Raw genomic sequence first — 121,896 nt, 5'->3', positions numbered from 1 at the left:
AGACAAACTATACATGATATCGAAAAACGAATTGAAAAGTCTTGTTTGGGTCATCTAAATATGATATGTAGCAAACTTGGTGAAGATTGGATGAAATATGTGGCAATACAGACAGAAGATATGTTTAGCAGAAAATCCAAAATGTCAGCAAATTTTTACAGACACAAATGGGCGTGGACTATACCATTTGAATCGGCTTCATCCCAGGGACCTACTGTCCAAATACTTTTTTTTTTATAAGCCTCATGGTTCATGAGTTATAAACCAAAAGGTAAAATGCTTAATATCTGACCATGGTGCTATTGAGTATGACTGAATAATAACTTCCTGTGACACTCTTAGCCTGGTAATGACAATATTGACAGTATTTGTGTGTTGTTGTATTTGTGTGTGACAGTATTTGTGTGTTGTTGTCAATATTCTTTGGTAATCCGGACTGAAAAATCAGAGATTGCAATTTTACGACGGTCCCTAAACGCCCCGTTTGCCTCACTATAGTCGGAAGGAAATTCAGCGTCGTTACTTTGAGTTTTTCCTACAGCCACTGAGGTTGGTAAGTTGATGAGACCTGTGAAATGTCTGGCTTACTTCTCTCTACAAAATACCAACCTGGAAGAAATTGGCGCAGTTTTCATGACGCTATTTAGGTTAGAAACAGAAAGAACAAGCGAATGTCGAATATAAAACCAATTTCACTTCGCTAGTCAGCCACTGGTTACACCTCCCATTGACCTTGTTATATATAGAGTCAAATTAACCTTCGATTACTGCATAATTTAAGTCAAATAAAATAATGTCAGCATCATTATGGGGTATAATGTATATATTTATTTATGATATCTTCAAAGTAATTAAATATATAATCCATTAGTCAAGCAGACTTGATTCGAATAAACAGCGGACTGGTTTACGTGACTCCTGACAGGTCTTGATCACTAGTAAATTCTGTTCATATCTGAAAGAAAACTCAAAATACCAAAAAAAAGGTGAATGCGCAAGTTCTCTTGAATTACTCGTACGCACGACTTAAGAACAAATCTGTTCGTACGAGTGGTTCTTGAATGAGGCCCATTGTTTTTTACTTGATATATTTAGGTGCTTTTATTCTGAAAATTCGGAACCGGTAGTTGTACGTAACGGAAATGAAGTAACCATGAGAGGGTGTTGTTTTGTAAACGGTACCGGATAGCCAACCTTTATTAACTGGTACTCGTCGTAGATGGAAAACAACAGCCCGTATTTAACCGAGATTGTGTCGTTTTAAGCGGAATGATCAGTCAAAACTTCACTCCAAATCAACAGCTTTTCGTTCCGTCTGTGTGTACTTCAGTGCCTGGTGATGGAGTTGTCCCGGAGGGAACGGCTGTCAGAGCTGGTGGAGGAACTGACCACAGCTGGACAGCTACTGCTCAATCAAGACAAAATGAAAGAGCTCAAGAGGATCTGCAAGTATGACTCACACTGGTATAGAATTAGAGGTTTGATGTGTGGGACTGTGATTCCTTGATGTAGAGTATTATCAGAACATTGAGGTTCATATTTGAACTTTGAACCATAATGAATCTGTTAAACATTCAACTGTCTCACACAGATATTAGTCATGTCATTGTTTAATTGAATTAATCACAGATTATTGTTTGTCCTCTTATTTGTTTTAGAGTATCGAATGACTGCATAGACCAAGTGTACCACTTAGTGATGTCCCAGCTAAACCAAGAACATGCTGAGATCCGACTATCTGCATTCCAAATAGCCAGTGAGCTCTTCTCCAGGTCCCACCACTTCAGGACAGTATTAGTGGACAACTTCCAGGTAAATCAGTATCTCTCATTTAATCTGGGCCTATTCAAGTCACACTTGATATTGCTGCACCCACATTCATGTGAGATCTTTATTTCCTGATCATATTTTATTTCGGATATGGTTAAGTCATAGATACCTATTCAGTTCAGTTAAATTTTCTTTATATTGCATTAAATTACAACAAATATCATCTCAAGGCACTTCAAAGATACAATCCAGTTCAAACCAATTAGAATCCAACTCATTGCCTATCCCGGCTGTCATTGGATGACAAAAAATAAAATTATTTTTATGATTTTATGATTTGGACTGGGAGTGCCACTGTGTCTTGTGAATTGGTGAGTCATACACAATCGGTGTGTGTGTGAATGAGAATTAAGATTTTTTTTTTACCAACAAAACAGATATTTTGCGGTATATAGGTATTTTTATATATTTATTATTCTAGTTATTGTTGCGATAAAATAAGCATTTTCTAGCCTAAACAATTGAAAACAATATTTAAAAAAAAAATAATTAAAACGTATTAAAATAATCTAAATATAATCCGTAGTTTACAATAAATATAAGGTCACTAGTTTGCAGATTTTTGCCTATCGTGGGGGCTTATGGAAGCTAACCCCTGACCACATTTACCACTTTTGGCAAGGTCATACATTTAACAAACTACAAACTATTTAGATGACTCTACCACAAACCTTAAAATGACACTTGTATACTTAAAATGGTGGCAATTTACCTAAATAACAAAATATTGAATCAGCGCAGCATAGTAATAGCTACCTGAAGTGTGTCTGAATATTTAGTCAGAGTGGAATAACAGAGTGCCTGCAGGGGAACACTGTAACATTGCCGTGTTTAACCCAGTCTGTTGAGTCTGCTTTACATGGGGAATTTTCCACTACACCCCAGTGATAATTGAAGCCATGATTAGGGAGCCGACTGTAGAACAAGAGTCCTAGTCGCCATATCCTGTCCAGCCAGTGCGAACGGTCAGCTCAGCATGCTTACTTCATAAAGAGTCTGTGGACAAACTGTGTGGGAAGTTTGGAGAAAGTTTTTTTCTTTTCTTTTTTTGGTTGAGTTAGATTTGCTGTAAAATAGAAAATATGATTCTTACAGGATTTCCTGGAGTTGACAGTAGAAACGAATACAGAGCTGCCCCTCCCTCCTCCTAAAGAGGTAGCCAGGAAGCTGCGGTCTCTGGCCATCCAGACTATCCAGTCCTGGCAAGCCTCTTATGGCTCTATGTATAAGAAGCTGGCTCTGGGCTACCACTACCTCAAGCAAGTTAAGAAGGTGAGAAAGATGTTCATTTCCTGTCTTTATTTTAGTTATGTACTTTAAAGGGGAGGACTGGAGGTCCCTGGTATACCTCTATACAGTTTTCCCATAATGTCAAATGTTCCACCTTACTGACTGAGAATTAATGAAGGAAACACTGTCAGTAAATGTGTTTCGCAGACAGTACGCTCATTTTTGCTTGAGTGGGTAAGTTAAGTAAAAACCCCAACTGATGGGGGTAATGAGGGGTGTTTAAGTGGAACATAGTAACCTTGTTATTGTTGACATCATTGCTGCAGATCACTTACAACCACTCACCTGGATTTATTGTGGAGGCACAACTCATTCATTTTAACTGTCAGTTTAACAGTCAGGCTGCAGACCATATTTTGTGCTCAGTTTTTTGTCTGTGAGACAGTGTGGAGGCAGATAAACATAACAGAGCTCCTTTCTTACAGTGCAAAGTGCTTGAATTAAATGTTAAAATGTTAAGCAGTCAGAAAGGCTTATTCAGGCCTTGGCAATATCATACGTCACCACGGTCTTCACTTCCACTGCTATGCCGACGACATCCAGTTTTCCATCTCCACCAAGTCCATCAGCGCTGCAACTCACTCCACTCTCACCAACTGCCTCACTGATATCAGATCATGGATGCACACCAACTTTGTCCAGCTGAACTACAATAAATCCAACACGATCATCATCGGTCCCAAATCACTCACCAGAACCACTGACAACTTCTCCCTCTTCATTTATAACTCCACCCTGTCCCCCTCCCCACACATCCGCAACCTCGGAATCACCTTCGATAGCAACCTCTCCTTTGAGCAACACATACACCACATCACTCGATCTGCCTTCTTCCATCTCAAAAACATAGCAGGCCTACGCCCTTCACTCACCTTCTCAGCTGCTGAAACACTCATCCATGCCTTCATCACTTCCAGACTCGACTACTGCAATAAGCATTCTTTATAGTACATCATCCAAAGTCCTCAATAAACTTCAGTACATGCAGAACTCTGCTGCCCGCCTACTCACCCACACCCGCTCCCGTGACCACATGACCCCTGTCCCACAACACATCCAATTCAAAGTCCTTCTCCTCACCCACAAAGCCCTCCACAACCAGGCTCCCTCCTACCTCACTGACCTGCTCCCCTGTTACGCTCCCCCCCGCAGCCTCTGCTCATCCGACGCCAACCTCTTATCCTCAGGCACCCGTACCAAGCACCCAACCTGGGGAGACAGAGCCTTGTCGCCCCCCTTCTCTGGAACTCTCTTCCAAAATACATCAGAGACTGCACCAATCACCAATCTTTCAAAACTTCACTAAAAACCCACCTTTTCAAAACTGCTTTTATATAAATAACTCTGTACGCCCCATCATCTCCTCTTGCATATATTAATCCTGCTATTGTCTTTTAACCTGATTTTAACATTTGTGTGTAAAGCGTCTTTGTGTACCCTTTTAAAAGCACTCTATCAATAAAATGTATTAGTATTTAAAGAAATTAGAAGTACTCTGTAAAAACAAAGAATTATGAATTAGATATTCAATAGTGGACAGCACTGGTTGTATGGAAATGTGAGTTCACTCTATTGTCACGTTAGGTAACTTCCAAACCATATGTTTTTGTCAAAGGTAAGAGGATAACAGGAACTGTTTGACCAAGTCAGTATAGATTGTTGAGTTTTCCAGACATTATGTCATAGCAGTATTTCTATATCTAAGCAGTATCGTGGTTTTCTGTCATACTAGAGTGAACTTTTCTTGTCTGTAGGTGGACTTCCAAGATGCTGAAGCCAGAACGATAGCAGAAAGAAGGAGGGAGGAGGAGAGACAGAGGAAGCTGGAGAGGATCTACAAGGCGAGAGTGGAGGCAGCAGCCAAGGACATGGAAGGTAACACCACACAAGTTATAATTGTGTGGAGTGTTTGCTGTCTTTCATATTCCTACTATTATTTGATAATTAGGTTTCTTATATATGCATAAATCTTATTTTAGTTACCCGAGTTTAGTTACAGTCTTATTAACAGAGCATCTTTTTTTTTTCTTCTGGTCAGAGTCATACCAAGACATTGAGGCAACACTGACAGAGATGGAATCATGTGTGAAGTTACTTTTCCCTGAGTTTTGCCTCACAGATTTCCAGACAAGCAATAGCAGCTGTTTAAACTCCCAACCTGTCAGTGAGTGTCCATCAGATGATGAAGAGCCCTGCTGCAGCAAAAGGCTGACAGATAGCAGGAGAGAAGGAGAGAGACAAGAGAGGGAGGGTGAAAAGAAGAGCACTGTGAGGGAAAAGAAGAGGAACAATGCAGAGGAAGAAAGAGGTAAAGAAGACCAGGAGAAAAGGTCTGAAGAGCAGGAGCATTGGAAAGTAAAGAAGGATGATGATGGGGAAGAGGACGAGAGAAAGACAGGGCAGGGGATGGGAGAGCAGAAAAACAAGCATGAAGAAGCGGAAGGAAGTAGTGAAGAAGAGGAAGAAGAGCCTGTTGCTGAGGACTTGTTTATCAGGAACTCTGGCCTCATCTCTCACTCCTACAGTCTGGACCTGAACCTCAGTCCGGGTAGGTACAGCTCACTTATACGTTTCTACACTGAAGGCCTGTTTGTACGCCCCACACACTATGTTACCTCTGATGCTACAAATTCATAATGACGCGTTAATAATTGTTAAATCTCAAACTCATTCCAATTTGTCAAACTCCCACTGGCATCTGGCTTAAAACGTCTAATTGGCTGTCAGTCACACATCACCCTGCAGTGGTGCCTGCTATTAATCAGCTTCATCTGGCATTTCTGGGAATACAACACGTGGTTGCAAATACTAGTTTTCACTCCGGCTGCTTTGTGATTTAATACTTTTATGATAATATCACTATATATATTTTTTTCTATTCAGAGAAATAAATATGATAAAACATTAAACAAGACAATAGATTAATCTTGAACTCACAAGATGAAATGAAGCCATCAGTTAGGCATCTTGATATAAACCTAGAGTCCAGAGGCTGTATTCACAAAGAATCTTGGGGCTGAAAGTAGCTCCTAACTGGCAAATTTAGGAGCAACTCCTGAAAATAATGGGCTTGTCAGTCTCAAATTTAGGACTCCTCATTTTTTTTCACTAATAGCAATTCACAAAGGACAAAGAAACTCTAGGAGAGCTTAAAAGTCCTCGAAAGGACTCCTAATTCAGTAAGACCTATTCACAAAGAATCAGAAAATGGCTGTAGTGAGACAGAATAACGTCCCCGACTAACAGAAATAACCCGATCAGTCCGTAGACAAAACGTTTGGCAACACTACGATATTTAGCAACAGGAAAAATGCAACTTGCAATGCCGACAATTTAGGAATATTGCAACCATCAGTCCGCCGTACCATAAACCAAACCATCACTACGCTCTCTAGACCACATATCATAAAACAGTTTATCCGGTTTCCTTTGGACAATCAGCAACTACACAGGATCAAAGCCAACTTTATGGCAATTGCAGGCAAGCCTGGTGTGGTCGGGGCCATTGACAATAGATAGTAGACGCGGAAATGTTTGTCAATCGAAAAAAAATCCACTCCATCAACACGCAGGTTGTTGCAAAATGGCCTGGATCTGCCCATGGTTCGCATATTTTAATGGAGAGCGAACTGAGAGGCACCATGAACCTCAGTCAGCCGTGGTTGTTGGTTGAAAGCCATATCATCATCGCAAGTTCATGAAACTTGGCACATACTTGGCACTGACGACCTCATACGTATGTAAAGAATATCGTGTGTGGCAGGAGCAAAATAGCTCTGTCGCACCCTCTACAAATTTTCTAAAAACCCCTTGCATTGGGTTTAGTTTTGCGTAGGCTGGCAAAATTCGGTACACACCTTCGTCATGCCCAGACCCACAAAAAAGCCTCATGACGTCATGGCGCTGGGGCCACAGGAAGTCGGCCATTTTTAATTAATTGAATTTAATTGTAATTTGCCTTTTTCCACGTCTCACATCTGATCGAACTCCTCCTACAGATTTAATGCTACCGGCTTCAGACTTAGTCAGGTTACTCTTAGGCTATGGGGGATTAAAATAATGTTTTCCAAAGTCTGAAGGGTGTGGCTGTGGCAGACGCTCAAAGACGACTCGCTACTGCTCGCCACAAAACACAAAGTCACTTATAACTTTTGCATACATTGTCCGATCTTCACCAAACTTCATAGGCTGCACTTGGGCTCCACCCAAACTTACACATGCTTATAGCGCCACCTACTGGTGGCTAAAAATGTCACTTTTTACGCCTAGCGGTACTACGCCTGACTGAGATTCTCACATCCTGCTCTACACTTGACGGACGGCTGTGCGATGCACATCGAACGGAGTCCAGCGCGTACCCCGATGTGCACACCTGCGAGGGCCCGTTCATGGCTGCTTGCAGCTTTAATTCTTCTTCTTATTATTCTTTTACAGTGCGTTCATGTGCGTGAAAACTCACCAATTGTGTGTGTGTGTCAGGCCTCGTGTACACTACCTCATAGTGAAGTTGCTTCAAAGGGACTCTGTAGCGCCCCCTACTGATTCACTAAATACACGTATTGTCGGGGTTAGTTTTGCGTAGCCGGACGAAATTCGGTGCACGCCTTCATCAGGCGGACAAAACAACCTTGGGACTTCATGGTGAATTACTTTTAAGGAAGAAATCCTACGTAAAATGTTTTAGTGCGAGTTAGGAGCACTCCTAGCAGTAAGATAAAAAGCTTTGTGAATACGGCCACAGGTTTCCAACAAATAGGCAGTGATGCCAGCATTTTATGGACTGGGTGAAATTTAAGACATTCATCTTGCAATCAACCAAGACGAGAAGTGTAGAGTGCCCATCCACTGTGAACTAGTGGATAAGATAATCAGCAGTAAGTTTATAATGGTGTTTCATCACCAAACAGGTACTTCTAAGACAATGTTTCATAAAACCATGCTGAAGAACTGTTCCTTTTCACTTGGAGCTAAATAATGCAGTCTGGGGTTATATAGTAGAAATAAGGGCTGCACGATATATTGAAACTTTATATATGTCACGTATCAACATGCACAATGTCAATATGACAGAAGACGGCTTTGACTGGATTCATGTTAGGCTGGAAACCTTTTTCATGGCAAACATTTTGATATGAAATAGTAGTGCAAGCACGTGTTTGAATGAGGGCTGCTGTTTTGCATGTTTTACATCTAACCAGCATGCATATAGCCGCCATTACTACACATAAACTAAACGTCCTATAGTAAGTATTTGTTAATGCGCCACAAGTCATGTCATTATCATGATATTCAACAATATCACACGGTGCAGCCCTATAAGTCATGAAATAATTACCTGAAAAATGAAGATGCTGTTTTTCTGTTTCTTCTGTTCTTTAACAATCAGGTCTTCATGTAAAGGCGATGGAGGATAATGAGCCAGTGGTTTCTATGATCGTAGAGCTCCACAGACTTGTTATTACAAAACACCTACCAACTGTTCAGGGCTGGGTTCAGGTTCGTACACACACCGATTCAAATATACACTCACCAGCCATTTCATTAGGTACACCTTTTCAATTGCTTGTTAACACAAACGGCTAATCAGCCAATCGCATGGCCGCAACTCAGTGCTTTTAGCCATGTAGACGTGGGCAAGACAACTTGCTGAATTCAAACCGAGAATCCCAATGGGGAAGAAAGGGGATTTAAGCGACTTTGAACATGACATGGTTGTTGGTGCTCGAAGGACTGGTCCGAGTATGTGCTGATCTGCTGGGATTTTCACGCAAAACCATCTCTAGGATTTACACAGAACGGTCCGAAAAAGAGAAAATACCCAGTGAGCGGCAGCTGTGTGGACAAAAAAATGCCTTGTTGATGTGAGATGTCAGAGGAGAATGGGCAGACTGGTTCAAGATGATAGGAAGGCAACGGTAACTCAAATAAGCACAACCAAGGAATGCAGAACACCATCTCTGAATGCACAACACATCGAAATTTGAAGAAGATGGGCTACAGCAGCAGAAGACCACACCAGGTGCCACTCCTGTCAGCTCACAACAGGAAACTGAGACCACAATTCTCACAGGCTCACCAAAATTGGACAATAGAAGATTGGAAAAACGTTGCCTGGTCTGACGAGTCTCGATTTTAGCTGGGCAGGTCAGAATTTGGCATAAATTACATGAAAGCATGGATCCATCCTGCCTTGTATCAACGGTTCAGGCTGGTGGTGGTGTAATGGTGTGGGGGGTATTTTCTACACATCGGGCCCACATTGGGCACCAATTGAGCATTGTTTAAATGCTGCAGCCTACCTGAGTATTATTCTTCTGATGGTTACTTCCAGCAGGATAATGGACCATGTCACAAAGCTCATATAATCTCAAACTGGTTTCTTGAACATGACAATGAGTTCACTGCACTCCAATGGCCTCCACAGTCACCAGATCTCAATCCAATAGAGCATCTTTGGGATGTGGTGGAACGGGAGATACCCATCATATGCTATCATGTCAATATGGACCAAAATCTCTGAGGAATGTTTCCAACACCTTGTTGAAAGTATACCACAAAGAATTAAGGCAGTTCTGAAGGCAAAAGGGGTCCAACCTTTTACTAGCAAGGTGTTCCTAATGCAGTGGCCGGTGAGTGTATGTTCATGCCACAAAGCAGCACATGAAAGCATGTGACTATTTTGTGTTCAGGAGTACTGCAGTGGCCAGTGCCATCATATTGCATCACTACCTGTGCTGCTTGTTTACTCTTCTTGTGCCGCCAACACACTTTTCAAGCACATTCCACAAATGTTAGATGAGAGAGTAAAGGCTGGATCAGTGCGTTGGCTGTTTGTGGTGTGATTTAAGCCATTCTTGAGTAAGTTTTTTACAAATTGTATTTCTGCCTTTCCCTTGCATGTATTCAGGTTTTCACCAAGTCCCGTGCTGAGCAGCAGCTGTTGAGAAGAGCGCTGGATCTGAAGAAGTCTTTAGAGGCTGCACTTCAGAAACACAAAGAGCTTCATATTGACTATAGCACTGGAGTCTCCAAACTGGTGAGTTACATGGAGTTTTTTTGTATTTTTTTTGTAAAATTGATTAAACAGAAAGTCATGGTAAAAAAACAAAACATTTTACTTTCAGTATCAGATGTTTGATTATATTAGGATCTGGTGATTGTTGAGGCAAAAACACGTCACTGTTGTATGATTCATCCTAGTTTTTAACAATTTTATCTTTATCATCTTGAAAGATGGCACCACTTTTGAAACAGTTGGTCAACCGAAACTGATACTTCTTTGCAATATCCATACCATGCAGTGCTATTATAGGAATGAGAGAATTCCTCATGCAGCCATTCAAACTAACACATAACTGCCTCCCTACTTCACTGTTGGCGTCAGGCAATCAGCATTGAAGGCTTCATTAAGTCATCCAAACAGAAATTCATCTTGGACAGCTTTGGTAAGGGCAGCTCTTTCATGGAATGCAGCTGTGCTGAGCTTTCTATATATTGTTTTGCTCGATACTGACTTTGTAGAATGTTGGTGGTTTAGCCCTGTTGTCACTTTCATACACATTTTACTTTTAAAACTCTTTACAACTCAGTTGTTTTTATTTTCCAAGGCCCCAGTCATTTTCACTCCAACAACTTGCTTTCGTTGAAAGTCATTTTAACATCTACTGATACACAGAATGCCAACAAAGAAATATCTTGGCTAATACATCTAGTACAGGATGTCTGCAGTGTATGAGGATACGATTTATTCACCTGTTTCCTGTCTGGATGTAGTTTGTTACTCTAAGCAGATAATCATGAAAAAACATTTGGTACTGGTTAATAAGAAATTTGAAAAAGAATGACTTTTAAGCACTTTCAGTCTCTTTTGCCCTTGTTTATTTTCTTTTATTTCATTAGCTAGTTGAGTGTGGTGCCAGCAGATGGCAGCATTGTATTGCGCTTTTCTAGTCTATCTGACCACTCGCGGTCCCATACACTCACACCCTCATACAGTACGCTACACATCACACAAACACTTTTTGTTCTGTTCTAATCATTCACACAAACACAGATGGACACATAGTTCAGTGTGGGGTTCAATGTGGAGAAGTTTGGAGTGGAACCACCGACCTTCCAGGCGACTGCTCTTCCTCCTGAGCTACAGCCGCACCTGAATGGATCAGATGGAAGCATGACACTGTGTTTACAACTGTTTCCTTGTCTATCTATATTTAAGTGAAGGGTGTGGCCCATGTGAGACTTTTGAAACCAGGTGGCCATTTTAGGTGAGATGGCCTGTATGGCCTTGTTTTTGCTGTCATTTTTCTGTGATTGTCGGACTGTTTAGGTGAGTTTGTCTGCTGAATCTGCTGGTGTGTCTTTTCCTGCCTCCACCTCTGGCACCCTCTATACCCCAACCAGGTTTTGAATCCCATTTCTACTTATCTTTGCCTCTTCTATTTCTACCCCCTACCCCAACCAGGCTTTGTATCCCCTCCCTGCTATGACTGGTGTGCAGTTGGTGAGAGGCTGGGGCAGCTTGTGATTGTGGAAGAAAAGATGGTTGTTGTGGTGTGAGGAGCAGTGATGGCTGCCATTATGGGAGTGACTCTGGGACACTATACGAAACACAGATGAAAGGATGACCCCAATGACATGCTGGCCAGCGCTGCTCAGACCAGTGAGCTGGGATTATAGGGAATTACTCAGCGAGTCTGGTCCACTTTTTTCTTTAGCACAAGTTTCTTGTGTTTACCTTGAATCTGATTACATCAGTGTATCACCATTAACTCTGAGATAGGAATGGTAAATCACACGTTAAAAATATGAAATAGTTTAAAATATGAAATAGTTTAAAATATCTTCTTTTTCACCTTTGGAAAGTTTTCTTGTATTTGTTTTATACACTGAAAAAATGCAAATCTGAGTTTTATAATTTACCCATAAACATTAAAAAATATCAAGAAAAAGGATTTAGGATTGCATAAACATAGTCAATAGTCTGTAATAAGTTTGTAAAAAGGACGGTGTGAATTAGATTTGTTCTGTTTGCCTCAGACAGGCCCAGTTTTCACTCGCACCATCTAGTGGTTATTAGCAGAAGTGTAGCTCCTGAACTCGTCTGTGCTCAGTTGTGATGTTCACTGCTGGATTTCAGTCAGCTGTGAAAAAGTGGAAAATGAAAAGCACCTTCTCTTTGAAGGGCACTCAAGACTGTTACTGAGCTGCAATAACACAAGTTTGATTATATGTTTTGAGACCTAATTCTAGCAATTGAAATGACAAGTGCAAGTTTATTTGGCTTTTTTGCCATGTATTGTACACATCGCATTGATTGAAAGGCCTCCTTGCTGTTTGTTATGGATGTGCATGGCTCCAGAAGTGCCCTGTGCCCAGTTTCTGTTTTCTTTTTAGGAGTTATTTCTTGCTTTCCTATGGGTATCTACAGGAAAGTGTCATAACAGATAGAGGGAGTATATTTATACTGAAGGCATTTGGGAGAAGTGAAATAGTAGCAAGGCTCTATAGTATATAATGCATCAGAGACCGAAAAGAAAAAACTGGGTAGCAAAGGGGGAGGATGTAAGCATTCGTTCACTTGACTATCACTAAAGTGCCCTTTGGTCCCGACAGCTCAGAGGTCCACCTTACTGCCTCTGTATCCACTGAGCTCAGTGTTGTCATTCTGCTGTTGTTGAGCCCAACCAAAACAGAGGCACCTGCGGTCCACCTATAGATGTTTTGAATAAATATGCCGTGATCGGATTCAATTGCCTTGCCTGTTGGAGAAGGTTATATTGGTGCTGAAATGTTCTGAATTTCAGATGGGATGTTTTGTGCATACTTGAATTGCAGAGAAACACAGAATATATCTTAGAGATTGACAGCAGGCTGCTGTTTTGGGTGTTAAAGGAGCAATGATGCAAACAGCTTTATGTATTTAAAAAAAAAAAGGTATAAAAGTTGTAGCATGTGAATCCATCTTTAGCTGAGCAGAGCAGCAGCAGAGTGACAGTGACAGAGCGGCAGGCGTCTCGCTCTGCCTGGTTATCACTGTCAGGGACCAGTCTGCTGCACCAGCAGCCCCAGCACTGCGATAACCACACAACTTACAGCCCCTTTATCATAATTAGCTTTTCCTTTTTAGCCTTAAAAGGTCTTCCATTACTGGGTCCTTCTCTATCGGGCTGCTGACACACCACACGATTGCTTTCTCTCAGTGGGCCTCTCAATATAGTCTCCTGTAACAGGGGAGCAGCAGCATTATAGAGGCAGATAGACAGGCTTATTTTTTGGGTGAAAGAATAAGACACATGGACACTTGAGCGAAGATGACGTTGGAAGACTATTGAAAGGTTATGTTCTCAGGTTTGACTGTGCCACGTTTGAGCTCTGATTATCTGAAGGTTTATTGTGGGTCACATTTGATAGAGCCAACGTTTTCTTGCACATAACAAAATTTAATGGTCATTCGGCAACTAAGCAAGCCCAGCATTTTAACTGAATTGAGTATAAATCATAGCTTGAAATTTCATTGGAATAGAATAGAAAAATACTTAATTTGTATATACATTGGTACACATAGTAGCTAATGTATATACATTAACTTGAAAAAGCAACTGCAGGATGTTATTTTGAATTATGCGAAATACAAATGATGTGAAACAAATTGTCCAGCTAGCCAGAAATAAAACTAGGGACTTATTGCTCAGATCAGAAAAATTCATCTATGGGACAACTATTTTGTTCAAATAAATGGAAGTGAGTTTGGTTCTCATGTATCTGTATTTGTCATTTTCTTCTTTGTCTTGGTACATGCTGCTTCTGTCAAAAAGATTGCAATACTATTTACTGTGGAATTTGCACTTCTGGGTCCTGTAGTATTCGGCTGTCATATGTGTCATCAGTGTATTTTGTTCAATATCGTTGCTTCTGTGTCTTTCATGTGAAAGATTCAAGGATGAATTAGCAAGTACCTGAGCACTTAGCTGAAAAATGATGCCAGTTTATCATCTAAGAGCAGGTCTCTGAAGTGCTTTTCCAGAAAAGCAGATTCTTGAGTGGCAGTCTAAAAAGATGGTTTGATGCCGTTTTACTGAAAAGAGAAAAAGTATGCGGGCCAAAGTGCTCTCTGAATTGTGCTATATTCTTAGGTTGGTCAACCGGGTTCTGAATTGGTTTATGGAGTGCCGGGGGAGAGAGAATCCAATGACAGCAGAGATAGACAAGTTGGAGCAGATGTTTAGCTCTATTGCCACCCAATCAGATTGGCCATGAAAGAAAGACCAAAAAGCTACTCAACACAAATTGGCTTCCCAGAAGTGGAAACAGACAGTTGGAAGAGCAAGGCCAGCAGCCGTTAAGATTCAAGATTTTTTAATCGTCGTTATGTTTCTGGAACGAAACAAAATTGGTGCTCTAGGTGAGAAAAATTAAAAGGCATAAAAAAGAATAAAAATACTTATAAAGAATGAAAATAAGTATAAATGCAGAAATATATGTATGGATTGTTTATATTGCACTTGTAGTTATTGCACTGGAATGGTTAAGAATGTGAGAATTATTGCACTGATGATAAAGCAGCATCAACGTTTACAGAAACAAAAAGTGCAGTTAGTGCAAAGAACCTTGAGCAGTCTTTGATGTGCAGCAGGCGGGTGTGAAAGAGTCTGCAGGGGGTCCAGGTGTGTGTGTGTGTGTGTGTGAGCCTGCTGGGGGGAGGGGGATGCACAGATGGCTTTCACAGCTCTTGGGAAGAAGCTGTCTCTCAGCCTTGTGGTTCTGGAGTTTATGAACCTGTATTGTTCTGGTTTTTGCAGGTGCAGCTTGTTGAGACGTTGGTGATTATCCTACCAGATAAATTACGAGATTTTTGAAAGAAGCTGGGTTTTTCTTTTTAAAAAAGGGGTAAGGAATTAAAACGGGCAAAGCTTGAAAAAAAGCTATAAATATCTAGGTAACACTGTTGTTTTTAACTCTTCTGATATGCCCAACTGAAGATTTGGCTAAGGAGGAGCATTATGTCAGTCAGCATGGTTGTATGCAAATGGACTTACCGTAGTTAGGCCATTTAATTGGACCACATTCACTGGGGAGAGATTGAGTTATTAACCCAACTGTATCTGATGCTGTGGACTGTGAAACAAAACTGTTTAAGACAATCTGCTGCTTCTGACTTCCTCTGTGGGACATCATGGTACATGTAAGTACAGCTGAACTCACTGCACAGACGTTGCCTTTAAGTTACTGTAATGGTGATTTTGTCAGATGAGGCCGAGTTTATAAAATCAGGATTTAATAGAGCAGAGTGACAGTCTGGAAATGCTTTAAGCTTTTTCAGTCCCAGTTCCTGACAACAAAAAAAAAAGACAGAAGAATATGTGAATGAGAGCAGCTTCATTGGGAATCCAGCTGATTTAATATACAATCGCACAAAAAAAAAGCAAAACGAGAACAAGACTCAACTTTTGAGCTTGAACAGAGCGCTTAGGCCAGTTTGAGTCTTGCTGAGTGTATACATGCAGAAGTGATCTGATCCCCAACCACATTATCTGGGTATGTTAGTCCATTTTTCAGAAGAAAATCTAGTTTTGCTCAGACTAACACAGTATTATTTTTCTAGCGTCATGTAAATGTGCTTATTGACTGCTCAGGTTTGGTTCTTTGTGTATTTTTTGCACTTGAAAAGCCTACATATGAGAACTTGTTCCTTACAGTCCTGAAAGTGAGGTCTGAAATACATGCATTTAATTGGAGAGCTCACTTTTGATACAGTTCATATTCAGAAAACTGTCGGAACTGGTTAATTTTTGAAAAAGCAGAGGACAATGAGGTGATGGAATTTAAGACATCTAGTGTGCGTGATCCAAATCACAAAGAACTGACTGTAGTCATAGGATGTTATTGTCACATATTCTGAGCGTATTACTGAATTCTGGCAAAAATATATGACAGGTGTTGAGTGTAGTTAAACAAGAATTTAAAATAAGAATTTGGCTTGATAGAAATAACTTATCACTAAACTTTGATAAAACACACCATGATATTTAGTAACAAAGAAAAATGTATGAGTGCTCCAATTATTGTAGTTGGTGTAAAAATTAAAAGAGATAGAGAAACAAAATTTTTGGGTGTCACGATTGATGAGAAGTTGAGTTGGAAAACACAAACTATACAAAGAAGAAATGATCAAAAATTATTCCTCTACTACATAAAACAAAAGTTGATAGATGATAAAGGATTGTACATTCTATATTGTTCTATGATTGTTCCACATCTGACCTATTGTGTTGAAATATGGGGGAATGCATGCAAATCATTTTCTCATTCAGTTTTTATTTTACAAAAAAAACCCACATAAGAATAACTAGTAGAAAGAATTATAGAGAGCATACAAAACCATTACTCCTTCAGTTAAAGTTGATGAAATTTCTTGTTGACTACAGTATTCTCCAAATAAAGTTTAAAGCACATAAAAAAGTATTTCCAATTAACATCCAGAAAAAAATTGAAAAAAGCCATAACTTCAAAGGAACAGAGATATTTAATAAACCGAGACTCAGAACTAAACTGAAAGAACATTGCATCTCTCTGAGAGGAGTCAGTTTATGGAACAGTCTGAACAAGGAAACCAAAGAGGCAGGATCAAACATTGGCTTATTTGTTGTTGTTGTTCTTCTTCTTCTTTTTCCATTTCTTTTTTGCTTGGACACATAATATGATTTAATCTGTAAAGTGATTATTGAAAAAGGGGTAGACAACATAAGTTCTCTTCTGTCTGCCCCCTGTCATTCAGCAATTGCATTATTGTTTCTTTTCTTTTTTTTGTTTTAACTTAAAAAATAAACAAGCATCAAAAAAAGAATTTGAAAGAAACACACAATTATTCAGATGTATTTGAACGCTGCTCACTACAGCAACGTAACAGTCAGTAAATGACCATTGTTCATTACTACACCATTTGTGTAAAATCCAAAATACTTCCAAAGACTCTTTTTCAGATCCTTTGGTTTAGTGATTTACCTCGCTTTGCTCAATAGTTTCCTCTGTTTTTGAAGCAAATATCCCATTAGCAACATTTGTATATTTCACAGAGAGGTTAGGTCAGGTTAGGTCTAGCTGAAACTCAAGATTCCTCTGCTGGATCAGAATCAGAGGGCACTACTTCTATCTGTCTGATGGCTCGATCTATGCAGCATATGGTCTGAAGCACTTACGGACGAATATTTGAATTAAAACCGATGTTTGAAGTGAACCTGCTTTCTAACACCTGACAGTTCTGAGGGGTATGATGTTGGGATGCAGAACATTTTTCATCACTTCATGTTTTTTACTTGGAAAACAAATTTCTCTCTTGATGTTGTTGATCCTGCAAATAAACAACTGTTTCAGTGACCTCACTTGTGGCAGCTCTGACAGTATATGTCATGTTCTTTAGAATAGTGAATGTACTTGAAAGTAAAATTCTTCATGCTTGTGTTGAGCGCTGCCAACTGAAACATGCAGACTTATTTAAACATATCTGTTTTTAAGAGTGCATTTAGTCACTCTGGGCTCAATTTATACAGGCCAAGGCCTTGTTTACTGCTGATAACCCACCTTATCACTGCACAGTGGATGTGGCCACCCATTCTTCACTGCAGATAAACAAAGAAAGACTGCTCCTCTATTTCTTTCTTCCAGCATTTCTTCCTTCTCCTGTGTACATTTAGTCTCTGAATGGGACTCCTTTATTTTAACTTTATCAACAGAAGAAAAAGAGGAACATGTTGACAATGAATGCACTTTAAAGAGTTTTCAGAATTCTTATTTTTAGATACAAGTGCACTGACACTGGTCACATCGGGTGGCGTGTGCAGAATGTAATGATATTTATTTTGGCTCCCATGTTAATAGATTAGAGAATCTATAGGCTGTGTGAGACATGCATCTCAGCTGTGAGACAGCTGCCATTTTAAGCACCCGGGAAGCAGTTCTTAGCGAAATACACAGTGATAATTTTTTCTGTTGTTCATCATATTGAACTCATATCAGCAACGATACACCTTCCTGTACAGCTTACCTGTTGTAATGATGAATGACTTTAAGTGAATTTTGTCACCTGAATTTGACTGTTTTCACTTTTTGAGTTGCATCTATCGCAGATTACACAAAAGTGTATTTGAAGTCATTACCACAGGCATGCAGTGTTTAAAAAGAGCTCAGCAAGCAGTTATGGCACTGCAGCAGAGGTTGTTGAAAGGTGTGAATACACATATGCAGCACTTCAGCAAAGTATACACAACACACACATTTCCTGATGTGAAAGTCGGCCTGAGTAGAGTTGACTCACTGACTTTGTTTCATGTGGACACTTTGATTGCTTGGCTGGAGATCTTTGGCCAGTCACTGTCTTAGCCAAAATGAATTCACATGTTGAAGGCAGTAATGTGACAAAGCTGACTGGAAGTGTTGATAATGACTCTGTTTAGGAACCAAACCCACTTGTCACTAATCGTTGATTAAATTAACTGTCATACCATAAAAATGAGTTGCATTTGCTCACTGAATTAGCAACATTGAAATTAGGGCTGTAGCGATACACTAATCTCACAATACGATACGATACATGGCAATCAACCAACAAATTGATACGTGTAGCCAAATTATATATAGCCGGCACACGAGGCACCAACAATATATATTTATAGTGGACATACGTAGCGTGATGTGATAAGATATAAGGATTTATCCGAAAGTTCTCACTATCTGAATAAGCCTTATTTTACCTCGTTTTAGGGCACAGAAGACACAAAAGACAGATTCTTACGATTCTGGTATGTTAAATTAATAATCAATTATTAATTAATAACTAATAAATTCCAGTCTCATATAGTCGCTACTCCTGAATTCTCGTTTTGTTGAACTCACACATACGTAAAGAACACATACACAAAAACCGGTTGATTTCATATATGTAAATATATGAACCATTTATTAAAATTACATGACCAAAGACATGAACCTTAAGACAACAGGAGAAATGCTTTGAATATGGATGATTATATAAGAAACACTTAGTGAATTGAAAAGAACTAGGGGGGTGGATGGATGGATACCGGAATCATTCCAATAGTCTAGGTTTGTTACTATTTGAATTTAAAGGCTAACAACTTGGGTTAATTTATCATTTTTAACAGCAAATTCTCTCGACGCCCACCGCATACCGTCTGAAATGTAAGAACAGGGCAGATCTTACGGTTAGGTCAGCTCAGAACCACAGGTCATCGCGAGTGGGTCCCACTGGGTCTCTCTCGGTTCCGCGTCTCGCGGCCTTCGTTGTGGTTGACTTTCAGGGACTGGACCGGTCGCTTTTCTATGCTGGAGCGCTTCTGGTCGCTCGGAAGACGAACGGGGTGGTGTGTCGGAATTCACCGCAAATAATGACAAAACTGTCCAAGGGTGGAGTTGGTTTTGGTTGCTGACCAACTCTGATGAGACGAACTTAAATTCACCAAAGGTTGACAAGCTGAACGCTGGCTCCTTTTGGTGATCAAAAATAGGTGGGGAAGCTGCAGCAGCAGAGTTTAAAACGTGCTATAGAGAGGAGAAGGGATGACGAATGAACAAAAACACTGCTCTTCATCTTCTTTACTGATCTGGACTCTTTTCTGAACTTTCAATATTCTCTATTCTGACTTTTCCTCGGGGTTTCCAGAGTTTGATTCGTGGAGGCGGGGCATGACGTAGGCCTAGGCTACACTTTCAGCCAATGGTATGCCTGAAACTGTTGCGACGTCTGCCTGGGCGTATTTTATAAGGCGAACTGCAACGAGGGCGTCTCAAAGGAATTAGACTCCTGCATTCCTCCGTCTCATAAACATTTGTTCAGAGCATTCTAAAACACCATAACTTGTTAAGATATAAAGGGTAAAGATATAGCATAAACTTAGGATAAAAAGACATCAAAAACAACATAACATAACATGATGGTTATGAGTCTCAAAATTCAGATGGATATCTGTAAAATTATGACGTATGAATAATGAACCAAACAGTGTTATTTTCCTGTGTTAAACACAGAATACAATAAGAAACAGCTGAAGCACTGAAGCAACAGTTGCATTATTCCATATAAATGTCACATGTCATATGCAAGTTGTTGACTTAGTTTTGGGTTTAACTATTCAGAACCACTCGGGGGCAATGTGGCTCCATAAGCTGATTTGTCATTTTCCAAAATAATAATTTATTTTTTATCCTTCCACGTACGATCATGAAAAAGGTATTAAAATGCAGCTTGTGATATCACTGAGAACATGAAAGAACTTGTACAAAGATATAAAGCACATTTAATACAGTTTCAAGATTCAGCTAAAAAGTGATTCTGGGTGAGATCCTTTTCAGAGGTCCATGCAGCGACTGTCTCTGGCTTGAGTCAGAGTCAGAATCAGGACAAACTGTCACCATTGTTTACTTTGACCCATATAGGGTCGGAAGGGTCCTGTTCTGGTTTTCCCCAATACTCTCCTGAAAGGGTCCGTTGTTTGTTCAGCTTCGTTAGCACTAAGCTATTAATGCATTTACCTAAATGTATGGCACAGGTCTGTGGAAAGAGGGGCTGAGAAAACTCCCCCCAAAATGCTTTCGTGGGCAAAGGTTGTTGTAAATTTCTCTTCTTTGATGTAGAAATCCCCCATCTGGTATTTCCACACTGACCGTCCCCACAAAAGAATGTTGCAGTCATTTAAAGTCTTAAGTTTGTATTAAATTCCACACTTGAGTTCGCTACATACGATTTCATATGATTTGATACAGTTACATCATTTTCTGAAAGATTTTAAAGGGCCTGTGATTTGACATGAATCGTCACTGATTGGACTGATGGTCCGTCCTTTGAACTGGAAGGACAACAACGCCAGACACACTGAACCTGTCAGGAGGCACAAAACGGCAGGCAAGAACCCAATAGCACGACACAGGGAACAGTTCAGGTGAAAGAACAGAGGTTTAATAACCAGCAGAGGTCAAATCAGGTAATAATTGCGTAACAAAGAAATCCAGTGGGAGAAGGCAAAGGGAACTTCTGTAATCCAAAAAGGCAGGTCAAAACACAAATGGGCAAGATCAGAATCAGGATGACAGAACGCTGGATAGCTAGGGAAACACACTAGACAATCTGGCAAAGAACTGAGGGAAATGGACCAGTATATAAACTGAGGGGTTGATAGCTGATGAGTGAATGAACCAGGAAGTGATGCAGAGCAGGAGGGAGTGGCAGGGTCTGAAATGAAATGAGAGTTAGTGTGGCAAAACAGGAGACAGACAAAAACAACTAAAGCCTGGCTGAAGTTGTGTCTGACTTTTCAATAAAGTTTGCTTAAAAAAAAAAAAAAAATCAATACTTCATCGGCCAACAAAATATCGATATACATCGCAGTATCGTTAAAAATCTCTCAGCCCCAATTGAAATCCCTGCATTGTATCAGTTTATGTATGGATGCCCCCATGATTAAGTTTCCAGGTTTTAATCAAGTTTGGGGATTATAAGGTACCAGTTTTGTATTGATGAGTGTTTGACTGAGGCTTACAGTTGAGTAACATTTCATACAGGGGAAACTATGCAAATGGGGGACATGTTTGAAGTCACTGGGCATGTCAGAGAGAGGTTATCAAATCAAATGGGTGTGATGCATTGTAAACAGAAAGATGAGAACTGCTCTGTCCTCTGCTGAAAGTTGGTAAGCAAGTGCAAAAACAACCTTTGTAATGACAAAGTGGAACCATCATGATACCATCATGGAAAGACATTTGTGATTCCACATGTATAATTAGAGGCCGAGATCATCACTTTTATAATATTACTGTTACACCACAAATGTCAAAAATGTCTGTGTTACTGAACTTAAGCCTTTTAAAATAGGGATGATTTGTGCAGTTTAATAAAATGAATTCAAGGCAAATGTGGACAAGCACAAAGACTTTCAAAAAGAGACACTGGTGTTGGGATGTGGCAGGCTTAAGTGGATGGAAATGGAATCATAATGGAAGCTGGCTCTGCTGTTGGAGTATAGAAATGGTAAATCACAGTCTGGTTCCATCAGGGGTCTCTGATGGTGTGAAAGAGGTGGTTTCTAAATTGGAACTGATGGATCCACTGGGACTGTCATTGGGGAATGGAAGGGCTTGCTGCCTGGTTATCTTAACATCTCTGAGCCAGTCTGATGTCAGTGACCACTGGCTGAAAATGATATCTGGGACTCCAAATATCCCCATGCACCCTGTCTGGACACTCAGGGTGTCCTGACAGAGCTTTCAGCAGTCCCCATTGAAAGTGGAATAGCATACTGAAATTACACATTGAAATTTCACTATGGCAGTGGCCAAGGGAATGTAATGATGACTATTTTAATCACAGATTGAGACAGTCTGGGGGGGGTGGGGGGTGAACGAGACAGTTGAGAATAAGCTCCTTGACAGGGAAAGGTTTGGAAAGCTCCGGGCCGGCTAATAGACCTGCCAGGCTAGGTTAGTGAAATAAAGATGTCACCTTATGCATCATATAATCTGACTGCCCCCCAGAGACAAAGGCTGCATTGGTGACTGTGTGTTTTGTTTGGGGGGGGGCTGTAATGGGGGAGAGGCTGTGTGTGTGTGTGGTGTGGGGGCAGGGGGAGGAATGCTTCTCATTAGAAAGGGATCCCCATGGGATCCTTTCGAGGTAGTAATAGAGATGTGTGATGTTGTGGCAAATCAAACCTTGAATAGGTCAGACTCCACTTGAAGCTTTAGGCCTAATTAGTTTGTGAATATGCTGAAATCAATCACAGAGAGCAGACTTCAGCAGAACAAATATTTCAAATGTGACATAATGTGATCATGGCATCAGGGTCAGTGAGGAATATAGTTGAAAGTAATTAAGTTCAACCGAGAGTAAGAAATCTTAATTTCTTTTTTTCTTCTTAAAAAAAAAAAAAGAATATATATATCACAACATCCATCCATCCATTTTCTATGCCCGTTAAAACCAATTCAGGGTTGTGGGGTGCTGGAGCCTACCCCAGCTGTCATTGAGCGAGAGGCGGGGTACACCCTGGACAGGTCACCAGCCCATCACAGGGCCACACAGAGACAAACAACCATCCATGCTCACACTTGATCTATGGGTCAATTTAGAATCACCAGTTAACCTAACATGCATGTTTGGGTGGTGGGAGGAAGCAGGAGTACCCGGAGAGAACCTTCTTGCTGTGACAATCAGTGCTAACTATGCTATGGTACATTATACTGTAGATTATGCTCCTCTTTAATAGGAAGGCACAGAATAGCCAGAGCAGATACACTGATCAGCCATAACATTAAAAGAACTGACAGGTAAGGTGAGCAACACTTCTCATCTTGATCCAATGCAATTTTCTGCTGGGAAAACCTGGATCCTGGGACTCGCATTGGTTTTCACTTTGACACCTACCTAAAGCAATCTGCAGACCAGTCACCCACCACTCTGTGTTTAGTGTTGCATTTTTTCATCTTTTGACTGTCCTACAAACACATTCAGGCCATGCATTTCAGCTCAAACTCAAAGTTCAAATGGTACTTGTGTCAACCAAAATCTGATGAAAAATATAACCAGATGTCTGGTCCAAGTGGATCGTGCTGTTTATGTTTCTGTTTCTGTATTTATCAGACGCTTTTACCCAAAGCGACTTACAAATGAAGATATAACAGCTATACAAAAAGCTAACAATAAGCTCCATAGAAGGAACCCAGGAGTCCGACTCTGTCAGAGGGGACAGAGTAGAGATAGAGTGCAGGCATAGAAGGAAGTGCAGAAAGATAAAGTGCAGAGATAGAGGGGGGAGGGAAGTACAAGGTAAGTGCTGGGATAGGAGATGCTCTCTGAAGAGCTGGGTTTTCAGGAGCTTCTTGAAGATAGACAGGGACGCCCCTGTTCTGGTAGCGCTATTACACTCTTCTCAGATTTGCAAGTGTGTGAGATGAAAATGAGTGTTTGTTTGTGTATATGTGTTCATTAAGTTAACTGTTTCTCATAAACTCTCTCTCTCATATAGGAAATGGCTTGCAATAATAGTGACAATCAGTATTGCCAAAGGACATTTTTTTTTAGCTTTAAATGTAGAATAGAATAAATCTAGTCACTGTGTGTGTGTGTGTGTGTGTTGTTGGGTAGAGCTATATTAGCTTGTCAGGGGAGACAATGGAGACATCTCTAAAGGCTTTTTCACCTCCTCATGCTCTCATTTCCTCTCCTCTTTTCTACTCCTCTATGTGTGTCTGAGTGATGCCTCACCTGCCCCTCCCCTCTCTGCCATACACCTGACTTATGGCTGTGCAGTAATAATTTGCCAGACCTTGGCAGGCCGAGTATACATTAGCATATAAATAGCAGATGCACTGAGTGCCTATCACAGTCGACTACATTTAATTTTTGGTTTATAAGATTGAATGGGTTTTTAAGCACAGTGCCATCAAACTTGCCTAGAGACAAATGAAGTTAGGAGAGCAGTTGTCCGAGGCGGCGCCCTCACATCATTTTTATAAAGGATAAGAATGAGAATTATGTAAGAATGAGATGCTATAGAAGCTGAAGACACACCTGTGGAGGCTGCAGCCTGCTAATATTAGAGAGGTCCAACACTGATGCTGAGCAATATGATCTTACTCACAATCACCATTCTGGTTCATCTCAGAGGAAATGTCTCCATCTTCTTCACCACTCTAGGAAGGCTTTTCTTTCTGGACATGGCTTTAAACATTGCATTATTTAGTTTTAACATTTCCGTTTACTGGACTGAGGGCACCTAAACTAAACCAAACCAAAACATAGTTGCTGAAATAGAATGTTGCCTTGGTGAAATGTAGTTGAAAGCCTTTTAGAATCTGACCATACAGACTTGACTACAAGCCCAGTTTCTTATGGCAGTCAGATTTTGGTGCCAGGTTTTTTTTTTTGTTTTGTTTTTTTACAACAAAAAAAATTTAAAACAATGCTTCTGTCTTGCTGTTAATGCCTGGTATTCATGCTCCCTTGGTTAAAAGGGGAGTATGAAAAATCTGTGTTTAACTGATTTCAGGTTTTATCAATCACTGTGTGATATCCCATGATTCTTCAAAACCTGTCACATGACCCTTTCCTGGAAGAACAAAATAGATGCATTTGATGCTAACTTGATGTGATGCACGATTCTCTTTAAACAATGTATGCTGGTGAGACTTTTGTGACACCAGAGAATCATGTTACCATGTCACATGACATTAAAGTCTCCCAGGAGTAATGCAGCTTCAGGACAGGTCAGGTGCTGTGGTGTTTCCCTGCAGTTGTACCTACTGAGAATGTGAGTTTAGATAAGAAAAAGTTAAGAAATTATTGACCAAAAGAATCCCAGTCAATACTTAGTTTCAGCTCCTCTGACTTTCTGCCAACTTGAATTCTTTGATGACTTCACTGATAAAAACAATATTCTTCATCAGTCAGGTTCCATCTTTCTTTCAGCATCAGTTCTGCAGGTTGGAGCCTTGTCATGGAAAAATGTTTTCAGTGTCCAACATAAATCTGAACTCAGACTGAGATCCGGACTGTTTGTTGGCCATGTCACTGAGCTGATATGTCTTTCCTGAAGAAAGTCTGAACCCTCTTTGCTGTGTGGAGAGATGCAAATCTCCATGTCCTTTACCTGACATCAACCCCATATCATCAATGATGGTGGAAATCAGATGGTGGTTTGTTTTCTACAGCCAGTCGTCTTTCTATGTTTCATTGGACCTGTATCATCTTTTTGTCCAAAGCAGATTGGTGATTCATCTCTGAATATAACTTTCATCCAACCATCCACAGTCCATGACTGCTTCTCTTCAACCTACTGTAACCTGGGGCCTCGTGTACAAAGGGTGCATATGCAAAAATAAGTAGTGTATGCTCTTTTTCACATCAACGATTGGATGTATCAAGAGCAAAATGACCGTGGACATGTGTGGTGCCTCACGCCAATTTGAGGGCTGGCATATGCACTTTTCTAGAGATGTTGATTCTTTGGCGACACTTAGAGGTGATGTTGGGAAACTGTTATAATAAATAAATAATAAACAATGCTGTGTGGGACGGAATTATCTGCATCTCAGCCAGGTATATCAAATTCCATACGATGCAGTTCAACAGGCCAACATTAAAGCGCAATTTGAAGCGAGAGACGGTCTTCCTAATGTAATCGGAGCTGTCGGCTCCACACACACTGCACCATCACATGATGAATTTGTATATGTTAACTGGAATCAATGTACAGATCATATGTGATACAGTAAATGCAATTAACCAACATTGTGGTGAGGTGGCCTGGTTCAATTCACAATTCATACATTCTGAGTAACAGCATTGTTGGGAACAGACTACAAGATGGCACTGTGCACGATGGGTGGCTTCTTGGTGAGTAACTTTGTATTTGTCCTAATATTATTCCCTGTGACGTGCATTGAGTATGTGTGCCCCCAATTTCTATCCCGTCTTCACAGCATCATTGTCACGGTTTATGTTTAGTTCCATGTCTTGTCTCGTCATTTCCTGTTTTATTTTGAAAGCACTGACCTTCTCCTCTCATTTCAGGTATCTTGCCCTCATTGTCTTCCCCAAGTGTTTCCACCTGTTCCCCTTGGTCCCTCATGTGTTCAAACAGTCTGCGTTTCCTTTGTCTCTCCCCATGAGCATCATTACCAGTCTTTGTGTCAAGCCTCGATCCACAGTTCCACGAGCCTGCAGTGAGCGATCCTCCTGCAGTGCTATCTTGTTTTGTAATTTATTCTTGTCCTTAGCCTTAGTTTATTTATTAACACAGTAAGTTTCATAGCTTAGTTTTTTCCTCCGTTTTCAAGGAGTGATTTTTCGTTGTAACTTTTCTTAGTCGCCTCCGTTAAAGGAGAGCTTTAAGTTATCGGTAAAGTTTCATAGTGCCTCGGTTTTGTAAAGAATGCGTCTTTTGTTTTATTCCACCTCGTTAGGAGAGCGTGACATTGTAAAGTGTTCATAGCTTTTGTTTGTAACTTTCATAGCTGCGCTCGTCCTCCATGCCTTAGTTACTGAGGAGAGCGCTCAGGTTTTTTACAGCCCTTTTCTTTGCTCTGCCTGGAGATCGCCCTGCCTTGCTGTGCTCTGTGTGCTTTGTTAAATAATGAACCCTCTTGGAACCGATACGACCCTGCGTCTGTGTCCTGAGTCCTCTGGTAACTGACAATCATTAGTAGTTGGTGGTTAAAGTTAGTGACAATGTGCTAAGTTAGTGACTTACTCATGTTAATAACCCCGTGTGTGAAGCGTGAAATGTCTTAATCAGCCTCATCTTTTCCCTGGCACACTTCTGCACAAACACCTTGCCTCTTTCACTAAGGTACTAAAGGAATCTGTGGAGTCTTTTAAGAAGCAGCTGAAAACTTTTTGATTTAAGCAAGCTTTTAGTTTGACAGTTTTGACCTATGTCTCCATCTATAATTTATTTATTTTTATCTTGTTATGGTATTTTTCTTCTTTTATAATTTTATAATTATTCATTTGTTTTATTGGTGTTTTTTTTCTTATAATTTTTTTATGTATTTGATTGTAAAGCACTTTGTGATTTAAAAAAAAAAATGTTATCTCTGAAAGGTGCTGTATAAATAAAGTTTACTTACTTACTCAGGTTACTGTACAAACATGTTTGTTGTGAGTTAGGTATTTACCTTGGGGGTAATCAGAGTCACCCACATGTGCTCCCACCACCCCTGAGAGAGCAGTGTCACCCATAATGCTCCTTGTTCAAACTTGCTCCTGTCCCCCCCGCCTGTTTTGGCCACACTTTGGTGGTGGGCAGCCATTCTCCGCTTCGCATCCACCTTAATATTGGACCACTTCTTTTTCACTTCTGCTTGTGTGCGCTTCTCAGACCCCACAGCTTTGACAACCTCACACACGCTCTCCCACCCACTCCTCTTGCGTTTGTTGCTTATGTCGGAGGACAGCGTGCCAAAGAGCACATTTTTGCGCGCCTCCTCTTCAGACAGTAGCACCTCCATGTCGCTTTCTGTGAAGTTCTTCCTTTTTTTTCCGTCTTACAAATTTTTTTCTGATCAGAGAGGGGAATCGCAGGTGCAGGGCTCATTTGAATATGATTTGCATATTTAAGCAGGGGCTTGGACAGGGAGGAATCGGGTACTCCAACATGTGTGCTCAATAGCTGGGTTTCAATCACGTGATTATGATGATGTGCGAAGGCCATGTAGATGGAGGGCAGGAAGTAAAAATGGAGAATACGTCTATGGAGGAAACTGTTGCAGAGAGTCCATATTGTACGGATTTTGAGCCAGTTTTCGAGACAAAGATGCAAACAATCAACAAATATGTTGGACGTGACCCGTAACTCATGAAGATGAGTGACTTTTCAACAGACCCTAAAGAATTGCCAACAATTGAGGCTGTTGACATCACAAACTATCTGGTCCTTCAGACATCCTACCACCAAACAGCAGATGAAAGTCAGGAGGCATATCATTTTTTTTTTGTCAGTGGGTGGGTCCACAAACTCAGCACCAAACGGCTCCACGATGATTATCGTTTGGTCTTCGCCAGGGTGTTTGTTCTTATGTTTTATGTGTTAAGATGCTAGCTGTAGCGGCTTTAATGTTAACAAACATGCAACACATCTTAACAACAACGTTAGCCTGACAAAAGTCAACCGACTCAAGGCCAGTCTAAACGTCACCCAAAGCGCGAGGGCAGTCTAAAACGTCCCAATGAAATCACTTCAAGTAAATGAGCATTTAACAACAAACTAATGCTATATAAACATATTCACAAAAACCAAGTTAGCGAGCTAATATACCTCTGATTAAGTGATCGTTGCAGACACAGGCATTAGCAGTCTCTGCTCCTTCCGAACACAGACGTAGGTTTAAAATCCACGTTTTACAGCTTTTTACATTTTTCACTTTTGTGAACGACTAACTTCGGTACTCTAAACAAAACCCTTTTCCTTTTCTCGGTTAGAACTATTAGAGCAACCGTAAACCACAAGAAACATAGGCATTTTTTCAGATGGCAGATCCTCAGTTCACTTCCTGCCCTCCATCTGCATTTCCCGCTCTTGCAATGCAGCAATGTGACGTCACGTGAAACCTAGCTATTCCATTGTTGATTGGGATGTACAAAGGAAATGTGCTTAGATTCATGCGTACGAACAGATTCATACATCCGGATATTTTTGTGCGTAAGAGGGCATTTGGGTTTGTGTGTGCGCCATGTTTCAGTCGGAAATCCACTGAAGTCTTTGTACATGAAGCCCCTGGTTTTCTTCTCTTTAGGTGTCAGTAGTGATGTCTACGTTTGGCTTTTCTGGATAAAATCCCATTTCCTTCAGCCAGTTAATGACATTTTGCTCTCAAATATTGACTCCTATTTCTGTCCATTTTTTTTCATTTTATTTTGTTGTACATTTTCTATATTCTGACATATTGCTTTGAATTTTCTGTTCTGACTCTTTGACGTATTCCTTGGTCAACCTGTGTATTTCCCATTTACAACCTTCCGCTTTTGTTTGGACTTGCTCCACATATTATATACAGCTGATTGGGAACAACCAAGTAGGGCTGTAAAGACCTAGTCGACTTATTAGTCGATACGTTCTGGGTCGACCAAAATTCTGATTGGTCGATATTTTTGCCGTGTTAATTTCATATAGTCTATGGTAAAGTTCATCAGGAGGAAAGTACCAAGTGCTAATGGGGGTGTTTTCAGATAACCCCTGTTTCGCAGATAACAACCTGTCTTCAGAAACCCCCCCCCTTGTTTTCCCCTTTTTTGGATTAGCCCAACTCACTAGAGACAGGGAGATTGAACAACGTCCACTTTATTCAACGTCCGGTGGTTTGCTGAATATTTATTTTTATTTTGAGCGTTTCATTTACAGTGAGTCCTCCTCTACCATCCATGTCAAGGACATTGGCAGTGTGGCAGAATTTTACCAAAAGGAAAAAAGTTGAATGCAAAATTTGCAAACAACAGTTTGCATATAACGGCTCAACTATAAACATGGCGTATCATCTAACAACGGTAATATTTCAATATTATAGGCTTTTAATATCATATTAAACATATTGCCATATTTTAGTCTAATAATCGTTTCTTTGTGTTATAACTGCGGGCGCACCCGCCCGCAACAACGGCAGAATCCCTTTACTTTTCAGTAATGCACAGCTTTATTTCGTTTGCACTTGTCTTGATCTAGGATGTTTAATTAAGATAATTTTCCCTGAATTTCCTTTTGTGTTTAATTGCCTTCTTGTGCTGATATCAGTATATTTTTGACAATCATGGGCTATTATTGCTATTGTTTCAGTCGACCAAGAATTTATTTGGTTGATTACAGCCCTATGTTTTGCCACATCTTGAGTTAAATGACCTTCCTGAAGAAGTTTTATAATCCTGTCCATTGTTTCCACTCACAGCTCTCTTGTTAGGGCCATGCTTCCCGCCAGTCAGCTGCTGCAGCAGCTCCTGAAGCTCAGCAAAAACTCTACTCTTCTCTTTCTTGATCAAATAATTCCAACCTTGCTATTAATTACAATGATTATATGTTTGTATATTTATCATTTATTTAAAACATTTTTCTCTTACAACATAAAACAGCTGAATGAACATTCTACAACAATGGAGATGACATTCTGTTCCAGGGATTGTAATGTATCCAACCTCTTCTCCGATTGCTCTTTTTCTCCCATTTTTTCTCATGAAAGAATCAATCGTTGTTCCACTCTTAACCCTTTGATATCCGGTTCTACTATCTACTTGAGTACATTTTCAGTGACTTTGATATTTTTTGGTAGTAAGCCTGTGTGAGCCCCCTCTACCTCTGTGTGTAAGCATGTGATGCCATTGCTTTTCAACATTTTGATACTATTACAGGTAAGTTATGTTAGCCTTTTATGAAACAAACATGAATGAATACTATTTATACTCCATGGAAATGAAAGACTGCTGTATTTCTGCATCATTCTGCATCATCTGCCAAAATCACTGCTCAGATAACTTAAAGACAGGGAATTCAGCTGTACTTACATGTACAATGATTTCCCACAGAGGAAATTGGAAGCTGCAGAATGTCCTCATTAACTCGATTTTGCTCCCACATATACTAGACATAGACATAGACTAGAATGGCAATCCATTCAAATGGCCGTGTCAATCTGTAACCTAAGCTTGAGTCTGATGAAAAGTTCTGAATGTGAGTTTTATGGTATTTTCTTTTCTTTAAAATAACGAGAGATAACTTATCCATTAAAACCAATAAAGAACTGGGTTGCTGGTTTGTGAGATGGTTGTAGTTGCACCAACCAAGCGGTTTGTTGCCATGTAATGTTTGCACCTGAACTCCACAGATTTATTTTCATTTGCTTGTTAAAGAATTCCTTTTCCCCCTTCCATTTTTCCTTTTTGTTCTTTATTTTTATCTGCAAGCAAATATTGCCATTACAGTCAGCGTAGCCCTTCTTTACCTGAACAACTCTTATGTATTCAGCTGCATTCTCAAACTATTTCTGTTTCTATCTAGACCTGTTTTTAATGTTAAAGTTACCAATATTTGTTCTGTCTTTTTCCCATTACAGTGACACATGGCTCTGCTTTACTTTAGCCATCACTTCTAATTTGTCAGCAGAATCTTGAGTTTCGCTTAGAGAAGTACTTTTTATCTCCTGTGGGGAGCTGAGTTACTGTGCGATTTTCTGCCTGTGTGTGCCCCTAGGATAAACCAAAGCTCAGTTAAAATGCAAAGCAGCGCCTCATGCAGCCATGTGGTGGAATAGAGGCCATATTTTAGCCACACTGGCCATCAGCAAAATGTTTCTTGAGGAAGGCTAATCCTGCATGAGACTTACAGCTCTGCCAAGCCTGGCGACAGCACTTGATGCTATCAGGATTAAATTAGAGTGAATTAGAGACAAAGAGGCAGAAAGAAGGGGAAAAGGGATGATGTTAGGGCACGATTTTCCTCCAGCTGGGTGATCACTTCTTAGTCTTAGGTCATTGATCAGAACAGAGTAAACCAGCTGGGATTAAAATAGACAAGCACAAAACCTGTAGAGACTGTATCTGTGTGTGTGTGGACGTGTGCTGTGTGTGAATCCATTGCTCCCTGAGGATGAGTAATTGCAGCAGCGCCACAGAGTAATGGAGAAAGTTTGGTTGTTGTTTAATGTGCTACATTGTGTTTAACAGCATTGTCTCCGCTTTCTGTCGTGAAATAAATAAGATCAAGTCTCAATATCTATAGTTTCACATTCGCTCAGTGAAACATTTTCTAAGATTAGATTAAATGAATTGCCTGCATTGAGGATACTAGTATTGTTTCTGAGTCAAAATATAGTTGGCTGCCATTCACCATATATCCAAATTTTTAACACTGTTACAATGAATAGAAATCTAAGACGCAACTCCTAGCAACAAAAAAGGGACAAACATAGGATACACACGAGTAGACAAATAGTAGACAAGGTAACTTTGGAGTACAGTTGTCACCATAAAATTTCAAACTTGATACCAATACCAATTTAGAAAAAAAGAATAAATCAATACAGAGGGCAAAATGACAAATATAGAGGCATAAAAAGTTTTGATAAACAGCTCCAGATGAACTTAAATCAATCACAGAACTGGTGCTCCCAACTGAAAATAGGAGCAGCAGCACTGCTTAAATCAGCTTTAATAAAATAATTTTTTAATTATTTTTCTCTTAATAGTATTACGGATAAATAAGTGTGTTGATAAAAACAGACAAATTACAGAAAAAAGCAAACCATTGTTTTATTTTAAAGGAAAAAAGTAGAAGTAGGTAACAAAAAAAATGTAACCCCATCCAACAGTTAAACGATCTGTTCCCCACCAAAACATTTTTCATAAATTTTAAGTTGTGAAACTGAATGTTGACTGAAGTAGTTATTTGGCTGCCACTTCCACTGAGCTGCACACATACCGTGTCCTCTCTGAGTCAGATAGTCAGTTTAACTCTCTTATTTGAATAATTAGTTTTAAAGTGAATGGCATCTCTTCCTTTACACTGTGTTTAGATTGAACCAATTTTAATATCATTGCAGTTTATCCTGCAGACGGATTGGTTGATTCCTGCATTTCAACATGCTGCTGACAGACCTGCTGCAGGTCATCAGTGCAGTTTGTGCATCTTGTTGTTGTCTCATGTTCAAAGTTTGCGGTTTAGTCACCAAAGAGTTATCCTCACAAATGTTGGGCGATAGCTGTACATGAAACACACAGTGCTTCTTCTTTCATATCAGAGGGAGATCTCTGCCAGCTGATTTCACATCTTATCATCTTATCTCTCACACAACACAAACACTCTCCCCTAAGCTAAAAAAAACTTCGGGTCCCGAGGCAGATGCGACGGCAAGGAGCCACAAGTGTGTGCGCAAACACGTACATGCCAGCAATGGACAATGAAATGAAGCTTTGGTACAACTTAAACTAAAGTGTGGAGCAGTTCAAAGTATGTGTTATGAAAGTTTTGGTTTTGTAAAAAGAAAAACATAATATTGGGATGGTGTCTGCAGTCTAAAATGTGTATTACATAAAAATATTAAATATTGCAGTGAGTGGACACTGATCTGAACCAAACTTGAAAGACCACCTGACCATTTTCATAGGGATTATTTTGCAGAATTTGAAAAAAGAAATTATAGAAACAAAGTTTGTGCTGAAATGTTTGTCATAACTGAAGGAATCTGCCCTGAAAGTTTCAGGCCTCTATGACAAATGGGAATGTAGCAAAAAATAAAAATATGTAGCCAAATTATATATCGCCGGCACACGAGGCACCAACAATATATATTTATAGTGGACACACGTAGCGTGATGTGATAAGATATAAGGATTTATCCGAAAGTTCTCACTATCTGAATAAGCCTTATTTTACCTCGTTTTAGGGCACCACCTTCAATCGAAGGAAAAAGACAGACTCTTACGATTCTGGTATGTTAAATTAATAATCAATTATTCATTAATAATCAATAAATTCCAGTCTCATATAGTCGCTACTCCTGAATTCCCGTTTTGTTGGACTCACACATACGTAAAGAACACATACTCAAAAACCAGTTGATTTTATATATGTATAAATGAACCATTCAAATAGTCGCGTTACTATTTCAATTTAAAGGCTAACAACTTGGGTTAATTGATCATTTTAACAGCAAATTCTCTCGACACCCACCGCATACCGTCTGAAATGTAAGAACCGAGCAGATCTTACGGTTCGGTCTCTGGGTCTCTCTCGGTTCCGCGTCTCGCGGCCTTCGTTGTGGTTGACTTTCAGGGACTGGACCGGTTGCTTTCCTGCGCCGGAGAATAAGCCTTCCTTCTGGTAGCTCGGAAGACGAACAGGGTGGTGTGTCGGAATTCACCGCAAATAATGATAAAACTGTCCAAGGGTCAAGTTGGTTTTGGTTGCTGACCAACTCTGATGAGACGAACTTAAATTCACCAAAGGTTGACAAGCTGAACGCTGGCTCCTTTTGGTGATCAAAAATAGGTGGGGAAGCTGCAGCAGCAGAGTTTAAAACGTGCTATAGAGAGGAGACGGGATGACGAATGAACAAAAACACAAAATGTATCTTTCTACTACATTCTTCTCTTTCTGTCTTTGTTCGGACCTTCTTCTTCCATCTCACCTTCCTCTCCTACCATCTCCAAAGACTCTCCGCCAGACTCTCATTCCATCAATTAGAACTCTCTGCTCTTCATCTTCTCTACTGATCTGGACCTTCAATATTCCCTCAATATTCTATTCAATAACTGACTTTTCCTCGCGGTTTCCGGAGTTTGATTCGCGGAGGCGGGGCATGACGTAGGCCTAGGCTACACTTTCAGCCAATGGTATGCCTGAAACTGTTGCGACGTCTGCCAGGGCGTTTTTTGTAAGGCGACCTGCAACGAGGGCGTCTCAAAGGAATTAGACTCCTGCATTCCTCCGTCTCATAAACATTTGTTCAGAGCATTCTAAAACACCATAACTTGTTAAGATATAAAGGGTAAAGATATAGCATAAACTTAGGATAAAAAGACATCAAAAACAACATAACATAACATAACATGATGGTTATGAGTCTCAAAATTCAGATGGATATCTGTAAAATTATGACGTATGAATAATGAACCAAACAGTGTTATTTTCCTGTGTTAAACACAGAATACAATAAGAAACAGCTGAAGCACTGAAGCAACAGTTGCATTATTCCATATAAATGTCACATGTCATATGCAAGTTGTTGACTTAGTTTTGGGTTTAACTATTCAGAACCACTCGGGGGCAATGTGGCTCCATAAGCTGATTTGTCATTTTCCAAAATAATAATTTCTTTTTTATCCTTCCACGTACGATCATGAAAAAGGTATTAAAATGCAGCTTGTGATATCACTGAGAACATGAAAGAACTTGTACAAAGATATAAAGCACATTTAATACAGTTTCAAGATTCAGCTAAAAAGTGATTCTGGGTGAGATCCTTTCAGAGGTCCATGCTGCGACTGTCTCTGGCTTGAGTCAGAGTCAGAATCAGGACAAACTGTCACCATTGTTTAGTTTGACCCATATAGGGTCGGAAGGGTCCTGTTCTGGTTTTCCCCAATACTCTCCTGAAAGGGTCCGTTGTTTGTTCAGCTTCGTTAGCACTAAGCTATTAATGCATTTACCTAAATGTATGGCACAGGTCTGTGGAAAGAGGGGCTGAGAAAACTCCCCCCAAAATGCTTTCGTGGGCAAAGGTTGTTGTACATTTTTCTTCTTTGATGTAGAAATCCTCCATCTGGTATTTCCACACTGACCGTCCCCACAAAAGAATGTTGCAGTCATTTAAAATCTTAAGTTTGTATTAAATTCCACACTTGAGTTCGCTACAAATAATTAAGTGGAAAGTGGCATGGCCTGCTTCATGTGATTCAACTCAATTCAAGGAAACTATGAAAGTAAGACTTTAGACTGTGGACGTACAGTTTGAGATTTAGAGGCAAAAACGCATTGACCATTAGAGCACCACCATTACTATGCGCCGGCCTTATCGGCAGCAAGTCTGTGTAGCTCTCAATTGTGTTAGTCGTTTATATAACTATGTAATTTTTAGTTTTTATCTAAACTTTTTTCGTGATTTTTAGTGATCTGCTTTTTACTTACATATCGTTTTATTTTTTAAATGTTTTTTTGACAATGTGCACTGCTGCCAGTACAGCAGTGCCAGTATCAGATCAGTGTACACAAGAGAAGAACTCTTGGCACTGTGAAGGATTAGACGCGGAATTAAACATCCAATTTCTACTGAGCTAAAAAAGCTGTGCCATGGATGCAGAGCTGGAGTAAAACGAAAGGCAAAGAGGCATAACGGGAGGTGGAGGTACAAGCTTTTTCTGCCCTCAGTGATTATGGGAAACGCTAACGCACTACCAAGGCGAGGCACTTGTGCGGAACCAACGGCTGTATAAGGAGAGCGGTTTGATCTGTCTGTCTGAATCCTGGCTGAACAACAACACACCAGACTCGTGTGTGGACATACCCAGTTTCACAGCCATACGAGCAGATCGTGACCGGTGTACGATATTATCCTGTTTTTTATTCGGAGATGGGTTTAACCCACAATGTGACCATTAAGGAGAGGGTATGTTGTCCAGACAATGAACTGCTGTCAGTTGGTTTCCGTGCGTTCTATGCGCCCATATACAGTCATCATCGTTGTTTACATTCCACCGAGGGCAGCACCTACAACGGCGTGTGACATCATCCATGACGGCGTTGCTAGGATACAGACCCAGCATCCTGAGGCATTCATTGCAATCACAGGGGATTTCAACCACGTCTCTCTATCCTCCTTCCTGACTGGCCAACACGTGGAGAAAGGACATTAGATCTGTTCTATGCTAATGTGAATGAAGCTTACAGGGCAGTGTTTCTTCCACCACTGGGTACATCTGATCACAGCATGGTCTATCTACAACCCACATACAGACCTTGTGTACAAACACTTCCTGTTACTACCAGATCTTTCAGGAAATGGTCACCAGAGGCGAGTGATTCATTGAGAGACTGCTTTGATGTCACAGACTGGGCTTTACTGCTGGAGGAAGAAGAAATGGACATTGACATGGACAGAAGGGTCAGCACCATCACAGACTACATTAACTTCTGTAGGGACACTTGTGATTCCAGTGAGGACTGTAAGGTGCTATCCTAATAATAAACCATGGATCACCAGTGACATCAAAGACCTCCTGAACCAGAAAAAGAGGGCGTTCCAGAATGGGGATGGAGAAAGGCGGAGGAATGTGCAACAGGAGCTTAAAAAGACAAAGGAAAAGAAAAGAAAAAGGTAGAGAGACAGCAGGAGAACAATAACACCAAGGAGGTGTGGAGGGGCATTAGGGACCATCACTGAATACAGACTGAAAAACTCAGTCTGTGGAAGGAGATGTGGACAGAGCCGATATTTCAACAGGTTTGATAGTGTGGCTTTTTCCTCCTCTGCTGCTGCTCCCTCCACCCCACAGCTGCTTCCTCTATACTGCTTCCACTGCCCAGCTGTACTTCCACCTCAATGGCAACTCACATCACCCAGCCTCCTCCTCCGCCTGACTGCACCTCCACGTCAATGGTAACTCTCACCAACAGGCTTCTGTCCAGCTGCACATCCACCTCTGCGGCAGCTTCCACCGCCAGGTCTCCTGAGCCAAGCTACACATCCACCTCTGCGGCAGCTTCCACCGCCAGGTCTCCTGAGCCAAGCTACACATCCACCTCTGCGGCAGCTTCCACCGCCAGGTCTCCTGAGCCAAGCTACACCTCCACCTCTGCAGCAGCTTCCACCACCAGGTCTCCTGAGCCAAGCTACACCTCCACCTCTGCAGCACCTTCCACTGCCAGGCATCTTGAGCCCAGCTGCACATCCATCTCTGCGGCAGCTTCCACCGTCAGGCCTCCAGCCACGTCTCTTCTTCCTGAGACGACTCAGGTCCTTCAATGTCTGTAGTGACATGATATGCATTTATCACACGATCATTGAGAGTGCACTGTTCTATGCTGTTGTGTGCTGGGGGAGTTGCACTACAGACAAAAACTGTTGGCGCCTGGACAAACTGCTGAAAAGGCCAGTTCTGTTGTAGGCAGAAGGTTAGACCCTCTCATTGCTGTGGTGGAGCAACGGATGAGGAGTAAGTTGTATTCTGTATTGGAGAATAATAAACTCTCCACAGCATCCTGGCAGGACAGAGGAGGAGCTGCAGTGAGAGGCTTATGTCACTGCGCTGCAGGACTGAGAGGTTCAGAAGGTCCTTTGACCCCACAGCCATAAGGCATTTTAACATGGAGGGTTCCTACCTGAGAGCCTCAATGTTGGAGTTTTTTATGTGATATGCAGCCTGCCTGACTACATCTGACTGCCCAGTGTGACATAGGCTAAACAAATAATTTAAAGAAAACATTACTTTTGTTTCGCAGGCATTGTTATTTTGTCTTGATATGTTCACGCGCATTGTTTGTTTTGATCTGTTGGTGTTAGCTTAATGTCACAAGTTCAATAAAGCCAGCTGAAATGTGGCAAAAAAGGATTTCTGATTTATTTTTCAAAACCTCCCAACTCTGGGTCAGCTAAACGTCCAAGAGAGACCACTCATAGTATGACACCTGAACCCTGTGTGCCACCACCAGCAAGCAGACAGCAGCAGGAGTAACAGCGGCAGCAGATAGCCCAAGGACCCGCTGCGGTCCTCCCTCCCCAGTGCCACCTGGTGCTTGCCAAGAGGCATCAATATCCTTCAGACCATCAAAGGATTATAATTTCGCTGTCAAGAAGTTTAGCACGGAGAACTTGTGTGTTCAGAGAGTGGCAGTGGCTGAGATACATTGGTCGGCTGTCAAGAGCAGGCTGGTCTTGTCAGAAACCGACAGTCTATTTTTGAAAGATAAAGGGTTTTCAAACTGGAGAAAAGCAACAGAGAAGATCAGGGACCACGTGAAAACAACGCAAATTAATGCACTACTCTCTGAGGCTGCAGCTAAAGAACAGAACAGCGCAGAAAATGCTGGAGCTCATTTTCAGCTGTGTATGCCGGGGTATGTTAAGTATCGCTATTGAATAAACGACACATTCAATGGTACAAATAATGCTGTTATGTTTTTAAACGGCTTGATTTAGTTGTCAAAGGTTAATTTTCCTAACAATAAAGATGCCCTGTTCATTCATTCTAGTTCTCTAATAACTGCATGCTATTATAAAATAACTTCAAATCAAATCCTTAATCATTGATACATGTGCGTGCTTCCCCTGCCCCTCCCAACAAAAAGTCCGCCCCCCCTCTCAGAAAATAGTTCCGACGTCCATGCCTGGGGTGGGTGCCATCTGGGGGATTTCATTGTTCTGATTGAGGTCAATGCCCATGTGGGAAATGATGGAGTGATCTGGAGAGGCGTGATTGGGAGGAACGGTCTCCCTGATCTGAACATTTTGTTTTTGGACTCCTGTGCTAGGCATGGATTGTCCATTACGAACACCACGTTCGAGCAATGAAAACCTGATCATAATAAGTTACGATAAAAGGGCAAAAAAAAGATTGAATAAATACATAGTATGCTTACGTAAAATTTTAGAAAGTGCACAAAATCTTATTTTTAAACAACGGCAGCAGGAAAAAAGCTGATCTTGTAGCATGTGGTCTGACCTTGTGACTCAAGTCTCCTACCTGATGGTAGATACTGGAACTTACTCGCAAGGGAATGGGAGTCATCTCTTAAAATTGAGCTAGCTATTTGGTGCAACTGTATGGTGTATGGTCACTCCAGGCTCAGCTGTGACTCCCCAATCAGAGGGCTAGAACATTTAATTATCTGATTGAGTGAGTTTCTTTCGTTGAGACAGATTCCCAAAGCATGACGCAAGAAAAAAAGGCAAAACAGATCCAGTAAAAGTAAAAGCATGATAAAAAAGTATCATCAATGTCTTCTCAATGTGGAAGCGAGACAGCCTCTGCAAACAAGATAAACGCTGATGTCATTTTTTTCTCCCCAAAACCTCCCAGTTTTGTATAAAATTCAGCGTGGAGTCAATGATGGTCCCAAGGTATTTATAAAATGACATTTTCTCAATGGTTTGTCCTTTTATAATGAGCGAATCAGATGTATTGGCATTTTTCTTAAAGTCAACGGCTATGTGTTTTGTTCTTTGTGTATTCAATTGTCGTTGCTTTGCCACTTGACAAAGCTGTCAACATTGGAGCCATGACCGTTTTCATTCCTCTGAAGCAGACGTACAATCACAGAGTAATCGGCATACATCAGGAGGAAGCGATCTTTAAAATTACTCCGACACATATTTGTGTAATGGATAAATAAAAAGTGTAAAAGTACACATTCTTGTGGTGAGCCAGTAAAGGAGCACGCTTTATCTGATTTAAAAACTCTGACCCCCTGTGTCCTGTTTTTTAAAAAGTCAAATATCCAGCCCACTAGACTTCTGCTCAGATTAAAATTTTCTGAAAGCCTCTGGGTTAAAATATGTGGTTGAATTGTATTAGAAGCAGAAGAAAAATGCTGAATAAAAGCTGAGCATGACACCCACTCCCCTCAAGAGGTTTAAAAATTAAGTTTAGCGAAGTGAATGTAGCATCCTCCACTCCTCTTTTGGGCCTGTAAGCGAAATGTAGTTTATCTAATGTGCAAATTTTGTTTTCCAGAATCTCCAGACTTACCGCTTTTTCAATGATTTTCATAACAATGGAGGTTAAAGCAACTGGTCTAAAATCATTGTTTCTGCAAAACAGCAAAAAGCTGCATACGAACAGACAACGCTGGTCAGTTCATCCAAGTCAATTCAGTATCCCTCAAACATTCCCCTGTCTGAAGTCAAAGCATCCATATAAAGACAGCACTGCGTCATTGGTCCAAATTTTTATATTCTTAGTTTGGACTTCTCCCTCTTTAAGACAGTCCTGTAAGTGATAGGAAGATGCCCACAACTGTGATATGCAGAGCTAAGAGGTGGCAGACGAAGTGTTTTAAAAAGCATCCTTGATAGACCCATAACATAAATCCAGAGCCTTGGTTGGACATGAGTCACACTGGTAAAAAATTTCTGAAGATCTTCCTCAGTGAGACATGATTAATATTACCAATATAAAGTCATGAGCCTGTCGTTCGCTTGGGGGAAATACTTTTCCATCACCTTGGAAGAAGTCACAAGGGTAGTTGTGTCTTGACTGACACGCCCTGTCAATGTGGCATGGTGGTCTGGGACAACGCCTGTGGAGTGGCAGACCAGCATAGGAGTTCCCACTTTTAAGAAAAGGAACTGGAGCGTGCGTTCCACTACAGGGGGATCGCTGGAGTGTTGGAGAGGAGGCTCCGACTTTTTATTAAACCTCGGATACAGAAGGAACAGTGGAGGTTTGTCCCAGATCGTGGGAACCGTAGACCAGGGGCCTCATGTACAAAGGGTACGTACGCACAAAAAAGTAGTGTATGCTCTTTTTCACATCAACGATCAGATGTATCAAGAGCGAAATGACCGTGGAAATGTGCGGTGCCTCACGCAAATTGCAGGGCTGTCGTACGCACTTTTCTACCGCTGTTGTTTCTTTGGCGACACTTAGAGGTGATGTTGGGAAACTGTAATAATAAATAAATGTGAACACAATTTGTCATCAGACTGAGTGATGTGCACATCTGAGACACATGAACAATTAATACACGTGTCTGCAATTATACAAGTGGATATAAAAGCATGCGCAAAGTGTTGCAGTGCATACCTTTAAAAACAATGGCTGCTTTAGCGGTGTTGGAAGAAGTGCAATTAGAAAATAGCGTGTGTTAAGAGACTGAGAGGATTTGCTGGCACATGATGACAACTGGCTCATCAGCCGTTTTGAGGGCAATCCTCCTGGAACTGTGCGCAGAGCTGCGGCCGGCGTTGGAGCGCAACACAGCGGGGAGCCATGCGCTGCTTGTGCCACAGGTGATGTGCACACTTGTGCCAGTCGACCCTGAGCCGAGCCATGCCAGCTGAGTGGGACGGAATTATCTGCATCTCAGCAGGTATATCAAATTCCCACAATGCAGGCCAACATTGAAGCGCAATTTGAAGCGAGAGCCGGTTTTTCTAATTTAATCGGAGCTTTCGACTGCACACACAGGGCTATAAAAGCCCATCACATGATGAATTTGTATAGCAACATGAAACATTTTCATTCCATTAATGTACAGATCGTATGTGATGCGCAAATGCTTTGTGGGGGGGGCTGGTTCAACGCACGATTCATACATTCAGTAACAGAAATGTTGGGAACAGACTACAAACTGGCACTGTGTGCGATGGGCGGCTTCTTTGTGAGTAACTTTATTCGTGTATTTGTCCTAATATTATTCCCTGTGACGTGCATTGAGCGTGTGCCCCCCCCAATTTCTACCCCGTCTTCACAGCATCATAGTTGGTGGTTAAAATTAGTAACTTGCTGTTTTTTGCTGTTTAAACAACAGCTTAAGATCTTTCTAACAAGCCCCTGATCGTCTCTGTGTGCAAATGTTAATAACCCTGTGCGTAAAGTGTGAAATGTCTTAATCAGCCTCACCTTTTCCCCGGCGCACTTCTGCTCTGGTTACTGTATGAACACGTTTGTTGTGAGTTACACAAATGTAGGTATTTACCTTTAATCAGAGTCACCCACACTCCCACACCCCTGACAGAGCAGTGTCACCCATAGCTGTGCCGACTCTCTGTTCAAACCACTTCTTTTTCACCTCTGCTTTGTGCGCTTCTCAGATGCCTCAGCATTAAAGGCCTCGCTCCCGCTCTCCCACCCACTCCTCTTATGTTTGCTGCTTATATCGTTGGACAGCGTGCCAAAGAGCACATTTTTCCTCCACTTCAGAAAGTAGCACCTCCATCTCACGTTCCGTTAAGTTTTTCCGTTTTACGCATTCTTTATTCTTTATTTTCTGATCGTGCAGAGAGAGGAATCGCAGGTGGAGGGCTAATTTAAATATGATTTGCATATTTAAGTAGGGGCGTGGAAAGGGAGGAGTCGGGTACTCCGACATGTGCGCTCAATTCCACGTTGATTGGGACGTACAAAAGAAATGTGCTTGGATTCATGCGTGCGCACATATTGCTGCATCTGGGTATTTTTGTACGTTGGAGGGCATTTTGGTTTCAGCGTAAGCCATGTTTCAGTAGGAAATCCACACAAGTCTTTGTACATGAGGCCCCAGATCTTTACCCTCACAAAGTTACTGAGGGGGTCATGGGAGTTTGACCTTCCAGTCTGAATGTGTTTTGTGGACTTGGAAAAGGCTTACAACTTTGTTTGCCGAGGGATTCTGTCAAGGGTGCTGTGGAAGTTGGGAACCAGAATCCCTTTTACGAGTGATCCGGTCCCTGTATAACCAAACCAAGAGTTGTGCCCGCATTCTTGGCACTAGGTCGAGCTCGATTACAATGTGTGTAGTACTCCGCCAGGGCTTTGAGATTTACATGGACAGGATCTTATGGCCTAGTCATGGAGATGAGGGTATTTGGTTTGAGAACCTCAGCATCTCATTTCTGCTTTTTGTGAATTATGTGGTTATGTTGGCTTCTTCAACTCACACTTCAGTGGAACTCTGTGTAGGGCCACTGCTCCAGCGAATTGAAAGGAATCAGTTAAGGGTGATTCAGATATCTGGTTAGATGCCTCCTGGTTGCCTCCCTTTGGAGGTTTTCTGGGCAAGTTCAAATGGGAAATCATATATCCCTTCTGGCCTGGGAATGCATTGTGATCCTCCAGTTTTAGCAGGAGAGTGTTGCTGGGGCGAGGGATGTCTTGAGTTTCTCTCCTAAACTTGTTGTCTCCACGACCTGACCTTGATTCAGTCAAAGACAGTGGATGGATGGATCTTGTTGAAAGTGTTCGCCCTGATCTCCATTGGAATAATACATTGAGTGTGGTTCTTCCCTGTAATGACAACCCTTTTCTGTTCCTCCTTTACATGCAGCCTTTTGGAAGACTTGGGAAAATGCAGCATTTTGATGCGATCAGACAACACCGAATACTTAATACAACCTAGTTTGACTCAGGTGGGGCAGTAAGGGATTAGTTTGATTGATCATTTTCTTTGTATGGTTATACATGTCAATGCCAAATGACTGAATAATAGAGCAGCAGGTAACGAGTTAGCTGCTGATTCCAACTGAACTCCAACTGAACTCCTTTGTATCAATAATCATACTAATTTGAAGTTGTAGATGTCTGTTTAAGGGATAAAGTTTTCTTACACGTGTGTGTGTGTCTTTTAAAATGGAAGAAGTATGTACTATGGGTATTTGTATGTTTGACTTCATAAACAATGTGTCTTACTCTCTGACACCTTCGTCAGTGTTTCTGTTTCTGTTGCTGCATTAATAAGAGCTAATTAGGCTTTAATTGTTTAGTTGCTTGTTAACTTAATGGTGAGGATTGTAATAAGAAGTGTTTTAATTGGTCTCTTCATCCTGCATAAAGAGGTGTGGATGTAGGCTTGTGACATGGGTAACCGACTCTGTCCTTTCATTTAGCGGTAAATGCATGCGTGTGTGCGTGTTCTGTGGGAGGGGGAGTTAGTAATCATTCACAGACTCATCATTTGTAAACTAATTCTACCATTTTAATGGGCTTTATCAGCAGTAACACAGGATCCCTCTATCTCTCTCACACACATACACACTCAGAGAGAGAGAGAAGCAGCTATTTCACACAAATGAAGTGAATGAATGAAAAAGAGGCCTCTGGGAATGAGAGGTTAGTTTAACGTCAGGTTTTACTGCTCCTCATAATGCTAATCACTGTGAATATTAGTGTCTGTGTGCAACCGCAGATGTGAAAAGTGTAGTGGTTACCACAAACATACACATGCTCTCACACCCACACATACTCAGATACCCTCATTTGGGAAATCGAAATGAGCCCACTGTTTATAGGAGTGTTGTGTTCTGAATTGTAGCCCAACCAATCTCTAACAACCTCGGCAGGAAATTAAAAACCATAAATTCTCCTAAGTGCTGATAGAACCTCATAAATATATATATATATACACTGCCTGTCCAAAAAAAAGTCACACACTCTAATATTTTGTTGGACCGCCTTTAGCTTTAATTACGACACGCAATCACTGTGGCATTGTTTGGAAAATCTTCTGCCATGTCACCACATTTATTTCCTTCCAGAGTTGCATTCATTTTTCGCCAAGATAATTGCATTGTGATGATGGGAGAGTTGGACCATTGCGCAAAGTTTTCTCCAGAACATCCCAACGATTCTCTCTGTGGTGACCAATCCACGTGTGAAAATTATGTCTCTCACCACTCTTTCACATTCTGAGCCCAATGAATCCTGGCATTTTCACATTGGAATATGTCTGTGCCATCAGGGAAGAAAAAAAAACCACTGATGGAATAACCTGGTCATTAAGTATATTCAGGGAGTCAGCTGACCTCATAATTTGGGCACATAACGGTGCTGAGCCTAAACCTGACCAACTGCAGCAACCCCGGATCATGGTTCTGCCCCCACAGGCTGATGGGTGCCTAACTTAATCCACCTCTCTTTCTACCCTGATGTGTCCATCACTCTATAACAGGGTAAATCTGGACTCATCAGACCACTTGACCGTCTTCCATCGTTCCAGAGTCCAATCTTTATGCTCCCAGGAAATCGAAGCCTTTTTTTCCGATTAGCGTCACCGATAAGTGATTTTCTTAAGGCTACACAGCTGTTTCGTCCCAATCCCTTGCGTTCCATTTGCATTGTGCGTGTGGAAATGCTCTTACTTTCACTATTAAACAAAGCTGTGAGTTCCACATTTCTTCCTCGAAGATAGTTCCACTCTTATCTTTCCAGTTTTTAATAATGCTTTGGACAGTTCTTAACAACATTTTGGTAGTTTCAGCAATCTCCTTTTATGTTTTCTTTGCTTGATGCATGCCAATAATTTGACCCTTCTTAAACAGATTAACATATTTTCCACGACCACAGGCTGTGTCTTCAGTTGTTTAAGAAATGAGAAGCTACTCACTGCATCAGTTGGCGTTAAAAAACTTGTTTAAAGATTATGTTGAACTGAAACGTTATCATCCAGCCTATAAGCACGCAGCTGCTAGCTCTGCATACTTTTCCTTCATCCTCTTGTAGGCAGTCTCCATTCCATCCTCTCATGGTATGGTCAGTTCAACCATGATGACTGTCTTGGTTGGAGGACGCCAGAGCATGTTGTCAGGAGACAAGGAATGCTGTGGGTATCTCTTGAAGGAACTTGAGCAACGGTTTGAGGTCAGCTGTCATCTTCCCTTCAGCTCCATGTGTCATAAGAGACCACCTCCTATAGGTGCTAGTCTGGGCTTGGTTGGGGCATTGCATCAAAGCAGTCTTACATCCGGAGAGGGTGTGCTGAGGGTTGGATTCTGGGTGCTGCAGCTGATATGGGCTTGGGGTATGAGCCCAGGTGATGGTCCTGTTGATCACAGCCTCCCAAGTTGTCCATCTCCCTTGGAGCTTCTGGCTGACCGCTTTGATTCTAGAGTATGTGACTATCTTCTATCTTCACCACCTCGGAGATTACCACCTCTTTCCTCTCCTTCCTGCTGGCCTTGGACCACATCTTAGGTGCAGGCACTCAGCCAAGGCCGGTCCTGCGTTGTTGGAACATCCCCACCCCCCTAGCTTCAGCTGTGTACTTTGGCCCATTGTCCTGCTGAATCATGAAGTGTCCTCTGAGTTTTGATGGTTTTGACTGAATGTCTGTTTTACCATCATAGTAGCAGCAAAACATTAGTAAGTGCCTATGTGCCAGTTATGTTGGCAACCATCCCATAATAGAAAACTCTGTATTATCATATTTGACAGGTGCCTTGAATCATTTGCTTTTTTTTTTTTACCTTCTTTTTGTTTTATTAGTGAATAAAAATTGTCTGGAGCTTTTCTGACTAGCTTAGTAGTTATTTTTGTCTCAATATAAATGGTTTTCTTGTCATCCTGCTGATGCCAATTCACTTTTTTGCCATTTTGGCAATGCTGACAACTAATGCTGAAAGTAATATAAAGAAATCAGATGTATAACTGCTTTTGCAGCTCTGTAACCTCATGTGTTAACATTTATTGGGGGCCTAGCAGCGAAGCTGTGAAGGCACCCGTTGTGTTAGTAGCTTTTCCTATTATTATTATTTTTCTACTTTCTGCTGCAATTGAAGTCTATGGCAGCCCCTAGAACGCCATGGTAAAAAGTTGTTGAATTTGGCACACGTATTCAGGACAGTACCATTAGCAAGTCAAGAATTTCGTGCCCAAAAAGCGAACTCTCTAGCGCCACCAACACGTCAAAGTTTGAAGTACATTCAGCTGCATAACTTTTGACTCGTTGGTCCGAATTTCAAAAACAAGAGGCCCAAGAATGTTGGTGATCTTTGACCTTTAGGGGGCGCTATATTTAGCAAAAATACATTTTTGCTCATATCTTTGGACCTGTTGGTTCAAATTTCACAACTGAGGTATCCTTGGCATCCCTGGATGTAGACGAGGTCAAAGCACCCTATGACATCATTTGCAGCATCTTGGATTTTTCCGCCATTTTGAATTATATCAAAAACCTTCAAAAAGCATTACAGGTCACCCAGATTGTCTAATTTCCCCGGGACTGGACACACAGAATCTTCAGACCAAGCCTCACAAAAGCTATCATGTGGAATTTTTAAATTCACTTCCATTTGGCCGTAGCAGCCAATCAAACTCAGCGATGACGCGCCAAACAGGACGTGAGGCCATATCTCAGCAACCATTTAATGTTTACGTCAAACTTCTAACACAGACTCATGACCAAGTCTTTAAGAGGCCCAAGAATTCTGGTGAACTTTCACCCAGAGGGGGCGCTATAAGTAGAAAAAATGCATTTTGCTCATAACTTTGGAGCCGTTGGTGAGGTACCGTTGGAATCCCTGGATGAAGACGACTTCATCGCAAACACTAAACTTGGTGTATGGACTCATGATGCCTTCCTGAGCAGCCACAGGCTTATCTGCTATTCTGCTAGACCCCGCCATCGCTGCTTGCAGCTATATTTGTCTTTATTTCAAATCGAAAATCTTACTATGCATCAGTAATTAAAATTAAATACCCCAAAGACAGGCTTTTCTAATGCACAGACAACACAATTTTAAAATAAATAAAATATAACATAAAGTAATATAAATAGGCTATTTAAACCAGATAAAGTGGTAGCTAATTGCAGTGCAGCTTTAATTTTTTTCCAGAGCTACTTTTGTGGAGAGTGAAGGGGGCTGGAGTTGCTTGCATTTAGCACTGAATGCTGCTTTTTTCATGGGTATATAAGTTATTACCTGTCGTTCTCTGAACTCCTTATGCAGGTCTGGGGGCTTGTCCTTTAAGTGTTTTGCGAAGTTGGGAATGTTTCCATCCTTGGCCAGACATGTTTTGTAACACCGTTTGCACAGTGGTGCTTTGGAGTTAATGGCTTCACCATGCTCATTTGTTTTAAATCCTAAATAATTTCATTTAGCACTTCGCTCACCTGGTTTATCTACTAGTTGCGGCGTGGTGAAGGTTGCAGCAGCTGCCTTTCTCTTCCAGCTCCTGTCTCTATCTGTCTTTCTAAGCTTTATTTCTCTCTGTCGCTCCACGCTCACTCGCTCGCCTGCTTCCTCCGGCTCGCTCGCCTCGGCTCAAAATACAATGCGGTGACGTCACGCGGGGACGCAAAAAGAAAAAATTTAACAAAAACTACCGGTCTCATCCAAGCTCAGTATTGTACCGTTTTAAATGCCTCAGTTCCCCGGTACCAATTTAGTACCGGTATACCGAACAAGCCTACACAAAAATTAGTGCCGTTCATTTCCCTCGAGGAATACCTATGTGTCATCTCGACAGACTGTGTTTGTCCAGCCTGCTCGAACACAATCAATCATGATAGACTAAAACTAGGAAAAAAGCACTGACCGATTACACTCACCACCACCTGCTACCACACATCACACTGTTGGGATGCTGACCTATTTAAACAAAAAAAGTGTTTTTGTTTTTCATAAATATGTTTTACCTTTTTTATGAACCCGTCTGGGTTTCTTTGCTCAAGCTGCTGCCCCCGCGACCCGACCCTCGGATAAACGGCAGATGATGGATGGATGGATGGATGGATGGATGGATGTTTTACCTTGTTTGATAAGGAAATGTTCCAGTTTTCATGAAATACAAAGTATAAACAGAGTGAGTGAAAGAACTGAGACACCGATGTTCTGACTGGAAAGACAACCACTTTACCTGGTGAGTCACGGCTGCGCACACAAGAGACTGTGATGTGACACAATTCATCCCTGTTGAGAAGAAGTTTGATTCCGCATGAACTGATTCAACACAACACAACACGTTTAACCTTGGCTTGTGAAAAACACTGAATCCTTTCACAAATGCAGCAGAGTTTTTCACAACCTTTTATTAATGCACTAAATGACACCCTCGCGGGCCCTAGGTATCGACTGTGCTCATGCACAGATGTGTGTGGAATGAATGTGTGGGAAGATTCTCTTGCAAAATGTGAAATTGTCCAAATTATACTTATGACTGTGTAAATTTAATTTCCCAGCTCTGACCATGCTTACAGGCATAATCTAGTGGTGGAACAGGGAGACTGCAAATAGGAAGCTCTACTGGTGTCACAACAGGCAGCATCAACATCCCATTGTTTATGTTTATGCATCTGGCAGACGCTTTTATCCAAAGCATAGGCAGGAATGGACCCCCATCGATCCCCTGTCATCCACATGAAAGGCGGCAATCTTACCACTACACTAGCCACTACTGTGCACATAAAGTCTTTATTTCCTGAAATTAGTAATTACACATTTAGTAATTGTGTTTTGTTAGAAACAGACATGTAGCCTAACTGGCGTCAAGACTAAGAAAAGACCGACTCTGACAATGCGTTCTGCATGAACATGTCTTAGGAACAGAGTACCAATCTGCTTGGTTAGAGCATAGAGTGAATTCTGAGCATATTCCACTTCCCAAAAGATCTCCTGTTAGATGTATGTCCTGATTTGGCACCAGTGTTGCAGAACTATTTTATCCAATTTTTGTCCACCTCTGGGGTTTTGACACTTTCCATGTTACAGGAGACAGACCAGGCATTTTCTGAGCTGGATTATGCCATCTGTGTTGGATGTTGTCATTTCCCTCAGATCACTGTGCACAACAGTAATTCTAGTGATGCTAGAAATATATGAGTACATGGGTGGGAGTTCTGTTATGCTCTATCCTCCTTCAGTTGCAAAATCTGTGTGCCATGACACATTTTCTGGTTTGAGTTTAATATTAAGGTATTAATGTCAAATGCTCTGATATTAGAGCATTAATGATGAACTATAAACCAAGGTGCATTGTGATCAAACAGTTCTTGGAGCACTTTTAGGCTTAATGGGTCTGGGAGCTCCCTGGACAACTTACCTTCAAGCATTTTTTGTCTGGTTAGGACACACCAGAGATGCAGAACTCAAAGTGACTTAATGGCTTTTACATGTTGTAATTCTCCATCACACAAAGACTTTTTGTCAGGGTCTGTTTGAAAGCTGCGCTCATATGCTCAGCCAAACACTTATGTCATCAGGACCAGGCACAGTATAGTTAGGTCACAGATAATCTCCATCCTGTTGACAAATCTTGTACCCTGGCAATAAGAGCTAAAAAGAACACAACAAAAAACTATAAAAGTAATTTTATGAACTGCAACTGATCACAGTTTATGTGCTGTGGGTATGAAAAAGGGAAGAATTATGATTTCAGCTGTCTGAAAGCATCTATACTGACCAGTCTATTATTTTGTCTTGTATGCATCTTCTCTTACTGTCCTCATCAAAAATTCAAAGTGTTGCCATCCCGATGATTTGTAGTTTTTAGGTGGAACATATACCTCATAATAATCTGTGACTCACAGTGAACATGCATCTACATAATAACGACATAATGAGTGCTATGATTATGTGTTTTAAATCTTTTTTTTGTTTTTAGCTAATGCAGTTATTAGAAAAGGTTCATTCTGAGCTCACCTCAAGTTGTATCCATTGCAGTCCTTTTTTTCTGGTTTTTACTTTGGAGCAGCAAAGAAAATCAATGTATATTTCCCTCGCTTTTCCAAAATGCTAGATTTCTGCTTTAGGTTTGGGCTGTTTGTGTTGTGTCATCCACTGAGCTTCATGGCAATGACACAACTGATTGTCCCTATATTCTGTTTTAGGTCATGACACTTGACTTCTCTAAGGAGACTGATAATTGAAGGAGCCAGCAATAAGATTTTATCAACACACTTTATAATTAAGCTACCAAAATCTGCTATTAGATTTATTGAACATCTTTGCCATTATTGTCTTGAACTGAAGCTAAATACCTCTTCTTCAGATGGAGGCCACATCAGATGCAGATGAGGAGGATGACAATGATTTTGATGAGGTTCCAGAAAAAGAAGGTTATGAACTACACATTCCTGAACATCTACGAGCTGAGTACGGTCAGTTTAACAACACAAACACACACACATGCACATCACCAACCTACAGACACGTGCATAAATAATGACTTTAATCTACAAAAGAAGACATGCTCCTGCCCTAATCTCTATAAATAAACACACACATGCGCAGTCACACATCAAAGAACCAGCCTTCAGCAGCTGCAGGTAAAAAGCTTCTTAAGTGGTTTTTTTCATGTAGTCTCAGAGGTTGCCCCAGAAACCAAAGAGAAAGTTGTTCCTTGTCCCATCAGGCATTAGATCAACATGTCCTCTTTGATGTATCGGATCTTAGAGCTTTTCCATAGCAATATGTTCACAGTAGAAATATTAATAATACACTGATTGTCATCAGTTTTTTAGTATGGACACTTAATGGCTGCAGGCCTTATAATCTGAATGAATTCTGATGTTCACTTTGAATTCTTAAAAAAATGGTTTGGTACCATGTTGGATGTCAGGACTATTTTTTTCTCACAGGACCAGAGGGTTTGACACATACTGTGTTCTGTGTGATCATCATCTCTTACAGTTTATCAGCCTGGAAATGGCTCTGAGCTTGATGACACAAATAGACATTAGATAGAAGGGAGACACGAGAGAGTTTATATACCCAAAGATGTCCGACTCTTCTAAAACGGATAGTGATGTGACCCCCTTTCAGCTTGTTAGTACTGGGCTTTTTGTAGTTGAAATATTACGTCACAGACTAAAACAATTTAGCTGGCATCAAATAAGCACCTTTTTGAGCTGTGGATTTTACAGATTTGTTGCTATGTGCATTTCACATGTACTCTACACTTTTTTCTTCCTGGGAGGGGACCAGTGGAGCATGCACAAAGCACAAGGGCTGGTTTGAGTCCATTTGAACATATGCTTGCAGGAGAAATTTGACTTCAAACTGCATTATCTTGATGTGCTAGTCTGACTTTGAGGAATTATATTTAGTACCATTTCAGTCAAACTAACATATAAACATATGAGTGAGGACATGCGTTGATGACCACTTCCAAGTCTTCTTCACAGATCAAATATGAAAGATGGCCAGTAAGTGCTTAAGTGGATTCTCATTAAAAAGTATTAACTTCACTTATTAAAAACCAATAAATTTTCTCTAAAATTTGTTGTGATTGTGTCATTAGTGAGCTGCTGAATATTTTGAAAATGATCCCATGATTAAATGGATATTAGGTATCATTAACGCATGTTTTTACTTAATCAGGTGCCAAGGCTAACTCTTTAGTTCCATCCTCTTTAGCTCCAGTGGTGCCAAAACCAAGCCCTTAAAACAGCAGTTAAACCAATGTCTCTGTGGCCTCATCTTTTGCTTACAGTACATATGATCACCGATCTACAGATGAATGACATTCCCAAAAAAAACTGTTACGCTAACCCATCCCCATTCTGTGGTTTGGATCTGACCAATATATTTAGTCTGATTTGTGTGGCACAGTCTTGTAATCAGTTTGTTTCTATGCTTGAAGATTGTTCACGATGGGTATGTCCTGTCGACATATACACTTATTTACCTTCACATACAGAGTCGTCACTAGCTACATATGGATGTTACACTTGGACTGTGGTTGCAGTGGTTTTGTATGGCCCATGTTTAGCCTCCAGGCGGCATGCTGCACAAGAGGTCATATGTTCAGGTCAATAACCAACTGCTGACTCATTTTATTACTCCGTGAGCTGCAAAACAACACAGTGTTTTCTAGATATTAGATGGAATGCTGTTAGTAGTCCTCCTAGTACCTAGGTACCAGCTTCAGGCAGCAGTAAAGACTAAACCCCCTCTTTCAGCCATTTTTAACCATCTCTCCGTCACTCACATAGATTAATATGTGAACTTGTGTAGGTTTAAATGTGTGACTGTATTTATGTGGCTGTGTTAATAACACCATAACATAACATGTTGACAATGCAGTTATTGCTTGGTCAGCCATGTTTTTATGGCTGATGGCCGATGACCCCTTATGAGCATTCTCCACCACCTTACTGACTCATGACACTCTCACTGAGCCTCTTCTTTACCTGTAAGTCCATCCCTCTCCACTCCCATCTTCCTCCATTTCTAATCAATTAGAGGCGAGAGTAATTAGATTGCATCTGATGGGTCCAAAACAGCTGTGGGTGTGTGTGTGTGCGTGTGCGTGAGTTTGTGTGTGTCAGGGTGATTAGTGAGCCAGGTAATGATCTAAAGGGGCTGTACCAAATTAACAGTTCAACCTCTTTAATAAGCCCCTATTAGCCTTGCACCCAGATTCTACCTCCCACTCACTGGTACACATACACACATCTTATAAAGAAGTAGTTCATCTTCTTAATCTTTCAGCAGTTTAACTTTTTTCAAATTTTCACATCAAACAAGGAGCACCATTAATGAGGATAGTATATACATGAATGTAATGAAAAACTCTTCCTTCCCTCTGTTTATTAATCCAAAAGAGAGAGGTTATATTTTTAATCATTGTCTAATGATAGCGCCTGGCCCTGCTCTCCAGTTTCCACAGTGTCATCAGCTCATTGCACCTTGCCTCTCATGAAGAAGTGGATTTGTGTGTGGATCATTGTATCATAATCTGTTCTGATTATACAAGCTGAAAAGAATAAGATTATAGCTGTGCTTAACTAGATTCAAGAGCATAGTTAAATTTTCTGAGTCTTATGAATAGGTGAGGTTTTCTGTAGTCCTCAGTATGTCATTGTTCCCTCCCTTATCACGTGAGTTCTTATCTCTTTTAGTTTCACTGATTAAAACAGTCTCTTTAAAATGATTTTTCCTAATCTTTAACGTTTTTCATCTATGCCATAAACATCACATTTATCATTTTTCTGTTTCCTCTCCTCTTCCTTTTCTTGTATCTCACAGAGTTCATCTGCTCTCTCTTCTCTCTCCCCCTACATCTATCTTTATGTCCCCTCTCTCCTCTTTCTTTCCACCCCTCTGTCCTGTTCTGTCATTCTGGTTATCAGTCCTCTTATCCCCCTCTCTGCTGTCAGGACGCTATCTCTCACTTTCTTAAATTAACATTTTAATTACAGGCCCTGCTTAACCCTGGAAAATCAATACCTCTTTCTGCCTTTCCCTCTCTCTTTCTCTCAAGCCACGCTTCTTTCCTTTTTTAAAGACAGCCTTCTCACACACACACTCCACTCATTTATACATTGATCTGTGCATCTTAACATCCACAACATCCAGGCGTACCTTGGCCATTTGGTCTCTGCACAGAGTTGACTGAGTCTGTATTTTACCATCTGACTCAGACAGACCAGGGATGAGGTGGAATGAGGGTGAGATTAGGTGAGGTTGAAATACATAAATTCAACTGACCAGTGACAAATGTTAAAAAAGTGTGGAGTGTGTGAAAACCATGCCGTCTGAGGCAAACATTTGACCAACCTTATCCTTTTACACTGACTATCAAGAAAAGATGCACATGTATGTTAGGACCCTTTTAACAAGTCAGACGATAATGATTATCACCCTCTCCACTTTACCAGGATCAGACTATTTTGAAGGAGGGATTTATATGATCCCTAAATACTGTGATGGAGTGGAAAAACCGAGACTCTTTCAATTGAGACAATCAAAATGGCAGTGTTCTGTTATAGCCTGTCCAGACCTGGTATTCTGATGTTTCCAGGGTCATCCAATCTCAAGTGAACTACTCTTAAACACAAGTGTTCACACCTTGCATGAAAATGTATCTCTAATTTCATCTCGAGGGGCCACTTATGAACTGTTACGGTACCCGCTCTGTATGCGCCTACACACAAACCGGTCATCAGCAGGTCTCATCCGTTCAGCAACTGAACTATGTTTTCACTTAGACATTAACACATTTCAAATAAGCCTGAGTCCCATTTAGTGTTAAATTATTAAAAAGTAGGGTCAGTGAACTCAGTTAAGGAGCCATGGTAATTTGAGAGATGTAATGAAGGATATGGGATGTTGCAGAGCTCAGTGTCAGAGCACCTCTGTTGATAAAGACACACTGAAGTCTTTCGGCTCTGCAGTTTTCATTATGAGCAACTGTCTAAGCAGAAGGCTGAAAATGCATACTCATGAGAAACAGCTTTACTGCCTTGTGTCTGTAATGCACAACACATTCTCCACGCCCTGACACTCCACCTTAACTTCTCCTGTGATACATTAAGATTCCAGTTATGAGGAGCAGAAATCTGCACAGCTTTGGAGCTGCACTCAGCTATTTTTATAACAGTCGTTGCAGAAAATAAACATTTTAGGGATTAAACTTCCTGGTCCAAACTGCTGCTTGATGGAGTCGTGTCAGGGCAATAAGTGGTCCTTCAGTGTGGCTCAGCATGCCTTTTTATTCACACTGTCCTAATGTAATATATAAGAATATTGTCCCAATTGTTCCAGAACACTTCTAAATGTTGCCTGAGGAATCAGCCCTGAGTTCGCCCTGTGTTCACACCTGTATTCAGAGCAGTCCACGCTAACATGTAACACATGTTAGCACCAGGTGTGGACAGCTAGCTTTTGTCTAGTAATTGACTGAGCAGTCAGCCAGCTAATGCTTTCAATTTGAATTTGCTGACAAGACTACATTCAATATGGATGTTGTTCAATAAATCCATCTGAGACCAATGTATTGATTAATATAAATTCCATGTAACCATTTTTTAGTTTAGCTTTTGCTAAACGTGTGGATTCTAAATCAGTGGATCTTGTTTCTTCTTCTTCACATCCATTCTTTTGCAGCTTTCATCAGTTGTGTTGAGACAGAAGTTAACTGTTTTGCTTTTTTCTATTTAAAATTTTCTTTAGTTAATCTTGAAGGAAAATATGCAACTAGATTGTCCTATTGTTTTGCCAAGAAACTGTCCCCACTGTGTGAATGACTTGTGCAAGTCTGTCAAGCACTGGCTGAATCTAAATTTGAATCAAAGCTCCCAGGTCAGTCCTAATAAAGTGTAGGATCAGCATGTTGGCAGCTCTTGGCTTACTGCTTCTCTCTGATCTATGTTTGTGTGGATGTATGAGCTTAAGTCCCACCCGAACCCCGTCCAATCTATCCAGCCCTTTGGCCACACACACACACACACACACACACATACTCCCACAAATGCAGCAGCTGAGAAATGACAAATTTTATCCTGGAGATTTGAGTGCACGTTGCTGCACATCAATCAGCACTATAAATGAGTCAGTTCCAGTTGTTGTTTAGAGCAAAATACAACAAGAAGCCACAACAGTAAACTTCTGGCATGAAATTGCTCAAGCGTCCCTTGTGCCTCTAAAACAGCAGTGTTTAGGCAGGGTTTGGGCACCCATCCACACATCTTCTATAACCACTGTGTCCTGTGAGCTGGAGCCTATATGTTAGCAGAGCTGGTAGGTAACGAGGTACAGTAAAGCGAAATGGTGAGAATGGGCTGAGAACCAATGTTGTGAACCGTGGTATCTCAGCCTTGGACATTTCCGACCTGGTAATATGGATAACAAAGGTTAGTTTAATTAAAAAATGAGCCAGAAACGCTTAGTTTTAGGATTCTCAAACTTCTATAGTGTTGCTTTAATATTAGGTTTTGTTGAGAAAGAATAAACTGGGGTTATAGCTGAACATATCAGGGTATCTTTACTCAAAGGGAACTGAATGCTAAGTTCAGCAGGCTGTCATCTTTATCTTTCTTTAATATGTGTACCATCTTTCTCTGTTTGCAGGTCTTGACCCTTCCCCCTCCACCTCAACAGCACAGGTCACTCAAAAAAAGCCTCCTAAAATATTTGCAGCTCCTCTCCCACCATCCACATCATGTTCCTCCTCCAAGGGGCTGAAAAGACTAACAGAAGAAGAGCAGGATCCAGCCTCTGCTGCTGCCACACTGCGTCTCCTCAGACAAAAGATCTCTCTGCCTACAGAGTCCAGGTCCTTTCTTTCCCTCCTATGCAATATTTCCACCATTTCATTTACATTACCAAGCACAGCTTCTCAGTCTCCACCATCTGCATTTTCTCCTCTCACCATTTCTTGTCACCTGTCACTGACCTCCATACTGCCTCTGTGTACATCTTGACCCAGTGTCATTCGTGAGCCTACATGTCCACCTGCCTTCCTCTACTTCATTTGTCATACTGCCCCATTGGGAGGGATAACTTCATTTGCAAGCAGCACATGCACTGTGCTTGTAAACATGTTGAACTCTCTTCCACACTTCTCTCCTTCAGCAGCAGCAGCACCTCTGGCCCCTCTTCATCTCAGTCCAGTTCAGACCTGAAAACTGTTGAAGCTCCAGTGGTTCCATTCGGTTTGGACCTGTACTACTGGGGCCAGGAGCAGCCCAATGCTGGCAAGATCACCAAGTAAAACTCCAGACACACTCAACGTATTACCTGTTGACACAAAGGCAGCCATACACATGAGCTTTCTGAGACACAGAAGTGAAATGCATCATGATGATAGTGTAACAACAAAACCTTTTTCCTGACTTTGTTTTTCATCTTCAAATAAACTGGTTTATTTTCTCCTATACTGTCAGCACTGTTTGCTAAATGTTTCACAGGCTCACTGTTCTGAGCTATTTTTTAAAATCTTAGATTTGATGCCAGATCGCAGTAAAACTTTTTTAAAAGGCATTAAATTGGTTCCTTAGAACTTCTGTTGCATCGTTTGCTCCTGCAGATCAGCCTCTCTGCATCAGTTCTGGGTTCCCACAGAGGTTGAGGAGGAGGTGGAGAACCAGGAGCTGTTAGCAGAGAGCAGGAGCAGATACATCTCCTTTCCTGGGAGCTTTGTTCCTATCAGTCATTACTGCAGAGCCCCGCTGGGGAACGGAAGTCTGTGTCAGCGACAGGACCGCTTCAAGGTAAGAGGATAAAACCTCTCCAAAGCTGAAACACATAGGTGGGTTTTTTCTGATTCCCCAAAATACTGCGAGGGGTCTAACCTGCAGCTATTGCCCTCAGTGTCCTTTTCACGGCCGGATCATTCCCCGGGACAGGGAGGGTCGACCCTGCAGACAGGAGGACCGGCAGAGGGAAGAGCACGACGAGAGGAAGAGGAGAGAGCAGCAGCCTGGTGAGGAGTGTAACAGACACACCAAACATTCCACAGGACTAAATCAATTAATATCTTGGTCCGTTTATTTGAATTACAGAGAGTTTGATGAAGATCCTCTGTGGTCCACTGCTTTTTCTCTTCACCCTGTCTGCATTTTACTACACAGATGATTCTTGTTGTAACTTGTTTTTGTCTGAAAACAAAAGAGAAAAATTGTGTTTTGACCTGACAAAATGAGCTTTTACGTGCTGTTTGTCATCATTGAGCTTTCTTCTGTCTCCTTCAGTAGATAGAGCTGCTCAATTTTCCTCTCTTTTCTTGGATTATTTTCCTTTCATCTGCATTTTATTATCTGTCATAGTTTACTTTAGGATGAAAAAGCAAATTCAAGGTTTGCTTACCTGCCTATTTTCAGTGCTTGGAGTCGCTTTGAGCAAAGTAGCTCAGCAGAGCTCAGGTGTTTTCTGGAGCTGAAAACGCTTCTCACGCAGCGTTTGTTTTTCCTGAAGATGTGAGCAAAGACCATGAGGAATAAAGCTGCGGAAAGAACATTATTTGTCTGCCAAGTTAAAGACAGATGACAAAGCAAATGTGATTGAGAGTAGTTTTTTTGGGGGGGGCGGGTTGCTCTTTTTTATTGTCACACAGGGACAATGTTGATGTAAGCTGGTTTGAAGATGGTGTAGAAGTTGTGTTAGTGTGAACATCCCTTAAATCAAGGTGGTAAAAATGATCAGTTGAACAGAAGCAGCTTGATGATGGGACTAAACAGTAACATTCATCATCACTCTGAGATCATGAGGGAAAATGACAGTCAGCTGTGTGGATGCAGCCTTATCTTTGTCTGTTCTGTCGCTGTTGGTTGTGATACACACAGTAACCAGTCTGCAGGAGGTCCAACAGCTGCCTGCACTGTCTTGTTAACCACCAGTTTTTTCTCTGTGTGTATTGTGTGTGTGTGTGTGTGGCTCTGGCATGCAGTCCAGCCAGTTGTGAAATAGCATCTTTTGTTACCAACTACACTATTGATCTGCGAGTCAATCTCACACATACACACACAAACAAATCAATCTCAGCGGGGGGGGGGTGGTCTGACAGAGTTGATGTACCATTAACCTCAGCTCCCTCTACCTGCTCAAACACACACACGCCAGCACACACTGTGCGATTAAATGCTGGGGACTTCTTCCCACAACAGCAGTTGTTCTAATGATTTAATATTTTGGCCAATTTTGCACAAAATCACACATCATCTGATAAGAAGCTTTAATGAGCTCTCATCTTCCTTTAAATCAAAGGACATTAATATTCTTCCTGCATTTGACATTAAATCCATGCAACATTGTCCTCAGTCTTTTTAGATAAAGTGGATTGATAGCAATATATATTGTGGTAGCAGATGAAAATAAAGCAGTTTCTTATCCTGTGGCTGATGTTATATTAGAATATTGTCATTAAAAAAAGATTTTAAGTGTATGATGAATCAATAGCTACATTTTTTAGTTGTTAGACTGGATGCATTCAGTTTGCTTTATTCTGTTTAGGTGTTGAAATATCTCTATTGATTGATGTCCACCTGTTGTAAAGTGATCAATCACATGCATGTCTCTGCTGTAAAAACTGTTCAAATGGATGAGGAACATCTTTATGGTGGGTCAGTGCAAACATACAATGGTTGCTCACATTGTAACACACATCTCTGTATGTGTTGTTATTGACCTCTGCTTTTGTTTGTTTGCAGCCAGCTTGAAAAGTCCAAATTGTGTTCACACACAGACTAGTTCTCAAATGTTAGAGTGCATGCGGCTAACTGACAGGGGGGAGAGGAACTGATGCTACACTGCATACACTGTGTTACTTTGGATTTATGCTCGCTCACACACAATATGCAGGGCCCCTGTGCTTAGTGGTGCGTAGCTGAGAGATGAAACAACCAAAGACCCCAATATGACTCGGTGAATGAGTGTGTAGCCTGGCCCTTGCCCTCACTCACACACACACACGCACACCCCCACACACAGACCCCAGCTGGATGGGCTAAAAGATGTTGACAGACAAAAGTGCCCTACTGCACCACAGATTAAATTCAGAAAGCTGTCCTCCTTTTCTATCTTTCCTTTCTTTGTCTTCATTTGCTCTCTCTTCTACTTTCATCTTTTATTTCTCATAATTTTGTTGTTTCTGTCTCACTCAAATTCCCACCAACAAACAGGGAACACATACGCACATTCATATCAAATGTAAATGCAGCTGCTCTTTTCTTAGCAATAATGACTCTCCTAAATACACCAGCTGCTTTTCAATTATTACTACTATGGCTGTGTGTGTGGGTGTAATGGGGATACTTTCAGGTTTAGTCGGATCCAGGGTCAGACCAGCTGATGAATAACCACATACACACACTGAGGTGGGGGTCAGTGTTTTGACAGAGCAAAGAGAGCCTCTCTTCAATCCCATCACAATCACAGTGTAATTACTTGGCATTACTGCAGGTTTATCTCTAATTCCACCACAGTACATCATTAACGAGAGGTTTCTCTTCATTTAGATTGTCATGACTCTGCATTACAGCTGCTTTTATGCTATTTGCCAAATTGCTGACATCACACTTTCATAAACACCAGGGGCCTCATGTACAAAGGGTGCGTACGCACAAAAAAGTGGCGTACACACTTTTTCACGTCCACGATCAGATGTATCAGGAGTGAAATGACCGTGGAAATGTGCGGTGCCTCACGCCAACTTCAGGGCTGTCGTACGCACTTTTCTACAGCTGATGATTCTTTGGCGACACTTAGAGGTGATGTTGGGAAACTGTTATAATGAATAAATGTGAACACAATTTGTGATGTGCACATCTGAGACACATGGACAATGAACACTGATAAACAATTAACACACCCATGTGTCTGCAATTATACGAGTGGACATATAAGCAGGCGCAAAATGGAGCAATGCATACCATTAAAAACAAGGGCTGCTTTGGCGGTGTTGGAAGACATTGAAAATGGTGCAATTCTTTCTCTTTTTTTTCCCTTGTCCTGTTCAGCATTATGGCAGCAGAATGTAGTCTGAATACCTTTGATGCCAAACAGATTTGCTTTGCCAAGGGAAGTTTTATAAATGTAAAGCTCCCCTTGATGCCCATTTATTTATTTTGTTTACAATATATGACATGTAATAGAACTGAACCGGACCGGGGGACAAGGAAAGAAGAAGAGGAAAGAAGAGGAAACAGAACAAAAATAGAAACAAAAACCAGACAACCAGCTGCTACACCTGTAAAAAACAAAACAGACAACAATCCATGGCCTCTGAGGGGAATCCAGCCTTAGCGCCACCAGGAGCACCTGAAAGCAGACAAGCAGAGAAAAAACAAACACACAAACAAACAAAAACCAGCACAAGTAGCAGCAATCGCATACAACACAGCTGTGGATATAGATGACCTGAGACGACATGATAACACATCAACTGCTTAGCGAGCATGCTACTGGGCTAATGAATGTGTGTGTGTGTGTGTGTGTGTGTGAGAACATGCAACACCCATGGCACAGGACCTACATGATAACCGTGCTTAGTTATGAGTGTATAAGTGTACAGGGCCACAATCCTCATGTTAATAACCCCGTGTGTGAAGCGTGAAATGTCTTAATCAGCCTCATCTTTTCCCTGGCACACTTCTGCACAAACACCTTGCCTCTTTCACTAAGGTACTAAAGGAACCTGTGGAGTCTTTTAAGAAGCAGCTGAAAACTTTTTGATTTAAGCAAGCTTTTAGTTTGACAGTTTTGACCTATGTCTCCATCTATAATTTATTTATTTTTATCTTGTTATGGTATTTTTCTTCTTTTATAATTTTATAATTATTCATTTGTTTTATTGGTGTTTTTTTTCTTATAATTTTTTTATGTATTTGATTGTAAAGCACTTTGTGATTTAAAAAAAAAAATGTTATCTCTGAAAGGTGCTGTATAAATAAAGTTTACTTACTTACTCAGGTTACTGTACAAACATGTTTGTTGTGAGTTAGGTATTTACCTTGGGGGTAATCAGAGTCACCCACATGTGCTCCCACCACCCCTGAGAGAGCAGTGTCACCCATAATGCTCCTTGTTCAAACTTGCTCCTGTCCCCCCCGCCTGTTTTGGCCACACTTTGGTGGTGGGCAGCCATTCTCCGCTTCGCATCCACCTTAATATTGGACCACTTCTCTTTCACTTCTGCTTGTGTGCGCTTCTCAGACCCCACAGCTTTGACAACCTCACACACGCTCTCCCACCCACTCCTCTTGCGTTTGTTGCTTATGTCGGAGGACAGCGTGCCAAAGAGCACATTTTTGCGCGCCTCCTCTTCAGACAGTAGCACCTCCATGTCGCTTTCTGTGAAGTTCTTCCTTTTTTTTCCGTCTTACTCATTTTTTTCTGATCAGAGAGGGGAATCGCAGGTGCAGGGCTCATTTAACATACTACTCCAACATGTGCGCTCAATTCCACGTTGATTGGGATGTACAAAGGAAATGTGCTTGCATTCATGCGTACACAGATTAAGTCATCCGGAAATCTTTGTGCGTAGGAGGACATTTGGGTTTGAGCGTACGCCATGTTTCAGTTGGATATCCGAGCAAGTCTTTGTACATGAGGCCCCAGGACTGGATCCAAATTAGCCAGTTGGACACAAGTTTCACAGAGCACAAGTGGTAAACTCATTTACAGTATCAGCTGTTATTACTTTGTTACATTTCTCCGTCAAATGACTTTTTCTTCCACTTTTAGGATATAATGGCAGCTGAGAAAGAGAATACTTCCACAGCTCAGCTTTTCTGTGACAGCCAGGTTACACATCACTGGCTGTTTGAGGGAGAAGCAGGTGCTTCACATTTAACCTTCCAAAGAATTTAAAAGAATTAAAGTATCAGCTGTAGAAAATGATTCTTCCTGCTTTTTACTGGGTAACACCAACTTACCTCCTTGAGTGAGCATACAGAGGATGTTTTGAATGAGTGATTTCTCCTGCACTCATTCCTGCAGCTATTTGTTAACACCTTGTTTTTTTTGCATCTCATTTGTCAAATTTGTAGTTAATCTTTTCTGGACTAACATCAGTTTGATTTAACTTAGTCATTATTATGAAAGACTCTTTATGGCTCAGTTTTGATCTGGTGGAGGTAAAAAAAGAACTAAAATTGTTGTTGTATAGAAAATATTGTCAACACTTAAGTTATATCCATTCATTGTCTATACCCCCTTATTTCAACTGAGGGTCGCGTGGGGCCAGTGTCACGTTTTGATTATGTTTTGTCTTGTTTTCAGGTTTCTTGGTTTATTTCTGTCATGTTAAGTTTCACTCAAGTCACCTGTTTCTGTTCACTAATCACCTCCCCACAGTACTTAGTTTCCAGGTTCCCTCATATCATAGCAGAATCTTCACCTTACCACTGTCAGTTACCAGAGGACTCAGGACACAGACGCAGGGTCGTATCGGTTCCAAGAGGGTTCATTATTTAACAAAGCACACAGAGCACAGCAAGGCAGGGCGATCTCCAGGCAGAGCAAAGAAAAGGGCTGTAAAAAACCTGAGCGCTCTCCTCAGTAACTATAGCATGGAGGACGAGCGCAGCTATGAAAGTTACCAACATAAAACTCTCTGAACTGGGAGGAAAACAGAAAAGCTTTGAACACTTTAACAAAACAAAGACACGCTCTCCTAACGAGGCGGATTTAAGAAAAGACGCACTCTTAACAAACAGAGGCACTATGAAACTTTAACAATTAACTTAAAGCTCTCCTTTAACGGAGGCGACTATGAAAAGTTACAACGAAAAATCTCCTTGCAAATGGAGGAACAAACAAGGCTAAGAAACTTACCGTATAGAATAAATAGACTAAGGCCAGGAACAAGAATAATTTACAAAACAAGATAGCTCTGCAGGAGGATCGCTCACTGCAGGCTCGTGGGACTGTGGATCGAGGCTTGACACAAAGACTGGTAATGATGCTCATGGGGAGAGACAAGGGAAAGGCAGACTGTTTGAACACATGAGGGACCAAGAGGAACAGGTGGAAACACTTGGGGAAGACAATGAGGGCAAGATACCTGAAATGAGAGGAGAAGGTCAGTGCTTTTTTCAAAATAAAACAGGAAATGACGAGACAAGACATGGAACAGAACATAAACCGTGACAACCTTTCATGTCCAAGTCTTGTTTGTCTACGTTTGTCATGTCAGGTTTTGCCTCTTGGTTTTTTTCATAGTCCTGTCTTTGTTTCATAGCCACAGTCTTGTTTTGTTTTTGATATCAGCCTCAGCCGCATTTTCTGTTCTTGCCTTGTTTTTTGTTATAAACCTTGTCTTTTTGAAGTTCTGCTTCTGGGTCCTCCCTTCAAACCATGCATCTGACAGCCAGAGCCTGTCCCAGCTGTCATTGGGTGAGAGGCAGGGCACATCCTGGACAGGCTGCCAGTCCATCACAGGGCCACACAGAGACAAACGAGACACACAACCATGCACAGTCACTCCTAATGTGGACAGAGTCACTAATTAACCTAACATGCATGTTTTTGGATGTGGGAGGAAGCTGGAGTACACGGAAAGAACATGCAAACTCCACAAAGAAAGGCAGGATTCGAAGCAGGATTCCAATCTCTTGCTCTGAGGCGATGGTGCTAACCACCTTCCCACCGTGCAGCCACTTCAGTTATGTTTGTATCATAATTACAAAGCAGGTAACGGAAATAGTGTTCTCTGCCTGTTGCAGACTGGCAGGATCCAGAGCTGATGCTTGACATTGAAGCAGCAACAGGAGTGGACCTGGGGTCTGATCGCTTATGTGGTGAAAAACGGAAAAGAAAGAAGAAGAAATACCCCAATCTCAGTGATCTGAAGCAGAGCAGCAACACATCGCGCTCCAGGTTGGAGAGAAAAGTCTTCAACAAGTACGTATTGTTTCATCATGAGGCAGCAGTAATATCATTTCGTGAAAAGGGCTTGTGGTTGGAGTGAGGGAGTTCAGCACCTCCTGGCTGGTATATGATATATATGTATGCCATATAATTGGTCACACATAAACACACATTGGGAAAACTCAAAAGGTTTTTACTAAAGGCATCATTTCATGTTACATAAAGCTGAAATTTAAAATAACCCTGGCTACAACAGGAAAGGTTCTGCTTATACTTGACATTGTGTGGTGCTAGTAGTGTTGTGTACAGCTCAGCCTGCTGACCCTGTTAAATTGAAGTTAATGTTTGTCTTAACTTTACATCTTCATCTCATCACCTTCTTCTCTTCATCTTCCACTTCTGCACCCCCCTTTCCCCCCTACCTCCAGGAGCTCCGTGCGCAGAGTGGCTCAAGTAATGAGTAAAGCAGACAGGAGACGACATGACAAGTTCTCCAACCAGTTCAACTATGCTCTCAACTGACCTCCATCCAGCCACCGTCTGAAAGTGACGTGAGGCGGGTTGTGTTCTCATGCTAGTCACATTTTGATACTCCAGTTGTTATGATTCCTTATTCGCCTGATAGTTACAGCCATATTACACAGATTACAGCAGGTTGAAATTACATGGAAACAAGGTGTTCTTTGTACTGAAAGAAAATAATTTTCAATTTGACGATAAGTACATATGAGAATCTGCTTATCAGACTGATATGACTAAAGTAAATTTTAAAAGATTTTCTTTTAACTTTAGGATTTTACTCGTGTCTGATAACGTCTTAAAGGAGAAGCCTTTATATCGATTTGATCATTCCTACCTCCACAGACCTCGCAGACTTGATTAACAATGATCAAGAACCAGCAAATGAAGAGGACATTTCTTTTAGTCTCATTCTTTAACTGATATTTAAGCACAATATGTTTTTTTTTGTGTCTGTGTCACATTTTAATACATTTTTACCTTGGTGTGCCTTTCTTGTGGAGTATATTTGCTGGTATTGTGTTGTTTGGACAGATCACAACATTGATTGTGTGATCATTGGTTATGTGCTAATGTGCATATTACATTGATTTGTACTAGAAAGAAACTGTAAATATTTTTCCAAGTCTGTTGTTAGTAACTTTGTCATCCTTTGCTTAAATTAAGTTTATTAAGGGTTGATTCAACACAAACATCTCCAGGACATTATTTAGTGAGGGAAAATTTACACATGAAGCTACTTAACCCTTCAGAGTCTGTAATATAAATGCCTGAGAAGTTGCGCATGCTAACTTTGCTGACCAAAAATAAGCTTGATAAATCTCAAATTCCATGCCTAAATTACAGACGTCTTTTACACAAAAAAACTATATAAATTGATTTCTAAGTATGATTCACTTGCTGAAAAATCAATAAAATATACAAAACTCATGCTGCCATGGGCGCAGACTCCTAAGGATTAAGAAAAAAATTGTGAATGAATGTGGTCATTGACAAATACATATATTAAATTTACATTAAATTAATAAATTCAGTTTTTATTTTCACTGGACCCAAATTATATTGGCTTTTCGTGGAAATGCTATATCAATCTCATATAAGAATAAAACACCGTGGGCCACTTAGGAATCCTTACTATGTTGCATCATTACTGATCCATGACCTCTCCACTTGAAATACTGCCATCGTATCAAGTTCAACAACACTACATCGTACATTTTCCATAATACAACTAGTAACTCATTTTAATTGGGTATGTCTTTCATGGTAAATGCCTGCAGCTATAAACTCCACTCCACCATCTGGTCTGCAGTGGCAACATTGCTCTGTTTGGAAACCCAGTGTTCACATTGATGTGACCATGCCCCTGAACTCTCACAAGCCCCCAGTTTAGTGCCTCAGTGTAGAAGTTATAGAACTCACAGAACAAAACCAAACAGCAGTTCATCTGGCCTTCTTGGAGTCTCTAGATGGTGTCCTGGAGGGGGTATAACTTGTGAATTCTTTTGTTGGGGGACTTAAATGTCCATATAAGCAAGACGGAGTGACCTGGAGGGGCATGATTGAGAGGAACAGAATCCCTGTTCTAAACCAAAATGCTGTTTTCTTTGTCCATTACAAACACCATGTTCATGCATAAGGTGGTTCATAAGTCACCGCCTCACGTGCAGGCATTTAAATATCTTGGGATCTTGTTAACAAGTGATGGCAAGTTAGACAGAGAAATGGACAGATGGCCCTGTGAAAAGCTCATTTGAGGAAATTCATAATTAAGAATTTTGACAGAGCTATTTACAGACAGAGCTATATCTATCTGAGTCCTTTTGTCATATGAGAGGACTTTTATTGTAAAGGTTACTCTTATTAACAATGTTTACAGTCAGTTAGACATAAAATGAACAACTGTTTCCTCTGTTTCGTTAACCCATCAGCCTACCTGTCTCTTTCTCGTAACCTCACTCCTTCTTCAGTTCATATGAAAATGCTATATGTAGTAGCAACTCAGGGTGGACTCTTGGTCGGTGGTGGATTAGATCAGCTGGAGGGACACTTTGCTGTTATTGGTTGTTGCATTGTTAGCTCTGACACTAAAACTGCAGACACTGCTGCAGCCAGACAGAGCCAGACTGCATGAAGACCCACAAAAACAATGTCAAAAACTATTTCTGATGCTTCACACTTCCACTTCCACTAGTTTCTGAGAAAAATATTGTAGCCCATTGAGTAATGCCTTGTTATTGAATAAATTTCACATCAGAGCTTAAACATTGTGAAAATTCCAATATTTTATGGTTCCAGCTCGTTGTATTTGCTGAAATTTTCTTTTTTGTAAATATATTAAAAAACCTGCTATTTGTGACTGACTGGGGAGTAAAATCACAATTCAGGGATGTTTTAAACTTAGAAAAAGCACCCGTCAGCAGCAGAGGAGCAAGAAACCCAAGTGAGAACCAAGTCTATGTCTATGAGGTTTTTTTTATCTTTCAAATGCTTAGTGTCATCAGTTGCCTAACAGCAAAAAAACATTTCTGGTTAATCCCCTCAAACATCTGCCTTGGAGACGTGAGACTCATCTAATTTTTCTTACCCTCTCTGTTCACATTACTGGTGGTAGGAGGGACTAAGAAGTCAGCAGAGGGGTTAAATGGAGGAGTCAAGAATGAACGAATTAGGAATGAGATAAGGAGACCGTATGAAAGTCTGCTTCTGCTATAGGTCATTAGCCCCACCCCTCCACATGAGCACTTGTGACATGAACCGGAAGAAGTTCACAGGGCTCCTTTTTCTCTGTTTATTGTCAATATATTAATATTAAAGGACAATGTCATGTTGGGTTGAGGAAACAGTACATCCAATCATAATATGGAGACTGTCAAACAAATCTCAATCAATAACAGAAATTAAAACAATTACAGCTGGAGTTACACAGTACTGACAATAGATCAAGCCATTCCTGAAGTCATATATAAACATTCAATATTTGTACAGTCTTTTAAAAAAGGAAAAATGAACTATTAGTCTATTACGCAGTTTAAAACAGCATTCAGAATAGGAAGCTACAACATAGATTTATGTACAGTCTCTTGTAGATATTCTATCAAAATAATCCATTGAAATGAAAACCTTCAAATGCAGATAGTAAAAAGGTGGGTGGAGCTGAGCATGGACCATCTGCTGCACAGCAGTTCATGTCTCTGTGCTCTGCAAGCTTTGCAGCGTGTATCTGTCAGGTTTTTTCATTCTGAAGCCCAGTGAGAATCTACAGGTGTGTGCTGTAAAAGGTGGGTGCAGCGTAACTCTGTGTCCCCAGCATAAATGGAGATAGGACATGACTGGCGGTGAGGAAAGGCAGCTGGACCAGGCTCCCTGCAGGGGGGTGATGGTGGCCGGCATAGCTAGCATGCATGGCCAGGTGCCCGCTGACCGGAGGTGATGGGCTGAGGGGGCTGAGGCTCCCCAGGCCCCCTCCTCCCCCTGGTCCTCCTGTGCCTCCTGCTCCTCCAGCACCCGTCGGGGCAGAGGTGTCAGCTCCAGGATTCTGCTTCTTCCACTTGGTCCGACGGTTCTGGAACCAGATCTTAACCTGTGTCTCAGTGAGGGAGAGTGACAGGGCCAAGTTGAGCCGCTCACACACTGACAGGTAGCGTGTGGACTTGAACTTGTTTTCAAGTGCCACCAGTTGCTCGTAGGTGAAGGCAGTCCGGGCTCTACGGGGCTTCCCCGACTTGGAGTCTGAGCCAGAGCGTTTCCTCTTGGGCTTAGTCCCCTGCCCACCATTGGTCTGACCACTGGTAATCTGACCTGCAGGGCCTCCACTGGGGCTCTTGGTGTCTCTGTTGGGGTCTGGGTGGCTGTGCTGGCCAAGGTCTCTGTCTCCATTACTGGGAAGAGCAGAGCTGCTCTCCTCGCTGCTGTAGGCTCCATCTGGAGTCTCTGAGTCTGGAGTAGCAGATCTGTGGTAGTCATCCTCATCTGGACCTCTGTATACGAAGCTGTCCTCTAAAAAACACACACAGCAAAGACAAACATTTGACCAAACAAAGTAAAATTTTGTGTTAAATACACAGACAACAAGTCCTCAAATGGCCAACAAATTATGTTCATGTTTTTTAGTTTTTTCCATACGAACATGAAGTATGTTGTTGAGTTCCAGTCCCATTCATGGCCAGTGGATGTTTGCTTCTAAAAACTAGTGAGCAACTTAGTTGAAACTAAATTCTCTTGAACAAACACATATGGAGTGTTTGTAATGACAGAACTCTTGCTCAAACTCTGTGCCAGCTGAGTGTAAAAAGTGAGCTGCTGAACTCTCATTCTGCTCATTCTCTGCTCTTAGTCATTTATTTATACCTTGTACCCCAGAAAGTTTACTTTCCTTATTACACTACTGTTACATCCCAGTTTTATGGAACATGGATTCATTTAAGTCACATTTGGGTCAAATTAACCCATATCTGAGGACAATATTGGCAAATTTAGATCACGTTAAACAAAACAAGCAGAGATTATATGATTATTCAATTCAAGAATCACGAAATAAATTGGTAATGTGCAGACTAAACTAACAAAATAACTGGATATCTGTGAACTACAACTAAATACTATAAATGTCACACATGCAGTACTTACATTAGCAGTAACAATTCAGATTGTTTGCATCACACTCAGTGGCAAAGACACAAGAAGAATGTTGTATCACCTCGCCAGAGGAATGTGAATAAACAGCCACAGTTTCCACCTCAAACCGTGCATCTAGTGCAAAAATGATGTTTGTTTTTATTGTTGTTTTGACTTTATTTAAAAAAATAAATCTGGAAGTTTTTTACAAAGTCGGACAAATAAGGCTGGAGGCACCCTAAAATCTGATAATCTTTTGGTGCTTGGAAGTTTTATGAAATAGACTATTGCCTGCATTAGTCTATTTCTATTACAAGTGCGTAATTATGGAAACTAATTGAAAGTGGATTTGGCCCTTGAGCTACTTATTCCATTCAAGCCAAATCAAACATTATAGGTTACCATCTAAGTAAATGAATGGATAAATAAAAAAGGGGAAAAGAATGGTCAAAACAGAGATTAAGACAGAAAATATTAACAAAATGCAATAAAAAGCATTACATGACATTACATCCACATTCATCCTTTCCCCAAAATATCCACTGTGTGTGTGTGTCACACTGGCAGGAGACCTGTTCAGTTCAACTGATACTAAACAGAAATCTGAATAAAAATAGACGGAAATCTCAGTTTAGCCTACATGAGCCATGATAAAGAGCTTTGAGAGTAAAGAAAAAAAGAGGTTTACAGGCACTCAAAGAAAAGCTAAAAGACTCCACATTTATTTATTGAAAGGAAGATCATCTGACGCTGCCCATCGTTTTTGATTGGCTCCACAGTGTATGATAAATAGAAAAATAAATTTAAAAAACTCGTTGGACATATTTTTTCTTTAGTTAAAAATGTGTTCTGTTTGGCTCCAGCTCCATCAATAAAACATTTGACAACTAATAATCTGCTTGAGGTAACATTTCTCTGAAGAGTCTTTTTATTACTATTTAGTTTGATTGTGTTGTACTGATTTATAATGGCATTCTACCACGTAGGCTGCAGCTTCTGGAACAAAAAACTATCACAAATCCACCTGTTATGCTGTAAATAACCAATGGATTTAATAATCTTTATCAGAGTTTACTGATCTGAAAATTGATAAATAATCTCATTTCTAATGAATGATCAACACGATTTCCTGCAGCAATCAAATACTCTGAATCTTATAGTAAATGCTTGACTCAACCCTCAATAAATCAATACCAATAATTCTGTTCCATCATTTTTTGTAAGCCATTTTTTATTTTATTTTATCTTATTTGATTTGATTTATTTTGTTCAATTTTCACTTTTTATTTAATTAACTTTGTTCAAAGCAGTTTGAAGCTCAGTGGATTTATTTAAGGTTATTTAATATTTGTGTTGTTTTAAACAAATGTTTGATTCATTCAAAAATACAGCTAATGTATTCCCTTTCGAAACTGTTTAAGGACACGCTCGTGATTTTGATTTTGATAGCGGGACAATAGAAAACCAACAAGAATCAGAGAGGAGAACAGACGGTCTGTGATGTCAGGGCAACGCAATGCAGCTAATGAATTTAAACTGGCTCCATGAGCTCATACACACTGCTGGTTGCAACAGATATTCACCAAGGACACGCGCAGAAAAACGCAAATGTTGCCAAGTGTAGAACTATGTTTTCATTTTCTTCCTAAAACAAACATTTCCGACTTCCTGTCAAGAAAACTCCGCTGTTTCTTCAGGCCCCGTGCACAAGATGTTTTCACCAGTGTGGACAGTTCGGGATTCTCCCTGAAATGTGAGCGATCCTTGCAAAGACCTAAACGTCCCATATGGAGGATCCTGCCGCCGGTAATTCTTTTTAGTGATTTGGGCTTTTTGGGGGGCACTGCGCTCCCACCTTAAAACTTAAATAGTTAGGAATTATCTGAATGACACCTGCAAATTTAAATTCAATTTTTTTTTTAAAGAAGAAATCTGACGGACGAAATAAATGAAAATTGCACGACCGTGAAAACAGCGAATATTCGCAACGGGATCCAACTAAAACAAATCTCACGGCGGTAAAAGCCGCCGGGCTTGGTGAGAGGCTTTAAAATGCCTCAGATGAAAAGGAATTATAAAGAGCACCAAAGAAAGCAAAACCCCGGGACGTGAAGAGGCTTCAGAGAGACGGACACTTACTGTTCTGGTATTCTTCTGCACCGTAACAGCCTTTATTGGGCTCCAGGCCCAGCTCGCGCTCCACGGGCCCTCCTCTCCGGTTCTCAGCTTCATACCCGCTTGGGTCGCGCTCGCTTCGGTGGCTTACGTGCTGCTGCTGCTGCTGCTGCTGCTGCTGTTGGTGTCGCCGGCTGCTCGTGAACTTGTTCGGGTCCAGGATGTCCAGGACGGAGAAGGAGGTGGTCCGGTGGCCAGTGGGGCCCTGGAAAAAAACTCGTCGGAGTTAATCTTTCTGTCTGTATTTTGCCTTTCTTGGTAGTACTTACTGCAAGTAGTTATACCGACACAATAATAATAATAATAATAATAATAATAATAATAATAACAATAATAATAATAACAATAATAATAATAACAACAATAATAATAATAACAATAATAACAATAATAATAACAACAACAATAATAATAATAATAATAATGATGATGATAATAATAATAATAATAATAATAATTATGATGATGATAATAATAATAATAATAATAATAATAATAATAATAATAATAATAATAATAATAATAATAATAATAATAATAATAATGTTGCCATGACGAAATGGGCGCCATCCTCACAGAAGTGAGCGTTTTGTCCACAGTTGGAAGTGATGCAACTGCAGGCAGCTCAGCTTAGTCAATAAAACGGACGCTAAACTGGATTCATAAAGCAAACATCCAAAGAGCACAAATCAGCTGGACTTCCTGTACAGGCTGCGGGGTAGACAAACCAATCAATCCCATTTCGTGTCGCCCATGCATGTGTGTGTTTTTGGGAAATAAACAAAGTAAGATGAAGAGGAAGTGGTTTCTTATTTGAATTATGTCTACACAGAATAAATAAAGGATACAAAGTGAATGAAAGCACAGCATTTATAATATAAATAAAAGTTTACTCTAAATTTGTGCCACATGTTCACTATATACTGTTGATATGTAGATTGTGATTTATGGCCAGTGCGGATTGAATTAAAGTGCAGAATCAACTCGTCTCTTCCTGCTCGACGCCGGATTAAGAAACCAGCCTGCAGTTTGTGCACGTGAAGTATCCAAAACGAATAATGTTCGAATTCTTATTGGATAATCAGATAGAACACGGCCAAGGGGTCATTCAAAGTCAATCATAAAATTGTATAAAGGTTTCAGATCAGAAGTAAATGGTCCTTTATTCAAATACCAACACGGGTTTTAATCCATGAGATCAACCCAGTGGTTCGTGGGCATTATTGGACTTTTGCCATCACAAAGAACGTTTTTTTTCTTTAACTAAAGGTCTACTTTATTATTTTTTACACAGAGAGCATTTTTAAGTGAAGTATAATGAATCTAAACTAACAGGTCAAAAATATTAGAAACAGACAGGATACTACAGAAATTGTCAAAATTGCACGGCCAGCTAAACAAGATAAATATTTAAATTCTGGATGTTTGTGAAGCATGTGACTGCATCTTAATTTGATTATTTCCAGTCTCTGACTGTGTTATGACCAAAGGCCTCATCGGCGCAGCGCAGCGCAGCGGCGCAGCGGCGCAGCAGCGCAGCGCAGCGCGGGTCCGAGTCCCGTCTACATCAAACATCTGACACGTTCGTTAAATCGAATGTCACCCGTTTCCCAGTCATCTCCCCACAGTGCTTCAGTCCTTACTTTCCGGGCCATGTCTTTACAACGCGCTGCTCTTTGTTTGTTTTTCTTTACAACTGGCTTTAACCTCTCAAGTTGCAATCTAAGATAAATGTACAAGTTCCTGCTACAACTTCGCACACAGTCCGTGAACATCGGTTCCATGCTTCTACCTGCTGTGGCGGGGCTAACACCGGGTTCGTCGGTGGATGTTCCGAATGGTTCTCCATGGACTGTGCATCTCTGCTTCCGACCACCGCACCGGTGAAGAGCCGCTCTCCGACAGCGCCTCCCTCCACGACGTCTCCGCTTTCCGGGCCCACCAACGTCTGGACCCCGTCTGGTACCGCTCTGTCCCGACTCATCACGGACTGGACCCCGTCCACCGTCGGCCCTGCTGTAGCTCTGTCCCGGTTGATCACGGCCTGTACTCCGTCTGATCCAGGCCCCGGTACCGCTCTGTCCCGGTTCATCACTTTACTCCCTACTTCCCATAGGCTGATTAAAAATCCGGATTAAAAATGCGGGAGAAGAGAAAAGTAAAGATGTACGAAAAAAGGATCAAAGTGTTTTTAAAGGGCTAAACGATATTCATGTCAAAAGAACAAGTTGACACCACAGACCAATTCACGAGTCCCATTAACTTCCAGCCTGAGGAGGTGTTTTCACTCAGTGAATGTTTCCATAAGCAGTCGCAGGTGTGCGCAGGTGAGCGGCGGCAGGTTCTGGTCCGATCAAAGTTTAAACTTCTTCTCTCTGCCTGTTCCTCTCCAATTCCCCCTGCTTCATTCTCCGCCGCGGTACCAGAACTTCTCCAAAAGTCGGATGTCAGTCAGCCTCGTCCTGCGCCGCTGTCCCGTGTCCGCACGCACACACACGCAGCGCTCAGCGTACCAACCTCTTGCCTGGCGCGCTCTATCTGGTGACCGAAGGGGCGCGCGCTCTGGAAGCCTGACAGGAGTTGAAGGCGGGACGCACTCTGATCTATCCCTTTAATAATAGTTCAAACTAGCTCGCGCCATCTCTCTCTCTCTCTCTCTACACATCGCGCGGTCTCTCTCCTTCGGCTTCCATCGCCTTCTTTAGCTTTTAGTCGGCCTCTCACACACCCACTTTTCTCTGCGTGAGCGCGCGCGTGTGTCGCTCGCCATCCTTATTTATGCGTCCCCATTCAACTCTGCGGATTGTAATTGGCTACAAATTAATCCCACTTGCACTAATAGGCTATTATCTCGCTGCTGAGCGCGTGGGCGGTGCAGCCCGGGCCTATTCTCTAGTGGAGCACGAGATAATCAGTGAGAGGGAAGCGCGCGCTATCTTTCCTCAGAGATGATGTTGATTTGTTTCCCTGTAGTCTTCGTCAGAGGTGAAAGGTTCTTCACTTTTCGATGCACGCAGGTTTGAAAACTTTGCGTGGAACGTCCAGGTGTCCAGACTGGTCAGCAACAGCCAAATGTCGCTGACCCGAACCCCCTACAGTCAAATAGCCTCGCTATGAGTTTTGTGTTAGCGAGTTAGAGACGTTGTTGTGTTGCAAGCCGACGTGTGATGTGTAGACCTACTCCAGCTCCACGTGTGCAGCCACATGAAAGAGGCCCTTATCTTTAATGCAGATTCCAGGGCAGGGCCTCTCCTCAAAACTCAATTACGGCCTGAATAAAGACGGTAATGTCCCCGCTGCAGTGAAATATTGATTCCTAATCCTTGGCAGTCATTACTATGCCAGAAAATAATAGACCACAGAATTGGATTTTGATTTAACACACGACGTGTTTATTCTAATGCTAGAGACTTAATATTCCGTTGACTCTCATTTTCAACCACAGAGGGAGAGGGGAATAGTGGTGGAGGCTCTAACACCTCACTTTTTATATTGTTGTGGAAGACATTAAAAAGAAAGGAAGAGAGGTGATGGGACATCTTCCCTGTCCTCCTCTCCTGCTTTAATACACAAGGTCAGCTCCATGTAATTGCCTTGCTCAATGATCCATAGGAGGAAGAAATTAAAAGTTGAGCAAAATAATGGCTGAAACAACGAGACATGATTAGCCAATCAGAGAGCCGACCTAGTTGATCTATTTCCTGCTTCCACTCTAGTCTTTATTCCTTTATTTTTCAATATATTAACTAAATTAAACACCCTAGTAACTTATTCACCATGGGAAATATTAGCATTTCAAGTAGAAGAAAACTATAAAACACAATCTTTTCAAGCTGCTCCAGCAGCAAGAGTGAACTGGAAATATGTGGCAGGGAATATCAGCCCAAGTCAGTGTTTCTCGTTACTTTTGCAGCTGAAGATGCAGATGAAGTAAGAAGCTTCTTTGTAGATTTCAGGCAAATTAAATACATCTCAGGTTTACCGTGCCAAATTCGGGGCATATAACAGCTCAGTTTGAGAGATAGTGTAAGTGTAAACATTTGTCGAACCCAATTTCACACCACATCTGTGACATTGCAACATTGAGCTGTGCTCTTATCTTAATAAAATGTATACAGAAACAAACTATAGAGACTAACACTGATCAGAACCATCAATGAAATATAGTAGGTGAGTCATAAAAAAATAATTAAATGATATTAAAGATGGAGAAAATATTAAATGGGAAAATAAAGGTACATTTCAGTATATAGAACTGTTTGCAAATACCAACACATAATTGATTATTATTTATCATCAAATATCACCAAAATACGCTCAGTTCACAGCCCCTCCTGATTGATCTTATTATTTTTAGCTATTTATTGATTATTATTGTTATTATTATTACTATGAGGACACATTCTTGTCACAATGACAATAGCATACTAACCACAAACATCCACAGTCATGGAAACACTCCCAAGTCTCTCCCTCTCACCAAGCGCACAGACTTCTGTGTTTGTGGGCCTGTGTGTGTCTAGTGTCTGTAATTATTCTAATGAAAGTTAACGAGCTCTGCTCAGCCTCCTCTTTATTAAATTAATCTAAGCCAGTAATGAATCATAATTACTATAATTAGCAGCTTGAGCTGCCTGTTCTCACACTGGTGGCCATTAGAGTGAGGTGATGACAGCAAGGCTTTCATCAGACCCACAACCTTCATCTACTCATCCCTGCGCCTGCTCTCCTGTCTCTGTCTATGCTTTGAACACAAATACCACATTTACAATTAACATTTAGGTTGTGTCCCTCAGATATGATGCATTTCAAATTTTTATTGGGCAGTTTATTGTCCATATGTTTTACACAAGAATGTTTAAATTACATCATTGTCAATTTTTTGATCGAGTTCCTGCATTCTAACTTATCCAGTCCATATATTATAAGTGATAAAGTGATCAGGTTATTATAATAATCAACAATTTATGAAAATCTAAGTAAATTGTAAGTTTTTTATATAGAATACATCACAAAGTTAACTCCAAAGTTAAATTATTAATAATTACTAATCACAGAATTAGTGTTTAGTACATACCCCCCCCCCCAAGACACACACAAACAGACAAAAAAAGGCTACTTGAGTGCAGCTCTTTTACCGTCATTTCTAAGCGATGGCAGAAGAATCACACCAGTCAGTCTCAGTATCAGCAATCCCAGTACATGCCAATGTGCTAGTTCTAGCTGAGTGTCTATCACAATCTCAATGCTGTTCCTGAGGCCTGTCGCAGTGTGACAGGTGTGACAAGAAGCAGTGCCACAAAACACTGAATACTTATATTGTAGAAAAGTATAAAATACTGACACAAAATTTTTGTCAACAAAAAAAACCCCTATATCAGCTCAAAGCTATGTATCAATATTATACTCTGAGTTCCAGTAATTTTTCAGTTTTTCATTCCATCCTTTCCTCTCTCATTTTTTTTCTCCATCTGGCTTCTTCCTCCATTCCTCTTGTTTTTCTATTTTGTGTCATTCTGAGGTTCTGTATTTTAGATTAGCCCTCCTCCTCTTTCCCATTACAGAAGTAATGCTCCCCCACACACACATCAAGTCACCCAGCCAAACACACAAACCCATAGTTAGACACTAAGATAACATCTGACCTGAAGAATTAATTAAATATGATAGCTGATTAAAAATAGCATAACTAATAGTGTAATATCTCAAGCTGTCGTCTTTAATAGTCAACATTGTGTGTGTATGTCTTATCTGCTGCAGACAGACGGTCTCACTATTGATTCCTGTTCATTTCAGTTGTCAGGCAGACCACTCATCTAATGTGGAATCATTAAAGTCTGTCTCCTCCCGTGTCTATCTGCTGGTCTCTCTCTCTTACCTGATTTTCTTACAGTTTCATTTATATTCTATTCATTTCAATTCCAGCACTGTTTTATGTTGACAGGACTGAAGCAGTGTAGCAACACTTCACCAAGGCAATATTACCATTACTGAAAGAGGGATATGTTAAACGATAAGAATGTTTCTCTGTGCCCTTTAGTTGTTGTCCAAGAAAAGTTAAAACACACACACAGTTTGGCATGTTCCTTCATTACTGAAGTGTATAAATCCTCAGTACCAAAGCCAATGGCAAATGCAAACTTTAAACATGGCCACAAATGTATCAATCTCTGTAAAGAGTTGAACAATTTCTTGCTGATAATTTAAGTTAATACATGTGTGGTGGTCATGCAACATATTCTATCTTTCCATCATGTGATCATCTTATGTGATGTTACACATTAAATGACTTGTTAGCATGTGAGGTCATATGTAAACCATCTAGTCAAGGTTATCATTGCTCTGATTTAAGACTTGAACCTGGAGGTGTGTGTAGCAACGTGGAACAGATATTTAGAAAAATGCAACATCAGCCCTGTTGCTTACAACTCAAATTCAGCCACATTACTGTGGAGAGCAACATCTCAACAACATTTAGTGAAGCCTTTTCTTGTTGTGCTTAGAGTGTAAACTAATCAGAAATTAATTCCATAAAAGCACCCTCCCTGTTAGTACTGATCTCTATAACCAGTCAGAGGCTTTATGAGCAGGTTTGTGGGTGTTTGCTTTATTCCCAGTGAAAGTCTTGATTCATTTGCTTGGGCTATTCAATCAAAGGCCTCATAGGTTGCTGTAGATGGAAAATTACACACTGGGTGTTATGTTGTTGATCTTTACCCAACTTCATTCCTCACGAATGAATGGAGGTCATCTCTGACCTCTGTGGGTTAGGCTGTGAGGCCATATGAGGCTTTATTGGTGGAAGTCACAGTTCAGTGATCAGCAAGCGGTAAGTTGTTCGTGTTTGTGTGTTCTCAAGCAGTTAGTTTAGCTATACACACAATTCTTAACTGAAACTTACAACCTGCACTTTTATATATTGTGGCATGTTTAAGAAATATATATCAAAATAAAATAGAATTTGAAGAGTCAGTGCTAAAAACTCTTTTTACATTTAGTGTAGAAATGGTTCATTTAAGAATTGCCTTAATATGTGCTATTCCTTCCGTTTAGTATAGATAATAACAAATGTCACATTAATCCAATTATTCTAAGACCTCTTAGAAGTAGCTTTATGACAGCTTCAGTTATTCTGTCCCATGACTGTCATGCTGCTGTCCCCCTAACTTTAGACTCACATTTTTTGCCAAAAAGACCAAATTAGATTTTTTTTGTTCAATGATGGTGCTTCCACCATTAGACCAAGGCAAGTTTTCAATTTCACTCAGAGTAAAAATTCACACTTTATATATTTTTCCAGTTTTTGGCTCGACCTTCAGTCATGTCCTGAAATGGAAAACATCATGCTATGGTATTCTTAGCTCATGGTCAAATTTGTGAAACTGGTGGGTTTGATGACTCTAATATTCCCGTGCAAGGTCTTAGTGTGGTCCTGGTTCATCTAATAAACAAAGACGCTCAAACTGCTGACCAGGCACTGCACTTCTACTAAAGCACAGACACACAGTAGACCAGCAGATCAATATTTATGATCTATCATATTCCTGACAAAGCAAAAATAATGTCAGCCAATCTTTGTAGTCTAAAGTTTAGAAATCTTGTTTTATTATCTGCTAATTGATTGATCAATTAATCATTTATCAGCCTCTCCAGCAATGCTTTACTGCTTCCAGACATTAACGTTTCAGCTCTACCACCGCCTACTCGGTCTCTGGAGTCTTGGATTAGTCTTCTGGTAAGCATATATAATGCAGATGATTTTAAATCTAATGATTTAAACTTCTTTGAATATCTAGCTTATATGCATTAAAATATATGTACTACACACACAGATATTTGGCAGATGGGTATTTTGACCTCAATAATAATATCAACTTGAATTCTTACTGACTTTATTCATTCTAAAATTACTTGTGTTGGAGAAGATGTGGTCATAAGTAATTGGCACATTACTTTATGGAATTTATTGCTATTTGCCAGCATGGAAGATGAAAATGCTAAAATTGTTACATGCCTCTTTGTTGGATGCAGCAATCTTGGAATAATGCAACTTTTTAAGAGTGATCACCAAAAAATTAAATACTTTGTTCCGAATACACAGAGAACAAAAGGCAAATGAAATGAAAACAAAAAATAAATTAAAAAAACTGAGGGAAAAAAAACAAACAAACTAGAAACATTTAGGAACACATTATCCTTATGTGCTGGCCTATTCCACAACTGCAACCTCTATGTAAGTGTGTGGAATGTACTTTAAGCACTGGCATAGCACAAAGTAAGCAGGATTTAAGTTTTCATAAAATAGCCTCTCGACCTGGTTATCAGATAATATGGATAGATCGAGAAACCAGAAGTAATGGCAAAAGCAAAGGAGGAGGTATTGGAGTGCTTGTTAATGGCAGAACTCTGGACATATTTCTATGAAGAAGAGGACCTGTGCTCAATAGATTTAACTGTTTGCTGTGAGTTTACATCAACATTATCTACAGAAAGAGTTCAGCCATGATATTCCTGTGCCACTGCCCATACAACACCAGGCAAATCTGATCATAATCTAGTATTTCTCCCTCCTCATACACTCATAGATCAGTAGCAATCTGTGATCAAAAATAGTTAGAGGAGATGGTCTCAGGAAACTGAAGAATCTCTGAAGGGGTGTTTTGGGTTCACAGACTGGTGTATTCTGTAAGACATAGAGATGTTACACACGTGGACAAAATTGTTGGTACCCCTCAGTTAAAGAAGGAAAAACCCACAATTCTCACTGAAATCACTTGAAACTTACAAAAGTAACAATAAATGAAAATTTATTGAAAATTAAATAATCAAAATCAGCCATTACTTTTGAATTGTTGATTAACATAATTATTTTAAAAAAAACTAATGAAATAGGGCTGGACAAAAATGATGGTACCCATAACTTAATATTTTGTTGCACAACCTTTTGAGGCAATCACTGCAATTAAACGATTTCTGTATTTGTCAATGAGCGTTCTGCAGCTGTCAACAGGTATTTTGGCCCACTCCTCATGAGCAAACTGCTCCAGTTGTCTCAGGTTTGATGAGTGCCTTCTCCAAATGGCATGTTTCAGCTCCTTCCACAGATGTTCAATGGGATTCAGATCTGGGCTCATGGAAGGCCACTTTAGAATAGTCCAACGCTTTTCTCTCGCCATTCTTGGGTGTTTTTGGCTGTGTGTTTTGGATCGTTGTCCTGTTGGAAGACCCATGACCTGCGACTGAGACCAAGCTTTCTGACACTAGGCAGCACATTTCTCTCCAGAATGCCTTGATAGTCGTCAGATTTAATTTTACCTTCAACGCATTCAAGACACCCTGTGCCATATGCAGCAAAGCAGCCCCAAAACATTGCTGAGCCTCCTCCATGTTTCACCGTAGGGACAGTGCTCTTTTCTTCGTATGCTTGGTTTTTTAGTCTATGAACATAGAGTTGATGTGCCTTACCAAAAAGCTCCAGTTTGGTCTCATCTGTCCAAAGGACATTCTCCCAGAAGCTTTGTGGCTTGTCAACATGCATTTTTGCAAATTCCAGTCTCGCTTTTTTATGATTTTTTTTCAGCAGTGGTGTCCTCCTTGGTCGTCTCCCATGAAGTCCACTTTGGCTCAAACAACGACGAATGGTGCGATCTGACACTGATGTACCTTGGCCTTGGAGTTCACCTTTAATTTCTTTGGAGGTTGTCCTGGGCTCTTTGGATACAATTCGAACGATCCGTCTCTTCAATCTGTCATCAATTTTCCTCTTGCGGCCACGTCCAGGGAGGTTGGCTACTGTCCCGTGGGTCTTGAACTTCTGAATAATATGAGCCACTGTTGTCACAGGAACTTCAAGCTGTTTAGAGATGGTCTTATAGCCTGCACCTTTAAGATGTTTGTCTATAATTTTTTTTCGGATGTCCTGGGACAATTCTCTCCTCCGCTTTCTGTTGTCCATGTTCAGTGTGGTACACACCTTTTCACCAAACAGCAGAGTGACTACTTGTCTGCCTTTAAATAGGCAGACTGACTGATTATGAGTTTGGAAACACCTGTGATGTCAATTAAAGGACACACCTGAGTTAATCATGTCACTCTGGTCAAATAGTTTTCAATCTTTTATAGAGGTACCATCATTTTTGTCCAGACCTATTTCATTAGTTTTTTTTTTTTAAATAATTATGTTAATCAACATTTCAAAAGTAATGGCTGATTTTGATTATTTAATTTTCAATGAATTTGTATTTATTGTTACTTTTGTAGGTTTCAAGTGCTTTCAGTGAGAATTGTGGATTTTCACTTCTTTAACTGAGGGGTACCAACAATTTTGTCCACGTGTGTAATAATGTCATTACTCAGTGTTTGACAGACTACATCAACTTTAATGTACAGAAACAAATAAAAAATAAGAATAAAGTGAAAGGAGATTTACAGAAAAAAATCTGGCAAAGAAACTTCAGGAGAACAACAAGAAAAAAGGGTGGATGGGGATTAAACAATATAAAAGATTTTAAGGTGTTACAACCCTTTGCCTTCAAACCAGCATCAACTCTTGTAGGTACAATTGCAGAAAGTCACACATTTTGTAGGGGTTATAGTAAGGTGTACGATCAACCAATTATACCAAAGAGGTGCCAATGATCATCAATTTCACATGTAAGTTGAAACACAGTCAGTAACTGAAACAGAAACAGCTGTTTAGGAGGCTTGAAACTGGGTGAGAGACAGCCAAACTCTGCTACCAAAATGAAGTTGTGAAAGACAGTTCCATGTCACAGGTCATACACAATGGCAAGACTGAGCACAGCAACAATACACAAGATAGTTATACTGCATCTGCAAAGTCTCTCCCAGATAAAGATTTCAACGCACACTGGAGTTTCAAGATGTTCTATTTAAGCTCTTGAAGAAGCACAAATAAACAAACCACATTGCAGATCATAGACGGAGTGGTCAGCCAAGGACATTTATTCCAGCAAGTGAAAATACATCACCTCTAATTCGGGAGATGGACAGCTGTGCCATCACCTCCTAACTGACAGAAACCAGTGGGACCTGGGTACAAGTCTGAAGTCTGGCCAGAGGTGGGTCTCATGGAAGGTTTAAGCCAAAAAACTATACCTCTGACATGGAAACAAGGCCAAGCGACTCAACGATACACGAAAACATAGAAACTAGGCTGCAGAAAACTGGCAGCAAGAGCTCTGGACTGATGAGTCAAATTTTGAGATATTTGGCTCTAGCAGATGGCAGTTTGTTTGCCGAATGGCTGGAGAGCATTACAGTAAGAGTGTCTAAAGGCAACAGTGAAGCATGGTGTAAGTTCCCTGCAAGTTTAGGGCTGCATTTCTACAAATGGAGTTGGAGATTGTAACCAATATCACTAAGAACTATCTACAGTGTGAAAAAGAACAAGTCCTGGAATTGATGGTGTGGCACCCACAGAGCCTTTATGGAATTGAGGAAGTCTACATCCACAGAGGATTGCCAAGTGCCTGTGTGCAAGTGTAAAAAGAATAACTGAGGCTGTTTTGAAGGCGGGGCTGCATGGTGGTGTGGTGGTTAGCACCATCACCTCACAGCAAGAGGGTTCCAGGTTCAATCCCTGCCTGGGGCCTTTCTGTGTAGAGTTTGCATGTTCTCCCTGTGTATGCGTGGGTTCTCTCCGGGTACTCTGGCTTCCTCCCACCATCCAAAAACATGCATGTCAGGTTAATTGGTGACTCTAAAATTGTCCGTAGGAGTGAGTGTGAGCGTGCATGGTTGTCTCGTTTGTCTCTATGTGGCCCTGTGATAGACTGGCGACCTGTCCAGGGTGTACCCCGCCTTTCGCCCAATGACTGCTGGGATAGGCTCCAGCCCACCCGCTACCCGATTAACGGACTGTCGGTATAGAAAATGGATGTTTTGAAGGCAAGCAGCGATTCAATTCAGTTCATATAGCGCCAAATTAAAACAATTGTCGTCTCAAGGCACTTAAATAATATAGTCCAATTCAAGCCAATTGGAATTCAATTCATTGTAATCATAATCCAATTAAATCCAATGAATTAATTTCAAAATAATCCAATTCATTCATACAGAGCTAATTCAAAAAACAATATCCTAGCTAAGAAAACCAACAGATTGCACCGAAACTTGTCTTCAGTCCAATCTCCCGTCTTGAGCTTTTCTGTGGCGACTGTGGAAAGGAACGACTCCCTTTTAACAGGAAGAAACCTCTGGCAGAACCAGAACCAGGAAGGGTGGACACCCGCCTCGACCAGCTGGGGTTTGAGAAGACAGAAAAGAGGGAAAAGAGGGGGGAAAAACACCATAACACCATTCAAAGGATATCTGTTAGAACAGGGAAACATAGGTTAATAACCACAATAATGTCACATGTACATAAAATCAATTGTGAAATTAAACAGGGGGAAAAAGAGAGCAAAGTGACAAAAGGTGTGACAGATGAGGTCCCCCAGCAGTCTAAGGCTATAGCAGCTTAACTATGGGATGTTTCAGGATTACCTGAGTAATCCCTAACTATAGGCTTTATCAAAAAGAAAAGTTTTAAGCCTAATCTTAAAAGTGGAAAGGGTGTCTGCTTCCCGGACATTTACTGGCAGCTTATTCCACAAGAGAGGGGCCTGATAACTGAAGGCCCTGCCTCCCATTCTACTTTTAGAAACTCTAGGAACAACAAGTAAACCTGCAGTTTGGGAGTGAAGTGCTCTGTTAGGAAAATATCTTACAATGAGATCTTTAAGATATGATGGAGCTCGGTCATTAAGAGCTTTATATGTGAGGAGAAGAATCTTAAATTCTATTCTGAATTTAACAGGGAGCCAATGAAGAGAAGCTAAAACTGGAGAAACATGATCTCTCCTGTTAGTTCTCATCAGAACTCTGCAGCATTTTGGATCAGCTGGAGGCTTTTCAGAGAATATGTGGGACAGCCCAATAATAAGGAATTACAGTAGTCCAATCTTGAAGTAACAAATGCATGAACTAGTTTCTCTGCATCACCCTGAGACAGGATGTTCCTGATTTTAGCAATATTACGAAGGTGAAAGAAGGCAGTCCTAGAAACCAGTTTTATATGTGCGTCAAATGATAAATTCTGGTCAAAAATAACTCCAAGGTTCCTCACTGTAGAACTAGAAGCCAAGGAAATACCATCTAGAGTAACTATATAACTAGACAATTTCTCCCTCAGGTCCAAAGAGAACAACTTCAGTTTTGTCTGAATTTAAAAGCAGACAGTTCTGAGTCATCCAGGTCTTTATGTCCTTAAGACAGGCTTGTAGTCTGACCAACCTATTGGTTTCATCTGGTTTCATAGATAAGTACAGCTGAGTATCATCAGCATAACAATGGAAATTTATGCCATGCTGTCTGATAATGTTACCTAATGGAAGCATGTATAAAGTAAAAAGAATTGGAGTTGGAGCACAGAACCCTGAGGAACTCCATGACTTACTCCAACTTGTGAGGAAGATTCTTCATTTACAAGAACAAACTGGAATCTATCAGATAAATATGACTTAAACCAGCCTAATGCAGTTCCTTTAATCCCAATAACATGTTCAAGTCTCTGTAACAGAATGCTGTGATCGATCGTATCAAATGCAGCACTGAGATCCAACAGGACAAGCACAGAAACAAGTCCGCTATCAGAAGCTAAGAGGAGATCATTGGTAACTTTCACCAGTGCTGTTTCTGTGCTATGATGCACTCTGAATCCTGACTGAAACTCTTCAAACAGATTATTTCTATGTAAATGATCACAAAGTTGAACTGCAACTATTTTTTCAAGAACTTTAGACAAAAAAGGGAGATTGGATATAGGTCGATAATTAGCCAACACTTCTGAATCAAGAGTAGGTTTTTTAAAGTAAACCTTAAGTAAAGGTTTAATTACAGCAACCTTAAAGGTCTGAGGTACATATCCTGTCAACAAAGACAGATTGATCAAATCCAATATGGAAGTGTCAATTAAGGGGAAAACCTCTTGAAAAGTCTGGTTGTGATTGGTTCTAAAATACAAGTTGATGGTTCAGAAGAGACTATTGCTGTTGTTAGCTCAGAGAGATCAACTGGGCAGAAGCTGTCTAAATACAAATCAGGTTCTAAAGATACTTCTAAAGCTGCTCTACTTGATGATACATCAGTCATAATAATGGGAAGGATTCCATTAATCTTCTCTCTGATAGAAACAATTTTATTGATGAAGAATCTCATGAAATCATCACTGCTGAGAGTTAAAGGAATACATGGCTCAACAGAGCTCGGACTCTTTATCAGCCTGGCAACAGTGCTGAAAAGAAACCTGGGATTATTCTTATTCTCTTTTATCAATAATGAATAATAAGCAGCTCTAGCTTTACGAAGGGCTTTTTTATACTATTATTAGTTATTAAACCATTTTTCCAGACTAATTGAGACTCTTCTAAATTAGAGGAACTGTCTCTCCAGCTTTCTTGCAGTCTGCTTTAACGCACGCAGCTGTGAATTATATCAAGAAGCCAACATCTTCTGACTGATTACCTTCCTTTTCAGAGTAGCAACATTGTCCAGTGTTGTACGCATTGAAGCTATAGTGCTGTCAACAAGAGAGTCAAGTTATTGGAACATGTTATTGGGATTGAACATGTTATTGGGATTAAAGGAACTGCATTAGGCTGGTTTAAGTCATATTTATCTGATAGATTCCAGTTTGTTCTTGTAAATGAGGAATCTTCCTCACACGTTGGAGTAAGTCATGGAGTTCCTCAGGGTTCTGTGCTTGGACCGATTCTTTTTACTTTATACATGCTTCCATTAGGTAACATTATCAGACAGCATGGCATAAATTTCCATTGTTATGCTGATGATACTCAGCTGTACTTATCTATGAAACCAGATGAAACCTACAGGTTGGTCAGGCTACAAGCCTGTCTTAAAGACATAAAGACCTGGATGACTCAGAACTGTCTGCTTTTAAATTCAGACAAAACTGAAGTTGTTCTCTTTGGACCTGAGCGCTTCAGGGAGAAATTGTCTAGTTATATAGTTACTCTAGATGGTATTTCCTTGGATTCTAGTTCTACAGTGAGGAACCTTGGAGTTATTTTTGACCAGAATTTATCATTTGACGCACATATAAAACTGGTTTCTAGGACTGCCTTCTTTCACCTTCGTAATATTGCTAAAATCAGGAACATCCTGTCTCAGGGTGATGCAGAGAAACTAGTTCATGCATTTGTTACTTCAAGATTGGACTACTGTAATTCCTTATTATTGGGCTGTCCCACATATTCTCTGAAAAGCCTCCAGCTGATCCAAAATGCTGCAGCCAGAGTTCTGATGAGAACTAACAGGAGAGATCATGTTTCTCCAGTTTTAGCTTCTCTTCATTGGCTCCCTGTTAAATTCAGAATAGAATTTAAGATTCTTCTTCTGACATATAAAGTTCTTAATGACCGAGCTCCATCATATCTTAAAGATTTAATTGTAAGATATTTTCCTAACAGAGCACTTTGCTCCCAAACTGCAGGTTTACTTGTTGTTCCCAGAGTTTCTAAAAGTAGAATGGGAGGCAGAGCCTTCAGTTATCAGGCCCCTCTCTTGTGGAATAAGCTGCCAGTAAATGTCCGGGAAGCAGACACCCTTTCCACTTTTAAGATTAGGCTTAAAACTTTTCTTTTCGATAAAGCTTACAGTTAGGGATGGCTCAGGTAATCCTGAAACATCCCATAGTTAAGCTGCTATAGGCTTAGACTGCTGGGGGACCTCATCTGTCACACCTTTCCTCACTTTGCTCTCTTTTTCCCCCTGTTTAATTTCAAAATTGATTTTATGTACATGTGACATTATTGTGGTTATTAACCTATGTTTTGCCAGAGGTTTCTTCCTGTTAAAAGGGAGTCGTTTCTTTCCACAGTTGCCACAGGCACGCTCAGGACGGGAGATTGGACTGAAGACACATTTCGGTGCAATCTGTTGGTTTCCTTAGCTAGGATATTAATTTTTTGAATTAGCTCTATATGAATTAATTGGATTATGATTACAATGAATTGAATTCCAATTGGCTTGAATTGGACTATATTACTTAAGTGCCTTGAGATGACAATTGTTGTAATCTGGCGCTATATAAATAAAATTGAATTGAATTGAATTGAAGTTCTACTGGAGTAGAATTTAGGTAGCCGTCCTCTGTCATATCTGCACATGGCAGTGAAGAAAAGGATGATGAAATAAAAACTCTTTAAAACTGGTTACAGCATTCTCTGACAGACACCTTCTATATATGAAATTATTCTCGTATGATGTTTTTGTTCAGTTAAAGATTTTGTTTAAAAAATGTTTTGCCCCCTTTGTGTTCCTCCTTTTGTGTTTTTTGATTGGGGGGCCAGTATCAGGTGGGAAGCCGCAGAGAAGTGTGTTAGACTACAACTCTGCATCCTGGTCTCAACCCTGGGTTGTCATGTTTTTGGATGACTAATAAATTCGTCCATATTTCTAGAAATGAGAGCCGCTCCTTCCAAAGTGGGATGGATGCCGTCTCTCCTCATCAAACCAGGTTTTCTCCAGAAAGATTGCCAATTATCTATGTAGCCCACGCTGTTTGCTGGACACCATCTAAACAACCAGTGATTGAATGAGGACATATTGCTAAAGATGTCATTACTGGTCAGACTTGGCAGGGGTCCAGAGAAAACTATGGAGTACATTGTTTTGGCAAAATTACACACCGATGCAACATTAATTTTAGTGACCTCCGATTGGTGTAACCGGGTGTCATTACCGCTGACGTGAATAACTATTTTACAGTATTTACACTTATCCTTAGCCAGCAGTTTTAAATAGGATTCTATGTCGCCCACTCTGGCCCCTGGAATACATTTGACTATGGTCGCTGGTGTTGCTAATGCCACGTTTCTGACTATAGAGCTGCCAATTACGAGGGATTTGTCCTCAGCGGGTGTGTCGCTGAGTGGGGAAAATCTATTTGAAACGTGGACAGGTTGATGGTGAACCACGGGCTTGACTTTAGGACTATGACTTTAGGACTATGACTCCTCTTCCTGACAGTCACCCAGCCACTCTTAAGTCCCGGCTGCTCAGGATCTGCTAGGGGACAACTAATAGAGCTAACTAGGCTAGCTGGCTACACACTGGCTAAAGGGGCCTGGCTTTCTATCGGGTGGTTTTCACCAGTGCAGAGCCGAGCTTCCAATTCAGATAACCTCGCCTCCAAAACTTCAAAAAGACTACATTTGTTACATGTACCATTACTACTAAAGGAGGCAGAAGAGTAACTAAACATCTGACATACGGAGCAGGTGAAAGCAGGAGATGGAGGAAGAGAACTGGTAGTCATGCTAAGCTAGAGAACCAGACACACCACTAAAAAGTGAAAAATAAAGACTAAAGATCTGTAAGAGTGAGCGATAGAATATAACAAGTATGCAATAGAGTTAACTATGCAAGATATGTAAATTATAGGGCGAAATAAGGTGATTATTAGTAGTTGAAGAGGACCTAGAAATGTCACAGTGCACACACAAAGCAACAGGAAGTGATGCAATACGCCTTACCGCAAAGCAAAGCTGCAAAGCGATCACACCAATTATTGGTTTGATTTAGATTTCTGTTTTGTTCATTCACTGCATTTTGTTAACTGATGAAAATAAACTATTGACAATTCTATTTCAAAAAGCATTCTTAGTTCACAGCATTTTTTCACACCTGCCTAAAACTTTTGCACAGTATGTATGTACAGTATGTATATACTATATGTATAGATATAAATATATTATTATGTAATATGCGTTTTAATATGGGGGGGGGGGGGGGGGGGGTGCATGAACACGCAATACCCATGGCTTAATGATAACCATGCTTAGTTATGAGTGTATAAGTGTACAGAGCCACAATCCACAGTCCCCCCAGCAATCAGAAGCAGGCAGAGAGGGCCACAAGACCCAGGCCACCGGCAGCCCCAACGGAGCACAGAATCCGGGAAATTCACCGAAGGGACAACCATGCATCCACCCAGAAGACTGCAGAGGAAGCCCCTGGACAGAGCCCCCATAAGCATAGAGCATAGGCCCCCCGGGAACCAGGGCAACAGCCCACCAACCCCACCAGGTCCCAGCCACTGAGACATGGGCCGTGCACCGGACCCGGGCCCCAGGAGCCCGAGCGCCCCCAAACCCCTTGGCAGAGGCCCCACCCAATACCTGAGAGGGTCAAGCGCCCCAGACAGCCACACAGTGGGCCAGCGCATACCCCAGTGCCCCTGGCCAAGTGCCCGAGTGCCAGAGGACAGCAAGTCCCAGACCCAGGCCCAGTCATCACCACACACACTTGCACATCCCATACATCTGCACATGCCCCCTCTCCCTCAACTCCGCTGGGGTGTGGTACAGCGGGCACACCAGGGGGCCAGCAGAAAACCCCTCCCCTCACCCCTCTGGCTCTTCAATATTTTCTTATAGTGAGCGATTAAAATTGAGAGGCAGCCAACCTTGTAGGACTGATACTTTTCCCCATGTCCAGTGGGCATACCCTGCATGAGTTTGCACACCAAGCACTGACAGCAGCAGGGATGCAACAGAAATGAGCCTTCAATAGTCGGAGCAAGGGGAGGATATGCACGATATTCCAACAGCTCTCAGAGTATTCCATGAGGCTGAGAACTGGGTAGAGAGCAGTGGTGCTCAACTGAGACTGCTTGGTGCCCTATTAGGTGCTTACTGGAAACAGAGAAAACGCTGAGGAGCTGGAGCGCACAAAAGAGCCCCATTCACCTTTAGGGGGGCAGAAGGAAACTTTTTCTTTTGGATCTTTCAGTTTTACTGACATTTACAAAATCACAACATACAGTTCCATTACAATGAACACAATCAAATTTAAGAAACTTATGTACATACGGTACACTATCTATTTCCTTGTAAATGTATAATTTACTTAATCCTATCCCAGACTGGCTGACAGGGCGACAGCTGTCTGGTAGTACACCCTTTTTTTACACGCTGAATGGCCAGCAGGCCTTCTTGTTGCCACCCACCTCTTTATAAACTTACTGGGATCCCTAGAGTTGAGAGGAGGCCCACCATTTTAACAAACACATTGTCACAATGGCAGTTCTCATCTCTGAGAACCCCTTCTCACACTCTGCACTGCTAAAAGCAATAGCATCAACTGCATGTTTGAGTTTGAGAATGGACTTGGGCACTGTAGCAATGGAATTGTAGCACCCTCACTTAATTTTCCCCATACATTGAGACATCTGGCTGCTACTGCTAAGTGCTGACGTTTCACGGTAATACGTCCCATACCTTGTTTGTGTTCTGTGGAACTTCTTGCTTCTCTGGGATGATAAAATACCACAGAATTTTTTCTTATAGGTGACACACTTTTGCATCATGATCTCTATCACTCACTGTTTTATTCTAGGACCCATTTGTATAGCTCTTTGGTGTTCTGACACGTTACCACTTTTAGCGATGTGTCTGGTTCTCTAGCTTTTAAGAAAATTATTTATAATAGCTGTCTATCAGAGAATTCTGTAACCAGATTTAAATAATTAATTTCATTATAATTTTCTTTACAGCCATATGCAACAACAGCTACAGCTACCTAAACTATACTCTCGCAGAACTTTATTGTCATGTTGACAGCACTACAATTTCAATGTATAACATTGGACAATGCTACCCTTCTGAAAATTAAATTAAGGCAATTAGTTAGAAAAAGTTACCACCTGGGAATAATTCCCAGCTGTGTACCAGCAGGGAATTCTACCATTTGGGAAGAAAATGGCATTCCTCTAACTTAGAAGAGTTTCAATTAGTCTGGAAAGATAGTTTAATAACATATAAAAAAGCCTTTGAATGGCTTACTACTTATCTTTGAAACAAGAGAAGAAGAACAATCCCATGTTTCTTTTCAGCACTGTAGCCAGGCTGATGAGTCTGTGCTCTGTTGAGCCATGTATTCCTTTAACTCTTGGCAGTGATGATGTCATGAGCTTGTTCATCAATCCCAACCAGACTATTCAAGGTGGTTTCCCCCTAATCCACACTTCAATGTTGGATTCGATCAATCTGTCTTTGTTGACAGGCTATTAATCATAGAATTTTAAGGTTGCTGTAATTAAATCTTCATTTAAAAAACTACTTTTGATCCAGGAGTGTTAGCTAGTCATCAGCCTGTATCCAATCTCCCTTTTATGTCTAAAGTACCTGAGAAAATTATTGCAGCTCAATTTTATGATAATACAAAACACAGAAATAATCTGTTTGAAGAGTTTTAGCCAGGATTCAGATTGATCATAGCACAAAAACAGCAGTGGTGAAAGTTAAAAATGATCTCATCTCAACCTCTCATAGCAAACTTGGTGTCTGTGCTTGTCCTATTGGATGTCAGTGCTGCATTTGATACAATCGATCACAACATTCTATTACAAAGTCTTCAACATGTTAATGGGATTAAAAGAACTGCATTAGGCTGCTTTAGGTCATATTTATCTAATAGATTCCAGTTCTTGTAAATGAAGAGGCGTCCTCGCACACCACAGTTATGATTAAGTTATGGAGTTCCTCAGGGTTCTGTGCTTGGACCAATGCTATGGTGATGATGCTCAGCTATGCCAGATGAAACCAATCAGTTGGGTAGACTACAAGCATGTCTTAAAGACATAAAGACCTGGATGACTCAGAATTTTCTGCTTGTAAACTGAGACAGAAATTAAGTTGTCTTTCTACCTAGGCACTTCAGGGAGAAACTGTCTAGCTATATACTGGCTCTCAATGGCCTTTTGTTAGCTTCTTGTACTACAGTGAGGAACATTGGAGTTATTTTTGACCAGAATCTATCCTTTGATGCACATATCAAAAAAGGTTTCTTGGACTGCCATTTTTCACCTTTGTAATATTGGCATAATTGCAATCATGTACAAAAACTTGTCCAGGCATTTGTTACTTCAGTATTGGACTATTGTAATTCTTTATTATTGGGCTATCCAAAAAAATCTTTCAAAAGCCTCCAGAGGATCCAAAATGCTGCAGTTGATGATATTTTTTGAGTTTTAGATTCTCCTCATTGGCTGACTGTTAAATTCAGAATATAATTTAAATTCTTCTCCTCACATAGGAATCTCTTAATGATCAAGCTCCATCATACCTTGAAGATCTCATAGTAGGATATTTTCCCAACACAGCACTTCAAGACTGCAGGTTTACTTGTGCTTACAAGAGTTTCTAAAAGTAGTCTCTGGATGGCAGAGCCTCTGACAAGTCTTTAAGCTCCTAGTGCATTCATCATTAGTTGTAGGTTTTTGACAAAAGCAACTGAACTTAATTTCACTGTTCACTGACATTCCTACTTGCTGATCTGAAATGATGGTAGAGGGCGGTATACATCGACCAAATAGCTTTCACTGTTCTAAAAGATGAAGCCAACCACCTTATCCCTAAGACTTGACCAATCCTTCTCAAACACTCACCTATTTCAGAGGCTGCGGCATCAAGCTCCCTAAGTTTATGTATATATGTATGTTCAGCCATATAGTATTTTGCAGTATGTTTTTTCAGGTGTGCTGTTAGTTAGTTTGCATATGAGTTGATTTTGCAACGTTCATCTTTGGATCACCTCAATATCAAAGAGTGTGTGTGTGTTTTTCCTGTCAGCAGCTTGCCATCTGTCATAGATCCACCTGCTGGAAACAATAAATGTGGTGGAACACACTCTGCCTTAACAAACAAACTTTTAAAAAACTGAATTTCTTTTGGAAAATGTTTGCTAATTTTCAGATCCTTGCAAACACTAACTAACTAATGTTACAGGGTTTTTCAGACATCTACATTGACGCCAAGCATTATACAATAGTAAACACTGAACCCCACTGTACACAAGATGTACTCAAAATAGGAATGAAAAATATTGGTAAATGATAACTAATCTTAATACTGTGGACAAGTACAAGAGAGCCCTTCAGATGAAAGGGTTGTGAAGTGATGACGAGGGTGTGAGGGTGTCTACCTTTGTGGGTCTTCAGGTCTAAAATGGCTAAATTTAACACTCTTTCACACTGTCCCAATGATATCTCTCCTGCACAGTCCTGCAGTGATTGTATTTGTGTGTGTGTCAGTGATTGGTTTCTGTTTTATGGACTGACTAGCAGAGAGCAAGTAATCCGTAGAAATAAATCTGCTTTATTTGACCTTAGTGTTAACTCTAATAAAATACACTTTACTGCAGCAGAGACATGCACAGACACTCTTATACACATAAACACATACAGCTTTAAGGTCATAGTTGGCCACTAGACAACATTTATAAGGACACAACATTTCCACTGTCCACTGTCAGTGCCTGAGCTTGTGAAATTGTGTGCTGCTGTCACACATTACAACTAGGAACCCTGGGGAAGTTAAGCAGTTGGACTTTATACTTAATTTGATAGTCTACAATCGTTTGATAAAGAAATCTTTCTGTATGTTTACCATTTATTGTTTTAAATACTTTGATATATTCCCTGATTCTTCAGCTGTATACTGCACAGTGTGGTGTCAAGTGTTATGTCTTCTAATGTTTTAATTTGTTGACATTCAAGGCTACATTTGTAACTCAAAGTGCATTTTAATAAAACACATTTCAGAGAATCATGATATTGATAAGCCTCTGATATGCCGCTGAGCTGGCAATGGAGGAGGTTACAGAGCTAAAATTACGTGTGTGTGAGAAAGAGAATGCAAACCGAACCACAAAATCTGTCACACAGCTCAGGGCGCAGCACCAGCTTGCTATATGTAAGCACACATAATATTGTATTGAGCAGGACTGTTTTGTCTATAAGACAACAGTTGTATTGAACTGCAGCAAGAGGCAAAACTGCAAGAACCAAACATATAAAAATAAAACATGAAAAGAGCAACAGAAACCCACAACCTTCACAGAAGAGTGTTGCTTCAAATTTACTTCAGAGTTTTATTTTCTTTGTTGTTTTAGGGTCTTTCACCACCTCCCCAAAACACAAACAAACAAATGGAAATGGAAGAAATAATGCTGATGGGTCCTGTTTCAAAAGAATGCAACATATTGCTTACATGTTCCCTCAGTGATATGGTTATTAGGGCTTTCAAATATATGACCAAATACAATCATAATAAAAATTATTTCTAACTTTCATTTTTTGTCTGCCCATTCCATGTCATCATTGCCATCAGTTCTTATGTTCCTGTCATTACCAATCACACTGAAAGAAAAACTTCTGCTCCCTTTAATGAGGAAAAGATATTCCAATCTTGAGAGTTGCAGCTTGGATTATAAAGTAAGATTCTCTGACACCAAAATAACACCAAAAGAATACCATTGATCTATGCCATTACAATTTCCTTGAGCTTACAGAGTAATTAATTTTTTACAGCAAAACAATTCTTAATGTTGAATGTTTAAATTCGCAAATACTACTCTGAACAATCTCTAAATCATTCTCAGACAGATTTCAATGCAGAGGGACTTTTTTTTTTTTACAATGACACATGACTAATTACTGAATTAAAGCTTTATGCTCCAAATATGTTCTCCTTTTTTATCAATAAAGTATGATTTAATTCATTGAACAGAAAATGTTAAGGATTAAATTGTACCTTGGACTCTTTTACACCATCACCATCTGTGGTGTGATACTGATCAAAAATAACAAAATCCAACCTGAATCATTATTAATACAAGTTGGGATCCTACAAACTTCATTAGCAGAGGAAGTTTTCTCAGTTGTCATAGAAAAAAATCAAGCATTTCATTATTTTGTCCACATGTTAGCTTAAATGTTTACCTATATAACTAATGTGTATTTGCACAGCCTTGTTTGTTTAGGAAAACAAATATTAACCATGATAATGAAAAATTTGAGCATATTGCATCCATTTCAATTAATCACTTTTAAAGTTTTGACCCATCACAATTTTACATTTTACATTCTACATGGTATATTATTTTGAGAGGCTGCAAGTTCTACAAATCTTTTTCTTTAGTGAATACACTTCAGTTCCATACACTGCTGAATGAAGTTGTATTATATACAGTTATTGGACAAAAGTGAAAGAGTTGGAAGAATAAAGACATTGAGTAAAATGCTGACATTAGATGTGACAGTGCAGGGGAAAAACATTCAGTCACTTGGTAAGGCATACTTTTCTTTAGCTACCTTCCTTGGAACATATAAACTTATAAGAACAAGTCAATATCGATATATTGTATCTATTATGAATTTATTGTAAATATAAAGTTTCTCCTTGGTAATCTCTAAGATAATACAAAAAGAGTACACAAGAAAAAAAAGTTTCTTGAACAAAACTATGGAACTATGGAAGCTTCTTATGTCAACATTTCAATTTATTTGAATTACTGCAAAAAACTTGCAAAAAACAATAGAAAATCATCATTGAATGTACAGTGCCATGAAGCATCACAATTCTCTGGACCTAGAACAGAGCACCATGATAAAAATGTTTCAGTGCCTGCAGGCTGGGTGACCTCTGTCCATGGTGCTGACCGTCACAGTTCTACTGTGTACTCATGCACTACAGTGGAAACTGATAACAGTGGTTGTCATTGTCAAGTAAAAAAGAAATACAGCCTATTTTTATTAAAACCATCTGGTTACTACTAGGTCTTATAATTAGGAAAACATGACATATTACACATATTATGTTATTGCATAGTGTATCATTATTTATTGAACAAAAACTAAGCCAAAATACAGAGGCTGTCTGTGAAAACAAATAGTGATTCAACAGCTTGTAGAACCACCAATAGCAGCAATAACTTGAAGTCATGTTTATAATCAGACTCTCTCCTTCATCATAATAGTTAACACAGCCTCAAGAACATCTCCTTCCACAGCAGGCCTCCTCGAAGATTGCAGGTCCAAATGGTGTCAGCCCCAGAGTTCTTAAGACCTTTGCGGAACAGCTATGTGAGATTCTACAGACTCACTGTAAGCTTGATTAAGCTGTCTACAAAAAGGAACAGAACAAAGTGCAAAGAGGAATGCTGCACAAATTGATAAACATGATTTTTTTATTTTACAACACTGTCCACCCGCTACATAAAAAGTGTAGAAGCAATGGACTGTGTACAAGAAGAGGCTTCTTCATTTGTCCTACTCTTCTTTCCAACTTTGCTTCAGTTCACTGAGGTTTGCAGCATTGGTTTATGCACAGTTCCACCACAGCATTTCAATCACGGAGAGGTAGATTTGCTGCTGTCAGCCTCAGCCCCGCTTGGAACTCAAAACACAACCAAGCGCAATCATGACATACAGAGCCTTACAAAAAAAGCAGCCAAGCTAAGGAAACGAACAGATTGTACCGAAACTTGTCTTTGATCCAATCTCCCATACCGAAAGCGTGCATGAAGCGACTGTGGAGAGAAAAAAACTCCCTTTTAACAGGAAGAAACCTCCATCAGAACCAGAACCAGGAAGGGCGGTCATCTGCTGGGGGTTGAGAGGGCATTACGTTTATTTCACTGTCCTTGTGTATTTATGCTCTCCTCTTTGTGTTATTTTTTACATAAAGCATGCTGAATTGTTTCTGTATGAGATGTACAGCACAGATATACTGGCCCTGCTCAGTTTATTAATAACCCAATAATCAACACGCATCATCATACTTTGTGACTATATTATCGTGAGAGAGTGACCCACATATTAATTCTTCGTACCTGGCAGCAGGAGAAAATAAAGTACAAGAACATATTTCAGAGTGGTAAGTAGCCTTTGAAAGAATGTGTTAGTCCAAAAAATGTGTTGAGCTGTAAACATGTTGCACTGCAGCTACAAAAAAAAAAGACAGAGGCCTCTGTCACTGGTGGGAGTCCTCCACCTGAAAATCTCACACCAGAAGATCTTGCTGTAACCAGCAATTGAGGGTGGCCAATGGTGGAAGTAATAAAGGGAGGGACCTCCTCGGAATATGTTCCCAAAAATGTACAGGATCAATATATAGAAGGTATTGATTACTTTCCCTCAAAATGTCAGTCTCTCAATTATAATAACTGATGGTGTGCCTGTCAGTGGTGGGAGACACCATCTGCCTGCTTGATCCCCAGACCACAGAGGACATCCCTAACCCATACATCCTGAAAAGTTGTCCACGAGACAAAATATGAAGTATACAATTAATTTAAGATAGCTCTGTCAGAAGTTAGCCATGGTGCCTGAGAACTATAAGCAGTGAACCTGGATTTAATTTGGCCAAAGGTAATTTCTATCTGTGCCCTTGTTTTAGCATGTGCACGTTTTAATGCCCTCTCTGCCCTTGTTCCTGGATCAGGATATGGCATGAGGAGGTACACCAGCATGCATAGCCTCTGTCCCCAAGCAGAACACCATTGAACTCTCCTGCAGAACAAGAGAAATGTTGGTTGGATATACATGTGTTAAGACTTGGCAATTTGACACAATATGTGCCTTATATGGCTATCTATATTAAAGTATGACGAGCACTTTAAATTCCTTAAGATTGCCTCTACACCTGACCTCTCATTAGATTACCAAAATTATGCCTTTTGTTATATACACCTTACTTAAAAAGTACACTCCTTTTGTAAAATTCTCGCGCCTTGTGCAAACCTCTGAGCCAGTGAGGATGCTCGGAAGATCCTAGAATCATGTACTGATTCTGGCCATTTAGCCTCAATGTTGGAAATTAAATTACCTCCATCACAGATCATCTGTATGCATGGAGGATAGGAGTCAATGATGAGGTACCTGGTTTCACAGGTCATTAATGTAACATTGCTCAGCATTAGTCGAAGGGATTGATGTGGTGTTTTTCGAAATGAGAAATCCAGTTCAGACTCAGCTCAGACAATTATCCCCAATACGTACCTGTACATTTAGGCTATGGATACATTTTCGGTTTACGTAGTCAGCCAGTAGGGGCCTGGATGTGTACATGGGTACAGTCTAGTGCACCAATAACATTGGGGAAGCCTGAGGGAGATGATGAACTTAATGCAAATACGCCAGCCAGTAGGTTGTTTTACATTATTGGCTATTGTAAATGTGGAGCAGCAGCCTGAAATGACCTGTCCCTCATCTTTCTGAGTCTGGTCCTGGGTGGGTGTAGGTCGGGTGATTGTGAAATGTGAGACGGAGATGTAATAAGGTATTAATTAGTTTTAATGAATACCATGTTCTTTTTCCATTTAATTTCAAGTTTAGTACTTGTATAGTCGTGTTTTTTAGTTGCACTGGTACTGAATGATTGATTTATTGATTTTTCGAGACAGTGAAAGTGGTAATATAATAAGCACAATTTATTTATAATGCTTTGAGACAAAGCTAAGCTAAGCTTGAACGTTAGCCTGCCCAGGAGTAGGCTAGTTCAGCGGCATAAGTTACCATGGTTACTCAGCGGGAATTCAAATAAACCACGTTGGTGGAACGGAACTCTCTCTAAAATGAGCCAGACTTATTGAGATAAGCGAGGCTTTCCCTTAATCCAGCTTTGTGGAACACCCCTCGGGGATGCCTGCAGAGAAATAGAAACACAAGTTAATGACAACATTAATATCATATGTACATGAATACGAAAGAGAGCAGAGTGAGGAGAGGTTCATCATGGGAGGTCCCCCAGTAGTGTAGGCCTATAGCAGCAAAAGTATGGGATGTTTCAGGGTCACCTGAGCCAACTATAAGCTTTATGAAAAAGGAAAGTTTTAAGCTAATCTCAAAGGTAGAGAAGGTTTCTGCTTCTTGAACCCAAACTGGCAGCTGGTTGATAACTGAAGGCTCTGCCTCCCATTCTGCTTTTAGAAACTCTGGGAACCACAAGTAAACCTGCAGTCTGAGAGCAAAGCGCTCTGTTTGGAAAATATCCAACTATGAGATCTTAAAGGTATGATGGAGCTTAGTCGTTAAGAGCTTTATCGGTGAGGAGAAGAATTTTAAATTCTGTTCTGAATGTAACAGGGAGCCAAATAAGAGAAGCTAAAACTGGAGAAATATGATTTCTCCTGCTAGATTTCATTAGAACTCTGGGTGCAGCATTTTGGATTTGCTGGAGGCTTTTAAGAAATTTTTTGAGACAGCCTAAAGAACACAAACCACTGAAATAAACTGATAACTTTTATTGTAGACTGTGCAGGGAACTAAATTACTGCTATGGTTAAACTCACTCATAAACAATCACATATCACTAGTTTTACACTAGTCAAGATCGGCATTTTGCATGCCTAACTGCTAACAGCTTAATCATAATCATACAAACTTGAGCTACAGCCTTTTTTGTATCCCAAGATAGCACAGAAATTAATTCCAACTCATAGAATTAAACTGCTAGATACTCTCAATCTTGAATTTTAGCGCCAAGAAAAACTCCTTTTTTCCTCATTATGCTTGTAAGTACATTGTAACATAGGTGTGACACATGCTCACAGTGATGTCAGGCATAAAATCAGAGCTCCAGGCAGAGAAATGGGGCCTGTTTGCAGCAGCAGAAAACAGCAAATAAAGCAAATAATGTTATCAGTAATTTAACAGTGGGCTGATATGGCCTATTGATTTGTCCACTGGAATCTTTTATCTCCACAACACAATGTATCTACTCTGCTGTTTATGACCTCAGCACTGTAGCCACCTCAACACACTTATAATAAAACACAAGCCATGACTCTGTCAACATACAAAAGTGAAACAGACACACACATACACATCAACACAAAGGAAAGAGGAACTGGACGTGACTGTTGGTGGTGTGCTGTACAGTGGCATGTTAAAGTTTAGGTACTTAGTCTTTTGATGACTGTGAACAAATCATGACCCAGCAAACAAATCAAATCTGAGATCTTGGTAAAAGTCTCAAAGTTCAAATCTTCCATGATGCATAGTGCCCCTTCCCATGTTCTTCCTTTTTCTTCCAATTTGTTGAAAACTAGAATATGCGAAGTCATCTGGTAAATGTTTAAAGAATAATATTTCAATAACTTTATACCTTCAGGATGAAAATGTAAGTATGTTTTAACAATTCTCAGTAAAAAAAAAAGTTTTACTAAATTAAATTTTTCTTTCTTTGTCTCACTGTCTCTGTGTGCAACCTGTGCTTCTCCTGAGATCACTAAATCCATTTCTGTGTCAGAACTAATAACCTGCTTTTTGTACCTGCCTGCTCGCCCCGCCGTCATCTCGGACAAACCACATCGCTGCCTGCATCGCTCACTTACCCCTCTTTTTCTGGACCCCTCCTGGAAACATATTAAGTCTCACTGAAAGAACAGATTGTCATAATTTAATTATCCTGGACCAATCTAACAGTCGCCTCTCTTCATAGAGATAATCACCTGATTAGATTCTCTATGGACTTAACTTGCAACCCACTTCTATTGATAAGCCAGTTTTCCTTCCATATTTCTGTCAGTCTGCTTTTGGGTTCCACCTTGTGTGTATCGACTATTTCATATACTTGACAATTGATATTCAGACTGGTTGTATTGAAGTTATGTTACTTCTGCAACACAAAATGCTTAAACTGGAGAGATTACAAATGAGGTGTTGGATTGCTCTCATTTCAACGTTAAAGTACACTATATTGCCAAAAGTATTCACTCACCCATACAAATATTTAAATTAAAGTGTTCCAATCACTTCCATGGCCACAGGTGTATGAAGTCAAGCACCTAGCAGATTTAGATTGATGGCTTTCAATCTTTCTGATAGTAGGGCTTGTAAATGATTACTCTTTTATAACGAAACAGGTTAGCACAAATAGCCTATTTGTCATCAGATTCAAATATGAAAATTAAGTAAATGATAAATATACTTGCATTTCTTTGAGTTGTGACTATGACACAAAAAGCACAGCTGTTACCGTCTCTTCAAAATGCTATGTAAACTTTCTAGAATACTAAAAGACACTGTATTGTCATTAATTCATCCATCCATTTTCTATACCGTCAATCCGTCAGTCGGGTAGCGGGTAGGCTGGAGCCTATCCCAGCAGTCATTGGGCGAAAGGCGGGGTACACCCTGGACAGGTTGCCAGTCCATCACAGGGCCACATAGAGACAAACGAGACAAACAACCATGCACGCTCACACTCACTCCTAGGGACAATTTAGAGTCACCAATTAACCTGATGTGCATATTTTTGGACGGTGGGAGGAAGCCGGAGTACCCGGAGAAAACCCACACATACACGGGGAGAACATGCAGACTCCACACAGAAAGGCCCCAGGCAGGGATCGAACCTGGAACCCTCTTGCTGTGAGTTGACCACACCACCGTGCAGCCCTTTGCAGTCATTAATTCAATGATCCTTAATTCAAATGGATGAAATTAAACTTAGCTCAATCACCCACTATGGAAAAAAAGTCAAACTGTGGCAAACTGAAATGTCTGGGCTTGAATTTAGGCACATTCCACTGCAGTACCAATTCCTCCTAACATTTGCTTCAACATTATTTCAAGTACCTGGACATCCACCTGTATACACTTCCGTCAGGTCTCTTTTCAGTAAATCCATTCATCATAAAATTAGGTTACATGCACTGTAGTTAAAATGCCCAAGAAATCTATGTTGATCGAGCACAGTGCAGCAATTACTTCCCCATTATTGGCCAGTGGCAGGCAAATAACTTTTGTTGATTACGATAATCCCATTAATTCCTAATTGCCCCTCAGGGATAAATAAAGTTTTTTTCTGATTAAGACAGTAATTAGCAAAAACATAATTAGTGTTTGCTGACATTTGCCTGCTCCATTGTTGAAATAATTCCTAGAATTAGCCCTCTGAGAGGTTTTTGTCTGGGGGGATATTGGTAGCACTTTGTCACACACACTAAAACACAAAGCTAGTTTGCTTGCTAATTGTCATCAAATGTGTGTTAGAGTGCACATTAGATAACTAACTATAAGAAGGGTTTTCTAATGTAAAAAGTAAAGAAAAGGTGAAGAAAAAGTCAATTTTAGCATATTGCAGTTTGAAATCCCTGGGATATTCAATTGTCCTCTTTGCAATTTTAAAGAACCCTGCACAGAACAAATTTTTTTATCCCATTTGCGCCAACATCTTAAAAATAAGGAAACTGTCCATATGAAAACTGCATTTTTGAGAGCAATGTCTACTCAACATTTAATGCTCATAAATACAAAGACCATCGGCTTCCCAATCAGAAGCGGTTGAAGCCTGACATTGCCATGCGCAGCACACCTCCTGATTCAGATCCAGGCGTGTCACAAGATGTGCAAGAAACTGAGGATTTTTCTAGTGATCCGACAGACCAAGACAAAATGGCAGAAGCTCAAATCGAAAATTTGGTTCATTTACAGCATCAACTTGAGCATAATTTAGCCTCACTCTTTCTTAAACTGCAGGCAGTCTTGCATTTATCTGACATGGCAGTACAGGAGGTAATTCAGCAACTAAATCAGCTTGTTCTTCTCTCAGAGCCCCTTTTGCGTAATGCCATTCAGCAAATTCTCAATGAACATGGTGTCAGTGACGATTCAGTCGTGAGAAAGATTATAAATGCTGTCAAAGAGAATAACTTGTTCTTGAAAATGACTGATGCTGGCTAGTCACTCTCCACAGCCAGTAGAAGAGCATCATATTTTCAGAGAGAATTTCCTACGGTCATGCCAGTTGAATACAAGCTCGAAGAAGACCTACAATCACTCTCTTATGTGCCAATTCTGAAAATGTTACAAAAACTATTAAACAGAACTGATGTTCTAGATACAATTCTTACACATGTGTGCACTGTTGATGGATACAACACTTACAGAGATGACACTCACTATCGTGGGAATGATTTTTTTAAGACTGAGACCTTAAGGATTGTGCTTGGCCTTTACATTGATGAGTTTGAGATAGCCAATCCTCTGGGCACTTCCAAAAAGAAACACAAACTGTGTGGTATTTATCGGGTTCTTGCCAATCTTCCTTCAAAACATCGCTCCTGTCTTCACTCTGTCCAGCTAGCAATATTATGCAGAACAAGTGCAATCAAACAACATGGCTATGCAGCTGTCCTTCACCCACTTCTTCAAGACCTGGTCACTCTTGAAAAACACGGTGTCTATGTTGAGCAGTTAGGCGAGTGTGTGAAAGGAACTGTGCTCTATGTGTCAGCTGATAACCTAGGTGCTCATTCTTTTGCTGGTTTCCAGGAGAGTTTCACAGTGCAGCACCCCTGTCGATTTTGCATGGCAAAGAAGAGTGACATCCAGTAAAAAGAGGTCCGATCAGGAGTGTTTGAGTGTAGAACCAGCCAGGATCATGACAGGCAAGTTTCTGAAGTTTTAGAGAATCCAAATCTGGTGAAAGAGTATGGCGTGAAAGATACTTGTGTTTTAAGCGACAATTTGGAACATTTCCACACTGTCAGTGGGTTTCCACCTGACATAATGCATGACCTCTTGGAAGGTATCGGCCCTGTTGAGATGTCTCTGTGCATTAATGACTTGATCTCCAAGAAGTACATCACCCTTGAGTCCTTGAACAAAGTCATCAAACATTTTCCTTACAAATTCACAGACAGAACTGATCAGCCCCAGATTGTCCCTGCCACATTTGCCTCTAGAGGTACGATTGGCGGTAACGGCCACCAAAACTGGGCCCTCACAAGACTTCTCTCACTCATGATTGGTTTTGATGTCCCAGAGAATGATCCGACATGGGAAATTTTAATGCTTTTGAAGGACATCTTAGAACTGTCAACACCATTTAGGCTAACAGAAGATTCTCTTGATTTCCTTGATGCAAAGATCTCAGAGCACAAAGGTTTACTTTTAACAGTATTTCCTCATTTCACATTGTGCCCAAAGCACCACTTTGTGGAACATTATCCACAGTTGATGAGGATGTATGGGCCGCTCAGAGATATGTGGACAATGCGCTTTGAAGGAAAGCATAAATTCTTCAAACAAGTCATTCGCAAAACACAAAAAACTTCAAAAACGTCCAACAAACTTTGGCTGTCCGACATCAAAGAATGATGGCATACCATGTGGACTCCTCCTCATTTTTCAAGCTATCCATCCAAATGGACAAGGTGTCACTTTCTTTGGTTTCATCTTTACCTGAGAATATTCAGAACTTGTTGAAACAGAGGTATGCATCTCAGAAAACTGTCCTTGTAGCATCATCTGTGAGCGTTGATGGCATCAAATACAGTTCAGATATGATTGTGTCAGTTCGTGCTTGTTCATGCCTACCTGATTTTAGGCAAATTCACAACATCCTTGTCATTAACAGTGAGGTTTTGTTTCTGTGCAAACAAATGACATCATGGTATAATGAGCATCTGCGTTCTTATGAGATATGCAGTCATGTGTCATCAATGTCAGTCAACATGCTCTCTGATCTGAATGACCCTCTGGCAGCCTACAGAATCAGGGGCAGAACGTTTGTTACCCTTAGACATTATATTTTGTGCTGATTGGATGCTGAAGATTTTGATGTCAAGTGTCATGAAGAAACTTAACTGATTTTTTTTTGTGTATTTTTTTTTTCTCCTCTGTAAAATCGCAACCAACAATAGAGATGAGGACTACACTGAGGATAATTGTCAATGACAATGACATGAGGAAAGTTACACTCTCTACGAAACCACACACACTTGACTCTCTTGTTGAACAGCTTGAGGAGAAACTGGGTCTCAAGTATAAATTCTCCATCCAGTATGAGGATCCTGATTTCAATAATGCCCTCGTCAACCTCACTGACATTACTGACCTGCCCGACAAACCCACCCTTAAGATAATCGCTCTGGTTCCAACCCCCATACAAAGAACAGCCAGCACGGATGACACAGAGATCCTCTCTATTTCCTCCCCTGAAAGTCAGACACTTTTGAAATGCCTTATTTTCCTGTGGACATCGAGTACAGATTATGCCAGGGAAATCTTCTGTATATGAGAGACAAGATATATCTACAAGTACCCAGGAACATGAAGCACGAGATACTTGAAAAGCTTGCCGAGGCAATTTACAGCTTCAAGGCATATCCCAGCGATCAAGAATTCAATGATGTTGCAACTGCACTGATTCAAAAACATCCATGCCTCATTGAACCAGGTTCTGCCAATGGATGTAACGGATGGAAAAATAGTCTTAAGTTCAAAATGGGCAACTACCGGACTAAACTGCGTCGAGCTGGATGTACAGATGTGGCCGTAAATGAAAGGAAAAGAAAAGGCCAAGCTCCTCACACAAGCATCAAAAGACCCAAACGGTATGAAATCAATTTTCTACCCAATTTTCCTGATGGTGAAAATGAGACCAGTATAGAGTCCATACGAAAGGAACTTGTAGAGGAGACGAGGAAACGGCATCCAACTGCTGCTCTGATAACCAAAAACATGGACTCTACTTTTGCCTTGAGAAGACAAGAGTTGGTGAACTTGGAGCCTCCAGTGAAGGACATAATGGAAAGGTGGCCAGCACTCTGTACAGAGGGTCAGGTAATTTAAAACTCTTCCTATCTTTTATGCATTAAGTCTTTTAGTTATCATATAATTCATTGTTTGTCACATTAGCTTTGGCGTCTTGCTAGTGAAAAGCAGTCCTAAGAGGTCCAATATCACTGTATATCGCTTGTCAAGCAAAAACCTGGATGCAGAATTCTTCAAAGAACTTGACAAATACATCCCTCGCTTCTTTGAGATATTCAAGAGCAAGGGGGGAAGTGTTGGCCAGAAACTTCAGTATCTGAAACAAGTCAGACCAGAGGTAAGTTTTTTTTTTTTTTTTATCATGTGGGGAACAAAATACACAACCCCATTGTATGTGCAGAGCTATTAATTGATTGTTCTTTACCACGGGAGTGATATGTGTTTGACATGATTTTTCAGAGTACAGATATGACTGCAAAGCGAACAGCAGTCCTCCGTGGCCTTCCTGTGATCCTTGGAGATGAGAACACAGACTTTTTCAAGACATGCTTTGTAAGTTGTCTTTATTACAATTTACACCACATGTTCATTTTATTTAATTCTGCTCCTTATGTTACTTTGATAACTTTGATTCAGCCTGAATCAGTGCTACTGTACTTATGTGATGCACTGATGATCAGAACACTTTTAGTGGTATCTGCTGTCTTTCAAAAGGATTTAGTCGCAGTTCTCTAGCGTCACCCAATGTGAAACCCAAATGTCTTCAAGAACAAAAAAAAGTACAATGAATTTTACTTAGCTGATTTTAAGTAGAGGGGTTCTACTATCTCTTATGACCATATGAAGTGCAACACGTAGTTAAACGTTAAATGTTATGAACTTTCCCTTGCAACAACATCAATATTTATTTATTGCTGATGCTCTTGGGAAATGCACTCGCTATACTGTCACAGGAGGCTGATGAGTGGACTGCCATAGGTGTGACTGCTGCAAACTGTACACATTCCTGTACTACACTGGAAGTTTACTTATCAGCCTGCTGTGGTAGTAGCGAGTACATTGCCCAGAATCCGCAGTGATGAAGAAGTGTTACGTTGTACTTTTAGTGGCTGTCTTGTGTTTTTTGCCATAGAAATTCAAGGTGACATCTGATATGTAATTTTGGAGTTATTGCTGCTATTGTTGTTAGGACTGCGAAGACCCAGACATGTCTCACACCCCCTTTGGGATCCTGACCATCATTCCTGAAGACAGACACATGACACATGCCATGTGCCTGCTCTTTGGACTTACGCTCTGAATTTGGAGTATCCTCAACAACTGAAGTACACCTTTGACTTCATCCAAAGGGTGCTTCACTCACTTGGACATAAATCCCTAAAACCAAAAATACAATCACTCAAAAATCTTCTGATGCAATGAGTGAATGTGTTCACGATGTGGATGTGACGTGACATTATGGGTCACGTTGATACCTTTACCCTTATTGAAAAAGTGATTTTTATAGTCAGACATTATGATAACAGAGACATTTAAGCAGGGATTGTCAAAGTTTTAATGACTGAGGGCCGTGTGTGTGCACGTAAACTTCAGTAGTTTTCAGCCTGGACCCTATTCTATTTGTGTTCAGAACAAAAACAGTTTAATTATTAAACTTTGTTTTCCATTCAAACTGTTGTCTGTTGTCTCTTCGTTTCAATAACTTATCACTTTTGGTTCAGCTTACTTGAACATATCAAGGCAATCAGTTTCCTGATATTTTGCTAGTAACGTGGGGTTCAGTGTCTTGCCCAAGGACGCTTCGACATGTAGCCTGGGTACAGCCGCCCCAGTATACTATACAATTAAAATTGTATAGTTAACCTAACTAATAATTTTGAGTTAACTATACTCAAGTTTACTGCCATTATATGAGTTGTCTAAACACAGTTATTTTCAGCTATAACACCTTAAAATTAATTGGCTACTTTACTTGGAGATTTTGAGGCAATCGGTTTCCTGACTTAAGTAAAGTGAACTTACTACAATTTACAGTGTAAATAAACAATATTTATGAGATTTTGCACTAGTGCCAGGCTGTTGTGCTAAGTTTAATGTTATTTATTTATTTTATCTCGATTCCTGAGTGTGAAAACTGTGAATTAAAAGCCAAGAAATAGGTTCCATAACTGACAGATAAAGGCATGTTTTGGCACGTTGTTGTTTTTGAAGCCATTTTGTTCTTATTTTATGTGAACTTTTGATGTTTATGCCCAGTTTTGTTCATTCAATTCAATTCAATTAAATTTTATTTATATAGCGCCAGATTACAACAATTGTCATCTCAAGGCACTTAAGTAATATAGTCCAATTCAAGCCAATTGGAATTCAATTCATTGTAATCATAATCCAATTAATTCATATAGAGCCAATTAAAAAATTAATATCCTAGCTAAGGAAACCAACAGATTGCACCGAAACTTGTCTTCAGTCCAATCTCCCGTCCTGAGCGTCCCTGTGGCGACTGTGGAAAGGAACGACTCCCTTTAACAGGAAGAAACCTCTGGCAGAACCAGAACCAGGAAGAAACCTCTGGCAGAACCAGACTCAGGAAGGGTGGCCATCCGCCTCGACCAGCTGGGGTTTGAGAAGACAGAAAAGAGGGAAAAGAGGGGGGAAAAACACCATAACGCCATTCAAAGGATATCTGTTGGAACAGGGAAACACAAGTTAATAACCACAATAATGTCACATGTACATAAAATCAATTGTGAAATTAAACAGGGGGAAAAAGAGAGCAAAGTGAGGAAAGGTGTGACAGATGAGGTCCCCCAGCAGTCTAAGGCTATAGCAGCTTAACTATGGGATGTTTCAGGATCACCTGAGCCATCCCTAACTATAAGCTTTATCGAAAAGGAAAGTTTTAAGCCTGATCTTAAAAGTGGAAAGGGTGTCTGCTTCCCGGACATTTACTGGCAGCTTATTCCACAAGAGAGGGAACTGATAACTGAAGGCTCTACCTCCCATTCTACTTTTAGAAACTCTGGGAACAACAAGTAAACCTGCAGTTTGGGAGCGAAGTGCTCTGTTAGGAAAATGAGATATTTAAGATATGATGGAGCTCGGTCATTAAGAGCTTTATATGTGAGAAGAAGAATCTTAAATTCTATTCTGAATTTAACAGGGAGCCAATGAAGAGAAGCTAAAACTGGAGAAACATGATCTCTCCTGTTAGTTCTCATCAGAACTCTGGCTGCAGCATTTTGGATCAGCTGGAGGCTTTTCAGAGAATATGTGGGACAGCCCAATAATAAGGAATTACAGTAGTCCAATCTTGAAGTAACAAATTCATGAACTAGTTTCTCTGCATCACCCTGAGACAGGATGTTCCTGATTTTAGCAATATTACGAAGGTGAAAGAAACGCAGTCCTAGAAACCAGTTTTATATGTGCGTCAGATGATAAATTCTGGTAAAAAATAACTCCAAGGTTCCTCACTGTAGAACTAGAATCCAAGGAAATACCATCTAGAGTAACTATATAACTAGACAATTTCTCCCTGAAGCGCTCAGGTCCAAAGAGAACCACTTCAGTTTTGTCTGAATTTAAAAGCAGACAGTTCTGAGTCATCCAGGTCTTTATGTCTTTAAGACAGGCTTGTAGTCTGACCAACCTGTAGGTTTCATCTGGTTTCATAGATAAGTACAGCTGAGTATCATCAGCATAACAATCGAAATTTATGTCATGCTGTCGGATAATGTTACCTAATGTAAGCATGTATAAAGTAAAAAGAATCGGTCCAAGCACAGAACCCTGAGGAACTCCATGACTTACTCCAACGTGTGAGGAAGATTCTTCATTTACAAGAACAAACTGGAATCTATCAGATAAATATGACTTTAACTAGCCTAATGCAGTTCCTTTAATCCCACTAACATGTTCAAGTCTCTGTAACAGAATAATGTGATTGATCGTATCAAATGCAGCACTGAGATCCAACAGGACAAGCACAGAAACAAGTCCGCTATCAGAAGCTAACAGGAGATCATTGGTAACTTTCACCAGTGCTGTTTCTGTGCTATGATGCACTCTGAATCCTGACTGAAACCTTTCAAACAGATTATTTCTATATAAATATATACACAAAGTTGAGCTGCAACTATTTTTTCAAGAACTTTAGACAAAAAAGGGAGATTGGATATAGGTCGATAATTAGCCAACACTTCTGAATCAAGAGTAGATTTTTTTAAGTAAAGATTTATTTACAGCAACCTTAAAAGTCTGAGGTACATATCCTGTCAACAAAGACAGATTGATCAAATCCAATATGGAAGTGTCAAATAGGGGGAAAATCTCCTTGAACAGTCTGGTTGGGATTGGGTCTAACATACAAGTTGATGGTTTAGAAGAGACTATTGCTGTTGTTAGCTCAGAGAGATCAACTGGGTAGAAGCTGTCTAAATACAAATCAGGTTCTAAAGATACTTCTAAAGCTGCTCTACTTGATGATACATCAGTGATAATATTGGGAAGGATTCCATTACTCTTCTCTCTGATAGAAACAATTTTATTGATAAAGAATCTCATGAAATCATCACTGCTGAGAGTTAAAGGAATACATGGCTCAACAGAGCTCGGACTCTTTGTCAGCCTGGCAACAGTGCTGAAAAGAAACCTGGGATTATTCTTATTCTCTTCTATCAATGATGAATTATAAACAGTTCCATCTTTACGAAGGGTTTTCTTATACGTTATTAAACTATCTTTCCAGACTAATTGAGACTCTTCTAAATTAGAGGAACGCCACTGTCTCTTCAGCTTTCTTGCAGTCTGCTTTCAAGCATGCAGCTGTGAATTATACCAAGGAGCCAACCTCTTCTGACTGATTACCTTCCTTTTCAGAGGGGCAACATTGTCCAGTGTTGTATGCATTGAAGCTGTAGTGCTGTCAACAAGAGAGTCAAGTTCTACTGGAGTAAAATTTAGGTAGCCGTCCTCTGTCATATCAGCACATGGCAGTGAAGAAAAGGATGATGAAATCAACTCTTTAAATCTGGTCACAGCATTCTTACTTAAAGTCATCTGACTTTAAATAAATAAAGGTATTTGGTACCTACCATGTTTTGGGAAGTTTTTTTTTAGTTCTTTTGCTTGAAACGGAAAAAACTAAAGCTCTATCTGCCATCTTTAAAAAGAAAAATTTGACTATCAGTCGACTACGGCAAAATGTGATGAATCAGATTCGACTATGAAAATCCTTAGTCGAAAACAGCCCTATTTGTTATACACACTTCTTTGTGCAATGGATTCCACAAATTACTGATTGCAGAGGTGTAAAATGCATCATGTCCTGTGCAGCACATGGGGATGTAACTGGCAGGAGAGGAGCTTTTAAAACACAAGCCCCAGGTGTTGCTCAGTCAGCTTGATGAGCACTCCGCATTACTCCCTGCAAAAGGGAAGAAACAACAAAAAAGACAGGCCAACTAGTGGAGCGAAGGGGTCGCCATACTGTTCTCACATGAAGCCCTTTGAAAATGACCCCACCACTGTCTACCTACCTCAAGTAAACTTTTACTTTACTTCATTTGGTAATGACAAAAATTATACAAATTCATGTTAGTAGCTGCCAACAGATATTTGGAAAAAAAACAGCTGAATGATACTGACATCTCACCCTGCTCACAAGTGAGCACACACACTGAGAAGAATCTTGGTACCCTATCATCTCCTATCCTCTCCAATGGGCAGCAGTCTTTAGAAAATTAACTTTGAGAAGTCTGGAAGAGACATACAATTCATCACATACAACTCTGTCAACCAAACACTATTAGAAAGAGAGCGATTGTGTGAGTATGAGTATGTGTGTTGCAATAATTGTCACCGTACAGAAGCACCAACTGTAGCCATGGGTGAGGTGATGGGTGTGTATCAAACTGTGTGTGTGTGTGTTCTTTGCCATCTTCAGAGGCTTTGATAAATGTGTCTATTTGGTTGTGTGATGGATGAATAGAACATAGCTGCTAATATATGTGATAGGACTAAACATTGATATACTGTTATCGCCTACACTAACTTAACTATTAAGACATCAGTTATACATACACAGACCAAGAGGGCCACACAAACTCATGTTTGTACTTAAAAGGCAATATTATTGTCAGTCTTATGTGTTTTAATCAACTTTAGATTGAAATTAAATCATCATATCATTATCATTAATAAATCATTCTGGACAGCACTCTTTAATTTGCACCCCATATTCAAAACATCACCCGGACTGCATTCTTCCACCTCCAACATCTCCAGACTCTGCCCATCACTGACCCTGTCCAGCACTGAAATCCTGGTCCACTCATTTGTCACATCCCGCATCGACTACTGCAATGCCCTGCTCACCGGACTCCCCACCAAACTGTAAATCATTCAGAACTTGGTCACCCGGATCATCACCTGTACCAAATCATCGGACCACATCACCCCTGTACTCATCCAACTTCACTGGCTCCCTGTACAATACCGCACACCGACTACAAAAACCTTCTCCTCACCGATAAAGCTCTCCACAATCTAGACCCCACTTACTTCTGCGATCTCCTTCACGAACACACTCCCTCCCGCACCCTCCGCTAATCCTCTTCTGGACTGCTAACCATCCCCACATCACGCCTCAGTACCATGGGAGTCCGAGCCTTCAGCTTCTCAGCACCCAGACTCTGGAACTCCCTCCCCCCACAAACAAGACAATCAGACTCCATCACATCATTCAAGTCTCAACTCAAAACTCAACTGTTCAAACTGGCATACTCTCTATAACTGGACCCTGTGCACTTCACTTGTTTTTATGTTGATGTTCTGTTTTAATGTTGTTTCTATCTTTCATGCTTTTATCCTGTATTTATTTAGTTATTTATTTATTGTAAGGTGACCTTGGGTGACTTGAAAGGAGCCTCCAAATAAAATGTATTATTATTATTATTATTATTATAATTATTAATATGATTAAAAGTGCTGATGGCAATTATCAAGTAGTCATTTTTCTAAAATCAGTTATTATACTGATCTTTTTCAATCACAATACCCTTCTGTTTAGGTCTTTTGAATCACATGTACGATCCCTCCATTATCACGCCTATGACCCTTAATCACTGAAATTTTCCGTAAAGTCATGCATGTCGGGCAATTAAAAGGGATATCTCAACCCTGATCATTCAGGTGGACCGAGCATGTTAGCTTTGTTTGTCCATCTTTTAGGGTAAACATAGAGGCAGAGTCTTGGAGAAGAAATGGGTGTTGCTAAGACTTCTCCAATTCAATTGAGTTGCTGCAATGGATATTGACATGAATTTGAACACATTTGTTTAGTCAAGGTCTAGATTAGTGTTTCCCAATCCTGGACCTCCAGGCACACCGCCCTGCATGTTTTCCATGTTTCTCTGCTCCAGGCCACCTTATTCAATTGAATGGGTCGTCCTCAGCCTTCTGAGCCATTCATGGAAAACATGCAGGGTGGTGTGCCTCGACGATCAGGATTAAGAAACACTGGCCCAGATTACCAAAGGCCTCACTTCTTGCTGTTGTGCTATTAGGCAAATTAATCGTAACATTTGCTGCTTGAGAACAAGCAAGGTCAGTTAGGCTGCCAACGGCAAATATTAAATTGGGACTAGGAATATATGCACCAAGTATCCATGTGACAAATGCACTTTTCAGTGATGAAAGAGATAAGATGTGATATATCCTTGGACTAGCTGAAGTCAGAAGGAAATGATTTGGTAAGACAACCAGAGAAGGGTCACCAGATATGGCAGAGAAGGAAAGACAACAATGACCAACATGGAGATAATTATATTCTCTGAAAAAAAATCCCAGGAAAGGCCTTTTCTGTAAAACTGGATTACAAAGTAGGTGAAGATGCACATGACAAGTTGGCAGGAACAGCCAAAAAAACATCAACTTTGCCCTTTGTTGTTTGCTGGAGTTTGAAGAAGAAGAAGCACATTTGTGATATATGTCAATACTGATGCCTTTTGTTCATGCACAAAAGACCAGGAGTTCTCAAACACTAATGAAGCATTTGTTAAGAAAATGAAAATGAATTAATAAAAAGTTGCAATAAGAATGATAATACATTTTTAATAATAATGTTAGACATTTTGTCCTGTAATGACATTTAAGGATGCATTACAGAAATCCACTAGAACATATTGCTGTGTCTTTTGATGATAACACCAGTCCATTTTCCATACTTACTTAAACCAATTCAGGGTTGTGGGGTGCTGGAGTCTAGCCCATCTGCCATTGGATGGGGGGCAGTGTACATCTTTGGACAGGTCACCAGTCCATCACAGGGCCAACACAGAGACAAATGAGACAAACAGCTATACACTTACACTCGGTTTCTAATCAGCAATTAAACTAACTGGAATAATGGAGCAGGGCAGTGTAGTAAGCAGGAGTACCGGCAGAGAACTCACATGCTCAGGGAGAACATACCTTATGCTGTAAGGTGACAAGGGGTGGCTGTAGCTCAGGAGGAAGAGCAGCCACCCACCAATCAGAAGGTCAGTGGTTCGACTCTGGCTTCCCCGGGCTACATGTCGAAGCGAAGACACTGAACCCCACGTTGATTAGAAAAGCACGTAGTTATGTATGTATGTGTGTGAGGTGGGGTGAATGTGGCACGTAGTGAAGCGCTTTGAGTGGTCAGTTAGACTAGAAAAGCGCTATACAAGTACAAGACATATAAAGGCTTCAGAGTTGAGAAATTGTTTCACTAATGCTGTCTGCACTTGTTTGCTATTTAACCCTGTGCTAATTACTTTAAATAGCTCTCAATGTGTTAAAAAAACACCCTGACAGTCAAATGTAGGTTTTAAAGTCTGCCCACTGCTTGTTTTAGTAAGATTAAAATGTTCATTGTAGATAGTAGATATCTAAGTGGCTTTACTGTTGACATCTGCCTGCTACTTGTCAGCAAGTTTCTGTTCCTGTGTGTTTATTCAGACCTGAGTATGAAGCCTTAAAAGCTCACAATAAATAGTTCTGTGTACTTGCTGTGGCTCTCTAATAGGTTTTGCTGAAGCTCTCCTGTATTAAAAAAAGCTCATAATAATGATGGAAATAAATAAATAAATATTAGCTAATAAGGATCATTCCCAGAGTGATGAGAGCACCCTTAATGGATAGATTACGAAACTGCTCACAAATGGTTACCACAGGTATATTCTTTTGGGTCTATTGCGTGCACTGTGTATTGTTAGCAGCACATTAGTGTTATACATTCGTACTGTTGCCTGTTGTGTATGCACAAAAGGATTGTGTGTATATCTTTGAGCACATCCTTAGGTCAGCAAGGTCTGTGTGACCTTCTACTCCTAAGACAACCACCCATGCCCATTCCTATCTTTTCACACAGCTAGGCTAACAGAGACTTCACTGTGACAACAGGCTTAATTAATTTTAACACCCAGGTTTTTAAACTGCAGATAACTGGTTTTATGTATATGTGCTTGATGTATTAGACCGTGTTTTTCCTTGGAATTATTTCTTTTACAGGCCACCCCTGTAACTGCAGTGAAATTAAAAGATTACTGTCTATTGGTCACATTGCTTCATTGTAGCTGAACTGTCACAGCCAGTCTGAAGAGACTATTGATTTTAATTAGTGAATGCCCACAGGGAGCTGTCTGATGATTGGAGAAGAATAAGATGTCCTCAAAACTATGATAAAAATCACACACACACACTCACAAACACACACAACTAATTGTTAAGTTTAATCAGAGGTGGAATGGCTGTAGGTCCTGTCCAAGGTGCTTTGAGGTGGAAGGAAACACAGAGAGACAAAGTGACTGACAGAGAAAAAAAGAAAAGACTAATTATCAGGTTTGGTGGTTTGCTGGTCTGTGACAAACACATAAAACCCTCTTTATTTAATTGATAATAATTCTCCATTTAATTTAAACAATGTTAAGTTAGGTGGCAAATATCAAAGTAATATCCACATGAATGCCAGGAAGCAGGTTTTCCCAAAAGAACATTGCACTGGAACAAGATGAGTTATTCATTTTACCTGTTGGTGATTTTAATGTTGTGTGTATAATAATTTTGCATGTAGTTGAGTTGTGTCTTGGCTTCTGCCAAATAGAAGCAGGTAAATGTTGAGAGTACTTTGGATTGGATAACTGCAATAATATATCAGCACAATATAAATCTTATTGTTATTGTTACAACTAAATGTAAAGATCCATCTCAAATAAGTGTCTCTTTGTCTCTTTACTAAAATAAATGTAAAAATAATTGATTAATTCCAAAATGCTACATTATTTTGTAATAAAGAATTGAAAATGTTATTTGTCATCAGTCTCTGTAAAAATAAGTAATTTGGTGGAAATAACCTCTTGTACTGTTCTTTGTTGCAGAGGAGTTGAGGAAATCTCTGACTGAACACACTTCTTTGTTTAATTTCTTTGTTATGTCGAAAGTGTGCAGTATTGTTCATCATGTCCATCAACTTGTGCTACATTCGTCTTTGCACAATCAGCCACATGGCCTCAAGAGCAGTCCCAAGCACAGAGCCGGGTCACCGGTTCTGCTGCTGCTTCATAAACAGGTGCTGTAAAGCAGATTGAACTCTCCACCGCAGACTCATAGAAGATATTGCAACATCTTGGAGCAAACACTGAAAAACAGGTTTCCTGATGAATTATGGTCTGTTATATCCCTTCTAATAGACAGCCTCATATCAGTGTTGCATTTCCAATACAGTCACAATCAGATCAGAATATCCTTTATTGTCATTGTAACAAGTACAACAACAAAATCCCTGCGATGTTAAAAAAAGATAAACAAAAAAAGATCTCTAAAAGACTGCGACTGTTTGTCCATCGATTGACTGTTTTTTGTGTAATTTCTTGATGTGAAAACTTTTTCTAACCTGTTGGGAAAAAATGTTGCAATATGAGAAACATGTTCTTTCACCGAGAATAATTTTTATTGAATTCAATTCATTCGTCAATTGCTACTTAGTACCAACGTCGTCGGCGTTGACCCCTCCGCCGTAGTCTGACGTGCATCTCCAAAAACTTCTAACTACACGACGCGTAGATACGGGCCGTAAGGGCTGTGATTGGTCCGCTCAGAACGTAATTTCCGGCAGTTGCCTTTTCCGGTCTTAATGGCTGTATAGGCGAAGAAGCTCGTTGACACTTGAAATTATCTAAAGTGCATTTGTTCATCCAGGTTGTAAATTCACACCAGTGAACTGGGTCACACCAGTGACTTTACAACACTGGTTGTGAATTCACTGGTGTGAATTTACCCGTTCCCAGCCCCGGCCGGTCGTACAGACCAACCCTGCGAACGTCTTCTCTGTCGCCTGGCTTCAACATTTGCAATTTAAGCATTTGTTCTTCAATATTGATGAGCTCCAGCTGCAAATGCAGCTGCTCCACCTCAGTTGCCATTGTTTACTGTTGTTAACTGTGACCGGAAGAAAAAGCAAGGATTCAGCTATAACCCCTGAAACCACACAAACACACAGCCACACCTCTCTACTGGCATGGTGAACTGCAAGCAACGTGTTCCCTCGACACAGAACTTCGAATGCTCAATGAAGACGTCACGTTGACGTTGTCGACGTTGTCGACGTTCTGGAAGAGTATAAATCTAGCTTAAGGTCATAGTTGTTTCTCTCATGTAATGACAAAGACACCAATTAGCTGCGGTTCATATGTTATGAAGCTACATATTACTTTTTACTGCGCTGTGACGTGTATAGGCACGAAGTAACAGTAATTCGACAAAAGCTGTGTTAATTTTGTGTTACATTACATATAGTATTTAATGATGAACTGTGAGTAGTTCATAGCCATTTGCATATGTGTTCTTGATTGCTATTTTGTTATTTTATGATTTTGTGTCACTATGAAACAGTGAAATAGACATGTCATGTGTAATATTTAGATGCAGCAGTTATCTTTTGATAAGTTAACAGTGGAAGTTGCATTAAACATTGATATTGATAAAAAAAAACCTGTACAGTTAATAGAATTAAATAGATTTATATCAGCCCTGTTATGTTATACAGGCTGTTTTTTTGGATATCCTGAGACTCTGGACCCTGCATTTGGAGTGATTCTCTCCCTGACGGGGGATGGTGAGCCACCCGAGTGAGCATCTGGATTGAGGAGGGCCTTTACATTCTTCATTTTCTGTCTGGGCCACAGTGGTAGGGCTAAGGGAAAGGACTTCCAAGAGCGCTCGAATCAAACTAATTTCATTTTGGGGAAAACCTTTTATTTTATTTTATTTAGGGTGCACCCGGGTAAAAAGACATTTTAAAAAAAAAAGAGAGACTGAAAATAACTGCCGGCAGTGTTTATAAATGGTTTATTTCTTATTTGTGTTTAATACAGCATTGCTTAAACTTACCTTTGTGTTCCTTTTACTCATTGGGGTGTCCAATCTTTTTTTACTTTGCCCTGCGAACCGAGTGTGTATTTACCTGTGAGTGGGTTACACAGTAAAACTTGACGAGCCAGCCAGGAGCAATTCATAAATCTACATTCATAATCAAATTAAAAGGACACCTTTTGAGTAACAGCACTGTGACCAAGCGTATTTGGAAGAGGTATTTTGGTTGTATTATACCAACTCAATTTCAAATTTATTGAGATTTCAGTTTTACCTTAAAAATGGATATCGTTTTGACAGAGAGTGTGAATAACCCAAATGCTGTTTTAGTTAGTGGGTTAACCAACACAAAGCTTGACAATGAAATGTTTGATTTACTCAAGCAATATGGATCTATCTCCATGATAATACCTAGCACAGACTCTGAGACTCAGGCAATTGCAGAGTTCGAACATGGCTCCGCTGTGAAAGCGTTTGAAACCAACGTCTTGCCTTGCCAAAGACCATGCGCTGCCAATCCTGAAGTTATCCATCATGTTCAAAGTCTTGCCAACGTTTACACAAGTGTTGCAGGCACCAGTGTAACAAATACTTACCTTTCTGGGTTGAAAGACTTAGCTAACTTGAGCGGCAGGGAGTTTGTAGATATCCTTCGTGAGGAGATGGCCAGGATCAGTAAATCCATTAGAACTGAAACTCTACTTGAGATCAGTGAAGAGCCGGTGGAAACTGAGCTACCCCTTACACAAAGTGATATGCAAGCAGCAGCCCCTTGCTTTGCCAGTTTCCCCAATGAAGTGAGTCAAAACACTTACAAAACCCAGACTGGCATCAAGGTCAGATATTCTCTCTCCCCAGGAGGAGAAAGAACTAGCACTTTCTACTTGCCTTCAGATCAACTCAGCGCACCAGAAGTACAATGTGTTATGGTTGAACACATTGTAAAGAGTAGTGAAATTACATCTCACATTCATTCTCGTTGTAAACTGAAACAGTTTTCTGGGCGTCATCCTTAACCAAACTTTCAAGTTTGACTCTGACACATGGCGCAAAAGTTTGGAGTTCTGCTTGAATGACCCGTCGATCCCTGACTCTCAAATGGTGAGGAAATTGTTGAAAGTCTTTTGGCTCCAGCTGCAAACATAGACAAGTCATTAGGGCCCCAAGTTGCACTAAAAGAGTACTTGAACTTTGATTCTGCTTATGCCACGGTTGAAGATGGGGATGAGCTTTTTGCACGATTCTTGAACAACAATCAAAATGCTGGGGAGAAACCGTCTGATTACCTGCAGCAACTGCATACAGCAGGTTAATGAAGGAGGAATCGCTGCCGGCGACTCTGACAAACAGCTTCTCAAGCGATTCTGTCGTGGATGTTGGAATAGTATTTTAGTCACCAGTCATCAGAACAGCTCAGCAGTAATTCAATTCAATTCAATTCAATTGTATTTATATAGCGCCAGATTACAACAATTGTCATCTCAAGGCACTTAAGTAATATAGTCCAATTCAAGCTAATTGGAATTCAATTCATTGTAATCATAATCCAATTAATTCATATAGAGCCATTTCAAAAAATTAATATCCTAGCTAAGGAAACCAACAGATTGCACCGAAATGTGTCTTCAGTCCAATCTCCCGTCCTGAGCCTGAGGGACTGTGGAAAGGAACGACTCCCTTTAACAGGAAGAAACCTCTGGCAGAACCAGACTCAGGAAGGGTGGCCATCCGCCTCGACCAGCTGGGGTTTGAGAAGACAGAAAAGAGGGAAAAGAGGGGGGAAAAACACCATAACGCCATTCAAAGGATATCTGTTGGAACAGGGAAACACATATTAATAACCACAATAATGTCACATGTACATAAAATCAATTTTGAAATTAAACAGGGGGAAAAAGAGAGCAAAGTGAGGAAAGGTGTGACAGATGAGGCCCCCCAGCAGTCTAAGCCTATAGCAGCTTAACTATGGGATGTTTCAGGATTACCTGAGCCATCCCTAACTATAAGCTTTATCGAAAAGAAAAGTTTTAAGCCTAATCTTAAAAGTGGAAAGGGTGTCTGCTTCCCGGACATTTACTGGCAGCTTATTCCACAAGAGAGGGGCCTGATAACTGAAGGCTCTACCTCCCATTCTACTTTTAGAAACTCTGGGAACAACAAGTAAACCTGCAGTTTGGGAGCAAAGTGCTCTGTTAGGAAAATGAGATCTTTAA

At 40.5% G+C, this 121,896-nt stretch overlaps 2 protein-coding genes across 4 annotated transcripts; one reads left to right on the top strand and one right to left on the bottom strand.

Moving 5' to 3' along the window:
* Window positions 1-1,172: 1,172 nt before the first annotated feature.
* On the top strand, window positions 1,173-68,385 carry uvssa (UV-stimulated scaffold protein A). 3 transcript variants are annotated; one of them, XM_072396292.1, is made up of 15 exons: window positions 1,183-1,236; window positions 1,331-1,449; window positions 1,659-1,812; window positions 2,926-3,102; window positions 4,875-4,995; window positions 5,159-5,668; window positions 8,507-8,616; window positions 10,028-10,156; window positions 51,563-51,671; window positions 57,367-57,571; window positions 57,871-58,005; window positions 58,325-58,508; window positions 58,609-58,720; window positions 65,460-65,637; window positions 66,033-68,385. In XM_072396292.1, the coding sequence occupies exons 2-15, from the start codon at window positions 1,340-1,342 to the stop codon at window positions 66,124-66,126; spliced, it is 2,328 nt and encodes a 775-aa protein (XP_072252393.1). In that variant the 5' UTR covers window positions 1,183-1,236; window positions 1,331-1,339; the 3' UTR covers window positions 66,127-68,385. The 3 variants fall into 3 exon arrangements, with proteins under 3 accessions (XP_072252394.1, XP_072252392.1, XP_072252393.1); XM_072396293.1 differs by having other exon boundaries at window positions 1,173-1,449; window positions 57,874-58,005; XM_072396291.1 differs by having other exon boundaries at window positions 1,173-1,449.
* A 983-nt stretch (window positions 68,386-69,368) lies between these two features.
* Window positions 69,369-75,007, bottom strand: nkx1.2lb (NK1 transcription factor related 2-like,b). The gene is made up of 3 exons (XM_072396294.1): window positions 74,708-75,007; window positions 72,880-73,120; window positions 69,369-70,122 (listed from the first exon to the last, which is right to left on the bottom strand). Exons 1-3 carry the CDS (start codon window positions 75,005-75,007, stop codon window positions 69,383-69,385), a joined length of 1,281 nt encoding a protein of 426 aa, XP_072252395.1. The 3' UTR covers window positions 69,369-69,382.
* Window positions 75,008-121,896: the final 46,889 nt, after the last annotated feature.

This window comes from Leuresthes tenuis, unplaced genomic scaffold (genome assembly GCF_036924035.1).
Source record: "Leuresthes tenuis unplaced genomic scaffold, fLeuTen1.0.hap1 SCAF_11, whole genome shotgun sequence".
Taxonomy (NCBI): Eukaryota; Metazoa; Chordata; class Actinopteri; order Atheriniformes; family Atherinopsidae; genus Leuresthes; species Leuresthes tenuis.
The sequence above is the reverse complement of the archived record's forward strand: the minus strand, read 5'-3'. Positions and strand labels throughout refer to the sequence as shown.

Excerpts from the sequence above, each read along its gene's own strand:
- uvssa (XM_072396291.1), top strand. The coding sequence starts at position 1,340 with ATGGAGTTGTCCCGGAGGGAACGGCTGTCAGAGCTGGTGGAGGAACTG. Across the intron at positions 3,103-4,874 it reads ACCTCAAGCAAGTTAAGAAG|GTGGACTTCCAAGATGCTGA; the intron begins GTGAGAAAGATG and ends TCTTGTCTGTAG. Across the intron at positions 57,572-57,870 it reads TCTCTGCCTACAGAGTCCAG|CAGCAGCAGCACCTCTGGCC; the intron begins GTCCTTTCTTTC and ends TCTCTCCTTCAG.
- nkx1.2lb (XM_072396294.1), bottom strand. The coding sequence starts at position 75,007 with ATGAACCGGGACAGAGCGGTACCGGGGCCTGGATCAGACGGAGTACAG. Across the intron at positions 73,121-74,707 it reads TGTTAGCCCCGCCACAGCAG|GGCCCCACTGGCCACCGGAC; the intron begins GTAGAAGCATGG and ends GTTTTTTTCCAG. Across the intron at positions 70,123-72,879 it reads TGCAGAAGAATACCAGAACA|AGGACAGCTTCGTATACAGA; the intron begins GTAAGTGTCCGT and ends TGTGTTTTTTAG.